The 144179-nt window shown below is 32.3% G+C and overlaps 12 protein-coding genes across 22 annotated transcripts; 3 read left to right on the top strand and 9 right to left on the bottom strand.

Annotated features, from left to right (window-relative positions):
- Window positions 1-2280: 2280 nt before the first annotated feature.
- LOC127251014 (trihelix transcription factor PTL-like) lies at window positions 2281-4957 on the top strand. Its single transcript, XM_051274538.1, has 2 exons — window positions 2281-2764; window positions 3702-4957. The coding sequence occupies exons 1-2, from the start codon at window positions 2379-2381 to the stop codon at window positions 4747-4749; spliced, it is 1434 nt and encodes a 477-aa protein (XP_051130495.1). The 5' UTR covers window positions 2281-2378; the 3' UTR covers window positions 4750-4957.
- A 13809-nt stretch (window positions 4958-18766) lies between these two features.
- Window positions 18767-23229, bottom strand: LOC127250776 (uncharacterized RNA-binding protein C428.12c-like). The gene is made up of 4 exons (XM_051274194.1): window positions 23014-23229; window positions 20402-20877; window positions 19574-19747; window positions 18767-19041 (listed from the first exon to the last, which is right to left on the bottom strand). Exons 2-3 carry the CDS (start codon window positions 20849-20851, stop codon window positions 19595-19597), a joined length of 603 nt encoding a protein of 200 aa, XP_051130151.1. The 5' UTR covers window positions 20852-20877; window positions 23014-23229; the 3' UTR covers window positions 18767-19041; window positions 19574-19594.
- A 1797-nt stretch (window positions 23230-25026) lies between these two features.
- Window positions 25027-27554, bottom strand: LOC127250802 (fructose-bisphosphate aldolase 3, cytoplasmic-like). Its single transcript, XM_051274227.1, has 3 exons — window positions 27446-27554; window positions 26264-26491; window positions 25027-26175 (listed from the first exon to the last, which is right to left on the bottom strand). Exons 1-3 carry the CDS (start codon window positions 27471-27473, stop codon window positions 25355-25357), a joined length of 1077 nt encoding a protein of 358 aa, XP_051130184.1. The 5' UTR covers window positions 27474-27554; the 3' UTR covers window positions 25027-25354.
- A 22582-nt stretch (window positions 27555-50136) lies between these two features.
- On the bottom strand, window positions 50137-57296 carry LOC127250948 (polyadenylation and cleavage factor homolog 4-like). 2 transcript variants are annotated; one of them, XM_051274444.1, is made up of 8 exons: window positions 56479-57296; window positions 55434-55535; window positions 54952-55209; window positions 53812-53931; window positions 53317-53739; window positions 52672-52810; window positions 50913-52582; window positions 50137-50681 (listed from the first exon to the last, which is right to left on the bottom strand). In XM_051274444.1, exons 1-7 carry the CDS (start codon window positions 56851-56853, stop codon window positions 50934-50936), a joined length of 3066 nt encoding a protein of 1021 aa, XP_051130401.1. In that variant the 5' UTR covers window positions 56854-57296; the 3' UTR covers window positions 50137-50681; window positions 50913-50933. The 2 variants fall into 2 exon arrangements, with proteins under 2 accessions (XP_051130401.1, XP_051130402.1); XM_051274445.1 differs by having other exon boundaries at window positions 53317-53724.
- A 3724-nt stretch (window positions 57297-61020) lies between these two features.
- LOC127250898 (ribosome production factor 2 homolog) lies at window positions 61021-64489 on the top strand. Of its 3 annotated transcripts, XR_007838799.1 has the most exons (8): window positions 61021-61237; window positions 61338-61541; window positions 62095-62340; window positions 62429-62671; window positions 62753-62818; window positions 63379-63572; window positions 63832-64086; window positions 64166-64489. XR_007838799.1 is itself a non-coding variant. In XM_051274372.1 (6 exons), exons 1-6 carry the CDS (start codon window positions 61157-61159, stop codon window positions 63517-63519), a joined length of 981 nt encoding a protein of 326 aa, XP_051130329.1. In that variant the 5' UTR covers window positions 61022-61156; the 3' UTR covers window positions 63520-63675. The 3 variants fall into 3 exon arrangements, 1 of the variants encoding a protein (XP_051130329.1); XR_007838798.1 differs by having other exon boundaries at window positions 63832-64489; XM_051274372.1 differs by lacking the exons at window positions 63832-64086; window positions 64166-64489 and having other exon boundaries at window positions 61022-61237; window positions 63379-63675.
- On the bottom strand, window positions 63736-65755 carry LOC127250897 (heat stress transcription factor A-3-like). 2 transcript variants are annotated; one of them, XM_051274369.1, is made up of 2 exons: window positions 64619-65755; window positions 63736-64489 (listed from the first exon to the last, which is right to left on the bottom strand). In XM_051274369.1, the coding sequence occupies exons 1-2, from the start codon at window positions 65318-65320 to the stop codon at window positions 63872-63874; spliced, it is 1320 nt and encodes a 439-aa protein (XP_051130326.1). In that variant the 5' UTR covers window positions 65321-65755; the 3' UTR covers window positions 63736-63871. The 2 variants fall into 2 exon arrangements, with proteins under 2 accessions (XP_051130326.1, XP_051130327.1); XM_051274370.1 differs by having other exon boundaries at window positions 64907-65753.
- Window positions 65756-72075: 6320 nt separating this feature from the next.
- On the bottom strand, window positions 72076-81850 carry LOC127250864 (transcriptional activator DEMETER-like). Its single transcript, XM_051274301.1, has 20 exons — window positions 81421-81850; window positions 80776-81296; window positions 79058-80680; window positions 78565-78975; window positions 78091-78181; window positions 76565-77990; window positions 76359-76438; window positions 76203-76287; window positions 76038-76129; window positions 75879-75947; window positions 75761-75797; window positions 75599-75681; window positions 74831-75289; window positions 74546-74582; window positions 74406-74463; window positions 74096-74235; window positions 73902-73967; window positions 73655-73769; window positions 73538-73576; window positions 72076-72444 (listed from the first exon to the last, which is right to left on the bottom strand). The coding sequence occupies exons 2-20, from the start codon at window positions 81230-81232 to the stop codon at window positions 72326-72328; spliced, it is 5487 nt and encodes a 1828-aa protein (XP_051130258.1). The 5' UTR covers window positions 81233-81296; window positions 81421-81850; the 3' UTR covers window positions 72076-72325.
- Window positions 81851-90994: 9144 nt separating this feature from the next.
- Window positions 90995-95155, bottom strand: LOC127251068 (uncharacterized). Of its 2 annotated transcripts, XM_051274628.1 has the most exons (3): window positions 94460-95155; window positions 91363-91514; window positions 90995-91095 (listed from the first exon to the last, which is right to left on the bottom strand). In XM_051274628.1, the coding sequence occupies exons 1-3, from the start codon at window positions 94669-94671 to the stop codon at window positions 91088-91090; spliced, it is 372 nt and encodes a 123-aa protein (XP_051130585.1). In that variant the 5' UTR covers window positions 94672-95155; the 3' UTR covers window positions 90995-91087. The 2 variants fall into 2 exon arrangements, with proteins under 2 accessions (XP_051130585.1, XP_051130584.1); XM_051274627.1 differs by having other exon boundaries at window positions 91092-91514.
- On the top strand, window positions 93566-94466 carry LOC127251067 (uncharacterized). Of its 2 annotated transcripts, none has more exons than XM_051274625.1 (4): window positions 93566-93816; window positions 93958-94032; window positions 94104-94179; window positions 94273-94466. In XM_051274625.1, exons 1-4 carry the CDS (start codon window positions 93772-93774, stop codon window positions 94377-94379), a joined length of 303 nt encoding a protein of 100 aa, XP_051130582.1. In that variant the 5' UTR covers window positions 93566-93771; the 3' UTR covers window positions 94380-94466. The 2 variants fall into 2 exon arrangements, with proteins under 2 accessions (XP_051130582.1, XP_051130581.1); XM_051274624.1 differs by having other exon boundaries at window positions 93899-94032.
- Window positions 95156-96776: 1621 nt separating the features above from the next.
- Window positions 96777-99508, bottom strand: LOC127250867 (splicing factor U2af small subunit B-like). Of its 5 annotated transcripts, none has more exons than XR_007838794.1 (6): window positions 99194-99508; window positions 98810-98978; window positions 98130-98256; window positions 97601-98038; window positions 97223-97479; window positions 96777-97122 (listed from the first exon to the last, which is right to left on the bottom strand). XR_007838794.1 is itself a non-coding variant. In XM_051274309.1 (5 exons), the coding sequence occupies exons 1-4, from the start codon at window positions 99428-99430 to the stop codon at window positions 97621-97623; spliced, it is 951 nt and encodes a 316-aa protein (XP_051130266.1). In that variant the 5' UTR covers window positions 99431-99508; the 3' UTR covers window positions 96777-97122; window positions 97601-97620. The 5 variants fall into 5 exon arrangements, 3 of the variants coding, with proteins under 3 accessions (XP_051130266.1, XP_051130264.1, XP_051130265.1); XR_007838795.1 differs by having other exon boundaries at window positions 97223-97380; XM_051274309.1 differs by lacking the exon at window positions 97223-97479.
- A 4904-nt stretch (window positions 99509-104412) lies between these two features.
- LOC127250866 (enolase-like) lies at window positions 104413-108298 on the bottom strand. Its single transcript, XM_051274305.1, has 16 exons — window positions 108114-108298; window positions 107514-107577; window positions 107173-107237; window positions 107039-107086; window positions 106805-106891; window positions 106638-106718; window positions 106270-106452; window positions 105988-106062; window positions 105844-105906; window positions 105684-105761; window positions 105406-105600; window positions 105248-105298; window positions 105085-105173; window positions 104926-104977; window positions 104792-104848; window positions 104413-104675 (listed from the first exon to the last, which is right to left on the bottom strand). Exons 1-16 carry the CDS (start codon window positions 108177-108179, stop codon window positions 104595-104597), a joined length of 1335 nt encoding a protein of 444 aa, XP_051130262.1. The 5' UTR covers window positions 108180-108298; the 3' UTR covers window positions 104413-104594.
- A 2624-nt stretch (window positions 108299-110922) lies between these two features.
- LOC127251095 (glucomannan 4-beta-mannosyltransferase 9-like) lies at window positions 110923-117970 on the bottom strand. Its single transcript, XM_051274668.1, has 8 exons — window positions 117362-117970; window positions 116598-116696; window positions 115759-116011; window positions 114714-114824; window positions 112880-113016; window positions 112652-112765; window positions 111854-112248; window positions 110923-111337 (listed from the first exon to the last, which is right to left on the bottom strand). The coding sequence occupies exons 1-8, from the start codon at window positions 117653-117655 to the stop codon at window positions 111178-111180; spliced, it is 1563 nt and encodes a 520-aa protein (XP_051130625.1). The 5' UTR covers window positions 117656-117970; the 3' UTR covers window positions 110923-111177.
- Window positions 117971-144179: the final 26209 nt, after the last annotated feature.

Genomic DNA, 144179 nt, shown 5'->3' with positions numbered 1-144179 from the left:
GTAAACCCCCGGCCAAACCTAATGCCTGCAAACCAATGTATCAATCCTATTTTTATCAATATAACCTGTCAATTGCTTTATATAACTTTTTTTCATTTAAATCTCTATGTAAAAAAAAATGTTATTATTATATCTATGTAAAAAAATTTAATATGTGAGAACATTTCGTTATAATTAACTCCCTTTTTTGAGTTTGCATCCAATCTTTCTTGGGGATTTTCGTTTGCGGATATATAATTAATAACTGTGTTTTTTTAACAGTTCGAACTTTTAGGTAAGACAGTCATTCTGCATCCGACATGGTATCAGAGCCTAGGCTAGGTGACTTACACCTGAGGGGGCGGTGTTGGGGACTCCCATTTGCAAATATATAATTAATGACTGCATTTTTCTAACGGTTCAAGCTTTTAGGTGAGACGGTCATTCAGCATCCGACAATCCTATTTTGCTATTTTCGTCTGTTCAAAAACAATAGTCTCATTTTCATATTTGGTAACTACCTTTCCACTTTTTTACAAAACTATCTCATATTTTCACAATAATTACATAAAAGTAATGGCATTTGTATCTATTGTTTTGGGACATATGGAGTAATATATTACTAGTTAGTTGAACACAATTGTTTGTATAATAGTATGTTTGTAATTTAAGTTACAAGTTAAAAAAAATTTGGTATTAGTGTATGATTATTTTTTTCAAAATAGAAAAGAATATTTTGAGGTGAGACAAAAAAAAATAATAATAATAATAATAAATATTTTGAATTGAGACAAACAAAAATGATAAAAAAAAAATATTTTGAATTGAGACGAAAAAAAATATATATATATAAGTAATATATGTTTATTGATAATTTTATGAAAAAAATAATACTCTTTCCTTCTTATAACAAGATATGTATTTACTATTTGCGTCATTATATTTAACATTAAAAATATTCTTATATTTTTATAATTTTTTTTTTTACAAATATCATTATATTAATATTATAAGACACTAATAGAGTATTTTTGTTATTTTTTATTGATTTGTAATATATTTTGATATAATAATTAATATTTAAAGATCAACACATAAAAAGTAAATAAATAGTTAATTACGGGACGGAGGGAGTGTTTGTAACTAAACACACCTTAAATTAAGATCTAAACAGGTAGAGCTAGCCCTAATTCATGAATTTAACTAATTAATAATATTATTACATCAAAGAATGGTAGCGTGTGCAAATGAGTGCCACTAATATGTGTTTATATATTTATATATGTATTTATATATATATGCCAACCCTTTTTCAAGAATGGGCAGCTGTAATCTTGATGCACAACTGCTCCCCAAATCCCAACATAAAACAACAAGATACATACATACATACATTATCTATATATATATATATATATAGAGAGAGAGAGAGATGGAGAGAGAGAGAGAGAGAGAGAGAGAGAGAGAGAGAGAAGAGCAAAGGCATATATATTGAGTGAAATGGTGAACCCTAGTTGATGAATTAAACAGTGCATGGAATTCCCCGAAAAGCACACCCAATTACTGTGTTACTTACTGTGCCACGTTCTCCATCAATAATTTAATTTAATACTAATAATTTGGGAGACTTTCGATATTATTATTATTATTATTATTATTATTATTATTAATTATTAATATTACGTGTATATATATGTTTTATGTGTGTGTGTAATAGAGATGTGGATTGAACTGTAGTTGTAGTGGTTGTTGTTGATGTTGGTTGTCTTTTTGGGAAATGGCCCTACCCCTCACCCCACCCCACCCCACCCTAACCCTCGAGCCCCGGTTGGACTTCTTCGTATGCCCTTTTTGTTTGGAGATCGAAGATTGATTTTTAGAGAGAGAGAGAGAGAGAGAGAGACAGAGAGAGAGGGGAACAAAAAGAATGTTGATTGTGGTTAAGTAGTGATCAAGAATTGAATTTGAATGAATTGTATGAATGTAGAGACGAGGACAGGAAAGGAAAGGGACAACACTATGCAGTGTATTAAATTCTTCTTACAGATGAGAGAGAGAGAGAGAGAGAGAGAGAGAGAGAGAGAGATGAGAGAGAGAGAGAGAGAGAGAGAGAGGGTCAAAGATGATGATCGACAAATCTCTGTACAAGAACGAGGGGGAAATGAACAATTTCACCTTTCTTTACCTTTTTCATGTTCATTTATTTATTTCGAATTAATTAATTAATTAATTATGCATCTTCTTAACATCCACCACAAATTAAAAATTAAATTAAAAATTATAAACACAGCATTCATCACTTTCTCTCACAACATACCTATCCAAAAACCCCAATTCCATATCACAATATTTTCTCTCTCTCTCTCCCCAAAACATCAAACTGTGTCGTCGGAGGGAACATGGAAGACCAATACGGAATGCTCGATCTCCGCCACTACCTCACCGGAAAGCCATTATTCCGGCCGATTCACCACCCGCCGGACTTTCTCCCCGACCACCGTCTCCTCCATCCATCCACCCCTCCCTACGGCGGCATGCTTATGTTTAGCTCAGATTCCAACAGCAGCGCAACCACTGGTGGTACTACTCTACCCTCCGCCGCCGCCGGCAGCAGTCGGAGCCAATTAATTGCGTTCGACGGCGGCGCAAATGGCGGCTCGCCGTCGTCGTCGTCAGGTCGATGGCCACGGCAGGAAACTCTTACCCTTCTGGAGATCCGATCGAGGCTCGATTCCAAGTTCAAGGAGGCCAACCAGAAAGGTCCCTTGTGGGATCAAGTCTCAAGGTACAGATCACTGATTAATTCTTTTAACCTAACTAATTTACGAATTCAAAATTCCCAAATCAATCCACAGATTTTTAATTCAATTGGTTTATTAGGTCATTCCAAAGAGTGACTAATTATTTAATCAATGAAAGAGACAAGACCAGAAAACACACACACACACAAGATCCCAATTAATTAACACACTTGCCCTAATTTTTTCCCCTCTTCTCCAAATCTCCATAACGATTTTTCTTGGGAATTCCTAAATCCCCTCAAAATCAACTCAACATATATATATATATATATATATATATACACGCACACATACATGTGCTTGGGAAAGAGGGGAATGAATGTTTGGAATTAGATTTAATTTAATTTAATTTAATTTATCTTGCCCTTCCACTAGCCCTTTTCTTCAGACAGCTTTAATTTAAGGATGATGAAATGGAGAATCAGTGGGTTTTCTGTGTTGATTTCAGTGTGTTCAGCTTTCTATTTTACCACCTGTTTTCTTCTCGATGGTCAAACTATCTGAATTAAGAAAATGACAGAAGCTTAGTTCGAAGTCCAGTTTCAGATATCATCTGCAGGTAGGAATGCAACTCTACTTTGCATTCTGGATTTTTGCAATTACTTCTAAAGTCAAGACATCCATATCAATATTATTCAACAGTTTTTGCCCCTTCTTTGTTTGGATCTATTAAAAAATAAAAATAAAAATAAAAATCCAATCTTTAAACCAAAAAAAAATCAAGAAAGGAAGCATCGAGTAGTAACAGTTTCTTGATCCAATTAAGTTATTACGTGATTATTCGAAATTGGGGATTTTGTCTAGATTATTACAGACCCAATTAGGTTTGCTCATCGTTGGGGAATTAAATTAAACCAAATCCCATTACTACATGAAACTAGGGTTCTTCACTTGAGGTATTTTGATATTGTTGTAATTCAGGATAATGTCCGAGGAGAATGGATATCATAGGAGTGGCAAGAAATGCAGAGAGAAATTTGAGAATTTGTACAAATATTACAAAAAGACTAAAGAAGGCAAAGCTGGGAGGCAAGATGGTAAACACTACAGGTTCTTTACACAGCTCGAAGCTATCTATGGCAAACCTTATCGACATTCATCATCGCCTTCAATGCTCATCACTCCTCTGGGAGCAACTTTCCATTGTCAAATTCCTACAAACAACACTTCATCAAGAAATATCGAAGCCCTTCAAGGTTCGAAGCTTTCGGACACTAGCTTGAGCCACTCCAATTATTTGGATGCCGAAACTAGCTCTTCCGGCGACATTGATCCCAATGAAGGAATCGAAGATGGAGATGGAGACAATGATCCAAAGGGTAAGAAGATTAGGGGTTGGAAGGCGAAAATCCGGGCTTTCATCGACGCGCAAATGAAGGATGTGATGGATAAACAAGAGGCTTGGATGGAGAAAATGATGAGAACTATTGAAGAAAAGGAGCAAGAAAGAGTATTAAGAGAGGATGAATGGCGAAAACAAGATGTCGCAAGAATCGAGAGAGAGCGCGAACTTTGGAGCACCGAAAGAGCTTGGATCAAAGCCCGGGATTGGGCTCTAATAGAAGCTTTGCAAGAAATGACAGCGGGAAATGATCAGTCGAGAAATAGGGCTAGGGCTTCAGATTCGGGTGAGATCATGCCCGAAATTCGGGGTCTAAGTGAGAATCATCACAATGATTTTATCAACAATTTTCTACACAAGAAGATGATCGAATTTTGCTCGAAAGGCGGCGCATACCGTTCGATTCTTGAATCGATACCTACTCAAGGAGGATTGAACTCAAGCAACACAAGAGATCAAATAGGGTTTGATCATGATCATCCAACAAGGGTTTTCGAGCGCGATCGCAACTACGATTGTTCTGATTTGCCGCCTCCCGACGGCGACACCGGAGGTGGCGCCGCCGCCATCAGTGACCACTGCTTCAGGTACTTAATGGGTGATTGTTTTACAAGGATCTTAGATTGAAAATCAGATCAATTGGAGATATCCTATTCTCTATTTATGTTGAGTGTAATTTATGATAATAACATAAACATGGAGTCCAAGAAATTAAGAAGTGATGAAGCTAAGAAATTAGTTGTTGTGAATTGTGAGGTGAAGAAATTTGGTAGTTTATGATTTTGATTCAATGATAGATGAATTCATGTTGATGTTGTACTAATTATTTGATTATATTGTGTCTTATTTGGCCATTATTTTAGTGCACCACCATTTATCATATATAAGGTTTTTTTAGTTTTGGAGAATTTTGAGCATGGAAAACATTAACCACTCCTTTTATCCGCTTTTAAGGATTATATTTACTTTTTATGTATTTAATATTAAAAATATATTTATATTTGTATAATATTTTATACAAATGTCATTCTACTAGTATTATAAAACACTAAGACAAGTATTTTTACATTTTTCTCTTGATTTGTACTACGTTTTGATATAATAATTAATTAATATTCAAATATCAACACGCAAAAAGTAAATATAGCCTTTAGAGCCGGATGAAAATAGTATTTGACTCCCTCTGTCCACTTTGAAAATTTACATTTTACTTTTTGTGTCATTGTACAGACGTTATTTTATAAGTATTAAAGACACTAATAGAAATATTTTTGTCTATTTTTCTTGATTGCTACTATATTTTAATATGATAATTAATAGTCAAATATCAACATTAAAAAAAAAAAAAAAAAAAAGTAAAATGTAAACTTTCAAAGTGGCCTAAGAGAGTATAATTTTTTGTGAGAAAAAAAAAATATTTGATGTTTTTTAAAATAAATATATATATATATTCTTGATAAATAGTATCTAAATTTTTAGGTGTACATGTGAATAGAGCCTAGATTTTGATATGAAATGTTTGAGGTGTGTTTGTTTAAATTTTTTAGGTCTTGATTTGTGCTGTTTAATTTTCAGGAGAAACAGTTGTTAAATGTGATTATATATATATAGTATGTTTTTATTGGTATTCAGTAGATATGTTTTGAAATTTTTTAAATTTTAAATTATTTAAAAAATAAATCTAGTTGAAAGATATATTTGATATAATTTAATTTTTTAAAAAAACAATTTTTATTTATAATATTTTTTTGAAAAGAAATTTATATATATATATATATATAAAATATGTAAAGAGTTGAAAACATAAGCAAATAAATCCTTCATTTTCTTGTTCACATGATGTTTAATTAGAGCAAGTGATGCGAGCTTGTGTGCTTGTGTTTTGATGAATTTTAATGTACTTTGGAATAATAAAAATTTAAAATTATAATGACTATTTGATGTGAAATAATAATAAATAATTTTATGAGATATTTGTAATAAAAAAAAAAAAAATCGTTTTATTAATACAAGATATTAATTAAAAAATAAATATATGATGAAATATTTTTAAAAGTAAAAAATTAATTATTGTAAAATAAATAGTGAAAAAAAGGAAAAAAAAAAAAAATTGTGTATAATGTAGTGCCTTGGTACGAGTCATCAATTCCACTCCTATATACATTATAGGGTAATTCAAATTTTGTGTTAGTGTGTGTTTTTCTATGAATATGTTAATTTATAATTTTGGTAGAATGGACTTTAAAAGGAAAAATTTGGTAAAATTGTCATACTTCCTTAATAATTTCAAAATTCAGCGTAAATTTATCCCCTTATATTTTAAAAAATAGTGCATGAAACTCCCCTGCAAAAAATATAAATAAAAAATTATCTTCTCATAATACAAAAAAATATAAAAAGAGATTTCATGCAACGTGTTTTAAAGTATAAATGAACATGCAATTTTTAAAATACAAAAAAAATTACCTTAAAATTTCAAAACTATAAGAAAATTATCAACAGTTATTTTTTGAAAACTCTTCAATTTGTTAGCAGAGTAAAATTGTTATTTCTCATATTTCGAGGAAATTGAGAATGAGATAATTCTTTTTTTTTTAAATAATAATAATAATAATAATAATAATAATAACAATGCAACCATATTTTTTGCCCTTGAAGTAACATGCATTTTTTATCCTCTGCGTAACAATATCGCTACAAAAAAAAATACTCATTTATAAACTATGAAATTTTGGATATAAAAATATCAAAAAAATTGTCACATAATTTGCATGGATTACAATATATATATATATCCATAACTATTTATGTAGCAAAATTTGCAATAATTTTTTCCAATCAGCAATGTTGAAGCAAATTAGCCGAGAGATTAATTTTATGGCAAATTTGTCTTGCTTTTAATTACAAATATGAGATAAATAAAATAAATAATTAAATAAATATATATTTATATAAAATATTGTGATAAAATATTATTTTTTCTATCCCATATAAAATATTATCTTCTTTTTTTTTTCCGTCTGTTCACATTGTCCCTTTTTTTTAGAAAATAACTATATACTTTCATCATATTTTAAATTTTATAATTTATAATTTTTTAATCTTAATTAAATTATTGAATTATTTTAATATTAATTTATAATTACTTATATTATACAATAATTATTTTTACTTTATCAACCTCGAAAATTTAAACTAAATCCGATGATATTTTTACTTAGCCCCGGAGTTTGTCTCGAATTGGTACCCGAGACTAAAAACTCATTGTTGTATCAAAAAGTCTTGAAAATTCCGAGGCTATATATTTTGAATAACCTCGAAAAATCCGAAGATGTTTTTGAGTAGTTTCAGAATTTTTGAACCTATTTTTATAGCTTCTGAAATTTCGAAACTACTCAAAATAGCCTGAGAATTTTTTTTTAAATATTTTAAATTTTTTTTAAAAGATATAAATATATAATCAAAATGTCACCATTGTGTGCCGCCGAGGAGGAGGAGGAGTCGTCAAACAAGAATGTTAGAATATGTGAAACTGAAATTCTCTATTTCAATTATAAGAATACATACATATTTATAGTGATATACAAATCGTCTAAATAATGCAAGAATCCTACGAATATCTTAAATAAGATAACTACCATAAATATAATATATTGTTTCTAAATATATGTTAACACCCCATTCTACCTTCAGTGGCATCATCGTCTCAGTCATGCGTCCTCCAATAAACTCAGGTCTTTGATTAGTCAGGGTCGTTTGGGTTCTGTCAAGTTTGAGTCTTTTAATTATATGGATTGTTCGTTGGGAAAACAACATGCCTTATCATTTCCTCATAGTACTTCCGTTACGAATACACCGTTTTTATTAGTTCACTCGGATATTTTGGGACCTTCGCCCGCTGTGTCTATGAATGGTTCTCGTTATTTTGTGATTTTTATTGATGACTATTCTCGTTTTACATGGATTTACTTTCTGCGGCAGTGTTCTGAACTTCCATCTATTTATATGGACTTTGCCAAAATGATACATACCCAATTTTCCTCCACCATAAAAATTCTCCGCACAGATAATGCTCTTGAGTATACCGATTCATCCTTCCTCAGTTTCCTATCTGATCAGGGTACTGTTGTCCAACGCTCCTGCCCATACACATCTCCACAAAATGGTTGTGCCGAACGTAAACACCGACATATCCTCGATACAGTCCGCACCCTTCTCTTATCTGCCTCTTGTCCGGATCGTTTTTGGGGGGAAGCCGCACTCACTGCTGTCCACACTATAATCGTGTCCCTTCCTCTGTCATGGGTAATGTCAGTCCATTTGAAAGACTATTTAATCGTGCTCCTGATTATAGTCTTCTCCGCCCTTTCGGTTGTGTCAGTTTTGTCCTCCTCCCTCCTCATAAGTGCACTAAGTTAGAACCTCGCGCGCGTCTGTGTTGCTTCCTGGGATACGGGTTAGAGCACAAGGGTTATCGTTGTTGGGATCCCATTTCCAATAGGCTACGTATTTCTCGTCATGTCATATTCTGGGAGAATACTAAATTCTCTACCTTGTCCCACTTTCGAGTTCCCTTTGATCGTTCATCTCCGTTCTTTGCCTTGTCCTCTCCACCTCTATTCCCCTCCAATGACACGGTCTCGTCCCCCGCTCCTGACACTGTCCCGGTTGCGCCTCCTGAACCGACGCTGATCCCCGAGCCTACTCATACTCTCGACTTCGATACATCACCATCACCAGAGCCTGACACTACTTCAATCTCCGACCCTGATCCTGGCACTCGCCGTTCCACTCGGGTTAGTCACCTTCCTACACACTTACTTGATTATCACTGTTTCTTTGCCACCTTGTCCCACCATGAGCCCAGGTCCTTTCGTGAGGCGTATGCGGATCCGTTGTGGCGGCAGGCTATGTCTGAGGAGTTGCGGGCTTTGGCGAAAACCCATACGTGGGATATGGTTGATCTTACCCCTGGCAAGAAACCTATTGGCTGCAAGTGGGTATTCAGAATCAAAACTCACTCTGATGGATCCATCGAGCGCTACAAGGCGCGATTGGTAGCCAAAGGGTACACCCAGCAATATAGTATAGACTATGAGAAGACATTTGCCACGGTTGCTCGTCTCACCTTTGTCCGATGTCTTATCGCTGTCGCTGCCGCTCGTCGGTGGCCCCTGCACCAGCTCGATGTCAAGAATGCGTTCTTGCATGGCGATTTATCCGAGGACATCTATATGTCTCATCCTCCTGGTTTTCCTACCTCTTCCAAGGTATGTAAACTTCGTCGTGCCCTATATGGTTTGAAACAGGCACCTCGAGCTTGGTTTTCGAAATTTAGCTCTGATACCATGTTAGAATATGAAACTGAAATTCTCTATTTCAATCATAAGAATATGTACATATTTATAGTGATATACAAATCGTCTAAATAATGCAAGAATCCTACGAATATCTTAAATAAGATAACTACCATAAATATAATATATTGTTTCTAAATACATGTTAACAAAAAACAAGAAGAAAAAGAAAGATGAAGAGGGGTGCCGCCGGTGGAGAAAGAAGAGGAGGAGAAGACTCCGCCGCTGCCACTGTTGACGCTGCCGCTGCCGGAGAAGAAGAAAAAGATGAAAGAGGACAGGTTGACGCCGCCACCGCCTCCGAAGAAGGAGGAGGATGAGGTTCCTCCGGGCCACTGCCGCTGTGTGGGAGAAGAAGAAAGAAAGAAGAGTGCCCCCGCCACCAGAGAGAAAGAAGGATGAGGCTCTGACGCCTTCACCGCTGGAGAAGAAAAAGAAGAAAGAAGACGGGTTGTCGCTGCCGCCTCTGGAGAAAAATGAAGTAGGAGGCTCCATCGGACCCTCGCTGCCGTCCTCGTCATCACTGCGGCCGCTGCCGGGAAGGATGAGGAGGAGAATATAGGGGTGCCGGGTGCGTTTGGTACAAAGAATGCAATTGCAGAGAAAAATAATTATGTAAAGAATGAGAATTATTCTTTTGTTTAGTAAAATAGAGAATTCAGTTGAGAAATATAAATAAAATTAGAGAATAGGAAATAGATTATTTTTCAATTTTGAATTTTCTGTCCCAATCAAACAAGAGAAATAGAGGCATTGGATTATTTCTGTTGAATTTTATGTCTCAATCAAAGAAGAGAAATAGAGGCATTTCAATTTCTATCTCTATTTCTCTGTACTAAACACCACCTAGAAATTAAGGAAAAAAAGAAACAAATGAGAGAGAAAATTAATTTGGGTAGGGTGGGTAGGGGTATGCATAGAGTTTTTTTTTTAAGTTTTGAATATATTTTTTAAAAATTTAATATTTAAATCTTTTAAAATTAGAGAAACATAGTTTGTGCGGGGATTTTTTTATTTGAATTTTTATGGGAAGGGGGTTTAAGTTTTGAATTTTTTTTTTTTTTTATTTTTTTTAAAGAGAAATTTAATATTGAAATTTTTAAAATTTGGAGATGATAATATAGACGGGAATTTTGAATTATTTTATGGTTTCGGAAAATTCCGAGGCCATCTATTAAAATGTAATAATATACTAGTATATATAATAAAGGTTTAGAATTCTCAAAACTATTTCTAAATAGATTCGGAATTTTTGAAACTAATACATGTTTGGAATTTACGGGACTAAAAAAAGTTCAGAATTTTTTAAAACTATTTAAAATAAGTTCGAAATTTTTGAGACTAATTAAAATACGTTCGGAAACTCCAAGACATATTAAAAGTATGTTCAAAATTCCCGGGACCGGTAAAAGTTCAAAATTTTTGAAACTATTTAAAATAGTTTTGAAATTTTTTAGACTAATTAAAATATGTTTGAAAGTTTTCGAACTAATAAATGTTCAAAATTTCCAAAACTAATAAAAGTTCAAAATTTTCGAGACTATTTAAAATATATTCTCAAATTCTGAAACTATTCAATATAATAAAATATATATTAATATAATTTCGAAAAATCTGAAACTATTTTAAATACTCTCGGGGTTTCGAAGACCAAAAAAAACTTATTGATTTAATATTTATTTATATTTTTATAGTCTCGAAATTGATTCTGAGATAATTTTCGAGGCTAAATAATAAAACTTTGGTAACGAATTATTCACTAATTATATAATTTTTTTAATATTTTCGTGTCTATATGGATATTCTTTTGAGACGGATAAATATAAATAGATTATCTCCAATAATTGTAACAATTTTATTATTAATGTGTATAAAATAGAACATATTTATCTAATATCTCATAATAATTTATTACTTGCTCCATTTCAATTCAACACAGCTTTTCGAAATTTTGTAGTAGATTAATAAATAATAGTATTTTATCGATCAGTGGAAGTGTATAAGAGTTTTTTACATTTTTATCATTTGATTTTATGTATAAAATAATTATATGTATAATAGTATATTTATAATTTAATTAAAAATTAAATATATTTTAATATTAGTGTATAATTAATTTTTTAAATAAAAAATATATATTTTAAAGTGGAATAAACAAAAAAAGTAAATAATAATACTTTAAATTAGGACGGGAGAGTACTAATTAGTTTATAATAAATTTATACTAATATACACTATATAAACTATATTACCTATTATGGATGTATCATTTATAGAACTAAAAATAATATGGACATTGATAGTCAAATATCTATTTAGTACTTCATCCGTATGACTCTAAGGGTTTCATTTACATTTTGTGTATTGTATCTAAAATTAAAAATATTTTTATATTTATATGAGTTTTTGCACAAATGTCATATAAGACATTAATATAAGTATTTTTTTATTTTTCCTTAATTTGCACTACATTTTTCATATAACAATTAATATTTAAATATTAACACTCAAAAGTAAATGAAATTCTTAAAGTCGTACGGATATAGTACTATTTTCGTCCATTTGTAATATTTAAATATTTTTATTTTCATTTGTTCAAATCAAATGTTCATATGTTTTTAGTAAATGTAAACTCTGTTACTAATTACTAATATATTTATTTTTTTTTATAAATCGTAAATATTATTGTTTCGTTTTATTTTCGTTTAGATTTATGCTTGTTGGGTTAAAATCTAAAAGTTTTTTGTTAAAACTATTTAAGATCTTGAAAATCGTAACTATATTTTGTTAAAATCTTTAAAATAAAAACTGTTTTCAAGGATCTTGTTAAAACTGTTTTCTATGGCCTTGTATTGTCTCTGTTCGTGAATTTCGGTGACTCTAACTTTGGTTATAGGAGAAACATTGTTTCTGTTTTATTGTTATTAGTTGACTGGATTCTTGAAAAAGAATAGGTTATTTGTATTTTTCCTTGTACTTTTGTAGGGAATATATTGTTGTTGTACTTCGAGGTAAACTCTATAACCCCTAACTATTATATTATTTTTATTCATTTCTTAGTTTAATATCCGCATTTAAATTCCGCTAAATCGATTGTAAAAGCTATTGTGATACGAATGTTGCAAAATTCTGATCCTCACTCTTGTGAGTGATTCTCGAATACCTTCGATGGAATAGTCATGAGTGAATGTTGTAATAAATAGGCTTTACTTTTAGTTTTATATTTTCCTATGATTGCAATATTTTGTGATATATTTGTTGTTGTATTTGATTGTTGTGTTTGTATTATGTAAATTGTTGTTTGTGTTCTGTGATTTTTTGGTGTTTGTTTGGCTCTCAATTTGTTTTAAAATATTATGTATTTTGTATAAACCTTTGTTTTTTCAATAAACTTATTTTTTAAAAACAAACTTTTTTTTGTCAAACAAATTTTGTTTTTCGAATTTTTTTTGGCAAAATAGCATAAAATCCCCCTGTGGTCCAAAAATTCCATAAAACCTACTTGTGGTTTCTAAAACGTTGCACACTCGCCCCTTCTTTCTAAATTGCATTAACGGTGTTAAATTTTTATACAGAGTAACCATTATACCCCTGTTTAAATTCTCTTTCTCTCTCTACTCTATCACTTTTCTCTCTCATTCCCCTTCCCCTTCTCCTTCAACGCCTCATCTTTTCTTCCCCTCCCAACCCATACCATCCACCATCGTTTTCTTCCTCCACCATCTCTTCTCCTTGCCCAACTACTTTTCTTCTCTATTTCCCCTCCTTAGACATCTTCTTCTTCTTCTTATTCTTTTCTTTTTAGAAAAAAAAAACCCTAAATTTCCAAATTAATCTCCCATTTTCCAAAAACCCGATCAGTAATCACCTTGACCAGCCAGGCTGCCGCACACGACCAGACGCCACACCGCAGTAGCGCCGCCGTCGACAACCGCTGGCCACCCACGCTCCCAGGCCAGCGCGGCCACAGTTTTTTTTTTGTTTTTTGTTTAATTCAACCCTTAATTTTAGTTTCCACCATTAATGGTGAAGAAAAATCATCCCGTTCTTGATTCTTCCCAACACAAAAACACAATTGCAAACCCACTTTGATGAGTGTATTGATTTTTTTAATTTTTTAATTTTTTTAGTTTGGTATTTTTTGTTTGGGATCTTGTTTAAATTTTTTTTTTATCAAAAGAAAAAGAATTTGTTCCAGTTTGACAGCCACCGCCGACCACCGCCATCGCCATCCAGTCGCCGTTGTCTGTATTCACCTCGGTCTTCCACAGCCTATCGCCCAGGGCATCAATCATATGTCCTCTGCTGTTTAGGAGAAGAAAAAGGTGAAGGAGATGAATATAGGTGTATTAATATCTAAGGGTATTTTTGTAATTTCACATAGTAATATATCAATTTTCGTACAAAAAATTGCAATAGGAGCGCGTGAGATGCAATCGCCGTTAAATCCTAACGGGGTGGGGGGAGGGATTTTTTGCAACGTTTTAGAAACCACAAGTAGGTTTTATGGAATTTTAGGACCACAGGGGGTTTTCAGCAAATTCGGGAAATCACAGAGGGGTTTTATGCTATTTTGCCATTTTTTATATAAACTATTTTCGAAAATTGATAATTATGGTTGGGAAATGTTTTTTAATATCCAACCTTTTGATGAAAAAATTAATTTTGTTATTTGGAAACAAAAAATGAGAAGTATACTTGTTACTCAAAGATTAATTAAAGCGGAGCCGGATCAAGCAACTACAGTTCCTCTCGAAAAGAGGACCGAGTTGGATGAAATGGCTTCATCTTGCATAATTCTAAATTTAGTTGATCATGTAATTTGTAAGGTTGGTAGGCAAGAATCTGTTGTAGCATTGTGGAATAAATTGGACGAATTATATACTCAAACTTCTTTACCTAGTAGGCTTTATTTGTTAAAAAAAATCTTTAGTTTTAAATTTGATTAATTTAAAACTATTGATGAAAATTTTGATATTTTTCAAAAATTAATTCAAGATATTAAGCTTACCGGTGATAAGAATACAGATGATTATTGTGATAAAGTTCTTTTGAATGCTATTCCAAGTGCATATTCTGATGTAAAATCTGCAATTAAATATGAGCGTGATTTTATAACTTTAGATGTGGTTATTAATGTTTCAAAAAATAAAGAATTAGATTTGAATGTAAATAAATTTAATAAATCCGGTGAGGTTATGTATATTAAGGGGTATATTTCATTTTAGATCTAATAAGAATAATAATTTTGGAAATTCTGATAATAAGAATAAAAATCAGAATAATAAAAATAAAAATCGAAATAGGTTTAAAACTCCTAATAAAAGATCAAAGAAATATTATAATTGTGGTGATCATTCACACTTCATAAGAAATTTCCATAAGAAACCTATAATAATAAGAATAATAATAATAATAATAATAATAATAATAATAACGGTAATAAAAAATAATAGTAATGCAGCATGTGAGTTAGCCAATATACTGTTATTGATAATGATTTGTGGAATGTGTTTGTTTTTTGTCCAGATTTAAATTCAAATTTTTTTTTATTGCTAATGAATGGATAGTTAATTCTGCTTGCACATATCATATGATACCATTGAAAAATATTTTTTCTGAGTATAAATTTTTAACACATTGTTATGTGACTATAGTTGATAAACATGTATGTAAAGTTGAAGAAATTTGTGTTATTAATCTGAAATTTAGATCTGAAAATGTACTGAAATTGCATGATGTGAGATATGTGTCTGAATTATCTAATAATCTGTTGTCATGTGTTAGATTATTTACTTTAAGTTTAGAAGGAAAGTGAGGTTTAAATTGCATGAAAATAACAAAAGGGTTTTTAGTGATTTTAGGGCAGAATTGAAAAATGACTTGTACGTAACCTTTGATATACCTATGAATGTATATTATAATATAGATAATTTTGAATTATGGCATAAGAGGCTAGGTCATATTAGCAATAATGGTCTGAAAATTATGCATGAATCTGGTCATATGAAAAAATGAGAAATTTTCTATTGTTCCTTTTGTAAAGTTTAATTTTCGTCAAAAACTCCTTAAAATAATATTTTTTCAAAACAAAATTTGGAATGTATACATATAGATATATGTGAACCTTCCAAGGAACCCACTCATAGTGGGAGTTGATATATCTTAATTGTTGTTGACGATTTTTCTAGAAAAATTTGCATTTTCTTATTGAAAAATAAACTGGATTTATTTAAAATTTTCAAGAATTAGAAAATTCAAATTGAACTTGAAACTGACACAAAAATTAAATGTATTAAAATTGATAATAGTTTGAATTTTTGTAATACTTGGTTCAATAAAAATTGTATGAAATTTGAATTTGTCTCCATAACACCTCAATCTAGTGTAGTGGCTGAGAGGCTAAACCGGACTCTTTTGGAGAGAGTTAGAAGTCTTTTGACTTCATCCGATTTATCAGGAAAATTTTTGGGTGAAGCCGCTGTAACGGCAACTTATCTTTTAAATCGAACATCTTCTATCCCCCTTAATGGCGAAATTCCTGAAAGTAAGTGATTGGGTAGATAAGTCGACATATCTAATGTTCGTATGTTTTGGTGTCTTGCTGTGATACGTATTTGCATTGATAAATTTGAAATGAAGACTGAAAATTGTGTTTTCTTAAATTATGGTGTTACGGAGTATAGATTGTGGTTAAGTTCTAAATCCGAATTTAAAACTATTATTAGTAATAATGTGACATTTAATTTGTATGTCATGTTTGAATATTGGAGAATCTGAATTGGTTGATTGTGAAACTGTTGAAATTAATACAAATTTTTGTAATATTAGAATTAAGGTGGAATATAATTTGGTTGATATAGAAAATGGAGAAATTAAACCTGTCAAATTTGATTTTCATTTTGAATGTACGGATATTCAACATGTTGTCTGCAAATCAAAAAATGTGCAATTTGTTGACATTGAAATTGCTGAGAGTGATTACGTAATTAATTGTAGTGTTGCTAAAATGTGTCTATTCAAATAAACGAAAATTCAAAGGTTGAGAAGGGATTATGTTTTTAAATGTGATGATATTAATTCTGTTTCTAATGAAACATGTGTTCAATCAGTCGAATCTGTGCTATTTGATGTTGAAACTGATAATATCAAATTTGAGAAAGAACTTAATATTGTTTTTTATAGTGTTCAATATGAGGTGGAGTACTTTATATAATGAAATTGATATTTTTGTTGTTTTTTTATAGTGTTCAATATGAGGTGGAGTATTTTATGTAATGAAATTGATATTTTTGTTGTTGATTTTCGAATCTTATTTGTTGTTGGTGAGCCTATTGTAAGTAAAACTGAAAATAAGTTTGAAAATTACCTATTTGTTAGAGGTAAGGTTAGGAATAGTCCTAAAAGCCGCTACTCGAAAGTGTGCACTGGGTAAATCCCTGGCCGAACCTAATACCCTGCAAACTAGGTCCGACAGGCAAGTTACACTAGGCGAACTATATGTGGCAGATGATATGAGGCATCGGAGATTTGAACCCATGGTCCAACTCACACACCACCAGACCGTCTCTTTTTATTTGTATATTGAGTGTTACATATTTTGGTTGTATGACATATTTACAATGTAATGTAATTCTGTCGAAGTTTGGATTTGAATATATTCCTCCTATTGTATACAATATTGTGGAAAATTAATAAATTTGTATCTTGTTTGAAAATAATATGTTTTGACACATTCGATTAGTTGTATTCTACACGTGTGTAGATGTTAGGCTAAATTACTATATTGTTTGACTAACTTGTTTTTATAAAAAAAAAAAAAAAACCTATAATTGCGCCCAAAGTAGGGCTGCCTACGTATTCAAACGGGATCAAGCCATACGTAATTCTACTTATCCAGACCCAGTAAAGTAAACTGACAAGACAAGTCTGGATAGTGTAAGAATCAAAGAGCCAAAGACAATTGCTTGACTAACTTGTTTTTATCTTTTTCTTTGTGCAGGTAAGTAATCCAACATATTGGACAATGATGACACCAGTTTCCCATAACCAAAATAAATGTATATCTTTAGGCTAGACACGGTAGGAGTATTAAATTTTTATAAAATTTATATTAAATTACTATTAAGATAAAAATAAAACATAGAATATTGTATAACAATTAAGTCTAAATATATAATATATTTCAAAAGCTTATTTTGTATGTACTTTTTTTTGTTATTTCATTGTGATATTTTATGAAAAACTATATATTATCCATAAAAAATATAAAGTAATGTAAAACTAAAAAATTTTAAAATTAAATAAAAATTAACATGGAATAGTTTTTACTTTTGATTTTTTGAAAAAAAAAAAGAAGTAAGTGATAGAGATAGAATTCAAAATTAAAATACCTAAATTAAATTAAATTTTACATATAATTTTTTTTCCATAAATTGAGAGTAGAAGAGGGTAAGTTTCTGGAACAGGCGATTTGATGCCAAAAAGTCCCCGGGAAGAAGCTCAGAAGTTTTCCTTCCTCTATTTTATTTATTTATTTTTTTATAGTCCTTCCGTCCTAAAAGTATAGTCTTATTGTGTTCGGCACAATATTTAAGGAATATTGATATTATATTGGTAGTTGATAAAAAAATAGGAATAAATGACTTTTGTAATAATAATAAAAAAGTAGAGATATCTTTATTATAGAAATGAATAGTAAACAAGACTATTGTATTGGGCCGGGAGGAGTGTTATGTTTTATTTTTCTTTTTTGGTTCTTTATTTTTTCTCTTGTATTGCATATTCGTCTATTCCTTTAGGTTCATGCACTATAATGTTTATTTGTCTTCCTTCAAGTTTTATGAATATTATTATTATTATTATTATTATTGATCGGATTTAAGTTTTATCAATTTTATTTGCCTTTTATTTGTTTTACTTTTTTTGTTTCTTTTATTAATTGCAACCGCAGTTGTCTGAAAAATCAATTTTTTGTCGACAGCATATATTTTTATTTTTATTTTTATTTTTGTACATTTTCTCCATTGCTCTTTGTTGATACTCCACAAAGTAACATTAGGAGTTGATATATCTTAAACTTGTAGGCTAAAATAAATTTTAGAGCCACCATAGAAAAAACCATAATTTATATATAATTTACCATTTCTCATTAGTATATATTGAGATGATATATAATAATACACTGTAATAAATTATTGTACACATGTTTTACATATGTTGTTTCGTAGTTGAACGTTTTTCCTAATTTTTATTGTCTTAATTATTTTTCTAAATTTTTTAAGATATAATTCATTTTAATATTTTATTTTTATTTATTAATAAATAAATATATTTGAATTTTCCTCTCTTTTATAAATTTAACATATAGTGTATTAATTATATAAATATTATATAATAAATATACTGTCTATTCACTCAAAAAAAATTCAATTCAAACCTCCGACGCCTCAGGTCACCTACCAAACATGGTTCGCATAGCGTTGACTTTTCCGTCAGACCTGGTTTGCAAAGTATTAGGTTCGGCCGAGATTTAACACTTTCAGGCAGCGGCTGCGGATTCCTACGTCATCAAAAAAACAAAAAATAAATAAAAAAAAGTTCAATTCAACATAAAATATTATTTTTTATAGAGCTGACACACTTATCTATGTCTAATTTAAAAATATATATATATCCAAAAACACAAAATAAACATTTTGTTAGGTTTCAATATTGTATCAAAAATACATTTCATTCAAATATGACATCAAAAGAATATTTACATTTAAAAAAAAAAAAACTATTTCACGTTTAACTTTTTACTATTTTCAAACTAAATCCGAGCAAACCTCTTAGTATCCTCTATCATCATAAAGACATTGTGAAAACACAGAATAATCTTTAATTATTTCAAACAGCTATTATATATATACACACAATTCCAGCTTAGTTACAAAATGGTTGAGCCTAATTCATATCATTAAATTACTAAAGACATGTCTACACACAATCACTTATTGATGCATTTCAATGTTAAAAGATATGTAATAAATAAAATCTTAAGAACATAGGGAGAATAAATAAAACACATTTTTGAGGTGAAGAAGAATTACCTTTTATTCCCACGCAGAATCTCAGGCATCGGACATTGGCATGTTGTAATGGCGCGCTAAATGTTTAGCAGTCCCGTCGTCAAAGACGCCTTCCAGAAGCTCAAACTTCTTGTAATGAGATTTCAACATTTCACTCTGTTGGTTTGCAAGCTTTTCTTCCTCCACCCGTTGTTGCTGCACACATTGGCATTACAATAAGTACGTCATTATTTCATTCACTCATGTGGTTTGCGAAATTTGCTGAAAAAACCTCCTGGTCCTAAAACTCTGTTTTATCTATTTGTGGTTCAAATAATGTTGCAAAAATACTCCACTCGTCAGTACTTAACAAAAATTGTAGCAGACGTGCTTAAACTGCCAGTATTATTACAAATTCATAGATAACATAACAGGCGAGGAAGTTACAAAAATACTCTCATGTGTTTTATTAAAACTAGTTTTCTTTTTTCTATAATCTATGAATTTGTTATAATACTCACAGTTTAAACATGTCTGCTACAATCTCCGGTAAATACTAATGGGTGGGGTACTTCTTGCTATCATTATCTGAACCACTGGTAAGTAAAACGAAATTTTAGAACCAGGGGTCTTTTTAGCAAATTTCGCAAACCATTGGGGTTGTCTTGCTATTTTGCCTTGATTCCAAGACTTCCCAAACAATTTCGGAATCTTTTAATCAAGAATGACCGAATTCAGATTTCAGGAAGGAAAAAAAAAAAAGTGAAATCGTAAATTACTTGTTCCAATTCACAACCCTAGACACAAATTCAATTGACCCCAATTGAAACGAAAGAAACATAAAAACTGTGGTTATGACCCAATGTGTACCTCAAGCACTAGTGATGCTTCTGCAGCATGTCTTCTCACAGTGTGCTTGATTTTCTGGGCAACCTCAAACTCGGCTTCTTTTGGGTCCAACCATCGACACTCTATTTTCCTGCCTGGTTTCCTTGGACGGTTGTCAAACATCTCCACTTTTGCAGGGTAGGCTCTGACTGGCCGGGGCATTCCAGATATCATGAATGGGAAATTTGCCATCTGAAACACAATTTCTTTAACCTGCTTGGGGGTTTCCATCTCCACCAAAGCCGAACGAGGCATTCTTTTCGACTCAAGATAGTCGGGTGTGATCTGAATACTAATCACATTTCCAAACTGATTGAATGCAGCTTTCAATACTGATTCGGTCACTTGAGGTGCCAAGTTGTCGACGTAGATTGTCCTTTTTACCTTCTCAAGGAATGAGGTATATTCTTCTTCCTCCGATGCGGTGCCCATGAGTTGTCACATTAACTATACCAAAACTAAACCACGAATAGAAACCAAAGTGTATGAGACAGAATAAAAATTGGTACTTGATTAAATCAATTATAAAAATTTACGGAGATGGGAAATTCGAATGGAAAAGGTAATGCAAATAACAAATTCACAAACCAAATTATAAAATATATTAACATAGAGCTTCTAAATTCATTCCTTTTCAGTGTTACATATTTACCAGTTCTCTCTTTGGATTTTGAACATAAATAAGTATACACACGTAAATGGAGTTTTTTATATGCTTGGGTATGGGCAGACACATGAATTAGTTGTTGAAATAAACAGTATATTGATGAAAATCATTTATCAATACAAAACTTTATAAGACATGCAGTTTAAATGTATAAATTTTGTAAAAACATGCCATGCAATGAGCCTTTTTCTAATCTTTTTCAGCTTCTGAACTAATCAAGATCTCTAATCAGGCCATCACATATCTCGTCTTATCTGCAATTCACTTAAATATGAGTATATCTAAAGCTGGAATTATCTAAGACCCATCCCAAATATCGGAATATTAGAACCTGTGGGCTTGGGACTATTGTAACACCCCGGCCCGCAAGCCCCGCAAAATCAGGTGTGTGGGGATCGTAGACTGACCCATGGATCAACACAAGTTCTATCATAGCACTTTGTCCTCACTCACGCGTATTTTGGGATACTTTCCCCGGGTCACCCATTTTGAAATTATTCTAGAATGAATATATTTAACTCTAGAGTTCCTTTAAGTGGACTTCTGAAAAAGTGCACATTATTGACATGAACAGTCTAATTGATCTACTTAAACTCAATTCAACTTTGGGATATCACATTCTCTCCGACTTATCTCTATTCAACTCTGGGGTATCACAACTATCTAGGCTCATCTGAGAATTGAAGAGCCTGTCGGGGCCTCCAGGGCTATCTAGGCACATATGTCGTGTATAGTGTCAGGACTACAAGGTCCATAATCAACAAAACTAGCTGCTCAAATGACCTGTGCAAATCAGCTCATTGACAATCAATCGGGACTATTCCAACATGAGCCTCACGGCTCCTAAACAACAGAATGGCAGTCCTCGTTCCATTACAAACAACTAATAAATGTTGGCTCTGTAGATACACATCACTTTATTTGTCTGTATTTTGTCTCATTTTTTCTCCCAACCAGTTCACTATATTCATCTACAATAATTTAATTTTCCCACGAAATCACATTATACATTTATTTTCATTTAATATATTATATACCAAAAAACATTATATTCAAAAGATCAAATCAAATACTTATTTATATTCCATCAAACAATTATTACAATTCAAAAATTTTACTATTCAAAAGACACCAAAAAGCACAACCTTCCAAACAATGGCATCTAGAGTCTCGGTACATAACTACACAATCATGTAAGAAGTTTTATCCATAATTGAGAACGTGAGATGCCAACTTTTATACAAAAATCGGCAAACATACATGGTCTCTAACCAAATGTTATCTTGGATACCTCAACTAGAAGTGATCACACACACATATATTTCAACATGCAATGCTACAACATATCATCCAAGCCACATGCAATACAATAAGCACAAATAATTGAATTCTTAAGAGTAGGGAGAAAAGTCACCTAATTGATGAATCTTGTGTAACTTAAAAGTTCTGATATGATTTACACTAAAATTCTTTTAAGTTTGGCATGATGCTTCAATATATCTACTCAATTGATAATCTCAATTAAACATTAACCTTAAAGTAGACTCTTTAAAAAATAAAAAAATACATTTAAGGATGGTTAGTAGGGTATACCATATACTGATACCGCGCTACAAGTTGTAGTCTTGATTGAGATTTGTAATTTTTCTCGAACATTGAAAATGTTTGATCTGTTTTGTTTTTCAACCTTAGTGGTCGACGTGTTTCGTTTCACTCATTTATGCATCAATTAGAGGTATGTAATCAAAAAAAAAAAAAGTGTGAGCTTAAGATCTACCTCAAGCTTACGGAACATGAAAAAAACATGAATACTCCAGAGTGATCAAACATGAATAAAACCAGAGTACAATAGGAAACGCTTCAATTGTTAAGAGCTTGTAATTGCACAAAGAATAAGAAACAATAAACACATATTGTACGCTCATACCTTGGGAGGGATTGAAAGACGAAGCGAGGCTGGGAATTGCGACTTCGGAGTGGGCGAGAAGACAGACAAGATTGTGCGTCGTGTGCGACTGAGGGAGGCTGCCGGCAACGATCTGCTAGGTCGATGATTCTGGTGGCGAGGCGGCCGGCGACGATTTGTGAACGGGTATGTTGTGCCTGCGGATTTGGAATTGGGTTTGGGATTTTGGACACTAGGGTTTTTCTTTTTTATAGTGTTGTCTAAAATAAATAACAAAAAAACTAATTTTTTAGGAAAAAATACAAATCGAATTCAATAAGAACCAAAATCAGAGGGAGTATATGTCAGTCATTTTGTAAAAAATAAAAAATTTTATAATACAAATAAATAAAAATTTAAAAATATATACATTAGATATAATATAAATATATAATAAAATTTTATCATTATTAACTTTATCAATTAAATTTAATAGATATTTTTATTATTATATTCATCGTTCATCAATTAGTATTACTCTCTCTCTCACATAACAAAATATTTATTTTTCTATTTTAGTTCGTCCAATAATAAAGTATCAACTAGTAATTGTACTATCTACTTAACATTAAAAATACCCTTACAACTTACAATATATTACACAAATATCATTACATTTATATCACATATACTAATAAAGGTTATTTTAGTCATTTCTATTTTATTCCTATTATATCCTAATATAATACTAATATTTTTAAAACTACGTGAAAAAAACAAATTAATACTTCTTCGTGGGACGGAGGAAGTATTAAATTTTAAAATTCAAATTATAGCAAAATTAGGCAACTACAGGAACATTTTAAACTTTCCCTATTCCTCTCTGTTGTGATAATTTATCCTCTATTGACATTGACACTATCAATCATAAACATACCAAATATGTTGACACTGACTAGTTTGATTAACCTTATCATCTTTACTAAGTAACTACAATCATGAACAGGCATCACACTACCTATTTTGTTGTTAGTTTGTTAGGCAATTAGCATAAGCAGTTAATTGATGAAACTCTTGTATTTAAATAAAATACTCTTCATGTTAGAAAAAATTTATATCAAATAATTATCGAAATATAAAATTCGATATCAAAATAATTTATCGGAATTAATGCAATAATCAATAATAATTTATCGAAATAAATTCGATAATCACGACAATTTTATTGAAATAAATTCGATAATCAATAATAATTTATCGAAATAAATTCGATAATCAATTTATCAAAATAATTTTGATAATCACAATAATTTTATCAAAATAAATTCGATAATCGATTTATCAAAATACTTTTGATAATCACAATAACTTTATCCAAATAAATTCGATATTCATGTCGAGTCGAGGTAGAACCTCTTTTCGTAAAAGTGAATACGTCCCGGTAGTGCCCTCCGGTTTGTGACGTAACGTTCCCAAAGATAAAACGAAATTTGTCTCCGAATTAGGTGACACTCCAATATTTCGGAGCTCCGGCGAACTAAAATAAGGGGACTTAAGCTATGTCGGAAAGTTAGGCAAATATAACTTCCAGAGCTTGCCGGAAAACTCGCCAGAAATTGTGTGGGTTGGAGAGAATTAGAGAGGAAGAACTCCTCTTGGTGTGGTGTGGAATGAAGTGGTGGAGAGAGTCTTTTATAGGCCCTCCACCCCTTAGAGTTTAAATGCCGAGTCGAAACCGTCGACTTTTAATAGTTTGTAATCGTCGGCCATAATTTTGATAACGTCCGACAATAAACATCATATTTAATTTTGGTCATAAACATCAATTTAATTTCGGTCATAAACATCAAATTTAATTCTTGACATAAATATATTATTTGAATTTTAAATTTCACATAATTATTTATCATATATGCATCTAATTATCTGATCCAGATACGGCATTTATATGCCTAAGCACACTATCAATAATCACCGTACAACCTACATGCATTTTAACTCACCGAATAATCGATTTCGAAAATTATGAATTTAATTTAACCAATTAAATAATTAACCAATTTTCCAACATTTCGATCTACTCATACAACAAAATTCATTCAATACAACACAACACAAAATTTCATCTTTTCTTGAATCTCTACTTGGAAGCTTCAGCTTCCACACTTTTGTGCTGCTGCTCTTTCAAATATACATAATCATAAATTTTCATATTAAGTTAGAACCAAACTCCTTGTATTACCCATAATTAAAAGGACTTTTAAACATCCTCCAATCTTTTATTCAGACAAATTTTTTTTTTAAAAAAAAAAAAAAAAAAAAAAAAAGCCAATGCATAGAAAAGCAGAAACACTTCAAAAACAAAACAACCACATACCTTCATTCAATACTTGTAGTCCTTCACATGGAGGCTCTCCGACGCGCCGTCGCTCAAGGCAGCGCCACCCTGGTACGTCCCGACCGTCGCTTCCGAGTTGGCCTTGGCCCGGCCGAGGAATGTAGCCTGCGCCTTCTCGACATTCTCCTCCTTCCCCGCCCACGCCTTGATCGTGCTCTGCTGGAGAGCGCGCCCGAACGAGAACGAGAGGCTCCACGGCTTCTTCGTCGACAATTTGTTCATCGCGTTAAGGTTGAGCGTCGCCTCCTCTTCGCTCTGCCCGCCCGATAAGAACACCACCGCCGGAACGGCAGGCGGCACAGCGCGTTGCAGGGCGCGCACCGTGTACTCGGCGATGACGTTGGGACCGACCTTCGGGGAATCCGATCCCGGAGTCACCATGTTGGGTTTCAACAGAGTTCCTTCCAAGAGGACATGATGATCGTTGAGAGCCTTGTAGCAAGCGGCGAGAACGCGCTCCGTTACGTCGGCGCACTTGTAGATGTCGTGAGCGCCGTCGACGAGGATCTCCGGCTCGACTATCGGCACCAGACCGTTCTCCTGGCAGATGATGGCGTAGCGAGCTAGGCCGTTGGCGTTTTCGTTGATCGCGAGCTGGGACGGCTCGTTTGCGCCGATTTTCAAGACGGCTCGCCATTTTGCGAACCTAGCGCCGGCGGCGTAGTATTTTTGGCAGCGTTCGGCGAGCCCGTCGAGGCCTTGGGTGGTGGTCTCGCCGTTGGTGCCAGCAAGTTCGACGGTGCCCTTGTCGACTTTGATCCCGGGGAGGACGCCGCCTTCGTTCAACACATCGACAAATGGCTTGCCTGAAATTTTGTAACATGGATGTTATACCGCGATCACATCTAAAAGTTTAAACTTTTAGAAGGATGCGCTTTATTAATTATTATATACCTGAAGCTGTTTTCTGATAGAGTGTTTCCTCGAAGAGGATGACGCCGCTGAGGTACTGGAGGCCGCCGGGGGCGGTGAAAAGAAGCTCACGGAGAGCGCGTCTGTTAGTCTCGACATTCTCGACGCTGATGCTAGCCAAGCGCTTGCCTATTGTTCCGGTTGATTCATCGGCAGCAAGGATACCCTTCCCAGGTGTGCCAATGTATGAAGCATTTTTAATGAGTTCATCTGCAGAAAGGAAGAATGTTTTGAATCAGTAAGAGAGGAATTTGTCTACGAACTGAAGAACAGGGGGCAGTATAAAAAGCTTTAGAGGATCTGTAAGCTAAATGAGGGAGAAACAAGAAATTATTGACAGTAACACCAACATATATACCTATTCATGAATAGAATATAGAATTACAGAGTAATGAGCATTTTCATTCAAAATATCACATTCAAAACCTATTTTCCACTGGATAAATTTAAAATCTAAAGCACTCCAAAATAGATTCAACCATTCATTTCTAATTCTCGTAAAATTTTGCAGGCTTTGCACTGATTTATATACCAATAAACGAAATGTGATGACTTCTATGATCTATCGCGAAATAGTAGATATAGAAAAATTCAAGTCCAATCTGCAGTTCGCAAATCTAATACCGAATCGCATAAACATGGACTGTTTCACGTTATAAATCCAGAACTAAAATCAGTGGAACACGGAAACGCTGGTCGCATTAAACTGAAATGTAAGCCTAGAATAATAAAACGAAACGTAACATCTATGGAGATATAGATCATTGAAGAATACATGCCCAATGATGTCAACAACCGATACGTACATCAATCAGTAAAAGACGGGGAATTATACACTAAGCCAGCAAATAGTACTAAGCATCTCCCCACGAAGAACATACATTCGTTCGAAGTTTCATTTTTCAGTTTAAAAACAAATCGGCGCTACCAAAAATAAATAAATAAACGAACTCCATCGATCACAGCATCCACCAATCGCCATACCTAAAAACTAAATACAATTTTCTGATTTTTCATCACGCACATCGGCAAACATATAAGATCTGAAATCAACAAACGAAACAGAGAAAAATGCTAATGCAGTAGCGAAGATCTACACAAACACAGCGATTCTATAACTAAAAATATAAATAAATAAACCATATTAGTTGAGAGAGAGTTTACCGGCGTACTTCCCCCGGTAGGCAGACATGGTTGCGGAGAGACTGAGAAGACTGAAGACGAAAGATACGTAGATAGAGAGACGAGACGGAGAGAGCTCAAAGCGTCGCTGTTGCGGAGGCAGTGAAGGAACGGCTCATCGATCGTCGATATATATATATACAAGTAATCCGACGGCTACTGGTGCATGGATATCGGCACTTATATTTACTACTTTGCCCTCCTGGTGACATTTTTGGACTAGGTACTGTGGATTGGATTGACTATGAAACAAATGGGAAAACAAAAGTATTTTTTGTTTCCGAAATACTTAGTCCGTCTCATATACAGTGTCTGCTATACTGTAGACACGATATTTTAAGAGAGGTATAATTCGTAGATAATTAAGAATGTATTAGTAAAAATAATTATCCTATAATATAAATAATTATAAATTAAGATTAAGATTAAGATAACTAATTAATTTAATTAAAATTTTTAAAAAAATTTAAAATGAGATTAAAGTGTGTAATTATTTTCAAAAAAATGAAAGTTACATGGTACGTGGGACGGACAAAAACGACAATGTGGATATGATATGTGGGACGGAGGGGGTATTATTTTTTTTAACTTGCCTGTGTTGTTTTATCAATTTTTTTAGATATTTAATATTAATAAAAATAAATTTTTTAAAAAATATTTAATTAAATAATGTTTGTTTAAAACCTCCTAATAATCTTTTCAGTAGCATGAGTTTGTTTTGTGAGATTTTTGGAAAAGAAATTTTTTTTTTTTTTATGTAAAGTACAACAAATTGTGTAGAAAATATAAAAATAATGAAGATGTATAGTGTATTAATTTTCTTGAAAAAATACGTCTCGGAAAAAAATTAGAAAGAACTAAAGTATTATCCATTTTATTATTTCTTCCATCTAAAAATCAATTTATTCGATTTTTTAATTGTAAATATTATCAAAATAATTTAATTACATTATAAACATAGGAGTAAAATTGTATATTCATATTTTTTTCATTATATTGTGTATATATATAATATCAATATTTTAAAATTTACAATAGTAACACCAAAAGTAAATAGATACAATATACAAGTGTACAAGTCAAAATATAAAATATCATCATCGTTATTTAACTAATTTATTTATATATATATATGACAAATTATATTTTTTTTATTATATACATATAAAATTATATTAATATTTCGAAATCTACCTAAAAAAAACAAATTAAATAAATACATATCGCAGGACGAAAATATTACTCCCTCCGTCCAGTTAGAAAGTATACATATTTCTATTTTGGAACGTCCAATTACAAAGTAACTATTTCATTAAATACCTCATTTTTTCCACAAATACTCCTACTTTACATCACACCGTTACTTTTATACTAAAAAAGTAAAGACAAAAATGACATTTTACTATTTTTACCTACCCACTATAATTATAATACTATTATTCTTTAATCACCGCGCCAAAAATAATTATATACTTTTAGCTTGAACGGGGAGAGAGTATCTTTTAAACATACTAGTATATGTATATATATTGGAATAATTAAAGAGCCATGTACATATGTACCTTTATATAAAATTCTTACAATCAAAATGGACTTTGTCCTTGTACTAATAATGAGTTTGTTTATTTGGACACGACCCCTTTATTACTAATTAGGGCGTGGCGTGACTTCCAACGTCACAGCCAAATCATCAATCACGTTTGATCTCTTTGTTAAGGTCTTTATTTAAATTAATTAATTTAAAATATAATTAAAATGTATAATTGTATTTTTTTTTAAAAAATTTATTTTTATTCTCAATATAAAATTTTTTATCAATTTTAGTCAAAATATAACCAAAACCTATCATTATTGTCTCAATATAATCAAAATTCATCATTTTTTTATCTCAATATAATATATATATATATATATTATGTTCTTAATTTAATTATAGAATGTGTTAGGGATACTATTATCATATGATATTAATTTGTATTTTGTATTTGTATTATATAGTAATATATATATATTCATTGTCTATTTATATTTTGGATAAACTGTTTTTTTACTCTCATAACTGGACCTCATTATCATTTTAGTCCCGTAAGTGAAGCCTGTAGCAATTTAGTCTCATAAGTGAAAAAATTTCGTTGTTTTAGACTTTTAGTCCTCCGGCGTTGAATACGCTCGCGTAGCTCGCCGGAGGTCACGTGTCCGCCAGGTCAGCGCCACCTGGCGGACACGTAGATTTTATTTTTAATTTTTATTTTTTTAAAATTTATTTTTAATTTTATTTGTTTTTTTTTAATTTTTTTATTTGGTCCAATTAAAAAATTAAAACAATTAAAAATAAAATAAAAATAAAATCCACGTGTCCGCTATGTGTCGTTGACCTGGCAGGACACCTGACAGACACGTGGTTTCCGGCGAGCCATGCGGGCGTCTCCGGCGCCGGAGGACTAAAACAACGAAAATTTTCCACTTATAAGACTAATTTGTGACATGCTCCACTTACAAGACTAAAATAATAAGGGGTCAGTTACGGAACTAAAAAAACAGTTAACCCTTATATTTTATATATTGATTGTTTCAAGCGATGAACCGGAACTATAATCTCACATGTCAAATAAAAATATTAAACAAAAAAAAAAAACACTTTATATGTAATTAGTAAATCAGTTTTACCATATTTATGATTTTATAATCTATAATCTATATAATTGTCTTTGTTCACCAGCTTTTTAGATGAAATAATTTTTTATGTGTGGTATGAAGAATTGTGTAAAAAATATATAAAATATATTCGTTTAGGTTGAATATTTATTTTTAACTTTTTGTAATGTCTTTTTAATTTTTTACAATGAATATTTGAATTTATTTTTTTTTAACTCTTGTATAAAATATTTTTTATTTTTTATTATTATTTTTAAAAATCGCAATTGAAAAATAATGTTGAAAGAACAAGCTATTGTTATCTTAATTAAGAATGTCTCATATGGTTCGCCTAGTGTGACTTTTTCGTCGGGTCTGATTTGCAGGACATTAGGTTCGGCCGGAGATTTATCCAGTGAGTACTTTCGGATAGCGACTGCGGATTCTCACGTCATAAAAAATGTTACGATTTATGGAATAAACTCTATTTTCGTTGAATCACAATTATGGTACAATATTATATTTATATAAGAGATATATTAGGTAGGATATATATATAAATATATACAATATATATATCAACACCCCCCTCAAACTTAAGGTGGAACGGTGGAACCCAACTTGAGTTTGCTCAAAAATGACTGAAAACGGCTGGGAAGGTGAGGTTTGGTGAATCCGTCAGCCGTCTTATCAGCAAAGGAAATAGGAGACAAGGAGATGCTTCCATGAGCAACGTGATGACGTACAAGGTGACAGTCGATCTCAATGTGCTTTGTACGCTCGTGGAAGACATCATTCGTCGAAATCTTCATGGCGCTCTAACTGTCGCAATGGATAATAGTGGCAGAGGGCTGAGGCACTCCGAGATCAGCCAGCAGTCAGCGAAGCCATAGAAGCTCGGCAGCGGTATCGGCAAGGGCTCTATATTCGGACTCTGCACTGGACCGGGAGACAACCGTATGTTTCTTGTTGCGCCATGAAATAAGCGAGTCGCCAAGGAAGAAGCAAAACCCGGTGGTCGAGCGGCGATCAGAGGGATCTCTCGCCCAATCAGCGTCAGAATACCCGGTCAAAACTAAGGAGGAATGAGCGGAATAATGAAGCCCATGAAGAAGGGTACCTTTGACGTACCGGAGAATCCGTAGGACAGCAGAATGATGAGTCGTCCGAGGAGCAGACATAAACTGACTGACGATATGGACGGCATAAGCAATATCCGGTCGAGTGACAGTCAAGTAGATCAGACTTCCACTAGCTGACGATACAAAGTCGGATTATCAAGGGGAACACCGTTCATCGGAGTAAGACGACAGTCAGAATCAAGAGGTGTAGGAGCAATCTTGGAGTCAGTGAGACCGGCACTAGATAGGAGGTCGGAGGCATACTTGGCTTGAGAGAGATAATATCCGTCGGAGGTGTCGGAGATCTCAAGTCCTAGGAAGTACCGAAGAGGCCCTAAACTCTTCATCTCGAAGTGGCGGTGTAGATGAGCCTGCAACTCGGAGATACCTGATGCATCATCTCCCGTAATGATCATGTCATCCACATAAAGCAATAAAACAGTAATTCCAGTTGACCCACGTCGAAGGAAGAGAGCCGAATCATGATTGCTAGAAGTAAAGCCAAACTGGAGTAGAGCAGAGCTAAATTTCGAAAACCAAGCTCGAGGTGCCTGTTTCAAACCATATAGGGCACGGTGAAGTTTGCATACCTTGGAAGAGGTAGGAAAACCAGGAAGAGGAGACATGTAGATGTCCTCGGATAAATCACCATGCAAGAACGCATTCTTGACATCAAGCTGATGCAGGGGCCACCGACGAGCGACAGCGATGGCGATAAGACAGCGGACAGAGGTGAGACGAGCAACCGGAGCAAATGTCTCCTCATAGTCGATACCATACTGCTGGGTGTAGCCTTTGGCTACCAAACGCGCCTTGTAGCGCTCGATGGATCCATCAGAGTGAGTTTTGATTCTGAATAAGATCAACCATATCCCACGTATGGGTTTTCTCCAAAGCCTGCAACTCCTCAGACATAGCCTGCCGCCACAACGGATCCGCATACGCCTCATGAAAGGACCTAGGCTCATGATGGGACAAGGTGGCAGAGAAGCAGTGATAATCAAGTAAGTGAGTAGGAAGGTGACTAACCCGAGTGGAACGACGAGGGCCAGGATCAGGGGCTGAGATCGAAGTCGTGTCAGGCTCTGGTGGTGGTGATGTATCGGAGTCGAGAGTAGGAGTAGGCTCGGGGATCAGCGGCAGTTCAGGAGGCGCAACCAGGACAGTGTCAGGAGCGGGAGACGGAGACGGAGCCGTGTCACTGGAGGGGAATAGAGGTGGAGATGACAAGGCAAAGAACGGAGACGAACGATCAAAGGGGACTCGGAAGTGGGACAAGGAAGAGAATTTGGTATCCTCCCAAAATGTGACATGACGAGAAATACGTAGCCTATTGGAAATGGGATCCCAACAACGATAACCCTTATGCTCTAACCCGTATCTCAGGAAGCAACACAGACGCGCGCGAGGTTCTAACTTAGTGCGCTCATGAGGAGGGAAGAGGACAAAACTGACACAACCGAAAGGGCGGAGAAGACTATAATCAGGGGTACGATTAAATAGTCTTTCAAAAGGACTGACATTACCCAGGACAGAGGAAGGGACACGATTTATAGTGTGGACAGCGGTGAGTGCGGCTTCCCCCCAAAAGCGACCCGAACAAGAGGCAGATAAGAGAAAGGTGCGGACTGTACCGAGGATATGTCGGTGTTTACGTTCGGCGCGACCATTTTGTGGAGAGGTGTATGGGCAGGAGCGTTGGACAGCAGTACCTTGATCAGATAAGAAACTAAGAAATGATGAATCAGTATACTCAAGAGCATTATCAGTGCGGAGAGTTTTTATGGTAGAGAAAAATTGGGTATGTATCATTTTAGCAAAGGTCATATAAATAGATGGAAGTTCAGAACGATGCCGCAGAAAGTAAATCCATGTAAAACGAGAATAGTCATCAATAAAAATCACAAAATAACGAGAACCATTCATAGACACAGCGGGCGAAGGTCCCCAAATATCCGAGTGAACTAAGGAAAACGGTGTATCCGCAATGGAAGTATTATGAGGAAACGACAAGGCAGGTTTTTTTCCCAACGAATAATCCACACAATGAAAAGACTTAAACTTAACAGAACCCAAACTACCCTGACTAATCAAAGACCTGACTTTATTGGAAGACGCATGACTGAGACGATGATGCCACTGAAGGCAGGATGGTGTAGAGGTGGTGGCAGCCGAGATAGAGGGACGAGGGACCTGTAGTGACGTAAGTTCAAATAAGCGGCCCGTCTTCCGGCCCTTCCCAAGAGTCCGCCCGGTTTGGGCGTCCTGAACCTGCACACCAGTAGAAGAAAATATTACGGTGAGACCTTGATCAACTAATTGACCAACGGAAATCAGATTTAAGGTTAATTAAGGGATACAGTATGTGTCGGGGAGGGATAAGGATGAGGTGGATGTATGTCCGGTATGGGTGATGCGCATATGGGTACCATTGGCAGTAAGGATAGGAGGTAAGGATGGTGCGGTGGATGTGGAGGTCATAAGGCGTATATCAGAGGTCATATGATTACTGCAAGCAGAATCAAAATACCAAGGAGAGTTACCTGATATGGTAGACATGGCGGTATTGGAAGATAGAACCTGTTTAAGAAGAGCTTCCAGGTCCTGAATCGTAGGAGGCGCAGGCGCAGGCGTGGCAGAGGCTGTGACAAAGGAGGTACCAGACTGAGGTCCACGAGAATGCCGAGGCTTGTAGTTACTACTGCCAGAGCGAGACGGCCTAGTGGGGCAATACTGTATGGTATGGCCTAAAACATGACAGTAGTGACACTCCACCTTTGGGCAATGACCGAAGTCATGATCAGAAGACTGACATCTTTTGCAACGATGAGAACGACTCTGAGTAGGAGTTCGGGCAGTGACCGCAAGAGCAGAATCAAGCTGAGGAGCCTTAGCTAGGTGGTGACGAGTTTCCTCAAACAGAATCTCCTGAATAGCTGCATCCAAGGTAGGAAGTGAATGCCGATGTAACAAAGAGGCACGAACTGCCTCATACTCTGGACGCAAAGCCATCAAGACCTGAATGAGGCGAAGATGATCAGGATTGACCTCTGCTTGATCCAACCGATGCCAAAGGGGTTGCACTTGGGCAATGAAGTCGTTGATAGATTGTCCTGGTTCATGTTTTAGATCGTGGAGAGTGCTCCATAACTGATAATAGTGTGCCAAACCAGTAGCACGGAAGCGGACTGCCAAGAAATCCCACGCTGCCTTGGCAGTGTCAAATTGGGCAAGCTGAACATGGATCGCCGGAGTGGAAGTATTGCGCAACCAAGTGAGAATTTGATGGTTCTTACTATCCCCCATCCTCCAATTTTTCAATTTAAGATTCAACAACTGTGGCGGTAGGCGTAACTTCTCCTATAGAAACCGGAGCAATGAGGGCAACTATATCTCCCGTAACAATTCGCCACAATTTCCGACCTATCAAAAAAATTTTCATCGATTGTGTCCACAAACTGTAATTATCTCCGGACATAACAACATTGATCGGAATATGTACATCCATCTTTTCCATAGAAACTCAAGAGAAAATAATATCTCAAACCTAAAGCCGAAAGCCGAAACGACAGAAACCGAATCAAACCCGAAACACAAAAAGTCAACCGGATACAAAAAACTACTCAAACGGAAGAAGTGAAGATACCATCGCGGAGGAAATCAAATTCCGAACATGACGGTGCAAAGATCGCCGCCAACGGATGCCACACGCGCCTCCACGCGCCGGCGAGGCGTCCGGCCGGAAAACTCGTCAGGCGTGTGTGAGGCTCACGCGCCGCCGTTCGCCGAACTGTTCCGGTGTCCGGCCGGTCTCGTGACGGCGAAGACGATGGTGGTGGCGGTGACGGTCGGAAGTGGTCGGAAATATGCTATCTGGAATGCGTGGGTTGTTTCGATTTGGTCGGGAAAAAACATGGCTCTGATACCATGTTACGATTTATGGAATAAACTCTATTTTCGTTGAATCACAATTATGGTACAATATTATATTTATACAAGAGATATATTAGGTAGGATATATATATAAATATATACAATATATATAAACAAAAAAAAAAAGAAAAAAGTATAAAATTTTAATAATAGTTGCTATCATAGTTACTATTGTTTATAAAAAAATAAAAAATAAAAAAGAACGAAGAAGAGACATGATTCTTACGGCCATCTCGTGTTGTCTGGTTGACATTGAATCATTGATGAACATGAGAATTCTTACTAAAATATTTGCGCTATTTATTCAATGTTTTTGGATGAATTGATTTATTAGATAAAATATAAAAAATTGTGTAAAAAATATAAAATATATTATTTTAAAGTAAATATTTAATATATTTTTTATTTTTTTTAAATAAGTATTGAATTTTATTTTATTTTTTACTTTTTGAATTTTGCTAAAAGTATTTAGTATTATTTATTACCTAACATGAAAAAAAAAAAAGAAAAGAAAATTGATGCCGGTTGCATGTTGTTATGCAAATTTATTTGATTAATTGTTGTTTGAACAAAAAGAATGATTGTTTGCAAATTTATTTATTCTTCCCACAGTGCTAACTAGTGACTTGTCTCAAGGGGCAAGGGTGGGCTGAGCCCACTCCTAATTATTTTATTAGGTTAGTTTTATTTATTTTGAAAAATATATATGTATATACTTTTATTTGTTTCTAATAATTTGTCCCTATAGTTTTATATTTTGGTTCGTTCCTATAATTTGTTTTTTAAAAAATATAATTATACATTTTAATTATATTTTAAATTTTAAATGGTATAATTTTTTAAATTTTAATTAAAATATTTAGTTATCTTAATCTTAATTTATAATTATTTTTACTAATAGACTTTTTAATTACTTACTATTTATATTTTATCTAAATTCTCGCGTCTACAGTAATACACTCATATTATATGAGACGGAGAAAATAATATTAAAAAAATAAAAATAAAAATAAATAAAAATAGCAATAATAAAATATCAGTTGTTGATTTTTATTTTTTTTTATTGAGAAATTGTATTATTCTTATACTCTCTCCGTCTCAATACAATAGTCTTGTTTACCATTTTTTTCCGTCCCAAAACAATAGTCTTATTTCCATAAATAATCATATCAACATAAAAGTTAAAACTACTCATATTTTTTCATTTTTATTACACAATTGCCACTATTATTTACACTAATACATTCACGATGGCAAAAAAAAATTTTATCCATATTTTTACCAATTACCAATATAATATTAATATTCTTTAACTCTCATGTCAACTCAATAAAAACTGTTGAAACGTGACTTGGATTTAGCGATCTACCTGACCCGAAATCAAAGCGAAAGGGCTGTTTCAATTGGCAGGGTTCCTTTTGGGATTATCCTAATTAATAATAAATAGGTTAGGATTTAGGGTGTTTTGGGGTGCTTATAAATAGACAACTACGGTTCTTAGTCGGATGACATAATTGTAAATCTATGAATCAGTATAATAAAATCTCTCTGGTTCCTGCCCGTGGACGTAGGTTGACACACCGTCACCGAACCACGTAAAACCTCTGTTTTTTTATTTGCTTTTTTTCTCGTTTTCTCATAACAAGTGGTATTAGAGCCATATCTCATTGATTGAAGATGTGCTCCTATAAGTTTGATCTGAAGAAGTTTAATGGGTCGAATGACTTCACGCTCTGGAAGGTCAAGATGAGGGCACTTCTGGTTCAACAAGAATGTGCGGCTGCGTTTGAGGGAGAAGACAAGTTTCCTAAATACACGAAGAATGAGGTAAATAAGAAGATTTTGGCAAGGGCTCATTTCGCGATCTTGCTGTCAGTTACTGATGAGGTGTTACGGGAGGTTGTAGATCAGACAACGGCTTTTGGGTTATGGAATAAACTATGTGAGAAGTACCAAAGCAACTCTCTCACGAACAGACTATATCAGAAGCAACGTCTTTACACCCTCCGGATATCCGAAAGTACTCAGGTAAAGGATCATCTTAATACCTTTAACCGTATCATTCTTGATCTTCAATGGGTTGAGGTTAAAGTAGATGATGAAGATCAAGCCCTAATTTTACTGTGTTCACTACCTGATTCATATGAGAATTTTGTAGATACTATGCTATATGGTAGAACTACAATTTCTGTTAATGATGTGAAAGATGCCCTTATGTCCAAAAAATTGAGAAGAAAGGTTTTTGTGGAAGAAGGTTCTGGTTCAGGTTTGTTTGCAGGTAAGGGAAGACAACATGATAGGGGTAACGGGAATGGGAGGTCGCGTTTAAAATCAAAATCCTCTAGCAAAGTTAAATATTATCTTTGCAAGGAGAAAGGGCACGTTAAAAGGGATTGTCCACAGAAGAAGGGAAATACAAAGGTTGATTCTAGTAACAGTGGCAGCAGTGTTGCTGTGGTACAAGACAGTTATGATGATGGGGACTTTGGTGAAGTTCTGACAGCGTGTAGTGCTCGTATTGCTAATTCCTGGATTATGGATACCGGTGCTTCTCACCATATGACGTTCTCTCGTGATCTACTCACTTCCTTTAAGGAGTGGAATGGAACGGTGAAGTTAGGTGATGATGGGGTTCTAGTCATAAAGGGGAGCGGGATAGTGCAGATAAAATTGTATGACGGTACTGTCAGGAAATTTGACTGTTGGTATGTTCCTGAACTCAGAAAACATTTGATTTCTCTTGGCACCTTAGCCAAAAATGGTTTAAAATATCATGGTGAAGGTGAGTGGGTGAAAGTCATGAAAGGTGCTCTGGTAATGATGAAGGAAAAACTGCAACATGGAATTTATTTTCTACAGGGCAGTTCAGTGATGGGAACGGCGGCGGTATCCCAGTCCTTGGATAAACATGATGACAAGACAAATTTGTGGCACCGTCGATTAGGTCACATGAGTGAGCTAGGGTTGTCTATGTTGAGCAAGCAGGGTTTATTTGGTGGGGATTTGATAGGTAAAATTTAATTATGTGAGGCTTGTGTAAAAGGGAAGCAACGCAGGGTGAGGTTTAGTACCGGTCATCACACTTCAAAAGAAATTCTGAAGTATGTTCATTCAGATCTATGGGGTCCCTCTCCGGTGAAATCGCATGGCGGGTATTCTTACTTTGTCACTTTCATAGATGATTATTCTAGAAAAGTCTGGTTGTACTTTCTGAAGACTAAAGATGAGGTGTTTGGGAAGTTCAAGGAGTTTAAGACCATGGTTGAAAAACGGACGGGTAAACAGGTCAAGACTCTAAGAACTGATAATGGGTTGGAGTTCTGCAACTCTCCATTTGATGATTTCTGCAAGAAAGAAGGTATAGTGAGGCACCACACTGTACGACACACACCACAGCAAAATGGAGTTGCAGCGCGAATGAACCAAACCCTCATGGCGCGTGCTAGGTGTATGCGCATATTTGCTCGCTTATCTAAGCAATTCTGGGCTGAAGCAGTTAACACTGCTAGCTATCTGGTTAATAGATCTCTATCAACTGCAATTGACTTAAAGACTCCTCAAGAGGTATGATCCGGTAAACTCTCTGATTACTCTAATCTAAGAATATTTGGATGCGCTGTATACGCTCATGTGAATGATGGTAAGCTGGAGCCGAGGGCCGTAAAATGCATATTTCTAGGGTATGCAATAGGAGTAAAAGGTTATCGACTGTGGTGTACAGAAGGTAAAAATCCTGGTAAAGTTCTTATTAGCAGAGATGTAATCTTTGATGAATCTGCTATGCTTAATCAGAGTAGAGGTTGTGAAAGTATTGCAGGTACAAAAGATTGTGGTGCTGACCAGAGGGTGGAGTTTGAGACTCATGACAGAGTTGTGTTAGAAGAAGAGCAGCAGGATAATACTATTGATCAATCCGATCAACCAGATCAGTCAAAACCTCAAGGGAAACCGGTTGAGGGGGAAGATGATGACGCTGGTACTGAGGTTAAAGATCCATAGCAGCAAGAAAGGGAAAGAGAAATATTCAGAAACCAGCTAGGTTTGCAGGATATGTCAATACATGTGACATGAATTCTGTTGCTTATGCACTAGCGGTTGGTGATGATCTTGGCTCTGATGAGCCAAAGACATATAAAGAAGTTGTGGCGAGTAAAGATGCAGAAACTTGCATTATGACAATGAATGAAGAGATGCAGTCTCTTGAAAAGAACAAGACTTGGGCTCTTATTGCACTACCAAAAGAGGTGAAACCAGTGGGATGCAAGTGGGTCTTTAAAAGAAATTAGGGAATTCCTGGTATTGAACCTGCTAGGTTCAAGGCGAGACTGGTGGCAAAAGGGTTCTCACAGAATGAAGGAATCGATTACCATGAAGTCTTTTCTCCTGTGGTGAAACACAAAATCATTCGGGTTCTTTTGGCAATGGTGGGTGCTTTTGATCTGGAGCTGGAGCAGCTTGATGTAAAAACAACATTCCTCCATGATAATCTAGAATAACAGATTTACATGTCTCAACCGGAGGGGTTCTACAGTTCTAAATAGGACCAGGTATGCTTGTTAAAGAAATCTCTATATGGCTTGAAGCAGTCTCCGAGGCAATGGTACAAGAGATTTGACTCATTCATGGTGTCTAATGGTTATACTCGTAATCATTTTGCTAACTGTGTTTACTCGAAGAAACTTTCTACTAATTCCTTTGTGTATCTGTTGTTGTATGTGGATGATATGTTAATTGCAGCTAAAAGCATGGCTGTAATTAATGACTTGAAGACTCTACTAAAGGGTGAGTTTGAGATGAAGGATTTGGGTGCGGCAAAGAAAATACTTGGTATGGAGATCTGGCGTGATAGAGAAGCAGGGCGGCTATGGGTTTCTCAAGAAAAGTATATTGAGAAAGTTTTGCAGGCATTCTCTGTTGATCAGTCCAAACCGGTAAGTACTCCTTTGGCGGCACACTTTAAACTTGATCGAAGCACTATACCGGGTACAGATGAAGATGTTAGTTACATGAAGACGGTTCCATATTCAAGTGCAGTTGAAAGTCTTATGTATGCGATGGTATGTACGAGACTAGATCTCGCTTATGCGGTTAGTGTGGTGAACAGGTTTATGGCTAATCCGGGTAAAGCTCACTGGGGAGCTGTAAAGTGAATCTTGCGATATTTGAAAGGAGCGTCTGATATTTGTCTGGTATATGATGATAAAGGCCATGGTGATGGTCTTGTTGGCTATGCAGACTCTGATTACGGGGGTGACTTGGTGAAACGAAGATCACTGACTTGTTTTATCTTCACTCTGTTTGGATGTGCAGTCAGTTGGAAGTCTACTTTACAACCTACGATAAACCTGGTATATGATGATAAAGGCCATGGTGATTGATGAGGCCGTCTTAAGCAAAACCATGCAAGCACCTCAACTACCCCCGGGACCAATAACTCGGAGCAAAGCACGAAAATTTCAAGTTCAAGTTTCAGCCTTAGCAATTCAATTGAACAAAGAAAATAAATTCAAAACACAAGCATGGAGGCCTCTTTCGCCCTTGCTAATTTTAATCCAATCGAGCCAAGATGAAGACGAACTTCAGGAAGGTGAATTTTCATTGGCCCCACTAGAGAAGTCCAATCAATAATTTATTTAATGCTACTTGAATTTCCAATGTGATTTGTCGAAATTTCAAGAAGAATTAAATATTGTTGAACTTCCAAAAAAAAACCTTAAATGGTGGTGGATTTCCAAGACAACATAAATAAGGGTAGATTTTCAAGATGACATCAAAGAGAGTGGATTTTCGAGATGACATCAATGAGGGTGTGGAGTTCCAAGATGAGTTTAAAGGTCCAAGGTTGAATGCATTGAATCTAGTATTTTTCCTAGGCTGATTGTATTAATTTGTTTTAACTATTTCCTAGAATGAATGTAATAGTTTTCAATTATTGCATTTATTTTCCCTTGTCTATAAAAGGGAAAATTTAGATGTAATTTGAGGATCCTTTGTTTTTGAAAATATTTGAACTTTAGTTCTTTATTTAAACTAAGTGTTTGAGAGCGATTCCTTGCACTTTGGTTTATCCATCAAATCGGGTCTTTGGTTAAGTACACAGGTTCGTTGCTTCCAACCTTCGCAGGGGTTTATAGCATATTCATTCGAGTTGTCTTTGTTTCGACTTAGTGGGTCTAAGACAAGTTCCTTAGGTTCCTAAGCAAGCAAGAATACTTCGGTACTGCAACTTTGATTAAATATCTATTTCAACTGGGCATAACAAAACGTGAACCACCCCCCTCGGTTCCACGTCATCTGGTATCAGAGCCACATGATTCAGGTTTCTTAACTTGAATCTTTATGTGTTTAAAAAAAAAAAACAATCTGTAGAAAAACAAAAAAAAAAGGAAAATGATTGAATTTCAAAAGTCGGTACCAATCAAAAGACGGTACTAAGTCATCCGGGTAGAAACAAGTTAAACTTTCTTCTCATTTCCATTTTTTTTTATATTTGAAGAATTCTCTTTTCCTTGTCTTCGATCTTGTCTAAATACATCTTTACTCATTGTGAAATTTGGTTGCGACACTGTAGATTAATTACCAACGACTTGGATTTGGCTAAAGTGTAAGACGGAGAGGTTTGTTACGAGTGGAGTGATACACGAGGGTCGTGAAGGACTTTTATTTTTTTCTAACAAATTATACATATATCTACAATATTTTTTCTAATGGCAGGTGAAGACAACCACCCTCATGGGTTTGATCCCAAGTTTCTCATGGACACCTTGCTATAAGAAATGCGCAATCTGCACCATGCATCTCTCGAGACGATTAACAATAGGTTGGATCAGATCGAACTTAGCCAAACTCAGAGAGGCACTCCTACTCATGCAGGAGAACATGACCCAGAGGTACTGCCGGCAAGGAACAATCACCCACCACGAAGAAATGGTAGACATTTACCACCTCATGAGGATGAACGTGAGGATGAAGGAGAGTATGAGGATGACCATCCTAGAAATTGGAATCGTCGGGACCAGCGGAGACTAGAGGATGATGCCTTGCGATCTATCAAATTCCAAATTCCTCCATTCTATGAGAAATATGATCCGGAGACATTTCTGGAATGGGAACGAAAGATTGAACTTGTCTTTGATGTTCAACCCTTGTCCGAGGTACGTAAACTACGGCTTGCGGTAATGGAGTTTTCAAACTATGCACTAACATGGTGGGACCAATTGAGCCAATCCAGAAGAAGAAATGGAGAGCCAGCCATTCGGACATGGACTGAATTGAAGAGATTGATGCGCAAGCGATTTGTGCCATTATATTATCATCGAGATCTATTGCGTAGGCTTCAAAGCCTTACTCAAGGATCCCGGACTGTTAAAGATTATCACAAAGAGATGGAAATGCTCTTGATGCAGGCAGATGTGCAAGAAAATCCGAAGGGCACCATGAGTAGATTTCTCAATGGATTGCACAGGGATATTGCCGATGAAGTTGATAGGTATCCTTCTCTTGACTTGGAAGAAATGTTACATTTGGCCATTAAGGTGGAGCAGCAACTACGGAGGAAGAACAAAATTGGGAGCTCTACCCACAAGAACTCCAGCCCACCCACCTACCCAAAGAAGGGTGAAGATAAGACACCTCTTGCACCACGACATGACAAAGGCAAGGCAATCATGGGAACTGAAGTGGCCAAGTCGAGTGCTTCACAACAGCCCAAATATCAAGGTAACCGTAGTCGTGATGTTATATGTTTTAAATGTCAAGGTCGAGGACATTTTGCTAACCAATGCCCAAACAAGCACACAATGATTCTAAATGCAAGTTGAGAGTATGAATCTGATTCGGATGAGAATAGTGAGGCTGATGGAGATGAATGTGGAAGAGGCCGACTATAATCTTGAAGCTGGTTTAACCTTGGTCACATTGAGGGCCTTGAGTGCATTGCCTAAGGAGATAAACAACGATGAACAACGGGACAATATTTTTCATTGTAGGTGCAAGATAGCCAACAAGGTTTGTAGCATGATCATAGATGGTGGAAGTTGTGCCAATGTGGTTAGTGATCTTGTGGTTCGGAAATTGGGGCTGAAAACTGAAGCCCACCCAAAGCCATATAAGCTGCAATGGCTAATAATTGTGGTGAGGTCAAGGTTACAAAACAAGTCCATGTTGATTTCAATATCAAGGACTACAAGGACCAAGTATTGTGTGATGTGGTCCCTATGCAGGCATGTCATATCTTGCTTGGGAGGCCATGGCAATTTGACAAAAGGACAATGCATAATGGGCACCTGAACCGGTATACACTCGTTCATGATGGAAAGAAGATTACACTCAAACCATTGAGTCCCAACGAAGTGAATGCCAACCAAAAGTACTTGTACCAGCAATTTGTTGAGGAAGCTAAAGAGAGAAAAGCGCGAGAGAAAAGTGAAGAGAGAGTTGTTAAAAAGAGTGAAGATACTTTGAGTGCTAAACATTTGAGTGAGAAAGAAAAACATATGATTCCGAGAGGAAAGAAAAATAGCGAAAAAGAAAAAGGAGAGCATCCACCCCCAAAGTTGTTCTTGAGTTTGAGAGAAGTTGAGCATTTGAGCGACGGTGAGACTAACTTCTTTCTTCTAATATGCAAACCAAATTGTCTATCTGTGCAGGACATGAGCAAGCTTCCCCCAAGCATTGCTACCCTCCTTGAAGAATATCAAGATGTATTCCCCGATGATGTTCCCGGTGGTTTGCATCCAATTCGAGGCATTGAGCATCAAATTGAATTCATTCCCGGAGCATCGGTTCCTAACCGTCCAGCTTATCGTGCTAATCCGGAGGAGGTCAAGGATATTAGGAAGCAAGTTGAAGAGTTGTTGAGCAAGGGATGGGTTCGAGAGAGCCTTAGCCCATGTGCCGTTCCGGTTTTGCTTGTACCCAAGAAGGATGCATCATGGAGGATGTGTGTCGACTGCCGATCTGTCAATGCCATTACGGTAAAGTATCGACACCCTATACCTCGCTTGGATGATATGTTAGATGAATTAAATGGTTCTACTATTTTTAGCAAAATTGATTTAAAGAGTGGATACCATCAAATTCGCATGAAAGAATGAGATGAATGGAAAATAGCATTCAAGACCACTTTTGGTCTCTATGAATGGCTTGTTATGCCATTTGGTTTAACAAATGCTCCTAGTACATTTATGCGGCTAATGAACCATGCGCTTCGAAATTTCATTGGCAAGTTTGTGGTAGTTTATTTTGATGATATTCTAATTTACAGTAAATCATTTGATGAACATACCGAACATGTGCAAGCTGTTTTGAGTATGCTGCGTGATGAGAAATTGTATGCTAACCTGAAAAAATAGACATTTGTGTCGACAAGTGCAATTTTCTTGGTTTCATTGTAGGAAAAGAAGGAGTGAGTGTGGATGAAGAAAAGATCAAAACCATCCAAGAATGGCCAACTCCTACTACCTTTCGAGATGTACGAAGCTTCCATGGGCTTGCAAGTTTTTATAGGCACTTCGTACGAAACTTTAGCACCATTGCAGCACCTCTCACAGCAATCACCAAGAAGAATGACAAGTTTGATTGGGGAGTAGAGCAACAACAAGCTTTTGATTCACTGAAGCATAAACTTACACATGCACCCGTACTTGCACTTCTAGATTTTTCTAAGGCTTTTGAGATTGATTGTGATGCGTCTGGTGTAGGGATTGAAGTTGTGTTGTCCCAAGAACGACGTCCGGTGGTCTATTTCAGCGAGAAGCTACATGGGGCTGCATTGAACTACTCAACGTACGACAAGGAGCTGCATACCTTGGTTCGAGCCTTTCAAACTTGGCAGCACTATCTTCGGCCCCAAGAATTTGTGGTGCACACAGACCACGAGTCACTAAAGCACATCAAGTTTCAAGCGAAGTTGAGTGCACGGCATGTACGTTGGATCGCCTTCATCGACACCTTCCCATACATTGTCAAATACAAAAAAGGTAGAGAGAATGTGGTTGCCGATGCTCTATCTCGAAGGTATGCACTTGTTACATTACTTGAGTCCAAGTTGATGGATTTTTCTCATGTGAAAGAGCTTTACGAATTTGATTCTGATTTTGGTGACATCTATACTGCGTGTGCTAAGCATGGTCATAACAAGTATAATTTACATGATGGTTATTTGTTGTATGAGAACCGTTTATGCATTCCTAGATGCTCACTTAGGAATCTTCTTGTGCATGAAACACATTCTGGAGGTTTGATGGGTCATTTTGGTAGGTCTAAGACTTTGAACATATTGCAAGAACATTTTTACTAGCCACACATGAAGTCTGATGTTGAACAATTTATAAATAAATGCATTGTGTGTAAAACAGCCAAGTCCACCGTCCAACCCAAGGGGCTGTATACTCCTCTACCCATACCCGAATCACCTTGGATTGACATTTCTATGGACTTTGTTTTGGGATTGCCTAGGAGTCGGGAAGGGAAGGATTCAATATTTGTTGTTGTTGATAGGTTTTCGAAAATGGCACACTTCATCCCATGTACGAAAACCACTTATGCCACACATGTTGCTAACTTATTTTTTAAAGATGTTTTGAAACTGCATGGTGTGCCGAGGACAATTGTTTCTGATCGGGACACAAAATTTTTAAGTCATTTTTGGAGAACTTTGTGGGCAAAATTGGGCACTAAATTGTTATTCTCTACTTCACACCACCCTCAAACGGATGGTCAAACTGAACCTGTGAATAGGACTTTAGGGAGTTTACTGCATACCTTAGTCCGTGAGAATATGAAATCTTGGGAAGAATGTTTACCTCATGCAGAATTTGCTTACAATTGAACTATTCATAGGGCTACTAATTGTTCCTCTTTTGAAATTGTTTATGGGTTTAATTCCCTGACTCCTTTGGATCTTTTGCCATTGCCATGCAATGAGCACAAAAGTCTCGATTGCACGAAAAGAGCTGAATTTGTGCAGCAATTACATAGCCGAGTGAAGGAAAATCTACAGCGGGCTGCTCACAATTATGCCAAACATGCAAACAAAGGCCGGAAGAAGATTGTGTTCCAACCCGGTGATTGGGTTTGGTTACATTTGCGTAAGGAGAGATTTTCGGAACAAAGAAAGTCCAAGCTCACACCACGAGGAGATGGTCCATTTAGAGTACTTGAGCGTATCAATGATAATGCTTACCGCATTGAGTTACCTGGTGAGTATCAAGTTCATGGAACATTCAAAGTTGCTGATCTATCTCTTTTTGATACATGAGATGAACATCTCATCACAGCGGACTCGAATCTTAAAGAGGGAGGGAATGACGAGGCCGTCTTAAGCAAAACCATGCAAGCACCTCAACTACCCCCTGGATCAATAACTCGGAGCAAAGCACGAAAATTTCAAGATCAAGTTTCAGCCTTAGCAATTCAATTGGACGAAGAAAATAAATTCAAAACACAGGCATGGAGGCCTCTTTCTCCCTTGCTGATTTTAATCCAACCGAGCCAAGATGAAGACGAACTTCAGGAAGGTGAATTTTCATTGGCCCCACTAGAGAAATCCAATCAATAATTTATTTAATGCTACTTGAATTTCCAATGTGATTTGTGGAAATTTCAAGAAGAATTAAATATTGTTGAACTTTCAAAAAAAAAACCTTAAATGGTGGTGGATTTCCAAGACAACATAAATAAGGGTAGATTTTCAAGATGATATCAAAGAGAGTGAATTTCCGAGATGACATCAATGAGGGTGTGGAGTTCCAAGATATGTTTAAAGGTCCAAGGTTGAATGCATTGAATCTAGTATGTTTCCTAGGCTGATTGCATTAATTTGTTTTAACTATTTCCTAGAATGAATGTAATAGTTTCCAATTATTGCATTTATTTTCCCTTGTCTATAAAAGGGAAAATTTAGATGTAATTTGAGGATCCTTTGTTTTTGAATATATTTGAACTTTAGTTCTTTCTTGAAACTAAGTGTTTGAGAGCGATTCCTTACACTTTGGTTTATCCATTAAATCGGGTCTTTGGTTAAGTCCACAGGTTCGTTGCTTCCAACTTTCGCAGGGATTTATAGCATATTCATTCGAGTTGTCTTTGTTTCGACTTAGTGGGTCTAAGACAAGTTCCTTAGGTTCCTAAGCAAGCAAGAATACTTCGGTACTGCAATTTTCCTTTGATTAAATATCTAATTCAACTGGGCATAACAAAACGTGAACCACCCCCCTCGGTTCCACGTCAGTGATGGTCTTGTTGGCTATGCAGACTCTGATTACGGGGGTGACTTAATGAAACGAAGATCACTGACTTGCTTTATCTTCACTCTGTTTGGATCTGCAGCCAGTTGGAAGTTTACTTTACAACCTACGGTTGCACTGTCGACAACTGAGGCGGAATACATGTCAATGACTGAATGTATTAAGGAAGGTATTCGGTTACATGGTCTGGTGCAGAGTTTGGGTCTGAAGGTGGAGAAACCGGTGTTATTCTGTGATAGTCAAAGTGTTTTGAGTTTGGCTAAAAATCCAGTGTATCATGAAAGAACCAAACATATTGATGTAAGGTTGAATTTTATTCGTGATGTTCTGGAGGAAGACAAGTTTTCTATTCATAAAATAGCTACAGAACACAATCCAGCTGATATGTTGACAAAGGCGCTGCCGAAGGAGAAGTTCGAGCATTGCTTGAACTTGGTGAATATTCGCAGGAGGTAAAGCCCTCTTGGGGCATCTGGCAGGAAGGAGACGACTGAGAGATACTGACGAAGCTTTGGCGGTTGGAGAAACTCCAAGTCAAGGTGGAGATTGTTGAAACGTGACTTGGATTTGGCGGTCTACCCGACCCGAAACCAAGGCGAAAGGACTGTTTCAATTGGCAGGGTTCCTTTTTGGGCTTATCCTAATTAATAATAAATAGGCTTAGGATTTAGGGTGTTTTGGGGTGCTTATAAATAGACAACTATAGTTCTTAGTCGGATGACATAATTGTAAATCTCGGAATCAGTATAATAAAAGCTATCCGATTCCTGCCCGTGGACGTAGGTTGACACACCGTCATCGAACCACGTAAAACCTTTGTGTTCTTTATTTGCTTTATTTCTCATTTTCTCATAACAAAAACTATATTTATGGGATAGATAGAGTATTTCAAAACATACATTTACAAATAATTACAATATATAATCATAATTGATGTTGATATAATTTATTATTTTATAATAAAATGAAAATAATATATATTATTTATCAATAAAAATTTATTTTTTAATTTTAAAAAAATTGCCCCTTCTTATAGTATTATAATTCCGCCACTGGTGCTCACTAATATTCTATTAATACTAAAACGGCCGCCCTACACACTCAAACACTTCTCGTTTCAAATTAAATAAAACCACTAAACCATTAATTAATTAATAAATTAATTAACTAACTAATTGTTTAATATACATAGTAATTTTACTTTCTAATAGAATAAGAAAGAAAAAGCTGTCGACCAAGATTGGCCATAAGAAAATATTTCTCCCGTCTCATATCTATCAATCTGTTTATTTTTTTTATATATCAAAGTTTGAAAAATATTAGTGTTGTGTTAAAATGCAGTAGAAATAAAGGTAAAAAAATTAAACTAACCTTATTAGTATTATATAATATAAACGTAATGACATTTGGATAATATATTGTAAATTAAAATAGTATTTGTAATGTTAAATAAATTATATGATTACTTAAAAAATAAAAATTTTGTTATAGCACGTATAATAAAAATGAATAATTTTATTAAGAGATGAAAAAGATAAAATAAAACTAATAATAATAATAGTTATTAAAAGAAACTCGTGTTGAAGGTTGATACAGTATTATTGACAGAAAGGGGATGATATGATTTTTAAAATAATAATAAAAAATAAAGGATAAATTATTATTTTTTTCTTTAATCAGTTTAGTTTCTACATTGTTTTAAAATAGTATTTTTATAAGTAAAATTTTTTTGCACATTTCGTCATTCGGTGGCGGAGATGTTTGCGTGGCATACCGAAGGACATCAGCGCCATTTTACGGACATGTGGATAATTATTATTATTATTTTTATTTTAAAAATAAGAAAAATTAAAAATATAAAAATACAAAAAAATACAAATAAAAAATAAAAATAAATTCAAATTCAAATAAGATAAAAAATAAAAAATAATTAAAATTCAAAATAAGATAAAAAATAAAAAATAAAAAAATTTAAAATTTAAAATAATTAAAATAAAAAAAGCTTTACTATTTATTTTTAAAATTTTTAAAATTTAATTTATTTTAAGTTTTATTTTATTATTTATTTATTTATTATATTTTTTATTTATTTTATTTTTATTTTAAAAAATAAAATAAAAACTTATCCACGTGTCCGTCAGGTGGCGCTAACCTGGCGGACATATGTCTTCCGGCATGCCACATTCCATGCAGGTATTTTCAGCGTTGCAAGACTAAACGCACATAAATTTTTATTTACGAAACTATTTTAAGACAATCTCCATTTATGATACTAAAATAACAAAAAAAAATAGGGCTTAAAAACATTTTACCCAAAAATATAATTACTTTATTCCGTGCGTTTCACCTTTTTATGTCAAAGTTTTTTTAGATCAAAAATTTAGATAAAAATATAGTTAATAAAAATAATTATAAATTAAGATAACTAATAAATTTAATTAAAATTAAAAGAATACTCAATAAACTACAAGAATACTCAAATGACAAAATTAAGAGATTTTTATTAACTAATAAAATATTATTATTTTTTAATCTACTAAAAAATCCTAAGAACCTTTTGGACCGGGAGTAAAGAGTATTAATTATAACATTTAAAATGTAGAATGGATAATTATTTTTTAAAAAAAACAAATAAAGTACAAAAAAAAACACTGATAAATAAATGAAAGTAGCGGATTAACAGCTAAAATTAATATTAATATAATATTATATATATATATATATATATATATTCAACTTAACAAATTTTAACATAATAATAATAATAGTACGTTAAGAGCCATCACAGTTGGGCGTAAACAAATATTGCCGCCAAATTTGAAACTGAGCATTTGCATTCCGTCCGTTGGAATCAAAACATGAAGCTACTCCATTTTATGTATGTGTTGGTTCATATTCTTCATGAAATCAACAACTAAATTACAAAAATCGATATATAATCATCTCCATTTGTATCAAAATCTTCAACGGAAGGAAATAATCTCTTCCGTTACCGAAACGCCGATGATTATGCCCCGGAAACAGTCTCGTCTTTTTCAACTAAACACGGACAATCAATCAATCTCATCCAACTATATATATATATATGATATGATACGATATGCCGTGCAAGATGAGATACCGATTGATTTGGCGCAGCCAGCCCTGATGCAAGAACACTGACAACGCGCTACAACTTCTTGCCTGAGATGCATTTCTACAGCCAGAGAGCATGGACAGTGGGCATCCGAGGCAGGTACATCCCACAAAGCGCCGAAATTAAAAAACCTTGCGCATCCATTCCTAGAATTTTAAAAGAGGTAAGAGTCAGACAGATGGGATTAGCTTGTCGAATGAATCAGATTAAACAACTATGTAATGACAGGAAGAGAGAATCATAGATGAAAGGATTTCGACTCGGAGGAATTGACACAACTCACTCGCATAGGTAGACAGACAGCGCGGCCCAGTGGTAAAATGTAGCTTTCGACAAGAATTGCACAACAATATTAACACAGAATTGAAAATCCTTACCAGTTTGACGTCTCAAGAAGGTCATGACTTCAGATTAAAGTCTTGGGACATGCAGTCGATATGGACAATAGGACCCAAACATGCTGCATCGTCGACTTTAGTTCCAATCCTTTCATTTAAATCCGAAGATAGATAAGACAAGTACGCAGCTTCTTTGAACATCCATTCATTTCTTTCTTGGCTGTAGAAATCTTCGAACAACTCACCACATAAAATGCAGGCACACTGATTTTCATCTGCCGGCAACATCTCACTACTTTCCAATTCCGCAAATAAGTCTGACAGGCTGTCCCCGATAGGAACCTGACTAGCTCCAGTAAACCAGTTAGCTACATCAGAATACCAACTCCTCGAATTCTTGTGCAGAGGATTCTGCTCAGGAATTCTCAGCTCATGCCATTCCATGTGCCGATCTAATGATTCTTGAAGCTTTAGTCGAAGGCCACATCGGCTGCACTGAAACGGAAGGTCAGAGTGCAGATCATCAAGCACATCCGAATGCAGCGTTCGAAGTATGTCCGACTTGAATTCAAAACCAATAAGATTTTTAAACACTTTCGGCGACTGGAGTAAACTATCCGAGGCACTAACAATAAGCTCGTCTGTGGAGGACAAAGAAGGCTTACAGATTAAACCATTTGAGGCACTAGCAGTAGTAGACAAGAAAGGCTTTCCGGTTGCCACAGGAGCAGCAGAATCTGGAGTCGAACTACCTTTCAAAACCTCAGGAGATTGATCAAGTCGATTGGATTTGTGGGTAGAACCAGATGAAAGTAGATCCGACTTGGAAGAGGATATCAAGCCTTTTGACACCAATGAACTTAGAAGACTAGAAACTGGATCGGATGCGGAATTACTGATGCTTGGAGCCTGTTCTGACCTGGCACCTGCTGAAGATGAGGAAGGGGAATCAGGTGGCAAGGAGGCCAGTTCTAACTTTGTGTGGCACAGCCCGGGAAGCTCCAAGTTCTTATTTGAGGGTTGAGACGAGACAAGGCTGGGAGGCGAGCTGCTCGGCAGAGGTGGTCGTGCTCCCTTTGAGGATGGCCCACGTCCAGCTTCCTGGCCAGGTATTCCAATTTTTACCGTAGATGTCACCATGCTGCTAGTAATTGGTTGTCGAAGGGAGTCAACTCTATGGGAATTTGATAGATCTGGCAATGATTTCCCTTTCACTGAGCGGCTCCCACATCCTGGAATTTGGGCTGCCAGCAATCTGTCGGCGCCAGTAACATCTTCAAGTTTTCTCTTTTGGGATGACAGAAGATGTTCCCTGGGCTGAAGGGAATGTGCGGAACTGACGCCGGAAGATGTCTGTAAACTTTGAGCTGGAATCTTCTTGGAAACACCCTTTGATGATAAAGATTGTGAATTCTGCGAAGCTTGGTCATTAGACCCTGGATTTCTTGGTTGTGGAGGCCTTCTTGGATCCTTAGGAGGGCCAGTGGGGGTTGGTTTGCGCTCAGCAGTACTGGTTAATAATTTAGTCTGATTGTCTGCCGAGAGAGAAGGAGATGGATGGCGCAGATGCACTCCGGATTGAGTTGATGTAGCTCCGCGTGTTTGTTGTGTAATGGGATCTTTGAACCCTTGAGCTCCATCTGCAGGTAACTTCAGATTTTGGCCTTTGGGAATGCTGCTATGCTGCGACAAGAAAGCCTTCCCAGCTACTGCACTTGCAAAACCTCTCAACTCACTAGAGCATATCTGAGGGTAACTTGAAAAGTTGAAATATTTCGACTTGGATATAAAACCATACCTCCTCCTGATCGATGTTGCTCCTCAGGAATGGATAATGGTAAATGTGTCCCTGATAGGGAACTGACTGGGGCTTCATCAGGAACTCTGGCCCCAATATCATGTAAACTTTGAGGCCTCTGGAAATGGCTGTCAAAGTCCTGCACAATCCACAGCAGTTAAAACTCAATAATTGCCTGGAAATAAAGAATAGGTTCTCCGATGATTATTATTATTATCCAATACAACACAGAAACAAAATATAAGCCACCGACAAAGCCAGAATGCATTTATTGCAACAGACACCAAGTAAACAGGTTTGAACCTCGGGATGATATGTTAACAAAGGTTGCTAATTGTTTATCGCATTTGAAATACTTGCTAGCTTCTGCAAATTTATAGCCTAAAAGCTCACTAAGATACTTGAGTGTAAGTTATAAACAAAGACCCAGAATTCTTAAAACCTGCTCTCCGACAAAGCTTAAAAAGTGACCCTGCTCAAGCTAAATGACAAGTGTTATTCACCAAGGAAGATGTTAAGATGTTACATCTTTCACTTTTTCTTTTCTTTGCTTTTCTTTTTTTTGACATGCAAAACTGAAGAAATAAAAAGATCTTAAATTCAGTTTGGCGGTGCAATAATCCTCTAGACCTAAAATCAACTTACCAAATTTTCAATACTATCAGTCATGAGATTATCTTTTGCAGGAGAATCAGCTGCATAGTGTTCGGTGGGTTTATTAACCATTTCATCCCACATAAACTCCTCTTCCTCAAAGTTCTTCCAGCTTTCGGTGATTCCATTTGGACCCCTACTGGCAAAATTTTGCTTTAGCTGTAGATGTGAGTTGGAGTTGGCAGATGTGTAGAGGCCATTCTTTATATTAAATACCCTCCCCGTTGCATTACGACCAGATTCATGCTGGGACATGCCCAAACCTTGATCTTTAACTTTTTCACTAACCTTTCTACCTCCCAAGCTCAAACTCCCTGCTACGCTATTGCCATATTCAGACTCTATATATGGTATTGTTGAACTGTTGTCCCGAACAGCCTCTTTTACTTTATCTTTGTACTGATGATGGACAGACTGCAAGTTTCACACAACTAAAAATACAGATTACAGACAAAAGAATGATACTGACATACTGTTCACTTGTACCTTATCGTATGGATCACCAGACAATCTCTCCAAAGTTATGGATGTGGTTCTCTCAGAAGCTTCAATGTCCTCGTGTGTGCTGATAACAGATCCACTAGTATCACTGCCAGTACCTCTTCCCTTTATCATGCAAATAAGCAAAGAGCACGGAGTGATCAGCATAAATAGCATATGAATGAATGTTGCATCAGGACAAATGTTTTCTTTTTTTTAAACTACTAATTGTTTCTTTTGATCTTTTGAGAGCAAGGAGAGATCTATGGTTGAAAATTTAAAATAAAAATTCAAACAATTAAATATAATAGAAAACACTATTAAATGCATAGCAATATATATAGTGAGTGATGCTACAAGAAAGATAAAGAATAGCCAATAACTCAGAATCTAGAAGCTAAACCAAGTTTTAAAATATTATCATAGATCCACCAAACTACAGACAGTGTGTGATTGACTTGAATCAGAGTGCAGGTATCGAGCAATCATATAAAGAAAGGATCAACTAACAAGCAACAATGTTATATATTCTCATTCCAACCTGTGGTTTGGGTGACTTGGAACTCAACTAACAAGAATAACTTCTGTTCAGATTAGGAGCTAAAGATAGGAAGTGCACATCACATTTTATATTAATAAAACTTATAACATGCTAAAAGATGGTATTTAAATGACAGCTTACAAAATAACAAAATAAAAATTCCAATCCAAAAAGCCATTTCTACACATCAAAATAAAGTCCAGAATATTTAAAGAAAGGACTTCACTATTCCCAACCTCCACCATAATTAAACAAATAAAAATCAAAACCATATAAAAGTTCAGACGACAAATAACATAGCACACCAGATAACCAACATAATTCTGAATTCCCCAACATTGTGACATCTTGATTTAATATATGTGCAAAGCCAATAAATCTAGACAACGAAAGTACTAGTGAACACTTAGAACTTTACAATCACATTTAAAGGACCTAAGGAGCTTCCAAGTATGTTTGATGTACAAGAATGGTATTGCAAGAAAGAGGCCACTGAAACCCTTTTCGGATGGATCAAATAAATAGAAAAGGATTCATTTTTTGGTAACAGTTTACAGAACATTATTATAATAAGCAATTATAGGAAGTGAATATGGAAGCCATACCCTAGTGGTCTGCAGCCTCTGCCTTGCCTCCAAATACTTGGGATTTATGTGAATGCTGTGTGCAGGGCGTTGTGCCTGTGGCTCTGGCCTAGACACCGTTTTCCCTGAAGACAAACCATTGGCTGTAGTAGTAAATCCAAGCTCCTTCTCAATCATCTGAAGAATATGCTGGGGGAAGACCCCTTTCCAGGTGCCAAACAGGTGACGCATGCCTTGATGGACTGAAGGATCAACCTGTTTATAGGCCTTACAGAAAACCTGTAAAACAACCAGCAAATATATTTAGGAGTCCTTCTCTTGGTGAATAAAGACATGCCATTACAAGGCAGGTTTACAACTACAGGAAAAGTCGGACTTTTAGTTGTACTCCCAAGCATCAACTAATCATAATGGATAGACAAATGTTAAATGGGATTGAAGAGTTAATGATCAAACTTTTTTCACAGCAGTGACAAAATTAACAGACATCAGCAGAAGCTGACCTCGGGTAATCTGGGAGCGAAGTATTTTATATAATCTCTCCCAATGTTCTTCACAATACTGTCTAATAGATATAGAGATGGCAGCTTTTGCTCCCTAGGGACCTGTAAATTACTTCCAGAGGTCAAAGATGCTATTTGCAACAGTAGCATTTACATAACTCATGAAGAACACAATTCATGGTTCAATAGAGAGAGCTAAATAAATCTTCAAACAAAAGCATTTTACATTGATCTAATTTTAAAGAGAGCTATCACTTTTAAAAGCTAAAAAGACAGTTAGATAGCAACAACAACGCTAAGCACATAAATAGGCATCTCAGTAGGGTACTGTCAATATTTGTAATCCATACAGTAAACATTGCATGTTGCAGAATCCTTGAAGGCAAGAGGCAAAGAAAGCTTTCAACACATGAGAATTTATTTTATGTATTTATCTACATACATACATATTGCATACATATATATATAATATCATTTGACACAATCATAAATAGAAACAAAACAATACAGCAAGGTAAGTTTCAAGGGCCGTCACTATTTCAATACGATGCCCACGTCATGCAATGTTACAACCATAAATAAACATTAAATAGAAATGGTTGAGCTGTCAATATTCAAGTAACAAACACAAATGCAATCTTTTAAGAGAATGATATACCAAGCAGAGGAAATCATGACATTGGTCATCATTTCATGGAGAAGCATGCATCTTGGATGATTTAACATCATATCTTCAGGGTGAATCATTTTAGTCAAGTAGGATGGCCAAATTTTTATAAGTGATTGCTCTTGTCATCCACACCCACAACTCAATCAAATGCATCAAACTTAAGAATGTGATTAAAAGTTGCAGATGATTGAAAAATTTTATATTTCTGATATTAGACAAACAGCTCTGCTATAAATGGACAAAGGCAACCACAATATTTGCACTAATACACCTTCTCTCCCCCATTTTCTCTCGAAGTTGGCATTATCTCATACAGAAAACGTGCACCACAAAGCACAAAATAATACAGCAGGGTTGAGAGAAGCCAAAAATCACCTCAAGAATATTGGAGCAGACAGTTGCAGCAATGGCCTTGGCCGAGTGCAAATTCTCTCCCGCGATGATAGTTAGATTAGTAATAATGGGTTTCGAGTTGAATGTCAGCTCAGATAAAGCGGTCTTGTACTGATTAACCAGTTCCTGATGAAGCTGGTTACCCGATTGGTAGGGCCCACGTAGAGAATCAAGTTCACGTTGAACCCTTGAATCGCCGCCGCCGGAGTTCGCAACCGCCGCGCGTTGAACGACTCCGGTACGATCGCCGGAGCTCCGATGTGGCGCCGCATGGTCCTCTGTGAGTCTAGGCTTCTTCAGCCCCGGTTCTTTTGAGATAGATCTATCAAATGATCTGCGTGTGCCCTCCATTTCCATTACCAATCAACAAAACCCTAACCCTACGTTCCGGCCGTTCATCACAGCCCCTACAACCCTAAACACGATTCGCGATGAACACTACAACAAATTTCCATAAACGACTACGATTCAACTAAAACCGAATGCTACAAGGAGCAATCGAAACAGGAAAACCCTAACTTCAATCGAAACTGATTGAGACCTGCGCAGTACATCAAAAGAACGTAAAACCAGCACGAGCGGATCGATACACTGACGCGCAAATTCCAACCCTAAATACAAAATTACGATCGCCCATTTATAGATTCCTCCGCAGCGATTCTTCCTCCTTCGTTTCCCTGCGTTTCTCAGTGCGGAACGGTTACTGAGGAGGGCGCAGCGGCGCGTGAATTGCTTGAATTTATGCCTGAGAGGGAACGACGATGAACAAGGGAAACTCCCGAATTTGATGCGGGGATGACGACACGACAGGGCAGGATTATTGGTCTTGGGCCCATACTATTTAATGGACCTTTCAAAGATAAATAAATTTGGGCTTGGGCCCATATCATAATTTTCGATTCATTCAGTAGATGTATCATCAAATATTTGTACACTGATTTTAATAAAATAAGTGATATTAATTAATTCCTCTGTACCACATACCATGTCCAAGTTACCGTGTCTATCCGTCCCATATACCATGTCACTTTTATTTTTCACGAAATAGATTACACACTTTAATCTCATTTTAAATTTTTTAATTTTATTTTTTTTTAAAATTTTAATTAAACTAATTAGTTATCTTAATTTTAATTTATAATTATTTATATTATAAGATAATTATTTTCACTAATATATTTTTAATTATCTACTAATTACACTCCTTCTAAAATACCGTGTCTATGGTGTAGCAGACACGGTATGTGGGACGAAGGAAGTACTTTTTATCCTTTATAGTACTGAATTTATATAATCTTTTATCATTAAAAAAAATAAGTATAAATTTAAGTCAAGGATAGATTTTGACTTGTTTGCATTGGGAGGAGTTTTTCACTTCTATTTCTTAAAAACACGTATTTGATATATGTTTACACGGTCTTTTGTAAAAAAAAAAAAACAGATTTGCCTTACAAGCACGTTGAACAATGAGATAGGTCTGAGATGAGCCCAGTGCATTGGACCGATGGATAAGAGAATCCTTAATTAATAATAAGATAAATAACTTTTATGAATCAATACGATCTTTATAAGGCTCCTCCAGCCTATAAGATAGAAATAATGAATCGTAATGTAAATAGATATGATGCTCGTACAACTATTTTGATTTCCCAGCGGATTGCCAAGAGTTAATTCATTGTTTTTTTTTTACTGAAAAATATATTTTTTTTTTCAAAAGCACTTTGAGTTTATGAAATAAATGAAGTATTTTTCACTTAAATTTACTATTTTATTTTTATTAATAATAATAGAATAATTATAATATAATATAATATAAAAATAATTAATTTATATGTTATATTCTAATAAAAAATAAAAAATATTATTATGTTATTAATTTTAATTTATATATTGTATTTGAATTAAAATATAATATTATAATTGAAATATCAAATTATTTGATATCTGTTTGTATCTTTTTTGTCAAAAAAAATAAAAGCAGTTTTTCTTTACTCAATTTTTTTTTTTTTTTTCCAAAAGCACTTTGAGTTTTTGAAATAAATGTTCGGGTGTGTTTGTTTGGGGTTTGGATTTTGAGTTGGAATTTGAATAGTTGTATGATGTGATATAAATAGGTGTTGATGTGATGTTTTGAATGTAAAATTGATTTTTAGTATAATATAAAAAATAAAAAATACGTGTTTGATTTGATGTTTTTGGAAAAAAAATTGGATGAATAATATAAATTCAATCCAATCCCCCAAACAAACACACCCGAAGTATTTTTCACTTAAATTTACTATTTTATTTTTATTAATAATAATAGAATAATTATAATAATATAAAAATAATTAATTTATATGTTATATTCTAATAAAAAAAAAATATATTATTATGTTATTATTTTAAATTTATATGTTATATTTGAATTAAAATATAATATTATAATTGAAATATCAAATTTAAGTAAGGGTATCTAAAATTTTGAATTATACTTAAATTATTAAATATAATTTATAAAATTTTAAAATAAATTTTAAAATACAAATAATTTAATATTTATATTATATTGTATTTTTATTTTTAATTTATATATTATTTTTAAATTGAAAATTTATAAATAAATAACCAAATTTTAAAATATATTTTTCATATTTTAATTTAAAATATTTAAATATAATTCATAAATTTTAAAAATAAATTATAAAAATTTAATAGAAAAATACAATTATATTAACAACATGTATTTTTAGTAATTTAGACTAGAAATTAAAGAGAATTGAGAGTGATGTAATAAAGTGAGTGATATTTATTGTAAATAAGTGTTGAATGAAAGATAATAATTAAATTTTAATTTTATTTTTTTATTTTTTAAAATATAGTAATGAGATAAATTTAATGGATGACCAAAAGAATAAATAAAATAAATTTGACTGACAAATGAAGTAATATTTTACTGAAAAAAATAATAATTAAATATTTAAATACATGTTATAATCTTTTTTCTAATTATTTATCACTTCTGTTCCACTTAACAAATCTAAATAATTTGTTATTTTTTTTTTAAATTTTTTTTTATAGTTATACACTTTAAATATATTTTATAATTAATTTATAAAATTTTTATTTTAGTTAAATAATTTAGTTATCTTAATATTAAGTTATATTTATTTTTATTAATATACTTTTTCATTCCACTTACGATGTTTACATTTACTTTTGGATTTTAATTATAAAGAGTAGTTAAAAACAGTGTAATGATATTTTTGCCCTTACTTTTTTGTGTAAAAGTAATGACGTGATATAAAGTAAAAGTGTATTTGTGGAAAAAAAAAAGGTATTTAATGAAATGTTAACTTTGTAATTGGACGTCCTAAAATAAAAATACGTAGACGGATAAAGTATTTTTTAATTATTTACTAATTATATACTTTTTAGTGTAAAAGAAATAAAAGTCATGATGTAGAAATAATGACACAATTGTAAAATAAAAATATTTATTAAAAAAAAAAGTGAATGAAAAAAGTATTACATTACTTTTAAAAAATTATATTTTTTAAAATTTTTAATTTAGAATAATTTTTATTATAAATAAAATAAAATATAAAATGTTTACATATAATAATTATAATTAAATGTAATTGCATCTTTATTATTTTTATATTATCACTGCTGTACATTCAAAGAAAATTATATAGGAAGATTGAAAAAAAATGATATTTCTTTTATTATTAATTTTGATAATAAATTACAGATAACAATGTTAATATATTTCCTATGTCAGTCTATGCTTCAATGAGAAATAAGTAGAAGTATATATATATATATATATATATATATTATATATATATAATTATTTGTACAATAATATCTTGAGACAACAAATCACCTACAAACGAATATGGAAGACAATAATATTTAAAAAAAAAAAAAATCTTTCTTTCAATCTTAAAAAATAATAATTTTTTAAAAAAATTGTTATCGTAGAAAATATGATAAAATATTAATTTTTAGAAATAATGTAAAATAAACTATATATATATGTCTTATATATACATATACTAAATTTACAATATACGATTTTTAATTTACTTTCTATTAATGTAGCACATGTTTAAAAAATACATATTTAAAAAATAAATATTAATTATAATTTCAATTTTTATATTAAAAAAATAAAAATAGTAAAAATATAATTATATCATATATCATTTTCATATATTATGAAATAAATAATTAAATATAGTATATATATATAAATTATGCATGTCTTACACATTATTTAAATAGAATAAAAAATTACTGTATGTAATAGGCAGTCTAATTGCTCAACTAATAAAAAATTAAAGAAAAAAATTAAAATTACTTAAAATTCATACTTTATATTTTAATAGTGTGAGTTCAAATATAAATATATATATTTAAAATATAATTATTTTAATAAATTAATTTTACACGGATCAAAATAAATAATTTAATTGCAAAAAATAAGTTCGTATAATAGTTTATTTTATTTAAAGTTTTACTCTCCAAACACACTATTCAAAACCAAACACACCTTTTAATTTTGTTAGTTTGCGCAGCAGCCCTTCTCTCCTTCATTCGTTCTTCCCGTAAACCCTAAAACCCCTTTCAAAGCAAGCCGCCGATTGCCGAATTTCCTCCGGATTCGCCGTTCGATATGGCGAGGTCGGCAGTGAAATTCAAGACTCCGAAGCAAGGGAGAATCAAACGGGAGCTTGAGAAGCGTGCTCCAAAATTGGTGTGTTGAGAATTTTAGAGTTTCTGTGAATTGGCACGATCTATCGTCGCTGTGTTCTATCTTTCCTCGTTGTTGATGAAAAGAATATTGGATGTTGCAGGTGGAAACCGGGAAGAAGACGCTCATACTCCACGGCACAAAAACGAGCGGAGTCTTGAATACAGTGTTGACAGAAATATATCACCTGAAGAGGACTGATTCCGTGAAGTACTCACGAAAGAATGACAAAATTAGGCCGTTTGAGACCGGCGGCGAAACGTCGCTGGAGTTTTTCTCCCAGAAATCGGACTGCAGCTTGTTTGTTGTAAGTTCCAAAGACACTGCAACATGGTTTTGTTTTTACTAAGTCTATGCATTTTTTTGTATAAAATTCAACTTTATAGTGATTGGGCTTTTAGTTAGTGAAGAGCAACATTGCAATGGTTTGTTGAGTTTGGATAGCATGTAGTTCTGAATTTCGGGGATTTATTCGAAATGGTTAGCAACTAATTTGTTTTTTTGGTGGTCCAGAAGTACAATTTGTCTTGGGCAGCTCTCTGATTTTGATCTTTGTTAGGTTCTTACGATGATGAATAATTTATGAAGTGTTGATTTAAGTGAATTTTGGGATTTGTTCGAAGTGGTTAATAACTTGGTTTTTGTGTTCTAAAGTACAACTTGTCTGGCCTAGCACTCTGTTTTTTTATCTTTGTTAGGTTTTTCGCTTGATTGTATTGCCCGGGTGATGAATAATTTATTAACTGTTGATTGAAGTAAATGTATGATAGACTTCCACAGTTGCTCGGATCTCATAGGGGAGAGTTGAATGGTGAAAGTCCTTGTAGATGATTAATTTGGTTTTCTATCACTGACTGCAGTATGGTTCTCACTCAAAGAAGAGGCCAAACAATCTTGTAGTCGGGCGTATGTATGATCATAAAGTTTATGATCTTGTAGAGGTTGGTATAGAGAATTTCCGAAGCATGGAGTCTTTCTCGTATGACAAGAAGTTGGCTCCTCAAATCGGATCAAAGCCCTTTTTTGCTTTTATTGGAGAGGCTTTTGAGAATGTGGACGAGCTGAAACATTTAAAAGAAGTATTGCTTGATCTTTTCCATGGGGAGGTCTGCATAATCATTGATTTTCAATTACTATTATTACTCTTTTCTTGTTTGTTTTCTTAATGACGATATTAAATCATTGCTTCTCCAGGCTGTAACAAATTTGAACTTGGCTGGAGTTGATCGAGTTTATCTGTGCACTGCCTTGTCTCCGAATAGAATTTTCTTCACTCACTGTGCTTTGCGCCTTAAAAAGTCGGGAACTGTAGTGCCAAGGATGGAGCTGGTTGAAGTTGGTCCATCCATGGACATGGTTGTTAGGAGGCATCGACTGCCAGACGATGGCATTAAAAAAGAAGCAATGAAGATAGCTCCTGAATTGATGAAGAAGAAGGTTTGAATCAGAGATCTTTCTCTTACAGTCTCATTTCTGTTTGCATTGCAGACGGATTCTAATTTTTTGTTAATCTTCCAGGAAAAGAATGTTGTGAAGGATGCTATACAAGGGAAGATCGGAAAGATTTATATGCCTGATCAGAAGGTAAAAGTAAATATTAGCTTGATTGATTTTGTTACCACCAAATGTGTTCAAAAAATTGTGTTACATATATAGTTAGTTATATACTGATATTCCCTCTAGCAGAAACGTAAAATTTGGAGACTAAACGTATAGGACAGATTAATCGTGTAGTTGTGGTTAGATTTCATTTTTTATTAATTCCTCAATGGAATTCTGCACCAAGAATTCAATTGTCCGATGATGCGTGACTCATCATAACTTTGAAACTTAACATGCCATTTGCTCATTCGTTGCTTGATGTTGTTGATCGCCATTCAGATTTAGATATCATTTGGAGACTAAACATATAGGGCATATTAGTCGCATAGTTGTAGTTAGATTTCATTTTTTGATTAATTCCTCAATGGCACTCTGCACCAAAAATTCGATTGTCCAATGATGCATGACTCATAACATTTCATTTGCTCGTTCGTTGCTTGCTGTTGTTGATAACCAATCAGAACATTACCCTGTCTGGTTTTCCATGCTGGAGACCAAACTTTACTACCTCTGACTATTATCCACGGGTTATGTAAATGTAGGTCGGAAGCGTGCCATTTAACAACATTTCAAAGGGGGTAAAAAGAGAGCGACGAGAAGCTAAGATGAAGGGTGAAGGTCACAAACCGGCGGAAAAGAAGCAGAAGCAGGAACAGGAACAGGAACCAGAACAAGAAGAATGACCGAAGAAGCCTTAAGCAAGCAACATATTTTTGCGCAGTTACAATAGTCTAAGGTACGAGAGTTGTCGATGATGTTATTCATCTTGGATTTTTTGGTATACAATTATCTGCAGTACTGTGTTGTTTAATCGAAATGATATCGCATTACCTTATCTATCTTTTCTTGTCTTTTTTACCTTTACCTTAAACATCGGTCTTTCGCCCTAAATCGCCAGATAAAGATAGTCCGTGAAAATCTACTATTAAACAGAAGTAGTTTTAGCGTAGTATACTACAGGAATCTATTGACATATCCGAACTTCTATACTATAGGATCATCTGTCTACACAGTGCATGGTATCTACCTTCGTTCTCAGTCTTCGTCTCGCCAGTTTCTGAACCCAATATCAATTCCCCAAATATCTGTTAATCCATCACCGGCACCTTCGCCGAGAGCATCCCATGAATCATTGATATCGGTGCCGGTGGCGTCGTATTCCATACCCCATACGTCTGCTGCATCCCTCGGTTGAGCTCCCGTTGCGTTGGTCGAGCATTGCCCGGTACCTTCAACCCGAGATGGCACAGGTTCGTCTGGCTGAAGCTTTACATACTTATGCGGCGATCCAGTCGAACTAATCGTCTTCTGCTTCCTTGCTTCCCTCAGACAGGATAAAATTGCGGGCTTTTGCAGCATGTTCGCCAAGAACGAAACCATTTGCTTTTGTCGCTTCTCGGCTGCGATGAGCTTCTCCTTCACAGCTTCCACGTGCTGCACCGTCCCGCGCTGCTCCTGCTGCAGCTGAACCAGCTCCTCCATCATCATCCGCCGCTCTTTCCTCAAGCTTTCGACTTTGCCTTCAAGCGCATCATCCGATCTCACAATCTGATGCGATCTGCGCCGTTGAATCATTCTCAGCAGATGCCTCTGCCCTTTCGCAAACCCCTCGTTTTTGAACTCCCATTTGTCTGTCCCGATCTTGTGAAAGCCCTGCAGTCGAAAAAGACTCCGGATCATACAGTTTCGTCGATGAAACGGATTAACCAAACCTGGTGGCAATGATACATTCCGATGAAGGCGCAGTTATGAACAAGGATTGATTGAAGCTTATACTCTTACTTGTTTGACGAATGCAATTCCCAATTCCATCAGGATGATGTTCCATCGATCGTGTAAGTTTATAGTTACAAAGAATATACAAAGTAAGATCACAATGATCCAAATTAATTTCTGTACAAAACCTCTGTAAAGAGTATTACAATGGCGATACAGGAAGATGCTCGAAGAGTACAGTAACCTAGCTATATATATATATATACAGTTGCAGAAGAAGGAAAAAATGAAGATGATGATGATATACAGAGAGTAGAAATGGATTGAGAGACAGACAGGATCGATGATACCCACGTATGTGTTGAGCTGACGAACGAAGCTGGAGAAGTTGCTGTGCTTGAAATTCCGCGGCAAAACCAGCCTGGCGAAGTCGAGAGGCTTCGAGACGACGAAGGTGTTCCCCTTCTCTCCCCACGAGATAATGGCGTCCAGCGCAGGATCGTCCACCAAATCGTATGTTTTGGAGAGGAACGGTGGGATCGGAGCTGCGTGTAAGGACTCCAATGGCTGTGGCGAATCCGCCGCCGGAGATTTGAATTCGAATTGGGGATGGGATGGAGAAGTTAGGGTTTGGCGCTTGGAATTGGAACTGGAATTGGGGGAAAACGTCATCGTATTGATTGGTGTGGTTTTACTTCCTGGTTGATAAAACTGCCTCTGGTTTTCAATTTCATCAGTTCCACTACCACCACCGCCATTAAAATCCATGGTCTCTGATATTTCGGTAGGGAACACGACGGTCGGCAGTCGACATATATATAGATATTTTTAAGGCGGTGCTCCGGAGGTTGCTCTGAATGTCGGCGGTGTGAGTGTCAGTGACAGTGACAGTGACAGTAGGCGTGGTGGACACGGAATGTATGGAGCGATAGATTCATTCAATTGCGCCCTTCTTCTTCTTCCTCTGATAACTCCATTGATGAACAAAGACAACAGTGAGGTTGGGGAGCATCGGTGGGGCCGATGCGAATCGGATATTTGAGGAATTGATTTGTGGCGGCGATGGCATCCGTATATTGCTTTTGCACAATGCGAGTTTGAGTTCGACCTCGACCCCGACCCGGCAGACGCTGCTCCGTGGGGCCACCGTCGCCGCCGCCGCCGACCACCCCCATTGATGTTAGTTTATATCGTTTCATCTATAAATATACAAGGTGCGACATAAATTATTTTTTATTTTCTCCGTCACATTAATAATTTTAGTTCAAAATAATTTTTCTTTAATTAATTTCAGTCTCATTCAAAATAATACTCCCTACAGGATGTAGGGTCGTTTGGACACTAGAATTTAAATTTAGGACAAATGCTATTCGTAAATAATTAAAAAATATATTATTAAAAATAATTATAAATTAAAATAAGAATAATTAAAAATCATGACATTATATTATTTTACAAGTACATTCACTTTATCATCGAATAATTATTTTTATACCGAAAAAAGAATGGAGTAATATATTAAAATTAATTTACAAGTGTTTTTGTACAAAGGAATACGTTAGAGAAGTAAAAAGAAGTTATCTTGCAAGTTTTGCCATTGTCTTGTTCTATCATAACTTTTACATTTTGTCCCTCACATCTTCACTATTGATGAAATTCTTTTGGTCTTTCCTCTTTCAGATTTGTCAATGCATTATTGGAGCATTTATCACAAAATCATCTTCAACCTCATATGTATATTAATGGACCCATATCCTAACGTACCCGGATCCTTCTTGCGATGTACCTGTTAAACCCGCTAAATTCAAAAAATTTCAAGAGAAATTTAATTCGACCGACTTACCTAAAAAATAAATAAATTTAAAATATATATACAACAAATATAACTCTTCACCAATACTTCCTCCGCCGCCACCACCACCACGACCAACACTAAAAATAAAACTGAAAATAGAAATTAAAATTTAAAAACTAATAAAATTTATTATTTTAATTAAACGAGTTCGGGTCAGGTCGGGTCGGGTAGGATATGCTACTAAACCCTGGACCCGACCCCCAAAATTTTATTAAAGACCCGACTCTATACACAAATAATTGACCTGACCCAAAATAAATGGGTCGGGTCGGTTATTTGTTGATAAATATTACATAGGTTGATGCGTGTTTTAACTTCATCCAATTATTCCAGAATTTAGGGATGTTATTGGTTGTTATATTACAGCAATTTTCTGGAAACAAAATATTGGCTCAATACTACGGTTAACCTCGTACGAGCATACAAAACCTTTTCAATAATTAAGTTTTACATGCCATTCTTATTATATTTTAGATATTTTCGTATGACCTGGTGCATACAATATATATATATATATATATGAGCACACAAAAAGATAACATAAAAAGGGTTACAAAATACCGACTCTAATAGTCACATTTATTTTTTGTTTGTTGATATTTGAATATTAATTATTATATCAAAATATAGTGCAAATTTTAAAAAAAATTGCAAAAACACTTCCATTAGTATCTTATAATACTAATAGAAGAATATTTGTACAAAAAATTATAAGTACAATGACGCAACATGTAAATGTGACCCTTAGAGGCAGACGAAAGAAGTATTTTTTAAAGCTTTCCACTAAATATCTTAAACAGTAAGTATAACATCTTGGTCGGCTCAAATCGAAAAATTACCGTCACATCGAACTAAAAAGTCGGTTTTACCAAGTCGTCCTAATACGATGCTAAGGATTATAAATAAATATATATAATATATAAATTCAACATGCACAAGTAAATATCTTTTTTTTTTCTTTTATAAGAACATTAAATGAAACATATGTCAGTGTCTCTGTATTAAGATTATTAGATTACTATAAATAAAATAATAAATAAATAGTTAGGTGGTCTCAACCCTGTATAAATCTGCTCATGATGGATAAAGCAAGTCCTTCTTACCCAAATTATCTACAAAAAATATTTGATTCCAAACATATATATATTATATATATATGTGTGATATTTCACATTGTATAAAACCTTTATTATTCTTTCAAGTTTCAATATAAATCTTCCATCATTTAATATTGGTAGCAAGTAAAGCCACCCATCAATATTTGACATTATCCAAAATGCCCGTGAATATCATCAATAACACGAAACAAGACAAATCAATCAACAAGAATGCCTTTTCATAAATAATATAAAACGATACAATCAGGCAGACATCCAACCTTAACATTGAAGGCATAACCAACAAGGTACAAATAATATAAATATATATCATCGTTAACCACAGAACTATTCAGAGCTCGTAGTAGCAAAGATAGACTTATCCAAAAGATCTATTCCGTGTATAGTAGTGGAATTCGTCCAACTAGGAATCACCCAACAGGAACTCGAACACTCTACTCCTCCTCACGCGCCCATTCGGGATCGCGTTTGGAGTTGGTTAATGATCCTGAATTACTGGTAGACCTCACTAGTGATCAATCTTATTAGTGGACTAAAACCTGCACGAATGATTAAATAGGGCTATAAATAACCAAATCCAATCTCCGAAAGACCCTGCGACATAGATCAATCGATTGTCGGACTAACTACTGTTATTGCAAAATATAACAGTACATCAATATACGCACAAAGATGGTACCATCGCCAAGCACTACAATACATTGCAAATAATAGTAATATTAAAAAATTCCACACATAGCAATCGTGCTATATGCATAAGATATATGATTCACAATACAATGAAAAACAAAGTGAATCACATTAATGTTGAGTCCTCAATGCATTTTTTATTGAGTCATGTCGATACCATTATTAAGCTATCAAAATTAGATATCAAACACATTAATTAAATTATGATTAAGGGCGAATTATTCTCATATAATTACTTATCAATTTCTCTAATCAGATCATATTAACGATTATTGTGAAAAAATTATTGTGTGCACGTGCTTTCAACCTTCTAAAGGTATCAAAAGCATCATATTCACGCTTAAGGAAATATACTCATACCTCCCATTGTAGCGTCGTCAATGAACGCGGTGTAGTACTATGAGCCTCCAATGGTCAATATAGGAGTTGGTCCTCAGAAGTCCGTTTTGACCAATTCTAACTTTTCCTTTTTCAGGTCTCCCCCATCTTTTGAGAACGTCACCTTTCGTTGCTTCCCAAAGACACAGTCCTCGCATAATCCAATATCGACGAACTCGAGACCTGACAATCTTCCCTTTGAAACGAGCTCCTTTATCCCTTTCTTGCTCATGTGTTCGAGACGAGAATGCCATAAATTTGTATCATTATTTATGGCTACGGAACCGATTCCGTTTTCCATGCTTTTCGTCATGTAGAGAGTTCCATCTCTACTCCCTTAGGCCACCACAATGGATCCTTGGGTTACCTTCCACGACTTAGTTTAAAATACTGTCGAGTAACCTGCCTTATCCAATTGTTCAATGAAGATCATATTCCGTTTCAGACCCGGGACATGGCTTACGTTATTCAGTCTCCAGTCCTCACCATTCGATGTTTTGATTCGAATCATTCATTTACCTGCAATTTTCAGTGTCTCATCATCTGCAAGATAAACAACACCAAAATTACCTACGGTATAAGATTCCATGATTCTCGAATCACTGCATGAGTGAAATGACGCTCCTGAGACCAAAATCCATAACTCCATTGGACTGCTGATGCTCAGAATCAGCGCATTGGATATCTTCTCCGTTGCGTTTGCCGAACCCTGATCCTTCTCCGGCGCCCTGCAATGTCGTTTCAAGTGCCCTTACAGTCCAACATACCACCCGACTTGCATTTTCCTTGTCCTTGTTCTTCGGCTTCAACTTTGACCATTCTTGATCTTCACCATTTCCTTTTGCCTCAAATCTAAATTCAGTCGAGACATTCTCCCAAAGGGAGAGTCGAACCTTTTGTATTTGGCTTCATCCATGTCTTTGGGTTTCTCCTTCAATGCCGCCTCTAAATCTTTACCATACATGCAATCTTCTATCTGTATATTTCAGAAACCGATGTTCATACCATCGATTACCTTGACAGCATGACGATCACTCATCTTACCTCTCGCAAATAAACCTAAGGTTCACTTGATATGAAAGCATATCGGATATCTTATCTGTTGCGTTTTCCGAAACTCTTATCATTCTCTGTCTACCTTGCACCCCCTATCACAAAGGGATCCACTGTCTGACCAACTAGAACTGTCGGGACCGACCCAACACCACAACGTACCTCCACAGGTCACTAAGGATTTCCACAACCACAATCAATATCCGATGCCTCTCAATCCACTTTACCAACGAACCAGGTTCTGATACCACTAGTTATGGAAATTCCAGGAAATTAAGATGAGACGATCAATGACACAAGAACACAATAATTTGATAACCTAGTTTGATCGGAATGATTTACGCTTGGGGGCGCTGCCTTAGTAAGAAATTTTACTATAAAGCACACATACATTCGTTAAAATGAGAATACATGAATATTTATAAACTAAGTATATACGAATAATATCTAAATCATATCCGTAAAAAATCTAGAATATACAAAATTCATATCCCAACAAATACAAAAAAATAAATTATATAATTTACTTATTATTTATGATATTCATTATTTTTTTTTACCTAAATCTTAATCAAAACCGCAAATCCAAAAAAAAAAACTACTAACGAGGAATGCAACTTCACAAACCTAAAGAAAAAATTCAAATTCTAAACCAAACTAACGCACCCTTTGAAACCCCGGTGTCGTCGTTCAACCTTTCAAATTACAAGACGGCCCTAAGATGCACAACTGAAACTACGATGCTTGCTTGGTGATTCTCCGAGCTACTCACCAGCTGTGCTGTGTTATGCTATGTATGTATTACGAGCTTTTGCTATTGATTATTTGTGATAATTGAATGTAATGTAGATGCAAAAATGATTCTCTTCGTATCAATCTTCACTTTATCTGATGTAACCTCGGATCTTGGTATAGAAGATCTGAAGTAGTTCGCAACATTATCCATCCATGATCCATTTGATGCTTTTGAAGTTTATTTAGCATGTCGGAGTGAACATTGCGACATTAATAATCCAATTGTTTTAATAGTTTTAGGTTTGTTCCTTAGATGATGATTATAGGTTTCTACCAATGGGGAGTAGTTATATGGCACACTTCTAATGGGACTTTTGGCCTCAGATTATTCTGATGCAAATTGTGTTATGTGACCTTTGCTGGGTGAAGAGGTTACTGGGATTTTCACACAAAGTGAATATGTATAAAATGAAAAAGATTTAGTTCGAAACGAGCATCTTTGGATTAGTTCGAAACAAGTTTCTTTGGATTTTGTTTGAAATGAGTATCTTTGTATGAATTCTATTTGATTTGTTTATGAAAATCTGGAGAGAAGTTCTGTGGGTTTTCTTTCTTGGGTAAGTGAGAAGCATTCCATTTTGTGAGTGACTGCCAGTTTTGATAGGCTATTATTGAGCTCTTGTTGAGCTTAAGTGGAAAATAGAAATAGTGTGTCAAAAAGAGGAAGAATCATATGAGCTTGAATGCCTGTGAGTGGATGAAGGTGTTTACAGAACTTATAACAAAAGGCACATTTACATAATTACATGCCCGGACTTTCATGGGAACAATTTCATAAGGATAGGAAGGAGGAGAATGACCAAAGGAAGAGTAGAAATGATAGAGAATGAGGCAATGATAACCTAGGTACCAAAGTGATGCTTTGAATGTCGGGGAATCAAATGTGAACATGAGTTGAAAATGAATGTACCTGAACTTAATAAAATAAATAAGTGATGAACGCATGACATGGAGAGAGGAAATACCCATAGATGAGAAACATGAGAGAAACATTTTTTAAAATGGTTTCATCATGTGTAATCAAAACTCTGAATGCTCTAGTACTGACAGCGAAAATAAATAGATCTTGGTTCATTGTAATAGAGGAAGGAAAGAACTTTGAAATATTGGACAAAAAAGAAAAAGAAATAAGCTACAAGATGACACATGAATTCAAACTTTAATTGATGCAATGGCAACATGTGATTTGTATAACGGGGTCTGTGTATTCTCTTATTTTCTTCTATACTTACCTGTGGACTGTTAAAGCTATAGAATTTCAAAAGTATGATATATATGAACCTTGAAAGACTATAGTATTAAAAAGTTTCTTGTAGAATTTTTTTTTTTTGAATCAATCTTTTCTTTCATATTTGAAAGTGAACCAATACCACCTATATCACTACTACTTTCCTCTCTTCTTGCTATGGGGTACTTTGTTGTTTTTTATTGTGCATATATAACTTGTTGTGCCTCTATCTGAACGTATACCATTGCCAGTCTACACAAAGGATCACATATGCTGTCTTCAACTACAGATATTTAGCGGTTTTTGAGAAAAAAAAAAGAACACTTGAAGAGTGTGCTGCTGGTGTTGGACTCGGTTCAAGCTCACCTTTATTAACATAAATTCAAATCAGGCTCTGGTTGAATTAACCTTACGTTTTAGCTTGCATTTACTTGGGTGGTTATGGTTGTGTTAATAGTAGGTTAAGGATTGATTTTTCCATAAATGGGTTAAGCCTGTTGCTTAGTTCCTTCAACAAATTAGCATGTCATCTTTGTCAATTCTAATCTATACAGTTATCCTCCCATTTCAAATCATGCAGGCAAATGTCCTGCCATTTTGGTGCTGCTTCTACTTTCACAATTTTACCTTTTGTTTAAGCCATGTGCAATCTATGTCTATTCTTCGTCCATGTTTCCTTTCCTTCTGCGCATTCTGCTGGCAGGAAAGTGCAATCTGGCAACTAGGGGACGGGGTGCTCGGGTTTTCCTGTCAAATCCCCTCACACAGACAAACCCTGAAAACACATTATAGTATGAATTAGATTGTGTTAGTATATATACTAGAAACAATGTTAGTAACTAAAAGTTGTATTATGTGAAAACAAGGTCTTATCAGTGCCATTCCAGCTATTGTTAGCTTGTCAACTCAATGTTTGGCTTTGGGAATTCCTAATATTGGATTAAAGCAAAAGTATTGTGCTCACTATGTTATGTTTTCTTTAATGTCTGCTCTGCAAGCTGCCTAAATTAATCTACTGGCTGTGCATGAGTATGTCTGCATACTACTTTTGTCAATAGGCATCTAGCTATGGTTTGGATAAAAATATGGCTAAGCAGGATTAAGTGATAGCCAGAAAAGGAATGTAACTTCACGAATGCTCTGAAAGGATATACTTGCTTAATTGTAGTTTTCATTGATAGCATAAGTCATACTTGAGACAGTAAAAAAAAGATATAAATATGTATAAATGCATCCCCCTATGCATACTTATATGCATACATAATTTTATATACTTATTAACAACAAAAGTTATACTTGGGCTTTTTACCTAATTTACTGTCCTTTATTGTACTAATACAATTGATAGTCAATTATCCTGCCCAACAATATTTGTGAAAACATAGATAACTGCACATATTTCAATGGAGGTGAAAGAACAAGGAAAAATTGAATAGGAGAATAGAAGAAAAACTGCTATAGATTTATATATTTCTTGTGCATATGCAGAAGCATTTGATCCTTATGCATCACAGAATAAATGATAGCCAGAAATGTAATCTAGAATGGTTAGATATGAAAAGTTTCCCCACCTATTACAACTCTGAGCTAAGTGGTGCTGGTTAAGAGATTTTTCTTAAGTTCCAATTTTCATTTAATCTGTATGAATCCCTTACAAGAAGTCCTCAGGAAATGTTATGTTAGTGTTCAGTTATATGTTCTTTGATTGCTTTCTTTGTGTTTATAAGATTGCTGATATATGTGCGAAAATGGAATTCATCCCAGATGATAAACCATTTACTTATTTTATGGGGAATCTTTTATTTGCTTTGTCACAGACAATTGTTAGTGGTAGCAATCAAAAAGGAACAATCATTAATCATGCTTACCTCTCCAAAAGCAGTATTGAATCCCTTCTGTGGACAGCCCTGATAAATATACAGAATGATTAATTATAGGTTATGAAAAGAAAAGAAAGCTGTGAAAATTGCATATTGCCTTGTTACCTTTAAAAATGGTTGGTATTGATGTTCCAAAGAACACTGTTCTCCTTGGAAGGCTCCATAACCATGCTCTTGGAACATCCAATGGCAGTAGGCTGCTTTCATGGTCAGAAAATACCTGCAGATGGATGAAATATCTTTCCCTGTTACCTTTAGATTAAAAAATATCAATTTATGACTGTCTAATGCACTTATATGGCTCTGTTTACAAAGAAATGAAAAGAAAAGAGAAAACATGGTTAATGATTACCTCATTCACTTGAAAATATGTGCCATTTAATGGAAAGCTACCTCTCATGGCTGTCCTGCATGGTATCTATTATAGATATATAGTCATGTTAGAATTGATAATAAGGCCTCAAAAACTTAAAGAGTGTGTTAGTTACAAAAATATTGCTTCTTTCTGTTAACAAAACATTTGGACTACACAAATAATATTCATACCAGAAGAGTGCCCCTAACAGTTTGAGAGTTTGCCTCTCTTATGCTGTTGCATGATGAACATGTCTCATCAGTGCAGAGTGTATCCAGCCCTTGGGAGCTGCATTGCCTCTCTGGTGGTTCAATCGAGTCCACTGTTTCACCTGAGATAGAACATTTGGTTGAACTACTTATTCTTTCCCTAACTTTGTGTTATGCCAGTATGCAATCTTTTCCTTTAAAGTGTCTAATATACAAGAGTGGTTTAATCGTTTGATCCTGTAGAATAAATGATGGAAGTCTTATCAATCGTTCTAGGATCTGTGATTCATACCTGGTGTCCATATGGCAAGCAAGTAAGGGCAAGGATCATCAGGTTCTCTCTTATCCATCTGCAAATTAAAAGCAATAGTTAATCTGGGAGGTAGCCTCTTTGCAAAGGGTGAATTTGTTTGCTAACAGAGCAGCACTAACCTTTTCTAATAGAGGGTGTGAATCTGGAAGTTCATAGCTGTGCCAAGACAACAATGATTATAATAAGATGCTAAACTAACATTAAGAAAAATAAAAAAAATAAAAACTTGCCACCTTCCTAAAGCAGATATTACTTGTAGTTTAGTTTGTCTGAGATTATGAAAACTGTAATTTCAGTGCAAGATTTCTACTGAAGATAATGATTATGTTCATAATGCATCCTTTTTGTTAACCTCTGTGGTGGCTATAGTGTGTGACTTCTCTACTGATTGGAATTATACGTACACTCTGTGCTCTGTTCTGAGTCTGTTGGCATTTTTAAGTCTAGGCTCAGGAAGTGAAGCTGCATCTGAAGTCAAAGCTACTAATGCTTTTGATGTATCACCCACATGCACTCCTGAGTTTTGCTGCATAATCTCCTGCAAGTTGTGAGTGAACTCTTCTATGTTGAGTTGGATAGTAGGAATCTCATCAAGTTCTTCATTGAAAGCACTCTCAATTGTGCCTTCCACATCTTGTTCGTAGACTGGTTCTGGTGTTGCTGGAACTTCAATAATAGGCTCTGGTGTTGCTGGTTCTTCAATGATGGGTTGAGCAGCTCCATATTTAAAATCCATTTGAATAGCTTGAAGTGTTGGCAAGTGCAATGTATTCATACATTCAGTTGGATTGTGATAACCTGTTCTATTTTCAGTTGAACTGATTACACGTTTTTCTTCTGGTGCTGGGAGGGCAAGCCGTGAGCTGCAAAATCATTCGACTCAATTATTAAGGAAAACAACTTATGGTGTGTTAAAGTTGTGACTTTTACGAGCCTTTAATTTTAGTCTAGTTTCCTATGCTTATCCACAAGTATATTTCTCATCCATTTCCTAAGAGTAAATAGACAAGTAAATCTAGTTCTTAGTTTCTCAGAAATAAGATCTTCATATGCCTATCCTTCTGGGCTATTGAATTATATATATATTGGATCCTTTAGGAAAAGATGTCTAATGTTAATATTATTCTAGGGGTAATAAAACAGAGAAATTCTCAAGAGCAATATGTACATACCTTGCAAATGCACTTGCAAAGTGTCTACATTCTCCTCTCATTGGACAGGCGTTGCAATTAGGTCTACTCTTTGTGCAAAATACCTGACAGAACAACTCAAGTTTTTTAATTATTTTAGTAACTTCTATAACTAAGGACCTTAAAGCTAATAAATATGCGTACCTTTCCGAAAGTGATCATTTGATAGTGCAGCTCATATCTACAATAAGATCATCACAATCATTTAGGTAATTCTGTACATTTTGCATTAAAAACTAATGCGAAAGAGAAAGTTATTTACAGTGTTCCTTGGTTAAGCTTGCAGAGCCTAGGCCATAGATATTTCTGAATGGACTCTAATACAGGGTACCTGCACAAAGGAGCAGCACAAATCATCCTCTGTCTGGTGCTGGATTGCATTGAAAAGGCATCTGAATGTAATGTGAAAGGAAGTACTCACATCTCTAGTAGATGAAGTTGAAGTGACTCAGGCAGTGGCTGAAGGGGTACCCAGCCTAACCTTACTGCTATACGGCCAACATTGGTATCAACCTTTTTGAATTTTGCAAATTGTGAGTATGTTCTCTTCTATTTAAAGTAATGTATTGTTATTGCTTTCACTTACTGGGAAGGCAACATGATGAAGTGTCAAAAGTCGCACGCACTCCACACTTTTCAAGCCCAAACCCTTTATGCTCAAAAGATACTCCCTGCAATCAATAGCACATAAATGCTTTATGTTCTCTGAATTTGTAGACATTAGTTAGGGGTGTAAGGTTACTTTGCTTGGTCTGGTGGTACATCCCTAAGCCATTCCAGGTCAATGCTTCCATGGTCTCTAACAAGGCGGTTGAGGAAGTTCTGCAAAAGTGTTTCAATTTGTCAAACTGGTTGTGAGAGCTTTATATTTGACCATAACGAGTATATGGTTTAGAAATTTAAATATAAAAGGTTTGATGCTTATTATCTGCAACGTCACATGCAAACCTTGATTCTTTGAGCCAGCATATTGTTCATTCCTCTTTCTTTGATTGTCTGTGCAATATCATTAACATCTGCACATCTTACAGCATCCCAGTCCACTGAGTCCATTGTTCTGTCTGTCCTCATTCTTTCTCCAGCAACTGTGAGTGCCTCGTTTCTCAAACGGTTCCATTCAACTTGTTTCTCTTTCGTTTTCTTGGTTCTTCCTCTTTTTGCTTTCGGTCCATTAACAGTCTTGCCGGGATGGTCATCCTGGTTTTTATTGTCTGAGTTAACATCCTTGTGTTCTGAAATTTTAGCATTATCAAGATTGGTATTATAACCTCCAACATCTGTCATATTTTGTTGAAAAATTGGAACTTCTGAGTCCTGTTTTCTGAAATTGTTTCCTTGAAATAAACCTTGTTCAGGTTCTTGGCCTGTTAGATCTATCTCAACTTGGTTGTTTTTTCTTGATGAAGCGTTTGAACTCGAAAACTTTGGCCCCTCAAAGAAACAATCAGCTGTGATCTTCTGAGACATCTGTGATGCGGATTCTGTAGAAAGCCTAATATTTTCAGATGCACAAAGTTTTATCACACTGGAACTTTCCAACAATGTACTAGTTTTTTGGGACACATTATCTTGTGATGATTTCCCTCCTAAATTTGGTGTTCGGAACAAAATGGATTTATCCAAGCGGTCCCAATTCTGAAAGTTAAGGGGTAATCTTTCTGATTCCCCTTGCCAATCTTCCTCTCCTTCATAAACACCATTTAGTATGGAGTCAGCTCTCTGTAATAGCTTTCCAAAAGAAATTGAGCTGGTGAACCTATTCGATTCAGCCTCAGATATATGTTCTTCTGAGATGCTGCTCACTGAGCAACAATCACTTCGTCCAGTAGTTTGTTTACTTGTAGTATAGGTTGATTTCAGAGAAGAAAATGTGTCTACTATGTCTCTTCCTTCCTCAATGGAACTTCCTGACTTGTTTGCAACCGTTTCATTGTACATAAAAGGACCACATTTGGAGCTTTCTGTTGATGGGCCTCTTAAGCTGTCGTTTATGACAGATTCAAAGGAATTAAACCCATCTACTTGTCTCATATTGTCATAGTCCAGAAGCGAGTCTGTATCTTCTACATAGACTGTCTGATTTAAGATTTCTTTGTTTTGCTCAGAGGTAACACCTCCTGGTTCCATATCGTGCACCTGAGGTTCTTTGATCTTAGAACCCAGTTGATCTTCATGCATAACTGAAGGGTGGCTTTTTGAGTCCACATACACTGACTGATTTAAAACCTCTTTCTTTGAGCTTGATGCCCCTCCTGGATCCACATCCCATACCTCAGCTTGTCTGAACAGAGAACCTAGTTTCTCCTCGGGCAAATTTGAAGGGTAGGTCTTTGAATCGACTGGGTATTGTGCAACAAGTGACATGAAAGCAGAGCTGCAAGAATTGCCTACTCTATTATAAATGTTCCTGATGAATGACTCAAAAACTACGCAAAGAATTACAGTATAGCTTAAACTTAGGTAGTTAAACCAACCTGGAAAGATGATCTGAAACATTCTGAGTGAGGAAAACACCTACCACAGAGTCAACGACCGATCCCTTCCATGGAGAAAAGTGCCTGTCTCCTGTGAAGAAAAAGAGAACAATTGTAGATACGGAAATAATCTTTAATGTAATTAACAGATGCAATGCTAGATGCTATAAAACACTTCAATGGGCATAATTCTTGGCAGCAGTTTCCCCTGTATTTTATTCTTGTCTATTCTATTGCATCATAATTGTTAATGCGTATAGATTTTTTGAGTCATCTTCCTGTGAGTTTTTAATCTAATGCTACCTGTGGTTTGGACATGCAGTAAAAAGTGTACTAATAACCTGCATATGCAGTGAATTGTACACACCATTCCAAATAATAACTATTAATTATCCATGCTTTCTATGTGTAAGAAGAGCCAGTGAGAACTCAATGCATTTGCACACAGGCTATCAATTTGATGGACAGAAATACCTTGTACAAGCCGCATGCGCGCAATGAACGAGTCTGCTCTTCCATTGAATACTCTTCGTTCCTCTTCCCACCTTTTTGTATTTTCATCATCTGTCCCATCAATGCCTTCACTGTTTATATTTTCTAACAAAAGCTTCCACACTCGAGTTGTCTCATCATCTAGGTCAACTTTGGGCTTTGGTTGCCTTCTTCTGACTTCATCAAATGAACCATCATGAGGGACAATAGCTCCATATCTTTGGTATGGAACAAGAGCATGCTTTTCTTGATAATGAGTGCGGTTCTCTGTGAAAATATTGTGATTTTGTGATAACCATTGGATGCTCTCTGCATTTAGATCTAATCGGTTAAGTTGTGCCATAATTGAGTCAGCTGATGGCATGCATTTCCATGTTAGTGCCAGTGAGGGTCCTGCATTTAATTTTCCATGAAAGTTAGAAATACATTGATTCAACGACGTTGCTTTCATCATATTAAGTTGGTTGCTGATTACCTCTTACTAGTGTTGAAAGCTGTTGGTGGCCGTACTGCATTATTGAATTGACACGCATGCTTTTTGAACGCTTCTTTTTCATGATTGTTGAGCAGATGCCCGCTACATTGAGTTCCATGCATCTTTTTGGTTCATGTATGTTGTCAAGACCTCGTTGATTTCTGGATTTGACTTCTGCCCGGGCTAGAGGTGCTGGCAGTTTATGAAATTTAAGCAGTGAAGATAGATCCCGAAGTTGCTTACGGCCTCTAGATCTTGGTTTTCTAATTCTCTCTGGAGGTCCCCAAAATAATTGCTTATCAACAACTTGCCCTCCATTCTGTGTATAATTGCTTGTGTGAGCCGTTGAAGTGAACTCATTTGTACCAGAATCTCTTGGAGTGTGTACTTCAAGCTTTGCGCGATTACATTCTGTAGATGCCTTGTACTGCAAGCTGGAAATCACCATATTGTGTCTCTTGGTCCTCCTTTTCTTACAAGTTGGTGGAAGATACAATGCATTATGTGAAGACAGAGGAAGGTAGATCTGTAAGGATTTTTTATCAGTTCCAGTCCTGAATTTGTTGCAAACTTCTGCTTCGGCAGTTGCAGTGCTCTTTTGGCTTTCTAGAGTCGAGTATGTGCTGCTGCTGATAAGATCATTCTTACGTTTCCTATGCACGTCAGAATTCATTCTGATTCGAACAATATCAACCTCTTTATCATGTGTCTCCTCAGAGAAAACTATTTGACATTTATCTCTGGTAACAATTTTATCTGCGACTGCGCTGTACTTAAGTGGATAAATATTCTTAGAAGGTGAGGGCTTGACATCGAAACCTTGCTCAGAAACTTCATGTACTGGATTCACATAGAAATCGGGTTGATGAGCTGTATCCACATTTACTATTGATTGATCTATTGTATCGCAATTCTCTGCTGGTGATCCTCCATTCCGATTTGCAGGTGCGCAGCGCATTGAGTTTCCATCTTTCTCTAGGCTCTCCAAGTTGAAATTTAAAGATCTTCTGCAGGAACTTCGAGTATACCGCGATGGTCCCGGGGAAGCTATTCCAGTGGTTCCATTGTCCCTACTACCTTCTGGTATGTTGATTCCTTTTTGATCTTCTAAAACATTGTTGACGCCTTTCCTTCGGACATACTTCCTCTTGACTCTAGTTGAATCTTGTGAAACATTAGATTTCCCGGCACTCGATTTGGGAGTCCTTTTACCCTTTCCTTCAATTACCACCTTAGGCCTATGCTTTTTCCTCCTTGTCTTCTGCTGTGGAGCTTTGATGAAATCTATGTCATCCTTTCCGCTCTTGTCAGGCTTGTTATTCTCCTGCGGTTCTGTGGATGCCGCCGCACTCATTAGATTGTTTACCATCTGAGTTTTTTCTCTCCTCCCGCGCCTGCTCCTGGTGATTTTATTTTCTTGTTGATCTTTTCCGGCACATACCTCATCTGGACTAAAATCCTGCCTAATTGACATAAGGTACCCTTCTTGATTATTCTTATTTGGTGTTATGGGTTCGAATCGGGACAATTTACTCTTGCTTGATGCTGCATCCGGAATATCTGTAACTGTAGGCAGCGAATTAAGATCAATGGCTGGCCTTGAAGAAGGCACTGAATTTCCACCTGCCATGGAAATACATGATGTTCAAAATGTACACTACCATGATTTATATTTTACTACATTATTGCATTTTCGAATGTTTAAGGATTGTACTAACCTGTAAAGACATCTGGAATGATGATACCTGTTGTTTCTGCTGGTAAAGTCTCTTGTTCTTGCAGCGAGGGATGGCCGAAACTCGTCATCATTGTCGTCGGGTGAAAATGCATTGCAGAAGTGGTGGCTGTAGCAGCACCTGCTTGTGCTAAAGCCAGGAGATGTCCAAAAGACACATCCTCCCCAGCAAAAATGGAACTGGCCACCATTTTTGCTTGCCAATTGCTGGGATCTCCACTCACATCCTCAACAAGATGTCCTGAATTGAAACATTCACCTGGTAATAACGTTCTTGATTCAGACAAATTTGTGCATCTGTATGATTCTCCCCAATTCCCCTGAACAAGAAGATGATTGTTTTTTTCTTCCCAATTTGTGCCCATCAGCTGCTGGTTTGTTGAATTTGGCTTTGCAGGCGTAGCCGGAGCCCAAGAACAACCACTCTGGTGGCCTTCCATTTTCAGAGCTGTGCTGTACTGTGGTGGTAACTAACTAATTATCCCTCTCCCTCTCTCCAATTTTCTGAAATTGTCATAGAAACCCTCATTTAGTTTTGTTTATTTATTTATTTAGTTTTACAGAAAATTTTTACTTGAATTGAATTTAGAGACAAGTAAAGAAGCAGATAAGCACCTACATTTCTTACCCCTGAAAATCATTTCAAGCAATTCCAGCTGATGGATCTCCAATTAAAACCAGAATTTTTATTCTTTTTTGTGCTTTCCTGTCCTGAGAAACTAAACTGTCCACCGATTTTCAGCTGCCACTTTTCTTGATGCAGGATTGGAGTATGAAAATTGGTGAGAGGTAATAGGAAGGAGAAAAATAAAAAAAATAAAAAAAATCTTATCTTGAGAAATCCCTTCCCATGGCTAGGAAAGTATGAATTCTGCTAAAACCAAACCTAGAAATCCATGAAGAATCTGGTTTGAATTAGAGTGAGATTGAGATTGAGATTGGGATGCGACTAAACCTAAGATTATTGATTTCTGGTGAAGCTCTGAAGGCCAAAGTACTGAAACTGAAAGCAGAGCATCATTTTCATGAAGAGAGAGAAACAAACAAGCATAAAAGGGCCAGGAATCCTATTCTCTCTCTCTCTCTCTCTCTCTCTCTCTCTCTCTCTCTCTCTCTCCATATATATATATTCATTCATAAGGTGACTTGACTCCGTTTGCTAATCCATCCAGGACCAGTGGTAATCTCTTCAGTCAAGGTGCTATTCTCTCATTCTATTTCTATTATTATAATTAATAACAATAATAATAATATTATTATTATTGTTATTATTATAGAAAATTACACACATTTTATCTTTGTTTCTAATCGTATTTATTTTATTATAATTGTGCCTATTATTTTATTTACTACCGTCTTTATTTGATAGTACTATGTATAGTGGAAAGTGAGAAGAATGAAAAAGCGTGAGTAAAAAGTGGTGTGAATGTGTGGGCCCAGTCACGGTTAGAGAGGTTAACGATTAAATGGCATTGACGGCGTTTGTACTCCGTTAAAGCGGTGGGGGTGTCATCAGCAATTTGACTGTTAGTCGAAATAAGGTACGTATGTCCAGCGTTTCTAGTTTACTAAAAATGATCAAACGACAAAACCAAATTACGAAATAAATCAGAAATATAAAATGAAATATTGTATGTAATATTTTATGAAAAAATAAATTATTTCATTTTAATTGAGATTTCTTTTTTAAAAAAATAAAAATTCTGTTTACTTTAACTGATATTTTTTTTTTAGTAAAATTTATCTAAATTAAAACATATTTTACAAATATAAATCAATTTAATTAATTATATTATATATAAAATTATATATGGTATAGATCCATTCAAAATACCTATATTTCTATGTCTTTTCAATAAATATATTTTTATCTGTATTTAAAATTTATTTCTTTTATAAAATTGGTTTATATTAATTATAAATAAATAATTGTATTTTTCTATTTACTTGTATTATATAAAATTTATTCGCTACAAAATAATATTTATATTCCATATATTTTTTTTATTGCTATATAAGTTTTAAAATATTTAAAAATATATTTTTAAAATTTTAATCATATATATCAAATTTATTTTAAAATTATCAATATTATTAATCATATAAAAAATAATAAAATAATATTATAAATTATTACTATTATTATTATTTATTAAATATTATTACCTTGTATCACTAATCAGAAAAATAATTGTTTTTAATACAGAGAAGTATTTTATAATAACATGAATTGTATTCCCACTATTTCATTTGAATAGTCTCATTTTAGTGTTGTTTTGAGATAATTTATTTCTATTTTTTTAGTGCATTTTTGGTAAATTTTCATATGAATATAATAGCTTGTAAATTAGATTTAACAAGATAAATTATACTAGACGAACTATCTATTACATACTTTTGAACTCATGACCCATCTCACACCACTAAATTATTCCTTACTGGACTTAAATAATTTATTTGTTTATTTTTATATGTGATCTCTATTCAATTGTCAATTTATTACTTTTACTTCTAATTATCAAAATATCATCTCGCATTCAATATCAATTTATCTGTCTATTTTTTCTATGTAAATTTAAAATAGTAGTATTATATACTTCCTCCTTCCACAAATTAATGTCCTACTACTTTTCTATTTGGGACCTCCAACCACTATTGTCTTTTTTTTTTTTAAACACAAATTTTACATTTCTATCATTCATTTATTACTTTTAATCTCTACCATAGGTCAAATTTGTTAATTTATAACAAAAAGACAATCACCTAAAAAACTGTGCAAATATATTTTAGGACAATAAAAATTGGACGGAGAGAGTAGTATATAATAGGAAGATGAATGTGTAATTTTACTCCTAAGGGTATTTTTATATATAGTTAACTTTGTTACAATAACCAAGGGCTTCTTTTTGGAGGAATTAGAGCGATAAAAATTCTTAATTCGTATTAAATGCAGTGCTTAGATTTTTGACAGTGAAGAAATTGGAGAAGAAAAAAAAATGCTAAAGATTTAAATAAATTGTAGGAAATAAAAGAAATAATAAATTTCATTGAGATGTTGAATATGAGTTTTTTACAATAATTACAATATCTATTTATAAAATCTAAACGATATGTGCGAATTAACGCAACTCTCATATCTTTGATACATAAATAAATACAAGTTAAATTATATTTTAGCTTCCTAAATTTAGAAATCAACTTTCTAAAATAGATATGATAAAATAAAATAAATATAATATAAAATCAGTTGGGGCGTCTCTACTTCCGTAAAACACGCCTTAGTTTTTGTAAATATACATGAAAATATATTCAACTTTCTGATAAAATAAAATAAAATAAAATAAATATTCCCTCCGTCCCTTATCTATGTATCTATTTGTTTTTTATACGGAGTTTTAGAAATATTAGTATTATATTGAGATGCGGTATGAATAAAATAGAAAATACTAAAATAATCTTATTAGTATTGTATGATATAAACGTAATGACGTTTGTGTAATATATTGTAAGTTGTAAGAATATTTTTAATATCAGTAGAAAGTACAGTTACTATGGGACGAATGAAAATAGAAAATGGATAGATTGTTAAGGGACGAAGGGAGTATAATATTTTATCATGGTTGGGGCGCATCTGCTTCGCCCCTACCTTTGTATATCATATCTGAAGATAAGCTCAGACATTTGTAAAATAAATCTGGCACACTGCCTTCAGAAAAATAAATCTAACAGGGCTGCAGTATCTAAAATATATCTGGCAGTGTCCCGCCTTTTGAAAAATAAATCTGGCAGCGTCCCGCCTTTCGAAAAATAAATATGATAACGCCCGAACTATCTAAAATTTATTTGCCGGCGCTCCATCTTCAGGAAAATAAATTTGACAGCGCCCGAACTATCTAAAATTTATTTGGCGGCACCCCACCTTCAGGAAAATAAATTTAACAGCACCAGATTATCTAAAATATATCTGGCAGCGCCCACCTTCTTAAAACATGCCCGGACCTTTGTAAATATTTTTTATTACGCCTGGACCTCCTGAAATACACACATCCTTCTGCAATCATCTGACACTACCTGCACAGCTATCCCGGCGCCGTGCCTTCTATCCCGACAGTTTCTCATCAGCTTGGACAACTTTCGCATCAGTGGAGACGACGTTTGCATTAATCCAGGCGACTCATGCAATATCCCGGACAAATTCTACAGTAGTCCGAGTGATATTTGCATTAGTTCAAACGACTTTTGCATTAGTCTGGCATTTGTCTGGGCACCACGTATTAGGTTTGGACGCCTTATCTAGGCTTATTACGTTCCGGTGGTTTCAGTTGCTCATCACGTCTGTGGTCTTGCATTGACAATAAGTTTATGTTAAGTTGTGCTAATCTATAATTAATTTTAAGTTTGATTCTAAAGTTTTGTTTTATTATTATTATTATTATTATTTTAATTTACTACAAATTTCTTTTAAAAAACTATTGGGAGGAGGGAGTACACATAAATTGTGTACGTATGCCCTATATTTTGAATTAAAGTTTTTATTTTTAATAAAGATAAAAAATTTCAACTACAAAACTAATACTTCCTTCGTCCCACCTATCATGTTTATATTGTCGTTTCTGTCTGTTCCGTATCTCATGTCATTTTTTTTTTTCTTTTTGAAAAATGATTATATACCTTAATCTCATTTTAAATTTTTTAATTTAATTTTTTTAAAATTTTAATTAAACTAATTAATCATTTTAATTTTAATCTATAGTTATTTATATTGTAAAATAATTATTTTCACTAATATATTCTTAATTATCTACTAATTATACTTATCATAAATTTTCATTCATATTTACAATAACCCGGACCTACAATGTGAAAAAGAGGGAGATGGAGTATAATATTTTAAATAAAATAATTATTAAACTTAATCATTTTTAAAAGAAATACTCCCCCAGGCCTCAGACCCGAGTCTCTCATTTTGTTAGAGATACTGTATTTTAATTAGGGTAGATTAATAAATAATTAATAATAAATTACGATATTATTTTATTATTTTTATATAAGTAGTATTGTTGGTATTTTTAAACATTTTTTATATTGAATCTCAATAAAATATATATAATATGAATATTATTTTATAGATAATAATTTTTTATATAATACAAATAAATAAATAAAAATATTTATTTATAATCAACTTAAAACTAATTTTATAAAAAATGAGAAAGTTTAAATATGTAAAAATATTTATTTATCGAAGAGAACAATATATATAAAAAAAGATTTTCAAATGAGTCCCATGTTTAAGATTATAAATTTAATTAAATTGATTTTTTTATTTACTCCCTCCGTCCTATAACTAAGTATCCATTTACTTTTTGCATATTGATCTTTGGATATTAATTATTATATCAAAACGTATTACAAATTAAGAAAAAATTGCAAAAATATTTCTATTAGTGTCTTATAATACTAATATAATGACATTTGTATAAAAAATTATACAAATATAAAAATATTTTTAACGTTAAGTACAATGACGCAAAAGGTAAATGGATACCTTGTTATGGAATAGAGGAAGTATTAAATATTGTTAAAATGAATAGAAAGTTATTATATTTTATGAGATGGATAAAAAAAAAATACTCCCTCCGTCCCACATAATTCGTCCCTATTTTTTATTTTCGTCCATCCCACATAACTTGTCATTTCTATTTTTGGAAATATAATTATGCACTTTAATCGCATTTTAAATTTTAATTTTTTTAATTTTTTTAATTTTAATTAAACTATTTACTTATCTTAATCTATAATTATTTTTACTAAATACTAATTATATACACTTCTTAATTATTTTTACTAAATACTAATTATTTTTACTAATACACTTCTTAATTACTTACTAATTATACTTTATTTAAATTTTCGTGTCTACAGTAATACACTCATATTACATTGGATGGAGAAAAAAATATTTTATATACATGCAAAAATGTATATTTATGCAGAGAAATTAACATAAATTTCTCATTTATTAGTTTGGTGAAATTTATGAATGTGACTGGACAATAGACTGCAATTGGACTACCGCAACTGCACGGTTTACTTTTTACCGGTTAAATTCACTGCCGGCTAACAATAAAATGATTATATCATTAGTAAAATTGGTAAATTGCATAATATATATATATTTTTATTTTTAAGTAAAAATATACACTTTTTGTTTAGGTGAACGAGTTATATTTATTTTAGGTCTAAAGATTAAAAAATATTGTATTATAATAATAGTCCGTGGATTTTATGTTAAAAGTTAAATTTGCCTTTCGACTTTATTTGTAATGGAATGATATTTGTGTAAATAAAGGAGTGTTTGACAATTAGTTGTTAGCTGATTCGATTAGCTCGTTTGACTAGTTGAATATATTAATTGTTTGTGCTAAAGTGTTTGATAAAATAACGATTTTGCATTGATTGTTTATATGTAAAATGTAATTAAGGATATTATATATATATATTTAATTGAACTTTTTTCGGTGGATAGATTTTTTTTAGAATTTTATTATTAGTTATTAAAAATTAGGAGAATTTTATAAAATATTAATTTTTATTATTTTTAAAATATTTTGTAAAAAATTAATGTAATTTTATTAAAAATATATATATTTTTCCATTAAAAATAGTATAAATATATATATATATATAAATATAAAATATATTTTTTCAAAAAGCGCAACCAGTCAAGAGCTTGGTAAAAATGTCAGCAACCTGGTCACTTTCTTGGATGTAAACAGGTAGGATGAACTTCCTCTCGTAGTGATGTCTGATGAGGTGACAGGCTATTTCTATGTGCTTAGTTCTCTCATGAAATACCAAGTTTTCAGTGATGTAGAGAGCAGTCTGATTGTCACAATGCAAAGGAATATGGGCGATGACATTAATCTTGAGGGCCTCAAGTAGGTTGAAAATCCATAGTAATTCACAAGTAGCCACTCATACTTCTGTATTATGATTTAGCTGTATTATGACTTAGTTGTAGAGATGTTAATTGTACAATATTTTTTAGCTTTCCAAGATATGAGATTCCTTTAAAAAAAACACAATAATCTGTAATCGACTTCCTAGTGTCTACACAAGCACCCCAATCAACATCTGCACACGCTTCCAACTACTGTGAAGTTCCAGATTTGTAATGAAGTCCATAGCACTGTGTGCCCTTAAGGGTCTGTTTGGTTGAAATGAGGGGAGGGGAGGGAAGTGAACTTAATAAAAGGGAGGGGAGGCGAATGGAGAGAAGAGAATATTAAAATTGTAATAGCGTGTTTGATTCATATGGAAGGGAAGAGAGGCGAGGAAAAATAATATTTTTGTGTTTGGTTAGGCACGGGAGGGAAAGGAAAATAGAATAATTTTACTATTTTGCCTATATATTATATAAATAACGAAAAATAAAAATATTTAATAAAATTTGATTAATTTATTTATAAAGCATGACACAAAATTTCTTTGTCTAATATAATAAAACAAAAACTATATTATAAAACATCGGAAGAACAAAACACCATATACATAATGACCGATCTGCGTGCTTCGGGTGGACATTCAATAATCGCTCGAAGTTGGTCTGGGTTATTAATAAGAAAACAATATATCTGAGCCCATCGTGTTGTTTCAATTCCACATTCCTTAATCAAATTCCAAGTTTCTTCTCCTGAAAGTGGACATAATTTGCTATTTACTTTCTTTTTCATTATTGCATTACCGTGTTCTATTGTATGCACTACTTCTTTTAGTCATCTCCCGATCTCCTCAATTTCATTAACTTTCTCCTTGAACTTCTTCGGTTTCTTGTTTTTATTTCCACTAGTTGCACCACGAATATTACTTTCATGAGTTGAGAAATTGTCCATATCATCATTAGAAAAGACATCATTCTGATATAAAGTGACTTTATTCTGAGAGACAAAATTGTCTATGTCTTCAATGCTAAAGAAATCTTTTTCAGTGGTTAGATGTTGACGCCTTCTTATCATAGATGCAGTTTCAACACCCTCTCCCGTTGCTCGATCATTACCATAAAGAATCACCATTTTCGCATAATTGGAAAATGAGTATTTTTCCAATATGCAGCTTTAGGTTTTGACTGCAAAAAAGTAAATGAATTAGTCACACAATAATTATAAGGTAATAAGATCAAGTTCAACATCTACTTCAACTATAAGATCTTCGTTGGGATCTGTTGGATTTTTTGTCCATAATGATCCACCCCATTATACACAATACACACCTATTCTTTACGCAGCCCAAGAGCATTTGGCCTAAACCCACAACCCAGGCCCATGATCCGCTTACCTCTTTCTCTCGCCCGTGATCCGCGCCCATTACCCGGATGGGATCCGCGTCCCTTTGCGAGGCTTGATCTGGGCCGTTGATTCTAGATCTAAATCGTGGCCATCCATTGCTTTGCCTTGAGTATATATATATTGAGAGAGAGAGATCGTGACTATCATTCACTCTATAATATTTCTCTCTCTATATATCCTTTCGCCCTCTCTCTAGCTCTCCTCTCTCTCGCTCAACTTTTCTGGCCCTCCATTCCGGCGACGATTTCCGGTGGTTCTTTGACGGTTGCTTTCCTCCTATCTGTGGAGCTCATTTGCATGGTTGTTTTCCCCTGTGTTGTTGTGTGGAGTCGCAAAGGGCTCTATCAACGTGTAGGCTTCTGTTAAGCCTTGTATTTTTGGTTTGTGGGGATATATGTCTTGTGTCGTGGGTTTTAGGCCGGTGCTTTTGTGTTCGTCGCGTTTGTTGGGTGTGTTGTAGTGTGATTTTGGTTTTCCGTGTTGGTTGGGGCTAAGCCTTCAAAACCAAAACTAGTTCAAGTTTTATCTTGCTTTATTTACTCGATTTCTTTAATAAAATCGCTAGATCCGTTCGTAAATTTCATAACAGGATCTATGGTCATAAGGTAATTGTGAATAATACAACATGCAATAATGATTTGATTTTGTGCGTTGATTCTATAAGTAGGCTCTGTGGAATTTGATAAAATTGCAAATCTTTTTTTTTTCTTCAGTACACCAAACACTCTTTCGATTGCATTGCGTAATGATGCATGACGAAGATTGAATAATTCTCTATAATTTTGAGTCGGATTCCATGTTGAATATTCTTTCAAATGGTAACGAATCCCTCTATACGATGTAATAAGTCTTTTTGTCAACATAAAACCAACATCAACAAGATAATATTTTCCTATAATTAACACAAATAATCAATATAATTATTTTCAATCAAATATAAATAATTAATATCACTTATCATATTAATTACCTTGAGGTATTTTGAGTTTATCTTTCACGTGTTAATGCATTTTTAATAATTCTTGAATTAGAAGCGGTGTCTTTCCATCCAGTAGTAAGCACATAAGTGAACTTTAAGTCAAAAGTATATGTAGCTAACACATTTTGTGTTAGAAAATCTTTTCTACCACGATATCGAGGAGCAAGGGTAGAAGACACCCACACAATCCTGACATTATATATTTTTATTAAAATAATATAAAAATTTTAAAATTATATAATTGCATACTAAGTGTTATTACCTTAAAGTAGGAAAAAAATCTACTACTTCTAGAGACTTCGGAAGGAGTAGTTGAGCCATTAGGTTGCATAAGAAACTTTTCTTCTAGTTCAATGATAGCTTTCAACACTTGATGGAGATGATGACTAATCGTGTCATTAGAGCGACGAAACCAAAAGTTAACTTCACGGATTTTAGCATTGTGGGCTGATATTATAAATGGTTTTCGGTACTTGTTCTTCCACACTTGACCAATACGTTGGTTGCAATCCACCATCTATTTCTAACATTCGACACAATGATATGAAAGTTTTCACCATCTATTGAGACTTGACATTCATGAGGTAAACCCAAGCAAGTGCTTCTACTAAAATCATCAAGTACAGTCAAAAAGTATTTAGCTCTACTAGTTTTGTTGGCCGAATGCTATCGATGAAGCCTATGAAGCATCCATATGAACAAGATCAAAACATGCACTTGCATTAGAAAAACTCAGTTCATAAGGGAGGCATTTCTGTTTTACCATATGGCATGCATCACAATGTGAATCAACACAGTTATTGTCACTAGGACTTGATAAAAGATGTTGCAATACTTTGTTTGAGAGATGCCCCAGCCGTTGGTGCCAAGGAAGACCTTTCTTCACTGCACACACCTTCAATTCACTGTTCATCACCAAGTAGTAAAGATGGCCTTTATTAATCCTTCTTCCCAATACTTTTTGCTGCTTAGAGTCCTTTATAATGCATCCATTATGCATCAAAATTACAGAAACATCAGGATCATGGTTCGCTGGATCAGCCGAGTCCGGTCCGACTCGGCCAATCCGGAAGGACCTTTTCGGTTCGTAAAAAATATCCGATATTTGACAAAAACTCTCCCATCATTCATATCTTATCTATAAAATCGATTATATCTTATTCTTACCCTTTTTTTCTACTTTTTATTCATATTATTGTACCAATTCATCTCAATTCGACCAAATTGGAGAAGAAACATTTACCTGGAGAACGAGGTGTTTTAGTTGGATATTGCGGTGTTGGAAGGTGGATTTTGGAATCGTCGGTGTTGAGGAAAAATTGGCGAAGAAATTTCGCTGCTCCATCGCTCGCTGCTGGTCTGTGTGCTGAAGAACAAAACTGCCGTTCTGCGTCGCTGAAGAAGAATCGTGGGGAAGAAGTGGGAAAGAAGAAGTAAAAAAATAGGGTAAATTTAATTATTATATTATTTTAATTAATTTCAATATTTATAAATATAAGTATAAAATTAATTATTTTATTGAAATTAATTTTGAATTATTTTTGATTAATTTTTTTATTAAATTGATAGGTTTAATTATTTTAGATTTAATTATTTAGAATAATTTGTTTAATTAATTGATAAATTCAGTTTAATTATTTTGGATTGTATTTAATTTTTATTTAATCTATATAAATTGAGTTCATTAAAATTAATATTTTAGAATAACTTATAACTTTATTATTTAAAATTAATATTATTTTAGACAAAATTTGTATTAATTGTAAATTTATTGTAAAAAATTAATATTTTAACTAGATTTTTTATATAAACAAATTAGTTATCTAGTTAAATTTTTGTATAAGTTTGATTTATTAATAAACTAATGTATAATTTGTCTATTTAATTAATGAATTACTATTTATAAATATTTTAACAATTGTATTATTCAATTACATAGTTTGTATAAAATGGCACCGCACAGAGATATTGGTTGGGATCATGCTACTCCTATCAGCAACGATAGAAAATAAGCAAAATACAATTATTATGGTAAAATTGTTCACGGCGGAATTACTAGGATAAAACAACATATAACACATGTTACAGGTCAAGTTGAAGCATGCACGAGAGCTCCAAAAGAAATAAGAGAGTTATTAAAAAAATACTTGATCCAAGAAAAAAGTATGCAAGCAGCACATAAAAAAAAAAGTTAGAAGCATTACACAATTCCATTTGTTTGGAAGATGATTCTGATGAGGAAGAATATAAAGTTTTTGAAATAAATGAAGATAAAATAGATGCTCTTGAAAGAAAACACTTAAAAAGAGCAATGGCTGAAAGCAGAAATATGGAATTTATGGAGCAGCAGCGTAGACATTCTGTATCCGGAGATCTACCAAGCTTGAATTTTATAGCCGGTATATTTATTGAATTTATATAATATATTTAAATACTAGTATATTTTTTTTGAGATAACAATCATATATGATCATATTTTTTTTTTTTTTTTTTTTTTATCTTTGTAGGAGGAAGCAACTCGAATACAAAATGATGTAAAATAAATTTTTTCGAAAGCTCTATAAAAAGACAGAAGGTTTGCATAAAAAAAAAAAAACTTGATCCATACATGTTTCAATCGAAGAATAAGTGTTTTCAAAAGATAATGCAAAAAAAGTGGGTTGAGCAATTTCAAATTTTTTTCATTTTAATGCAATACCATTTCACACTGCCAATAGTGGTCCTTACTACCAAACGATGATTGACACGATTGCATCGGTTGGACCTGGAGTTAAAGGACCTACTGTAAACAAATTGGTGGTGAATATTTAAATGACGAGATGCAAGAAGTTGTACAGTATGTTGATTCTTTAAAGCAGAAATGGAGAACATACGGATGTACAATTATGTGTGATGGTTGGAGTACTCGTACAAACCATCCAATCATAAATTTTATGGTGTACTGTGATAGAGATATGATATATCACAGTTCGGTTGATTGTACAAATAAGGCGAAGACTGCAGACTTTGTCTACACCCTAATGGATAAGATGGTTGAATCAGTAGGGGTTGACAATATTCTACAAATTGTAACTAATAGTGAAGCTAGTATGAAGGCGGTTGGGAAAAAACTGATGAGGAAAAGAAAGCACATTTTTTGGTCTCCATGCGCTGCGCATTGCATTGATTTGATGTTAGAAGACATCGGAGATATATTGTCAGTGAAAGATACGATAAAAGAAGCCAGAAGAATTACAGAATTTATATACAATAGTGATAAAGTGGTCAATTTGATGAAAACATATACGAATGACCGAGATCTGTTGCGACCATGCATAACAAGATTTGCAACCGAGTTTGTTGCAATGGAAAATTTTTTGAGATATGCAACCGATTTGAAAAGAATGTGTATTTCTAGAGAATGGGTTAAGTACAATAATACCTCGAGGAGAAGACATGAAGCCGGAGATATATCAGACTTGATTTTGAATGAAAGATTTTGGAAACGGATACGCCGAGTTTGTGGGGTCATGGAACCCTTAGTGAAGCTTTTAAAAGTAGTTGATCAAGATAAAAAAACCTACACTACCTATCATTTATGAGGCAATGGATAGGGCAAAAATGGCAATAAAAACCGCGGTGAAAGATTTTCAACAATATTGGAATATCATCGATGAAAGACGGTATAGTCAATTGCATCAAGATTTGTATACAACAGGTAATTATTGTTGTTACTTTTCTATTTTTATATTGTGCTAATCGTTTGTTTTATTTTTTAATTTTATATACATTTCATGCAGCTTATTTTTTAAATCCTAATCTTCAATACTCTGGCACTTGTAAATTTGATTCTTCGGAGGTTCGAAAAGGAGTAAAAGAAGTTATCAAAAGACTCGAGCCAGATTTGGATATACAAGTAAAGGCTATAAATGAGGTAAAATGTGTGAAATTTATAAATAATATATATATTAATTTCTAATAATTTTATCATTATACTGTCTATAGATAAACACATTTGTTAACAAAATTGGAGAGTTTGGAAGCGCCCTTGCTATTAGAGTTGTATCTACATCTTTACCAGGTATGTATTATAAATTTATCATTTAACTATATTTTTAAACATACTTGTTATAAAATGTTGCATTATTAATAATTTTTTATTTATTTTTAATAGCTGACTGGTGGAATATGTACGGTGATGAAGCTCCTAATTTAAGAAAAATTGCATTAAAAGTTTTGAGTAAGTTGGTCTTTCAAGGTCTTCATCTTGTTGAAATATAAAGCCATAGACATTGTTTTGTTGCAGATTGACAATTTCTCTCTTGGTTTTATAAATAAGTGGTATATTGTATTGTATATACCTGTCCTTGAGCTGCAGCTCCCAAAGTTCAAAACTCGTATTGCGCAGTCCAAATGCAACAGTGATAGATGGAGAAATGGAGTTCAGCAGCCAACCCAATACCATATTGTCAATCATTTTCCATTGTGATGCAACAATAGGATCTGCTGGTCTTGGAACTTCTCCAGTGATAAATCCATCTTTTCCTTTTGCTGAGAGAACTCTCATAACCATCTTGCTCCATATAATGTAGTTTGTCTCTATAAGTTGTTGGGGGAACCAAGCTCATTGATGGTTGATCCGATAATGACAATTCTAGATGAGCCAATGAGATAACAAATGGATTTCCAGAGAAGGTGGAACCAAGAACCCCTGAAGTAGGGTTCTGCTGTGTAGAGAGTTGACTTGCTGTATCAGGAGACATGGGTAGTGCTAAAGCATAGGTAGATCGCCGGAGAATTTAAGGAGGACGATCGGAAAAGGATTTAGGTTGTGCCGGAGAGCACAATGATGATGATCTTCTATTCTTGTCAATACTTTGAGTGAGCGGAAAAAATATTTTATATATTTAATACAAGGCATAATTGATTTTTAAAAAATGCTCAAATTTCTAAAATTCTGTATAAATAAAGTGCCTCTTCACCTTTGCATCTCGTTACATCTTTACCCTATTTTGTTCCTAGCAATCTCATTTCAACCCATTGCTTGTATCTATTCTACTGTGTTTTTTTAAAAAAATAAAAAATAAAAATACTAATATTATTTTAAGAGAAGCTACATTCAACTACCACTTTATAATATATATATATCCACTAAATTTATACTCACTATTATTATTATTTTTTGGCAAGACAATATAAATATATATATCCACTAAATTTATACTCACTATTGTTATTATTTTTTGGCAAGACAATATAAAATTAAGTTCAATATTTTCAAAACTATCTTATGATTTCATAAATTCTTTGTTAATGAATTTTAAAATTTTTATTACTAAAAACAAATATATTCATTTATCTTATATTTAACTTTAAAAAAAATAAAAATATTCTTAAAACTAGAGAAAATAATTATTTCTTAATATATTTATTATTTTCTTAATACTAAATATAAAAATAATGAATATACTTTTAATTTAAAATATTTAAAAATAAAATTTTTGAGAGTTTCCAATTTAGAGAGATGCAAGATAAGAACGGCCAAAGAAATATTAGCTCAGAGTTTATAAAAACTATGAAAAAATTTGACCCAAATTTAAAAATATAAAAATTTGGCTCAATTTTATAAAATCACATAAATTTTGAATAATTTTTTATTGAGTTGTTTATTTTATTTTATTTGTCCCAAATAACTCTTACACTTATATATATATAACTCCTACACTCTTACTCTATACTTTTCAAACATTATATTTATTTCTAAATATATCATTACTAACATATTCAATTTATCAAAATTTTAATCGTAACTCATTAAAACTCGCATCTAATTCAAATTAACATAAATTGAAGTACTTTTTCATCCGGACCAAAGTCCTACTTCTTCCTTCTCATATTTTCCAATTTCTTTTGTTCCAAAACAAATGTGTCATTTTTTAATTTCCTCGCTGTATTACCCATCTAACGTAACAAATATCCTTATAAATTATAATATATTACATATGTTGTTATTTTTATACTACACAATACTAATTAAATTATTTTTGTCATTTTTAATACAAATCAATATAATATTAATATTAAATAATCTACTTACAAAGCAAATAGCAGCTCTTCTTAGAAAAAGGTTAGAATATATATTTTGACTTATTTAAAAGTTCCCAACAAATATCTGTTTTTTAAATAAAATTTATTTTCATAAATGATTCGATATAATTCAACATATTTACAAAATCATTCAACATATATTTTTCTTTAAAAAAAGCACAAAATAATTGCCTTCCCATTTAATATGACAAGTTTTATCCTTCAAATACTTTAGGTGTGTTTGTTTGGAGATTTTCCCCAAAAACTATTATTCATCAAAATCCCGTCAATCTAAAATATCAAATCAAAGCACTTATTTCTTTTTATATATATTATATTAAAAATTAATCTTGCATTCAAAATATAACATCACATCAACTGACATTTATATCAATCATACCGCTATTTCAATTCAAGAATTTTACTATTCAAAATCCCAACTCAAAATCCAAATCCCCAATCAAATTCAACACAAATACACACATTGATGTTCAACTCTTAAAGCAAACAAGAACATCAAAGAGACCTTCATTGCTGCACAAGTTCTTGAAAATAAATATTTTGAGAGAGAGAGAGAGAGAGAGAGAGGAGTAACAGGAACAAAGTAAATTCTAGGTCCAACAGCAGATAAAAGAAACATAAATAATCTTCAAGGCACACATAAAATCATCATCTATCACACACAATTCCTAGAAATTCAAGGGGTGCAAGAAAACATTAAACACAATCCAGATTACAAGCCACAAGAAGTACGAACCCGTGCAACGAAATCAAGAGTCGAAAAGATCCAATCCCCCTCGGGCACTAGTCCTCCTGCCATCACACACGCTGCAAATCTTCTGTCTGTTAACAAAACTGGCCAACAACCTGTATGTATTCAAATATAAATATAAGCTGGCTACTACAAAGTGCTTGCCCCGGCAGGAGTTACCTGACCCTGCAAAACTTACACAGACATCTGTATTAAATCATTCGAGAAAAATAAAAACACAATTGCGCAGCTAAATACGATGTTTTACATATAGGTGGAAGCTTACCTACTTGAAATGTTAGGTCGGGGTTTCTAACAATCGACTGCTCTAATGGAGAAAAAGGATAATAAAGTGAGGTAGTCAACACAAACTAAACCTTTCTTCGGCTATCCTAAATGATCTGTACCCGGGATTTGCCTGTTTACCTAAATCAAGAAATTTTCCTGTAGGGGGAGGGGGGGTGCAATTTTTAGGGTTTTAATTAGTACTTTTGAATCATCTGCCTGTATTTTGAAAGAAAGAAAACGGTGAATCATCCGCACCTGCACAGTGGAAAATCGGCAATAAGCCATTTCTCCAGGCAGATCGAATTTAAACACGACCGACAATAAAATCAAAACTAACAAAATATAGAAATGAGTCAAGAAAGGATACAACACAAACCATGAAACTTGCTCGGGGCTTCAATAGTCATTATCCTCATTTTCTGGCTCCGATGTCCGAGCATTATCATCGAAGAATTGGCCATCATCATGAGGGACGGCGCCCTGAGGAATCTCGTTGGGTTTACAGTTAGTGTCCTTGGCGGATTCAGCAACCTCTCTTTCCTTGTTCCATTGCTCGATTTTCGCCCTTCTCTCGACACTACTCTCCCTCACCGGACTCCTGTTTCTCCTCCCACCTGGGCTCCTGCTCCGCCCGCTTCTCCGGCCTGGGCTTCTGCTTCGGGGCCGTCTGCCTCTGTCATGGTGGCGGTGATCGCCCCTCCTTCCTGATCCATGACGCTCGTCTGGGTTACGACGGCGGGGACTTCGGCTTCTACTTCTGCTTCGGTCGTGCCTACGTCTGCCACTCCTCCGGAACAATTGCTGCCTCAACTCTCTTCAGATCAATGAAAATAAATATATATAAATTATAAAATGTAGATGCGGCTTAAAGAGAAGCAGAAAATGTATTTTCTAAACTAGGAGACCTGCTTATCTTTTTCAGATGCATAAAGTTACAGTATCCGCCACGATTGCACACATTTTCTTCGTACTGCCTACAAGTCGCCTCGCGAAAATCCGTCACAGGGGAGAAGTCAGCAATGATAGGCCGACCTAAAGCATGTAAAGATTAAATTAGTCATGGCACCTCAGGGACTGCTAGAAGTAGAACATACAAAGGGCATTTAATGAGCAACACAAAATACAAAATGCAAGTCGAATAAAATGAACACTGCCAGACTCCACCATCACCTCTAAAATCCCATGAATTCTTCATCGTTCACCTACAAAAATTCATTCTTGAATCTTTTTTACTGACTCCAACTAATCTTAATTATAACTAGCTTCTTACCACGTCTGGTATAAAGGACAAAACAACACACTCGGCATCCAACAGAAATTAAAAAGCTTAGCAGACTAATAAAGGGCCATAATTATAACACTAAAGGAAGAAATAATGAAAGGCATTGTCTACCAATACTTTACTTTCAACCTCTAAAAACCTATATGCATAGTACCCAACCACTACTTTCCGGTCTAAAAAATTCAAATTGAAATTCAAATCAAGAACAGAAATCCAAGATCATCTAAAGATTGTGCAGTGAGATGCAAGAAGATGCATTCATTGATGCGTTCAGAAATGAGGTAATGGAAGAAGGAAAACCACCTTCATAAGACCTCCCGATTAGATTCTGCAGCGCATTTTGCGCTTGGTCTTCCTCCCTAAACTGCACGTACACATTACCCACCATGTGATCGGCTAAATTGTCGCAGATGTTGAGGCTCTGAATGTCGCCGTACTTGCTCAGCTCTTGAAACAAATCTTCGTAAAAATCCTATCGACGACAAACAAACAAACAAACAAACATAAACCACAACTCTGGAGAAAATTAAACAAATTAATAGTGCTGTCTTCTTTCTTCAGTTCTGTCGCAAGCCCTAATCAGAAGGAGGGAAGGTCAGTCATTCCCCTCTCTCTCTCTCTCTCTCTCTCTCTCTCTCTCTAACAGAGATCCAGGAAGGAGCGAGGCATAGATAGAGACAGACATACCTCAAAATGAGATTGGATCTTCTTGGGGTCAATAGGCTGGCCCTGAGGATCGACGCCGGGGGTGATCATATCTGGACGCTGGTACATGTTGGAGAGTAGCAGCGTGGGGCTGATGCTGGGCTTGGTGTGGAGACGGGAGCAGCGGTCGCCGTGGCGGCAGGCTCCGATCTTGAAGTAGAAGGGGCAGTTCACACGGTCCTTCTCGGTCCCGAAAATCGACGCCAAGTGCTCCGCCATTTCCCCACCGCCCTTCTTCTTCTTCTTCTCCTTGCCTTTCCCTTTCAAACCAAATTAGGGTTTCGGGGCCTAATACTGTTTTCACACTTACGATTTATTATTATTATTATTATTATTATTATTATTTTCTAATACATATTTCCAAATTTAACCCTACACGGTCATGGTTCGAGTCATGTTGATTGAGAATTTGCATATATTTTTTGCTAGTTGAACTTCAACTTGTTCTGTGGGCTGGGCCGGCCCAACTAAATCCACTTTAACGAATTTGGGTTTGAGTGAATTTTTATATAAAAAAAAACTGTTATAATATAAAAACATTCAAAAGTATCTTTTAAATTATTAAAATTATAAAATATACTATATAATAATGTAAATGTATTTTATATTAATTTTTAAATTTATTTTAAATGTTTATAAATTATATTTAAATTTTTAAAATTATCTAATTTAATAAAAAATATATATAATTATTAGATTCTATTTCTTAATTTTAATTTAATTATAATATATAAGATAAAAGTAAAATATAATTAAATTAAATAAGACTCACAATAAGGTTCATAATTGAGCTTAAGTCCAAATTTGCTACTCCATTCATTCCCGATATTATATCAAAGTTACTGTGATCATAGAATTTTAAAAATGATATAATTAGTAAATAATTACAAATATATTAATAAATAATTAAAATGTATAATTGTTTTCCAAAAAATAAAAGTAATACCATAAGATATGAAACCGACAGAAATAGAAAATATCACACTATAAGTCGGACGGAGGGAGTATTATGTTAATCAATCCACTATTAATAAATACATTTACTTTTTAAAATTTCATTAAAATTAGTTAATTTACGTCCGACATAAAAATTGAGAAAATAAATATTTTATTAAAAAAATAATAAAAATAAAAAGATAGTTGAGAGTATTCTAAAATTTTAATTAAAAATTAAAATAAATAAAGAAAATAATAATAATAAATATTGTGGTATTTATTTTAAATAAATATTGAATTGAGAGTAATAGTTAAATATTATTTTAACAAAATTAGTAATAAAATAAATTTAATTTCTGAACTAAAATAAATAAATTTAACGAACGAAAAAAATATTATAATATAAATAAATGTTTAACACAAATTTTGAATGAAATATTATTTTCTTTAGTCATAAACTAGAATTAAATGGAAAAAAAAAATTGATTTTGACAGTTTCAATTTTGTTTACTACTAATGTCTAATGATGAATTATTTTTTTAATTGGGTTTCAAGGAATTAATCTATTTCAATTGACAATCGTCACAAATTAAATGCAACAATTAGTACTCCGTCACAAATAATTGCAACATTTCTTTTTTTATCTGTCTAAAAAAACAAATGTTACACTATATTTGAAAATAATGAAAAATATATTTAAGAATAAATCTTAATAATTCATGTAAGTGAACTTACACCAAAATAACAAATACTTCCTTTTATAATACTTTCTATTTTAATATATCCCACATTTTCTATAATAATTTAAAATATATAAAAATATATATATATTGACTACATTGTTATTTCATCACGTTATTCAAATAATTTATACACCACCCACATTTTTCATATAAAAAAACTAAATATTGCACCATATGTGAGACGGACAAAGTACATCACAAATCACAAACCTCCGATTACAAATATATTAGTACAACAGAATTTTATGGTACTCCCTCCGTCTCAGATACCGTGTCTGCTACACTGTAGACACGGTATTTTAGGAGGGGTGTAATTAATAGATAATTAAGAATGTATTAGTGAAAATAATTATCCTATAATATAAATAATTATAAATTAAGATTAAGATAACTAATTAATTTAATTAAAATTTCAAAAATAAAAAAATAAAAAGTTTAAAATGAGATTAAAGTGTGTAATCATTTTCCAAAAAAGAAAAGTGACATGGTATGTGGGACGGACAGAAACGGCAAAGTAGACATAGCATGTGGGACGGAGGGAGTACTATATAATTTACTACTCCTTATATATGGAAGATTGATCAATAGCTACTAACATCACACAAATTATAATCATATCAATCCTTGCACAATATATATGATATCATAATACAAATATAATAAACCCTGTCCCGGTACAAGATTGTCGTTTACTTTTTGCACGTAAATTTTTTAATATTAGTATTATAATTGGTTGAAGTAAAAAAGACAAAAATGCCCTTATTAGTATTGTGTAATATAAAAGTAATGACATTTGTGTAATATAGTATATTGTAAGTTGGAAATGTATTTATTATGTTAGGTATGTAGTACAATTACTTAATTAGGAAATTGTAACCTTGTTTTGGGACGGATGAAAATGAAAAATGACAACTTTTCAATGAGATTGGTGAAAATATATAAACTGATAACATATAACATTGATCTATGCATCATATTATCATTGAACTCAACACATAAATATATATATATATATATAATATGTCCAGTATGAGTTGCCCGGTGGTGCGGAGAAAAAACTTATAAATATAAGGTGTAATCAACATCCTAACTAATTCAACATATAATTCAATAATGTCTTTATATGGTCAAATAGCTTCTTTTTTTTTTTAATAAAAAAGAAAAAGGGAAAAAAAAAACCATTTAAAGGCTAAATTAAGGATGTATTCAATTAGAATTTTATTTGATTATTTTGAATTTTAAAAAGTCTGCATTTCTGTGAATTTTCTTAATTTACAGAGTTTATGTTGAGTTTGATGGATTTTAATAATTGATTTAGATGAATTTTTACATATTTGATCTTGATGTATTTATATGGATTTCATAGGTATGAAGAATAATTTTTTTATTGATATATATAATTATATAAAATTATATTAAACACAAGTTTCATAAATATAATATATTTATAATTAAAGTTATTATATATTAATATTTTATAAAATAAAATAAATAAATAAATAATACATAATTATTTATAATATAAAAAAATATTATAACATATATAACACTGTTGTATTCTATATTAATATTTTTAATTTTATAATTTTTAGTATTTTATATTATCATTCAATATATCAAATTATTTTTATATATTTTGTTAATTATTATTATTTATACTTTCTCCTTCCCATAACAAATTATCCATTTTTTCTATTTTAGTCCGTCCCGTAACAAAATATTCAATTCCTTTTTTAGTAATTGTACTATCTACCTAATATTATAAATACCTTTACAACTTATCATATATTACACAAATGTCATTGCATTTATATCACACTATACTAATAAGGTTATTTTGGTTATTTCTACATTATTCCTACTACATATCAATATAATATTAATATACCTTAAATTACATACAAAAAATAAATAGATACTTATTTAAGTGACAGCGGAGTATAATTTTTTATATAAAAAGTAAATATGTATATAAATAAAGTAAAAATTATAATTTACGATTTTTGTAAAAAATAATATTAAAATAAAAATGTAAATAAATATAAATTAACGGTTCAACGAAAAATATATAAATAAATATATATTCAACGGTTATCGATATGACAACATAGTGTATTCGATAATTGAAATGGGATAACAGCGCATAAATGACAATATATTATTTTCGATAATTGAAAAGAAAAAACGAAAATAATATATATTTATTATGATAATAATATCTTTTAAGTATTATATTTATAATATAAAAATATATTTTTTCAAAAAAATTGATAATAATTCGCTAATATATTTTATTTTAAAATTATTATTTTTATTGAAAATTAATATTAATAAATATTATCATATTATTTATCACGTATACAACAATAACGATAACAATAACAATAACAATAACAATAACAACAACAACAACAATAATAATAATAATAATAATAATAATAATTTTAAGAATCCATCAACATCTCTACTTATCATGAGAGATTTTATACCTACAAATTTTTTTTTATCAAAATCCAATAAAGCCAATAGATTTTTAAAGTTTATGGATTATTGAATACTCAAGATTTTAAAAGAATTTAAAATTTTAAAAACCTTTAAAAATCTGGATTAAATACCTCCAAATTTTTAAAACTTTTAAAAATACTGAATACCACCTAAATTTTTAAAAATCCAATTTGAATACACCCCTAAATTCAGCACAATGTCATCATCATTCATACCAGCAGTGGCAAGTAGTGGCAGAACCAAAACTGGAATAAAAGGGGAGCTTTTTTTTTTTTTTAGAAAATTCGATAAACTGAAAATCACTATAATAAATATATATACCGATACCATACAGAAATTTTAATATATTATCGATATATACTATTTCATACTCAAATACTAAAATTTAAAATAATGATTATGATACCAATATATAAAATTATTAGTATTATACCCATATACTAAATACTAGAGATTGCTTTAATATATAGTGAAAATATCAAATTATATGATTACCATACTAAAAAATTTCAATATGATATTAGATCATATAGAAAATTTTGATATATAGTACAAAAAATATTTTTTATATCAAAATTTTATTAATTTTTTACTATATATAATTTAAAATTTATATAAATTATACTCCCTCCGTCCACCAAATTTATTCTCACTTTTCTTTTTAGTTGGTCCACTAAATTTATCCCATTATTAATTTTGACAAAATCAACAAATCAATATTTAATTATTACTCTCCAACAGTTATTTACAACAAATATCACTAACTTTATTACATTATCTCTTCCGTTACTTTACTTTTTAACTAAATTTTCAAAAATACTCTCAACTACCTATCACTTTTTCAATAAAATATATATATATTTTTTTTAATTCACGCTGCAAGCCTAAATGGATTAGGGAGTAATAAAAAACCAAGGGATGGAGTGGGGTGGGGTGGGGGAGGGGGGCCGGAGCCCCCTTGCCCCTACCTAGTTAGGCCCCTGCATACCAGGCAATACGAAGAAATACACCATGCAATGTTCACAAACAAATTCAAAATAAACGTTAAAATCACTGGCCCTTATCGAAGCCATTAAATATGAAACCCTCCACACGACAACCAAATGTCTACAAAAAAACTTGCTGTTATTAGTTATTACCAAATAGGTCTCAGTTGTTCTAAGCCGAGGGGATCCTCGTCGCGCAGACACAAACGACGCTTAATATGGCTCGACAGGTGCACGGAAGCTGGCCCCGGCATATACTGCATCGGAGCCAAGCTCCTCTTCGATCCTCAACAGCTGCAAACATCCCATCCCGATATCCATGTAAGAACATAGTTATTGGAGATAAAAAACAACCGCCAATTCGGGAAAAGAGTTCATAAAAAAAGGCAAAAAGAACTTTCGAAGCTCACCTGGTTATATTTCGCCAGACGTTCAGATCTGCAAGGAGCTCCGGTCTTGATTTGGCCCTGTGGAAGTACGTCGACATGCTGTGTAAGTACGAGTTATTACAGAGAAGAAATGGTTGCGATACACATGACATTACCGTAGCCAGTCCAACCGAGAGATCAGCAATGAAAGTGTCCTCCGTCTCCCCGCTGCATCGGGAATAAAGTTTCATTAACTAAATGGGCAAAAACTGGTTTCTAGATCGGAAAAATCATCGACAATATGCGCACAAAAGGGAAATCTTTGAGTTTCGTACCTGCGATGACTTGCCATTACACCCCAGCCAGCGCGCTTGGACATTCTTACAGCTTCGATGCTCTCCGTCACTGACCCAATTTGGTTAACCTGATACCCAAAAGATGTCCAGATTAAAGAATTATTTCAGTTCTTGGGAGTGAAATCAAACGACGTAATAATACCTTGAGGAGAAGGGCATTGCAGGTCTTCTCATTGATTGCCTTTTCGACTCTCTGCATAAATGATCAACTAAGGCTGTAAGGAAGCTGCAAACTCTATGGAATCTTGTCAATCGAAGAAAGAAAGCACCGCCAAAATTTTAATTAACAGTTTTGATCACCTTCGGATTGGTAACAAGAAGATCATCACCCACAATCTGTACTTTGGCACCAATTTCTGTGGTAAGCTTTGCATAGTGCTCCCAGTCATCCTGATCGAATGGATCTTCAATCGATACAATAGGGTACTCCGACACAAATGACTTGTAGAGATCCTTGAGTTGGTTGCCGGAGATCTTCTGTGAGCCATCGTTGTTCTGCCAAGGCACAGTAGAAGTATCAATGGATCCTGGTCGACATTGTGTAGAAGTATCAAGACTACATCGAAGCAGTGAATTACCTCTTCCTTGAAGTTTAAGTCGTAGTTTTTGTCTGAACCATAAAACTCAGAAGCAGCAACATCCATTCCAATCACAACCTTTGCAAGGGGATTACGTCTTAATGCTGTATATAGGGGAAAATAAGCCTAAAAAGAGGTGGTTAAGGGAATAAGAACTCACTTTTCCGGTGTAACCTGCTTTTTCGATCGCTGTTTTAAGCAATTCAAGACCTTCCTTGTTCTCCTGAAGAAGCAGTCAAGAAGAAATGTAAATATCGAAATGAAAACCACACCATAGGTCCAATACCGTCGAAATATACATTACCTGAATGTTGGGAGCAAACCCACCCTCATCACCTACATTAGTGGCATCTTGGCCATATTTCTTCTTAATAACAGACTGCAATTGAATCGGAGCAAGCATTTTAGTAACAAGATAAAATTTTAAAAAGTACATGCACTCAGAGTTCATCAGCGTATGATTGTGGCTGGCGTTGGCAAAACAAATACAGCCAGCACAGGAGTTTCAAATTCATTTAAAATTAAGTAGTGATAGAGAAATGATCTACAAAGCCATAAACAGAACAACAGAAAAAGAGGGACTTGCCTTCAAATTGTGATAAACTTCCACACCCATCTTCATGGCTTCCTTAAAAGAAGATGCACCGACAGGAAGAATCATGAATTCCTGCATGGCGAGTTTGTTCCCAGCATGCGATCCACCATTGATTACATTGAAAGCAGGGACGGGGAGCACCAGTTTCTTGTTCCCAGCTAGGTTGGCAATGTGCTGAAAATCAAAAGGAGAAAGCATGTATAGAAGTAAAAATCCAGTAATATTGGACAAAGTCTAAGCCAGAAAAATAAAAAAATAAATAAAATGCAATCACTTGACCAAAACGTTGAGTTATAAATTAAATGGCAACTAATACACAAATTTGTGTTATAAATTAAAAAGGATCTTCGACAATGTACCTTGTACAGGGGGATATTGAGGGCAGCTGCTCCAGCTTTGCACACAGCCAGAGAGACAGCGAGGATAGCATTTGCACCGAGCTGCGGGATCAGATACATGAATTAACAAAAAAATTATCCCATAAGATGAAACTGGTATTACCCAATCGCAGATAAGAGTAAAATACCTTTTGCTTGCACCATCCCCACTCATTCTGAGTTCCATCAAGCTGTTGAACCATGAGATTATCGATACCAACTTGATCCGTTGGATCCTGCAACAAAATCAAACAAGACCCATTTTTGGAGAAGTTTAATCATCTAAAAATTTAAGTCTCGATCGCACCTAAGAAATAAATGTTAACCAATTCAAAATACATGTTAGGAATAATAAGTCTTTGGAGCTTCTAGCACAAACCAACCTTTCCAACAAGAGCGGGCGCAATGATGCTGTTGACATTGTTAACAGCCTGCACAAACATAAAGAAAGCATAGAAACATGAGTTATTTGAATTGGATTTGTGATTGGGAAATGTTGATCGATATCAAAACCAACCTTTGACACACCCTTGCCAAGGTAATCTGATCCACCATCTCTAAGCTCTAGAGCCTCATAAATACCTAAAGAATTCAAATTATAAACATAAAGCATCTGGTAAACAATTTAAATTTGTGAGATATACGCATGAATAAGATTTATCACAATGCTATGCATCAAAGTATTTCTATTAGGAAGTCCTAAAAGAAGGATTTAGAAATTCCATTAATCATTTCAATGCTCCTCAAATCATAGTTATCAAATGAAGAAGTACCATTAAGCATAAGCACTAAAATCCACAATGACAAAACAGAACAAAGGAATGATGAAAAAATCACAAGCACTTAAACAGATCTTACCAGTTGATGCACCGCTGGGGACTGCAGCTCTAGCGAAAATTCCATTAGCCAGATGAACATCAACCTACACTCGATCCAAACCAACAACCATTAACACGATTTAACAAATAACTCGAGAATGAAATTTCATGTCCTCCGAGCACACATATCCATAAATCAAACGAATCTCATTCTGAAACAAATCATAAACACAGCCAATTCGAACTATAATCACTTCAAAATGAAATCGAACGTACGAGATACAACATCCAAAATCAACGAATCTCATTCCGAATCAAACTATGAACACAATCGGACTAAATTCACTTCGAAATGAAATCGAACGTAAATCAGACAAATACACAATATCAACCAGTATCCAAAATCAACGAATCTCATTCCGAATCAACCCATAAACACAACCCGATTCGAACTATAATCACTTCACAATGAAATCGAAAGTAAAGCACGCAATATCAACCAACATCAAAAGCCAAACGAATATCATTTCAAAACAAACCACAAATACAATCCAATTCGAACTACAACACTTCAAAACGAAATCAACCGTAAGTCATACAGCATCAACCAATATCCAAACAAAAAGACGAAAATACGAACCTCAACCGTAGGATTGCCACGGCTGTCGAAGATCTGGCGGGCCTTGATGCTCTTGATGGTTGTCATAGCAAGAAAAATCAACTAGATCTAGATGGCGCAGCGATTAATCAGAGGAATACTGCGATAGGGAACACTGACGACTGAACCAAAGCGCTTCGATGTTCTCTAGACTGAAAATCGCTCGATATTTATACCAAGGGTAAGGGTGTGTTTGGCATAAATTTCATTTCTCTTGTTATATACATATAACAGTATATTCATTTTAATTTTTTTTTTAATTTTTTTTTTTATTTTTTACTATATAAAATAATTTAATTCTTTTATACAAATAAATTGTTTTAGTTTTTTGTATATCGTATTTAAATTATTATTTAAATAAAAAAAATTAAAACTAGAATTACATTAAATTAAATAAATATATAATCACTAATTAAATATTATATTATATATTTGTGTTGAAAATTTCTTATTTGATTCATTATATTATTTTTATCAATTATTTTATCACTATATTATTTTTTTCAGAATAATATAATTTGACATTATATTTTTATAAATTCTTTACTTTATCAAATATAAAAATCAAATTCTTATTTATGTTAAATTCCTTTTCTATTATTTTATTTTTAATTATTCTTTTCGTTTTTATTTTATCATATATCATGTTACAACTTTTATTTTTGTTTATCCTACATATTATATCATTTTTTTTTGAAAAAAATTATAAATTTTAATTGTATTTTAAATTTTATAATTTATATATTTTTTTTAATTTTAATTATACTAATTAATTATTTAATCTTAATTTATAATTATTTTTATTATATTGTAATTATTTTTCTTAATACAATTTTTAATTATTAGTAGTTTTTTTTGTTTTATTATAAGTAAACACACTGCCTGAGGGTTTAAGTAGAGTTGGCAATGTTCGATTTGTGTCGGGTTCGTGTTGGGTTGAATATTTTAAATGAGATAAATTACTCAACTCTAGTCCAATCCATTTATTATCGTGTCGTATTCGGGTTGACTCGTATTGACCCATATACATAATTAAATCGATTTTTTTATTTAAATTAAATAATTTTTATTGTGTTGTCGTGTTATGTTAGTTTTTATTGGTTTGAGCTTAAATTAGGTTGAATTATTTAAAATTGAATTTACTTTAAATTAATTTATGAAAAAATTAATAAATTATGATTATTTTACATATATAATAAATATATTATAATAGGATTGTCGTGTCGGATTCGAGTTGAGAGTTTCAACCCTAACTTGACCCGTTTATTATCGCGTCAACCCGTATATTTAATCGAGTTAAAATTTTTGACAAAAACTCAATTATCTCGTGTCGAATTATATCGGATTGTCGGATTGCCATGTCGAGTCAATTTTTGACAACTTTTAACTCTAGGTTTAAGCTTTATTGCAACAATTGCTTTTGCGAAGCTTAAAGTTCACTGCGCTCACAGTTAAGTAATCACAGTGTGCTGCCACCGTACGGATTTGATCCCAACCGTCCATTTTGACCATCTAGAATTCATATTTACTGTGGGCTACCATTGTCTCACTCTGACCCCTGTTTTCCTTAAACAAAAATTAAATATTATATTTCCAAAAAATTATTTTAGCATAACAAGATTTTGTTACTGATTTATTATTCGATATTATAGTAAATTTCTAAAAATAAATATGGCTGTGTTTGCTCATTTTTTAAACAATATATATATTTTTATTATAATTAATTTATTTTTCCACAAAAATAGATGAGTTTGTTTACTTCTTTAGTATTTCTTTTTACTATTTCAATGTATTTTTAAAAAAAGAAAAAATACACACAAACAAAATTAAAAGTAAATAAATATATTGTATTCAAATTTATTTTTTTGTAATTTAAAATATTTTATTAATTGAATTATATATATGTATATATAAGAACAATTAAAACAAGTCCATTGAGCCAAAGCCCAAATATAATTATAATGCATAAGCCCGTCTGTTTAATCTTTTCACAAAAAAATATATAAATTAATTTTTTTTTTTTTTTTTTTTTTTTTTTTTTTTATTTTTTTACCTTAAACAAACATACAATTCTCGTGTGTTCACCCCACCCACCCATACGATTCTCAATGATTCTTATTAAAAAAATATAATATATATAATTATTCACAATCTTTATTGTACATATTTTACCTATTTATAAAAATTAATAATTCAATACAAAATATTATTGTTTTATATTAGTGATATAACTTTTCACTCGTAACATAAAAAAATAAAATAAAATTACATTCATGAAAAACACAAAAACACTATCATTAGATAACAACAAAAATGATATAAATTGTTAAATGTCTTAAAGTGTTTGTTCGGATTTAAATTTTAAATAGTAATTTTTTTTATTTAAATAATTATTCGATATGATATAAATATGTATTGATTTATTACCTTAACTATAAAATTAAAATTTAATATAATATATAATAAATAAAAATTAAAGATTTCTATTAATAATTTTGAAAATTTGTTTCTAGAATAGTAGAAAAGTTGAAAACCCTCACAATCAAATACAAAATGACAACAATTGATTTTCATTTAAAATTTGGTCTTTTATTTGTATAATTAGTTAAAAATTAAATCTCATCATCTTGTTATTAATTTTTTCTTTTTTTACAATTTTGAAAAAATCTCAACAGTGTGAATAATTGTCTAGAATTTCATTATACCGAAGAATTTAAAAAACTATCAATCTTTTTATTTTATTTTATTTTTTTTTAAATTTAGAATAAAAATCAGAAAAGGAAGATGGATGTAAACAATAATAAAACACATAACATCAACAAATTGTATATAACTTTCAAACTTACAATTCAAATTTTACTACTAGTAGACTACATATATCCATTGAACAACTTTCTTTCATTACACGACATAGACATTAGAAATATATATATGTGAGCTCCCTCTCTTATTCTCAAACTCAAAAGAATTACTTTCTTTTTACATTTCCAAGCACAAAAACAATATTCTCCGACGACGACGACGACAAAAAACGATCCTGTGAAATCTAAGACGGAACAAAAGTACCTACATAGCCAAATCCGATGATGAAGAACGCGATCGCTTGAATGAGTAGGAACATGTAATAGTGATCCTTCCCGAATGCAACATCGTAGAAGCCGCAAAAAAACAAATAACATCCGATCGCAAGCTCCAAAAGATGCACCCTATTTACATATAACTTGTCAGAGGCACATGTTCTTGTTATTATTACTATTATTATTATTATTAGATAAAATTATCAATAACTTTCTTGTGGTTACAAAACTCAGTGTAGGTCCTTCTTTTACTTTAAAAATCGAATAACACCCCCTTATATTTAAAAAATGTTGCATGAAACTCATTGTAGTTTCGAAACTCAACATAAATCTCCACTTTATTTTAAAAATTAAATGACACATTCTTATACTTTCAAATCTGGCATGAAATTCCCCCGCTATGCAAAAAATATAGATAAGAAATCATCTTCTCATTACATAATGGAGGTTTCACGGTGGTGGAGTATCATGCAATGTTTTTGAAAGAATAAGGGGGCGCCATGCAGTTTTTAAAATATACTAAGATTTTATACTGAATTTCGAAATCATAGGGGAGGTATGAGAAATTTTACCTTATTATTATTATTTTGAGATTTACAATTACGCATTTTAATATAAAAAAAAAAAGAAGAAGAAAAACATAACCTTTCTCCGATTTTAAAGTGTGGTCTCCTAAAGGCCTTGAGAGTCGACTTCCACTTGAGAGTGGCCCCGAGCTTCTCGGTGACGATCCATTCATTGACTCTCCCTATCTCTAGCAAGCCCGTGAAGGTAGCCTTCGCGCGTTGCAAGGACATTACATTCTCGAAGAGGATCCAAAAGACGAGCAAGTGGAGTGACCTTGGAGTCGTGGCCGCGTTGAGTAGGGTGATCATCAACGGTATGTAAATCACGCCCCATTTAGGGATTTGGACTTCGGGGATCAAAACGGTTGCCGGAAGCACAATGCAATAGAACATGAAGGCTACAATGTGGGCTATGATCTTCCGTACAAAGAAGAAACTGTATATTACATGTGCCTTTTTCCACCATGACACTTTCTAGATAAAATGATGCAAAAAATCGGTCAAGCATGTTTAGATGATTTTGAATCAAGATCATTTTCCATATTATTATTTTTTGGGAATATTACTTATAACCTACTTGTGGCTTAAAAACTTTGCACAATTCTCCCTTATAGTTTAAAAATTACATAAGACTCCTATGTGCTTTCATAACATTGTACAAAATTCATTTTTTAAGAGATTTTATGCAATATTTTAAAAATAGAAGAGAGTCTCATACAATTTTTAGGAGATCTTATGCAATAAATTTTAAAATACGATGGAATTTTATGCAATTTTTAAATTATAGAGGAGTATGGTGTCGACTTTTCAAACCACATGTGAATTCTAAGCAACTGTGTCTTATTTTTTGAGGTAGTGATTGTTTCGTAAAAGTTACCTTATTTTGGATGATCTCAAATGCCATTTTTCTAAATAGATTGGCAGGGCCACACGACCAACGGTGTTGCTGGTAGCGATACGCCTTAAATGTGCTAGGAAGTTCGTTCTTGACCTAAAATAAGTCAAATCGAACGACTCAAATTTTGGTTATTTATGCATGCGTGCGTATATATAGAAATCTATGTATTAATGTATATTGAGAGTTGAGTTTAGAAAGATCGATTACATGGACGGCACCAAGATACAAGAATTTCCATCCCTTTAGGGAGGCACGGACAGCCAAATCCATGTCCTCGACCGTTGTCCGATCCTTCCATCCTCCCGCCTCATCTATCGCCGCCATTCTCCACACTCCGGCGGTTCCTATAGGAAAAAATGTAAAGTAATACTTCATCCATATGTGATTTCTAAGTAGAACGTAAATAAATGCCAGTGTATTCTTTTGGAGTTTGATTTCAATTTTTTCACTATATAATCACCGTATAAATTATATTATATTCAAATCATTATTAAAAAAAATCATTAATCAAATACACTCAATAATTGTCGATTTAACCATTTTATACGATGAAATATAAAATTATATTAAAATATAATTTACTTAAAGTATGTACATAATAATAGGATGAAAATATATTTCTTGAGATTATTTTAATTAATTCTATAATTATGAATATAATTAATATAGTTAGAGCCAACAAAAATAAACAGATATTATCCAAAATCTGACCACCTTGATTTGGTTTGTTAAATTTAAAATAATATATTTTTTCTATCCGATCAAATTGATTTTGATATTAATTTTTATTTTACATTCGTCTGTTAAATTTATCGTATTATTAAATTTGACAAAGTAAAAAGTATAAATATTTAAATACTATTAATTTTCCATCAACTTTTATTTACAACAAATTTCAGTAATAGGTTTTAAACATCTGAATTTAAAAAATACTCCAACTACTTTTTTTTTTCTACTTTTTCTAATAAAATATTTTTTTTTCATTTTCTCATCGGACCCAAATATTTTAGTTTTATAAGGGAGTATTAATTTATATATAATAGTCTTGTTATTTATTTATTTATATACAATATGTTATTTTTTTTTTTATGGAGGAATATGCTAAATATTTTTTGTTTTTTCTCATTCTTGTGATTTAAAATAATAAAAAATCATTTACTACATCACAAAAAACCTCTTTAAATCATGAATTATTAATGAAAATATAATTTATCATAATTACATTTAATTAAACTACTATAATTTATTTTTTAATAAAAAATATACAATGATATCTTTATACAAAATTGAGTTAATAAACTATCACTATTTGTTTTTTTTTTTTTTTTTCCCAAAAAAATGGTGTACTAACTTGGTCACGTGCCTAATTTTTTAGCCTGATTTGAAACCGGACCGAAGCGGTAACTCTCGGTTCATGTTTATGTAATTCATGAACTGAGGATTGATTTAAATTACTATTCAAATAAAAAAAAAAAAAAAGTCCAAAAGATCGTAATAAAATTTTGGGTAAATTATTATTTTTAGTTCTGTAACTGGACCCCCTTATCATTTTAGTCTCGTAAGTGGAGCATGTCGCAAACTAGTCCCATAAGTGAAGAATTTCGTTGTTTTAGTCCTCCGGCGCCGGAGATGCCCGCGTGGCTCGCCGGAGGTGATGTGTCCGCTAGGTCAGCGACATCTGGCGGACACGTGGATTTTTATTTATTTATTTTTCATTTTTCTAATTTTTTTTAAAACTTATTTTAATTTTATTTATATATTTTTATATTTTTTTATTTGGTCTAATTAAAAAAAATTAAAAAAATGAAAAAAAAAAAATCCACGTGTCCATCAGGTGTCGCTGACCTGGCAGGACACCTGGCGGACACGTCACCTCCGGCGAGCCACGCGGGCGTCTCCGGCGTCGGAGGACTAAAACAACAAAAATTTTTCACTTATGGGACTAGTTTGCGACAGGCTCCATTTACGAGAGTAAAATAATAAAAGGGTCAAGTTACGGAACTAAAAAAACAGTTTACCCTAAAATTTTTTACATGCATACCGTTGAAGCCAAAGAAGGCGTAGGTGGAAGAACCAACTTCTTGCTCAACTGAGAAATGATAGTCCAGAGACATTTCTTGCATCCTCGTCATCAGACATTCATCTGCATTCACTGCCAAACCCCATATATAAATTACATTAATTAATTAATTATTTTTAAAAAAAAGTTTATTTATTTACTTTAAATTAAATTAACTTTAAATTATGGTAAACAACAAAAATAAATAGCGAAAGCAACAGATGAAAACTTGTGCCACAGAAATCAATGCACAAAACTGTCGGTGACTTCCTCTCCGGTCCGGTCGGTTCCGGTCCACCATTGCTATTACTATTATTACATCCCCACAGCTGCACGTGCTCGAATTGCCATCCTGACCAAGCCTAGGGTTAGGGTAGGGTAGGCCTAGGGGTAGGGGACAAACTGACAAAAGGACAAAACTACCCTTCATTTAATCTGCTCTTTACTCTGCCGCCATTTTAAACCATTCTTGCAGCTTTCCGTTATTACGCATGCGTAGGTAGCAGACAATAAGGATATCTAACCCAAAATGCTGCCGGCCCAACATATGTTCCCCAGCTCCCAGGACCACAGATCCAGACCCATAAACCTTCCAAGAAAGTGTGGCTTCAAATTCTTTTTCAGTCGTATTCACGACACCCCAAACCCAAAGTCGTATATTATTTCTCACCGACACTCCATATTATTAATTATTGTAAGAATTAGTCATCAAAACAAAATAAAAAAAATATTGTAAGAATTATCTTTTATGTCGTACTCGTACTTCTTTCGTTCGCCTCCAAGTGTTACATGTATCTTTTATGTTATTATATTTAATATTAAAAAATATTTTTATATTTGTATATTTTTTTATACCAATGTCATTATATTAGTATTATAAAATACTATTTTTTCTTAATTTGTACTATATTTTGATGTAATAATTAATATTTAAAGATCTAACGCGACAAAAGTAAATATAATCTTTAGAACAGTAATATTAATTAATTAATTAAGACCATGTAAGTAATAAAGGTTATGCATGTACCATATTTCCAGCGAGCTTGTACGAGGGCGAGCTGGGAATTGTGCACGAGGTAAGGGATGGTTTGCCACAAGAAGTCGGGTTCGGGTTGGAAATCGGCGTCGAAGATCGCCACGTACTCGCATTGTTTTGCATACGAATGCTTTAGGCCATCTCTTAATGCCCCTGCTTTGTAGCCGTTCCTATTTCCTCTGTCCTCGTATCTAATGTTTATTCCCTTGCTTGCCCATCTCTGACATTCGATTTCTACCAGGTTCTGCTCATATTGTCCAAAGTATTAGAATATAAAATTAAAATTTTTTGTTTAAATAATAAAAATATATACATATTTATAGTGATATACAAAATGTCTAAATAAACTATGAATCCTACTAATCTCTTAAATAAGATAGCTACAATGAATATAATATATTGCTTCTAAATATATATTAACACAGACAAAACATAATTTCAAGAAATACATTAATTTAATTTTATAATTCCAAGGATTATTGCAAGATTGAGATAGTTGAATAAGAAAAAATCTACATAAAAATCGAATTTGATTTTATTAATAAAAGCAAAAATTGAAATCAACGACAAACAATTACATGTGTTTGAAAATCCAAAAAAAAAAAAAAAAAAACCCAAAAAAATACAAAGACCTTATTGCATATTTTGATGCGATAAGCTTGATTTGTTGAATTATTTCGGATGAATAATGCAAATTTCGTCTGATTTCAAACAAAATACTAAAAGAAGAAAAAATTAACACATGGCATCAAATTGTTAAGAGTTTTTAGATGATTATGAAAAAAAAGATTAAATAATTCGATTATTTATTATTGCATATATGGTGTTACCTTAGTGATGAGATCTGTGGAATCATCAAGAACTTGAACGATAATCCGATCGGACGGCCAGGAAAGCCCGCAGGCAGCTCCGATAGATAGCTGATACACCTGAAATTAATAAATGATTCATCATATAATCAAAACCCTAATTAATCTAATAATATTCGAGCAATAAATTAATCAACATCCATAATCAGTTTCAACGAATTAAAATAGTCGAACAAGATAAGCTTTGTCAATAAAAAATCATACATAATTAGTAATAAAATCGAAAAAGAACCAATTAAATGTTATAAGTTCAAAAATCTCAAAAAAGAAAAAGAAAAAGAAGGGGCATAAAATTAAATAAAAAAAATTGTATATACAAAAAAAAAAAAACTTCAAAAAATAGAAAAGATCATTTCAAGACGGACCCTAAATAACTTTGAATGACTCAAAAATATTAATCGGATACCCGTTTGTTAATTTTTTCATATGAATTATGCTAATTTCGTCCAATTTCAAATAAAAAAAAATATCATTTCAAGATCCTAAATAACTTTGAATGACTGAAAAATGTCAATCTTATGTTAGTTTGTTAAGTTATTCCGTATGAATTATGCCAATTTTGTTTAATTTTAAACCAAAAAAGAATATTATTTCAAGACCCTAAATACTTTGAATGACTGAAAAATATCAATCTTACATCAGTTTGTAAATTATTTCCTATGAATAATGCCAATTTTGTCCCATTTCAAACAAAAACAAGAAAATTTTTAAAATTTCAGACAGACCTCTTTCTCATTGTACATTGGGATTTGGACAAGAACCATGGGATATGCTAAATTCCCGACCTCCAAATCATAATCCTTCAATGGCTCCCATTTGTACCGCCGGTGGGGTTTCCGACCAGACAGCTTCACCAGAGTAATCACCGCCGCCATGTATACTCTCTCCACGAACAGCATCAACGACATTGCCAGGCACAAAACCACACCAACTTTCAGCAAAGGAACTATCAATGGAACTCTAATTTGACCCCAAATTATTACAAACCTCTCTGCAAACACCCCCTCGTAATCCTCCATTATCAGACCTCGACCGAATCGAACACTTCGTTCCGATTTCGATTTTGGGGAAGATGAGATTTCAGACACTCATCATCTGTGCCCTAGAAGGACAGCCTGAAATCAATTAAGGCTGTCTGGTTTCGGGCAATGGAGGGAGGGGTAAAAAGGGAAAAAAATTATATATGCAGGGGAATTGGAAAGCTGGGAATAAATAATATTGGTGAAAGGGGGAGATGCAGAATGTTTCATTTATAGACGAAGTTCTAATTTCTGTGTCGAAAATTTTAAATTAACCGTTGTTTAAAATAAGCGCCCGTACAAAAACAGGGTCGCCGGCGGGGAATCTTCCGGCGCCGGCGATCGTCTTTTTTGACGGCTGAGATTTGCTGTAGAGTCGAAGTTATATTATTACGTGTAAGTGGGAGCCCCAACGCTGACGTATCGATACGTGTGTGTATAATTTGCCTTGGTTAACAATTGATGTAGTCACTTGTTTGTTATAAATATATATTTTTTAATGTTAAATATTAAAAAATTATAGTTGTAATATGAAAAATAATATTTTATATTAGATTATCTATTTTTTATAAGTGAATAAAATACATGTTATATTACTATATATTGTGTTAATACATGTACATTAGTAATTTTTTATTTGATTTTTGTACGTAAATTAATGTAAATTAATATTTTAAATATATGTATTGTAATAAAGTAATATAATGTCTATTTTATTTGATTTGGACGGACCAAAATAACAAAAGAGAAATTTATTAATGGACATATAAAATATTTTTTCAATAATATTTATGGAAACCATGCCATCCAAAAATATTAAATGAACAAAACATAGTTTTGTTGCAAAAAAAAAAAAAAAAAAAACTACAAGAACACATTACTCGATGATCTAGTTCGATCAGGATGAAATATGTTCGATCAGGATTATTCCCTCCGTCCACAAACTACTAATGTCCTACTTTTTTACTTGGGACGTACAACAACTATCGTCCTATTTTATTTTTTAAATACAAATTTTACATTTTTACCCTTCATTTATTTATTACTTTTAATATGTACCATACAATTGAGTGTAAATTTTGTTCATTCATAACAAAAAGACAATCATCTAAAAAATCGTGCAAATATATTTTAGTACAATAGAAATTGAACAGAAGAAATATAAGAAAGAAATGTGCCGTTAAAATTTGTTATTTGAATATTTGTATTAACAAAAATTAAATAATTAATAAATATATATATACATATAATTCAAGTGGGGTTCTGTGACCCCACTTTGATTAAATGGATCGTCTTTGGGTTATATTGCACCTCCGGACCCCCAAATTAGAACGTTGCACCTGGACCTCGCACGCTGATTGAATAGCAAAATTCGTATAACTTAGGGTTTAGTGAAATGACAACAAATTAATTTTTTTTATTTTATTTTTTTTAATTCAAATATGGACTTAACAATAGTATTAAATTTACACATTTATTTAAGAATAAACTTGATTTTCAGATATCTACAATGTGTAGGGATGACAGTTAAAATATATCTTGCCCTTGTCACCGTTTTAGTGAGGTGGGTTTGAATTGGAAATTTAATGTAATTTGAAAAATTAATATTATTTATCAATATAGTTATTCATATTACTTAATTTATAATTTTATATATTTCTTGTTTTTGTTTTTTATTTATAATTTCTTTTTTCTTTTTACAATTATCTACTTAGCTATCCTTTTAAATTCACATTTTCTTCGTCGCATGATACACCAATATTACTGCGATATATTATCAATATTATGATTGAAAATTTATTATGTTATGTTAAATGACTCGTAATATATATATATTTTTTATAAAAAAAAAATGAATTTTTTGTATTTTATATTTTTATATCTAACTATTTTTAAATTGAAAGTAAGATAATGAATCGAATATATTAAATTATAAATGTCAGACATAGATTCAAGGTTGCGCGCCAATTTATTTAAAATATAAATATTACAATACACTTGGAAATTATTAAATAAAATGAAACACGAAAGCATGCATGTAGTGGTTAAATGAGACGTCAGTATTTTCAAACTTTATGAAAGTTGCATTTCATTCATTTAATTTTAATTAAGATTAATGCTTGTATGTATACTTTTGAAACTTATGGTATTATTTATTAATAATTTATATTAAAAATATTATATAAAATAATTATTATTTTATTAATTTTCAAATTTCTCAAAAATTTTAAAATATCTTATTTGTTAGATTGTAATTTGGAAATAATCTAGAATTGTATAATAAATTAAATTTTTATTTAAGTAATATTTTGATATAATATTTTAAAAATAAATATAATATATTTTTATTAATATAATAATCCTTCCGTCCAATTGAAAGGTTGTCATTTTTCATTTTTGTCCGTCCCAAAACAATGTTACAGTTTCCTAATTTAGTAATTGTATTACCTACTTAACATAATAAATACCCTTCCAACTTACACCATATTACACAAATGTCATTACTTTTATATTACATAATATTAATAAGGGCATTTTTGTCTTTTTCACTACAATCCATTATAATACTAATATTAAAAAATCTACGTGCAAAAAGTAAACGATAACCTTGCACCGGGACCGAGACGGATGGAGTAAAAAAATAAATAACAATAATTTTAAATTAAAATCTCAAGAAAACACGAGCCTAATTAATTATGATTTAAGAGAGTCATCAATGGGGACAGAAAAACAATAGAAAGAAACGGACAAATATGTCAACAGTTTCCAGAAAACGGTTAGGTGCAACAACCTCGATATTAAACAAATTTCCACACAAGTCAATAACTAATGTTACAATTTAAAATTAAAATTTAAATTTAAATAAAAGTCAATGAATAATGATTTGTTTATGCTTTTAATTTTGGCATTTATCAATTAATATTTTACTTGATATAATTTTCAATATATATATTATATATATTTTTATGAAAATTATTATTATATATAAAATATTGGATTTATTTGTTTAGTATTTTGATTTGTAATTTTTTAATTAGAGGTACAGAGAATCGTGTCGATAATATAAAAATAATACTACTTCTGTTCGGCTCTAAGAGTCTTATTTATTTTTAGCGTGTTAATATTTGAATATTAATTATTATATGAAATCGTAGTACAAATTAAGGTAAAATAACAAAAATACTTTTATTATTGTCTTATAATACTATTATAATGACATTTGTGCAAAAAATTATACAAATATAAAATATTTTTAATGTTAAATACAATGATACAAAAGTAAATGACACCCTCAGAGCCGGAGGGAATGAGTATTTTATATATATTAAAAATTATGTCGAAAAAAAAATTGCATGTGAACAAACTCATTATTTTTTTATAAACAAAATCCTATTATATAAACATATCAATTTGAGTAATTTTAACAGTTAAAAAGCACTTTCAAATTTATTATCTTCAAACAGTTTTTTACGAAAAACTGCTTATAATGATTCATCCAAACACAAAATCGAACTGCTGCTTATTTTTTAAGTCAATCCAAACGGCCCTAAAACAAACACATCTTGTATGTTCGAAACAAACACATCTTATATGTTTGTTTATTTTTATTATATCTATTTAGGTGCATTAATATAAATATTATAAAATATAATACTAATATTATATAATAAAAAATGTTTTAGAATATAGTACATTCGTGTTATAAAAAATATATTTATTTTTTTTTGTTTGTTATAAACAATATGTAACGTATATTATATTAGCATGTGCTATTAGATATGTTGTCTTTGCTATATACCTGTGCGGACTGAGCCAAATTAACACAGTGTTGATTTGACTCAGTCAAATTGTAACCCAAGCAATTTTGAAAAATTGAAAATTTTAAGTTATAATAATTATTTTATTTGATATAAATAAGCATTTAGTATTATATTTTAATTATTTTTATTGTGTAATATATTAAATAAAAAATGCACATTTGATATGATATTTTGAAATGAAAAAATAAAAAAACACATTATAGATGAATAATGAAAACAAATTGAAATAACACAACAAACAAACAAGATATGTGTGTTCACCAAACAATTTTTTCTTTTGATATACCGTATATATTTTACTTTTTCAATTTTAAAAGTTTAGTAGAATTACTAAATTATATTTTCAATATCGGTTAACTGATTTATACTAAAATTGAAATGAATAATTATCGAATATTACTTAATTTATTAGTATAAATTTATAATTTTTTAATTTTTTTTTATATTTATGTATATTTAATTTTTTTTATTATTAAAATTAGTAATTGATTTTTGAAAATTTTCTATATAATATTTGATATATATAGGAAGATAATTTTTTGTCTTATAAATAATTTATAATATTATTTCATACTTAATATTATTAGATCATTATTATATTTAAATTTATTTTAATTAATACAAATATAATGATATTTTTAATGTTAATTACAATGACACAAAAATAAATGTCAACATTGTAGTTAACGGAGGTAGTATACGATATACAACAAATAAATATGTAAACAAATTATGGCAATATATATACACTCATGTATTTACATTAATGTGCAATAAAGAAAAGGAAATAAAATTCAAACATCAATTCACATCCTTTCTCTCTCTATCACTCTCTCTCTCTCTCTCGTGTAATCTCTCTTTATTACTGTTGAGCTACTAAAAATTTGAATTTAGGATTTCAGTCCATGGGCTTACAAAGTCAAAATGGGCTCGCCAAGTCAAAATTTGTGCCCGAAAATTTGGTTGCATGGTTTGGCAAGGCTGAAATACGAGGGTCATGGGCCGAGGGATTGGTTGTTTTCAGGCCAGTTGGTTGCAAAGTCGGGAGGTATAAATTGGACAGTTGGAGTGTCCAAAAAATTGATTAGGGGTGCACACACTTTGAAGTGACCGATTTGGATGGTTGAAGGTTTGGGGTTAACCGTCAGGCGATTGCCCAATGATCATGTAATCGAATCAAACCGTCCGAAGCTGGTGTGGACGAAGTGATATGGGTGAGGCGCAGGGGCGAAGAGGGATCGTCCAATTCTCTTAACACAGAACTTTTAGACATTACCTTATGTTACACATTTTTTTTTTTTCTTGTTTGTATTTTGCTTTAGTATTATCTAATATGGTGCTTAGAGATTCATACATGATCTCAGGCACAACTCACCAAATTCGAAATATATTTTCGGATGTTACTTTGTTTTGTTGAATTTCTCAAGGCAACAATTACATATATATATATATATATATAATAACTCACACATACATATATATATATTATATATACACCCGCACGTTGCACACACATCTATATATATCTACTTTATATTATATATTATATACAATATATATATTGTAGTAATTAACAGTAGAAATAATTAAATATTTCTATTGGTTATCCATATGATAATATCACAACACAACACGTTATCAACACAATTGTGTATTTTAATTTTTTCACGGTAATATTTTATATTTTATCTGTTTATTATGTCTAATCTTGCCAAATAAGAATTTATCCATCTCCTTATTTTTAGCCAAAATTATATGGTCTGAGCTCACAACGTCAAAATGCATCTAGCATCGATGGGTTTGAAAAATACCATTGCTTGGGATAAAAATTCTGCGAGCCGATCGTGCAAAGACCATGATCTTTTTGTGCCATCATATCGATAAGGCACTAAAAATACAATATATGACGTTGGAATCCCCACTTGAATTGTGGGAGAGATTGAAAGAAAGATACAATCATATGAGACTGACTATGTTGCCAAGCGCACGAAGTGAATGGCAAAACCTACGGCTTGAGGACTTTAAAACAATCTAAGAATATGATTATGCTATGTTTAAAATAACATCACAGCTGCGTCACTGTAGTGAAAATATATCTGAATATAATATGATGGAGAAAACTTTCTCCATTTTTCATGCCTCTAACATGGTTTTGCAGCAGCAATATCGCGAAAAAGGCTTCCAAAAATATTCTGAGCTGATCACATGTCTTTTGCTGGCCAAACAAAATAATGAATTGCTGTTGAAAAATCACGAATTTTGGACGACATGTGCAAATCCATTTTTAGAGGAAAATGGAATACAACCGGAAAATTCAGTGCGTGGTCGTGGGCAGGTCAGAAATCAACGAATTGATCGCGATTGAAATCAGTATCGCGGATGGGGCCGGACAAACGCATACAGTCACAATAATGATCAAAATAGGCCCCAATATGTGCCAAATCGGCGTTATAATGACAGAAGGCTGTACAGACCTCAACAGAGATTCAACACCGGGAGAAACAAAAACAATGATGAGAAATGCACCCGGTGTGGAATCAAAGGCCATTGGGCCCATGTTTGTCGCACATCCAGTCACTTGGTTAAATTATATCGGGCCTCAAAAGAAAGATTGAGAATAATTGCCCCCAAAACAAATCACGCTGCTCACGATGACACATTTGATGATGTGCTGAATAAAAATATCACGCACCTGGATGTTGATAATCTGCTTGACATAGCTGATGATGTTAAATGATAATAAATTATTGTATCTTTTTTTGTTATTTTAATGCTTTATACCCTCTATTTTTATATTACTCCCTGTAATATAAGTCTATTTTGATTATGTTACTTATACATATCTTTTATTATATTTATCTTCTTGTAAAGATATGGATGTCAAATATTTTGGAGCCGATGACAATATATGCTTTATCGACAGTGCTACGACTCATAACATTATGAAAAAAAAATTATTTCTCCCATCTAATTATGGAAAAGACCGTTATTGTTATTATCAGTGGTACATCGAAAATGATTGAACGCTCAGAAAAAACTGTTATATTTGTCCCAAAAGGAACAACATAGGCAATTGAAAATGCACTATTCTCGAGCAAAGCTCGAAGGAATTTACTGGGCTTCAGTGATATTCCGAAAAATGGATATCATATTAAAACATTGAATATGACAAAAAATGAGTGAATAAGGTAGAAAATGAGTATCTCCTGATAACTCGGATTGTAAATGGAAAAAGACTTATGGAAAAAAACATTGTCATCATTTTCATCCAGCTTGTTATATTAAAAAGTCAGTGTCGTTGAAACATATCACATAGTAGACCAAATGACTACTAGCGAATTTAAAACTTGGCACGATCGACTTGGGCATCCTGAAAATGTAATGTTGAGGCAAATTGTTGAAAATTCAAATGGTCATTCATTGAAAAAGAAATCTTTTTTGATTTCGAATGAATTTGTTTGTGTTGCCTGTTCCCAAATGAAGTTAATAATCTGGTCATTTCCAAAAAAGTTGGATTCGAATTCCCAACTTTTCTGAAAAGAATTCAGGGTGATATTTTGGAACCATAGATCCACCATGTGGACCTTTTAAGTACTTTATGGTACTAATTGACGCGTCAACGCGATTGTCACACGTATGTTTGTTATCTACTCGCAATCTAATATTTGCTGGATTACTTGCACAAATAATTAAATTACAAGCACAATTTCCAGATCACCCGATAAAGAAAATATGTTTAGACAATGCTGGAGATTATTTATCCCATACATTTGACGATTACTGCATGTCAATTAGAATTACTGTGGATCTGGCTTAATCTCTTATCAAAATATTGCAATTAATTGCTAGACCATTGTTAATGAGGTCTAAACTTCCCATATTAGCTTGGGGACATGCTATATTGCATGCAACAACCTTGTGAAAATAAGCCCGACAAGTTATCACTGTTATTCATCTACTCAATTGGTATCTGGAAAAGTACCAAATATGTCTCACTTGCTAATTTTTTGGTGCGCCGTTTATGTGCTAATTGCGCTACCCCGACGCACGAAAATGGGACCTCAAAGAAAGTTGGGTATATATATTGGGTATGAATCACCCTCGATTGCAAAATATCTTGAACCAACAATAGATGATTTATTTACTACAAGATTTGCAGATTGTCATTTTGATGAATCTCATTTCCCGACATTAGGGAGAGACAATAATCAATTGAAAAAATGAATTTCGTGGAAAATACCACTTGACTTTGATCCTTGTATGAAATATAGTGAACTTGAAGTTCAAATAATGGTGCATTTGGAAAAAATTGCAAATCAATCACTTAATGCTTTTAATGATGATGTCAGAGTTATGAAATCATATATTGTATCAGAAAATGCACCAGCCAAAATAAATATTTCAGAAGGGAAGTTTCCGAGTGCTAATGAGCATACTACCTACGTAAAACATGGCAGACCGTTGGATTCAAGGATAATAATCCACGAAAGAAGAAAATTGTAAATACTGGCGAAGATATCAACAATGATCAAATACCTGAAAAGTCAGTACAACCCTTGAAGATATTATACTAAAAATTCTGATGTAAGTGAGGATGAAGTTATCGAAACTTCTGTTAATTATATCACCAGTGGAAAATATTAAAACCGAAAGAAAACAAATGTTGATAATGCATTTGCATATTCTATAGCACCCGATATAATGAAAAATGACGAGGATTGTGAACCGAAGTCAGTTGATGAATGTCGGGAAAGAGATGACTAGGCAAAATGAAAAAGTGCAATTCAGTCTGAATTGGACTCATTGAATAAACAGAAAGTATTCGGCCCCACAGTCTAAACACTTGAAAATGTAAAACATGTTGGCTATAGGTGGATGTTTGTGAGAAAAAGAAATGAAAATAGTGATATCACAAGATATAAAGTTAGGCTTGTAGCCTAGAGTTTTTCGCAGAGCCTGGACATTGATTTTGAAAAAACATATTCACTGGTCACGGATGGAATAACACTCAGGTATCTGGTGAGCTTGATAATATGCGAAAATCTTGATATGCTATTGATGAATGTAGTTAGTTCCTATCTTTATGGCTCATTAGACAATGATGTCTACATGAAAATCCCAAAAGAGTTTAATATACCTTAATCATTCAAATCAAAGCCAAAAGAATCATTTTCCATAAAATTGCAAAAATCTTTGTATGGGCTTAAGCAATCGGCCGAATGTGATACAATTGTCTCAGAGAAAGTCAACAAAAGATGGTTATATAAATGACCATATTTGTTCATGTGTTTTCATAAAAAAAATTGGGTCAAAATTTGTAATCATCGTTGTATATGTCGATGATCTCAATTTAATTGGAACTCCTGATGAAATTCAGAAAAGCTGTTGAATATCTGAAAAAGGAGTTTGAGATCAAAGATTTTGGAAAAACTAAATTTTGGCTTGGTCTGCAAATTGAGCACTTGAAAAGTGAAATCTTTATCCACCAATCAAATTATATCAAAAGGGTATTGAAACAATTCCTGATGAATAAATCATATCGTTAAGTACCCAAATGATTGTCAGTGCACTCTATCAAGCAAATGATCCTTTTAGACCAAAAGAGGAAAACGAAGAAACACTTGGCCCCGAAGTGTCATATATGAGTGCTATAGATGCATTGATGTACCTTGCCAATAGCACCCGACATGACATATCATTTGCTGTAAATCTATTGGCAAGATTTAGTTCATCGCCTACTCGACAATATTGAAATGGGATTAAGAACATTTTTTGCTATCTCCAAGGAACAATTAATCTTGGGTTGTTTTACTTGAAAGATTCTCGACATGAATAATTGGTTTTGCCGATGCGGAATATTTATTTGATCATCGTAAAGCCAAGTCTCAAATTGGCTATGTATTCATTAGTGGTGAAGCTATGATATCTTCGAGATCGACGAAACAAACATTAGCTGTCACTTCTTCAAATATTTCATAAAGCTAGTCGAGAATGTGTTTGGTTGATGTCAATGACTCAACATATTCTGAAAAATTGCGGATTGACACCCGACGATAAAATTTTCCCAACTATATTGTATGAAAATAATATGGTTTGTATAGTCTAATTGAAAGGGAATTACATTAAATGAGATAGAACGAAACACATTTTACCAAAATTTCTTTCCACTCAAGATCTACAACAAAATAGTGAAATCAATGTGCAAAAAATTCGATCAGATAATAATTTAGCGGATATATTAACCAATGCATTGCCGACTGCAACATTTGAAAAATTGATAAAGAAAATTAGAATACGTCAGTTAAGAGACCACAAATAATGCTCAAATCATGATGAGCAAATTAATATAAGAATGTTGTATTTTTTTTCCTCCATTAGGATTTTTTTCCCACAGGGACTTTTCATAATAAGATTTTAACGAGACACATTCTTTATATAAAATGTATCCAAGGGGGAGTGTAGGATGTATTTACTTGTGAGATTTTATCCCTACTTTTGCTATTACAATTTCATTTTTCCTCTAAAAAATCAAATCGAACATTTAATTTTTTATTTATTTTATTATATTAAAATTTAATATTATATTCAAAACATCACATCAATATATATTTATATCACATCGAAAAATTATTTCAATTCAAAATTTTACTATTCAAAATCAAAACAAAAGACCATAATCTTACAAACACACCCTGCTGTCTACATTTTTATTGCAATTTTTTGTTAGAACCAATTTTTCTCTGATTTCCATTTACACTAGAAGAATCGGAAATGGCCCCAAAAGAGGATAAGATTTTAACGCCAGAGGGAGAAACACAAAGCCGGGAAAAAGTCTCCGCCACCGCGACAGTCAAGAAGAAGCAGACAAAGGAGTGCATGTAAACCTACAAGGTCTACATCTTCAAGGTGCAAAAGCAGGTCGTCCATCCGACACTGAGATTTCCATCAAGGCCATAGGAATAATAAACAGTTTCATCAACAATATCTTCGAGCAATGGCGCATTGAGACATGGCATACAAATAGCTGACTATCACCTCCCGCGAGATTTAGACCCCCAAGAGGAATAAACCCTATTTATAGTTATTTTCTTCTTCCGTGCACGATGTTTGGTGCCTCCGGGTGGAGTCCAACCAGCAGATTGTTTGTCAAGGTTATTGAAATGATAGGGTTATGAGATTACTTCAATGAGACATACTACAGCCAAGTTTTGGAGCTCAAAGGCCCCTTGAAAATGGAAGGCAACCGGTTGTTGCTACCGAAACATGAGGAGGAAATGGACTGTGAGAGTTTTAGGAGAAATTGATTTGCAATGATGAGCAAAGATTCACCCAAGATAAGGATGATGGGTGAAGAAGGAATTGTTCTTTTTTTAAAATAATACTCCATATATTTTTATATTTTTGATAAATTTTTTGGACTATGAACAAAAAAATCAATCTATTCAAACACGGTGTTTAAACAGAGTTAAACATTTATCCGTATCCTCGATCATAAATTACTAATTAGTTTATCAGAATTTAAATAAATAAGTATTATACTGCGTGTAATATAATTATCAATTATTTTTAAAAATTCTAAAGATAATGATATGTAATAATATTTCCCACATTTTTTTTTCCTTTTATTGTTTTGCTTATTTGGGAAATTTAATCTTATATACTATATATTTGGAGACGAAAGTGTTCAGCCACGTCGCTTTTCTTTTTTTTACTTTTTTTTGTTGTGGGCTCCACTATTTTAAAATAATAATAATAAAAAAAAGAATGGGAAGGGAGATACGGTATTGTGGCTGAATTATTATTATTTATTAAATATATTTTAAAATTGTATATTTATATTTAATTTTATAAACATAATTTATTACTATATAAATAATTTATTTATTTGTAGAATTTTAATTTTGTATTTTAATTTTGATATAAAATGAGAATTTATAATTTTATGTCAAATTTAATTAAAACAATAAAAAAAATATTTTTGGTGTTTACAATTAGCTGTTAGTTGATAATTTGTTCTATTAGATGGTTTAATTAGTTGGTCATATTAGTTACTTATGCTAAAATATTTGGTAATTTAATTTTTTTATATTAGTTGTTTATACGTAAAATTAAAATGATAATTAATATTTTTTTACGTGAAAAATAAATTAGCAAAACTGAAAAATTTATAACCAAAATAGAGACCTATAAATAGCTATAACATACATACTCGATACACTCAAATCTAAATAAAATAAGACAAAATCTAATTCTAGACCTATTAAATCTAAAACTGAATATATAAAATATTTCAATATTTTATTTTATTTTTAAAATAATTAGGTGCATTCTTTCGTTATATAGAATTTTTAGAATTTTATTATTAGTTATTGAAAATTATAAAATTTTTACCAAAATATTTGTTTTTGATGTTTTTTCTTTAAGTGGATATGGGGTTCATTTTTAATTTTATTTATTTGTATTTCTTATCCATTTCTTCTTTTTTTTTTTCCATGATTTTTTTTTTTTTAATTTTACATTTGTCCATTATTTCTTTGCGCAAAACTTTGAATATTAGTAATATAATATTCATATGTAATATAAATTAAAGCATAAAATAAAAATATTTTTATTAATGTTATATAATATAAATATAATAATATTTGTATAAAATATTATTCAAATGTAAAAATATTTTTACTTTTAAGTACAATTAAATAAAAAACAAATGATATATTGATGAGCAACATAGGTAATATTCTACTACTCTAATACTATTATTAATATTTTTTTTAATAATTTTTGTTTTAAATATAATTTTCTATTACTATACATCATATCGAATCTCTCTCATTTGATCAAAATAAAATTATTACAATCAATCTAATCATTCGAATAGAAAACCTTATATCTTAACATATTTTAGAATCCAACACTTAAAAATCTTCCAAACTAAAATTACACAAGTAAATACACCATTTTATAATTTGAATTTTAAAATGAAATTAACATCGTTCAATTTGTTTATAAAAAATATTATATAAAAATATTAATTAAACTAAAAGTCAAATTAAAACTCTAATTCAATACAAATCATATAAATACTAAAATCGATTGAGAATAAGATTATAAGAACAACAAGAATAAAATTTGAATGTTCTCCTAAAAATATAAATAAGTATAAAAAAATTATAAAAATTCGAGTAGACGTCACTAATATTATATAAAGATCCGAAAAATATATAATTATATTAGAATTTTAAAAAAATAAAGTAATATAATAGTAACAAGTTAAGGAAATTTGACATTGACTTTGTCCAAACATCGTAAATTTTTTATCGACACAATTTTCAATTAAATTATAATTTTAAAATTGTTCATAAAAAGATGAGTAGATATCACTAATACTATAGATCAATATATATATGTAGTTCATTATTCATTTCGTCCGAACTCAAAGTACAATTTTTTACCCGTTTTGTTTATTTCATTTTAAAGTATTCATTTTCTATTTTAATAAAAATATCATATATTAATACGAAAATACTATTAATTTTTACTTAAATTACAAACATACTATTACATGTACAATAATTTTATATATAAATTCAACCGAAAAAAAAACGTCGAAAACCTTTTATATACTTTCACTGACCAATTAAATACTATTATTTTTTAATCTACTACAAAATTCCAAAAAAGTACTTTCGAGTAAGACCGAGAAGGTAAAATTCTAAAGAATAAATTAAAATGACAATTACATATATGAAATTTGATTTTGACTTTGTTCATACATACAATTTCCAACTAAATTACAATTTTATTTTTATAAAAATATGAATAGACATAACTACTATTATTCTCTCTCCGTCCCATTGAAAAATTGTCATTTTCCATTTCTGTCCGTCCCCAAAAAATGTTATCATTTTCTAATTTAGTATTCATTTCATCTCACTTAATTTGTCCACTCTTTTAATTTTCGCTTGTTCCACATAATTTGTCAATTTCTTTTTCAAAAAACAATTATACACTTTAATCACAGTTTAATATTTATAATTTATAAAAAAAAATTATTTTAATAACTATTTAGTCATTTTAAATCTTAATCTACAATTATTTTTATTAAATCATAATTATTTCCACTAATACATTTTTTAGTTACTTACTAATACACAGTACCTAAAATTTTGTGCCTCAACTAAATTGGACAAATTAGCTAGGATGGAGCGAGTAATTGTACTACATATCTAACATAATTAATATCATTCAAACTTACAATATATTACACAAATGCCATTAATTTTATATTACACAATACTAATAGACGTATTTTTATTTTTTTACTACAACTTAATATGATACTAATATTAAAAAATTTATATTAAAAAAATAAACGACAATCTTTTAATGGAACGGAGAGAGCATGTAGACTTATTTTTGTAATATCTATATTTAATCGATAAAATCTATTAATATCCAATATTTAGAATGCTAAATATTGATCGTATAAAATATTTTAATTTATTCAAATGATTTTTATATTAAAATATTATTTATTTAATAATAAAAATTAATTTTAATAATTTAATAAAATTTAAAACGACGTCACGCTTAGCACGAAAACCCGACTAGTTATTTAATAAATGGTAAATATATTTTGACTACATATTTTTATCATGTATCCAAACCTGATGGTGCTTTTTTTTTTTTAATTATTTTATTATTTTTTTAATTTTAATTATATATTAATTCAATATATGTATAAATTATATTATTTTTCTAACTTATTTTGATTTTTTTTTTCAATGTTGTTTTTCTTATTTTTAGAATTATTCATTTTTGTATATTTGTATTACAATTTTATAATTAAAATCTATATTAAATATTTGGTGTTATTTATAACTTTAAATTTTTTTATAAAATAATATATACATATAAATTTATTTAATCCTGTGAAAATAACTATAATGAATTATTTAATAATTTTACATAAATAAAATAATATATACTGTAAATTTTGATAAAATAGAGTTATGAATTAAAAATTATTTAAATTTAATTTGAACTGTTTTAACAAATCTATCTAAAATATTTTGAAATGGTAATGTTTTATGAGTTGTTTGTTTTTAATATAGTTGTTATATTTTTGTATTATAGCTTGTAACCTGTATTATGCATCAGTTATTTTTATAATAAATTATACACTGATTTAATATTTTTATAAATAATACTACTTATAATTTATATATGATATATTATCCGAATAAACTCAATTTAGAAAATAACATACACAATAAATATTAAAAATATATAATTTATAGAAAATAAAAATAACAAAATAAATAATAAAATATATATATATATATATATAGATATATACAATAAGATACAATAAAAATAAATTTTTTGTATGTTAAACCTTATCGTAATTTTTTATATGAATTTTTCAAATATTTTTTTAATAAAAAGAATTCAAAAATTTGAACATAATCTATAAAATAAAAAAAAATCTATTAAAATATTATAATAAAATAAAATTAATTTGAAAAAATACATATACAATAAGAATGAAAAAAATTATTAGTAAAAAAAATACAATAAATAATTAAAAATACAATAAATAATTTTTAAAAAAATATATATATTTTTCTCTGTTTCTTCCTTTCTTTTTGGGATCTTCTTTTTCTTATTTTTTTTTGCACAATATGGATATTTTAATAGATTAGTAGAAACTTAAAAAATATATATAAAAAAATAAAAATAATTGAATCAATATAATGCGATAGTTAATTTCTGCATAATCAAATTTAATATTTTGTAAATTAAAATTTTTTTTTTTATAAAATCTCACTACGTATATTAATAGAAAAACACAATCCCTTGCAAAAATATAAAAAATAATAATGAATTATATTGTAAATAAAATATAAAAAATACGAAAAATTTTAATATGAAAAAGCTTTTAAGATAAAATAAAAATCAGGTCCACCAAATCAAAGAATAAAATCTACTATGATCAAATTATGTATAACAGTCCTTTCAAGAATACATGTAAACACGTCACAATCATCACTATATCAATCAATGAAAATAAAAAACTTTAGAAACATTAAGATCGAGCAAAAAAATTTGTCACATTATGTAAAATTAAAGTCGAACTACAAATAGGTGATCGTAAATCTTACGTTGATTGAAAAAACAATAAATTATGAACACTATTTGAAAATTTCAGCTTAATCATCGATTTTTTTCTGTATCAAAGAATTGAAAAAATATATTAGTATAAATAAAAAACATACGAATTTTAAAAACAAATAGTTGATCGTAAATCTTACGTTGGATTGAAAAAGCAACAAATCACGAACACTATTTGAAAATTTCAGCTTGATCATCGATGTTTTTTCTGTACCAAAGAATTAAAAAATATATATTAGTATAAATAAAAAGCATACGACTTTTAAAAACAAAACCAAAAATTTTAAAACCAAATAATTTAAGAAAATAAAAGTAAGTATATATACATAGATACTGAAACTTTAATTTTATCCATAATTTTTGTTATTTGTTATCCTAATAAATTGTCGATTATTTGTTATTTTAACAAATATTAATTAATTCTAAACTTGATATTTTAAAAAAAAGTAAAACTCCAAAATTACGGGAACACGAAAATTAAAACGCTTTGTAAAATATATATATATATGATATATGATATATGGAATGTTAATAAAAAATTATAATATATAACTAATTAAAAATTAAATATTTTAACTCCTATATAGAAAATAATACAATATATATAATAATGAATACAATTTCACAATATATAGTTATTGTATCTTGAATAAAAATATTTTTATTTTTGATAGTAAATATATTTAAAAAATAATTAAGAATGTAAAAGTAATAATACGAAAGATTCATTTCTATATCTAATACTAATATATATACGATTATTACATAATATAGTTAAAAAAATAATATTAATTAGGGAAAAAATTAATTTTGGTCCCAATATAAATAAAATTTATTAATTTTGGTAACAATATAAAAAACTCATCAATTTTAGTCCCAATATAAACAATTTCAATCAATTTTAGTCCCATTATAAACAATTTTAATCAATTTTGGTTCCACCGTTAAAAACTAACGAAAATTGCTGACGTGGACATGACGGAGGTGACATGACAGTTGACCTGGAAAGTACACGGCCATGTATAATTATAGACGGTCATGTTGTTACATGGGCATGTATATTTCAGTATATAATTATACATGGTCATGTTGTTACACGACTATGTATAATTATACACGACCATGTATATTTCAGTGTGTAATTATACATAGTTATGTTGTTACACAGTCATGTACAATTATACACGGCCATGTTGTTACATAACCATGTATATTTCAGTGTATAATTATACATGGTCATGTTGTTACACAGGTCAACACGAGTCATTCTAATAGGACTTCCGAAAAGTAATGTCCATATTATTGATATGAGTAGTTTATTCAATTTATTTAATCTCTAATCACTCTTGGATGGCCTAACACCGGCTCATCTATCGGGAGTTAGCCTAGCACCGTCACAGTTGATATTAGAGCCGATCTGCGACAACTGCATAATAAAAATGTATAAAATATATGTATAAAACATCTTGTATTTTATTTATTATGTGAAATTTTTTTGTGTTAAATTAAACTATGCACAAAATATCATTTTTGTTCAAATCTGATATTTGATTGTAAATAGACACACCTAATTATGATAAGTTTTATACAATAAAAGATGTCAAATGTCTTAAATAACCTTAGTTGAATAAAAATAAATAAATAATTGATCAATCATTCGTTTTATAATTTTTTTTGTTGTAAAAATTCGGTAACAGTTTGTCAAAAAATATTTTAAATGATAATTGATAAATTATTTATGTATTTTATTAAAAAAATACTATTTAAAATATTTTATATTTGTATAAAATTTGGATAATTAGATGCATGTCTACTATCAAACATCCGCTTTGGACTTAAATGATATTTTGTGTGTACTTTAATTTAACATAGAAAATATTTTTATTTTTACTAAAATACAAAAGAATATTATATAATTTACCCTTTTATATTTATACTATTTTTTCCTTAATTTATATAATTCAATATTATATTTATTTACAAATATATTGTAACTATTTACATACTTAATTCATCAAAAATTTTTTCTGAATTTATTTTTATATTCATATAATTTTAAAAATATCTCTACATTATGTCACAGGATACCAATATAATACTATATATATATTCGTTATAATATGTTCCCAATTCATATGAACAAACTTTACATAAACAAAGAGAGTATTTGATAGTAATAGATAGAATGCAAACGTGTAAAAACTAAAATAATTTTAGATTGTAAGAGCTATATATAATAAATAATGTGAGTTACAAAATGATATTATACTTTCATATAAAAAATACTCCCTCCGTCCCGTTGGAAGGGTGGAGTTTATTTTTTGCACATAAATTTTTGAATATTAGTATTATATTGAATTGTATTAAAAAAGACAAAAATATCCCTATTAGTAATGACATTATGTGAAGTATGTAGTATAATTACTAAATTAGGAAATTATAACTTTATTTTAAAACGAACGAAAATGGAAATGGACGGAGAGAGTATAATATTTTATTAATACTTTAGCCTCAATATTTACTAAATTGGAAAATATGTATATTATTTGTGGATGTCCTGAATAGTAAAATATGTCTATTGGTAACATATAAATAAAATATATATTTTCATTAGTTTGTAATTAGTTAAATGAAATCTCGCTTAAAATTCGACTCTTTTAGTTAGATTTATAGCTCGATCTTTTATATTATTTCAAAGGAAATCTTGAGCAATGAACATTTATGCACCAAAATAATTAAACAAACACAAGAAGTTTGTTTGTTATTATATATGATCGTCCGTCGCAAACTTCCTTCCGTAATGTTGGCGACGGATTTGTCGTCACGATGTCCTTGCGATGTTATATTTATCAAAAGAATGAGCATTTGTCCGCAATTCCGTGGCAAGTCTGTTTCCCTGATGAAAATATTTCATCTGTCTCTTAACTATCTATTCTTCTATTTTGATATATCTCATAACAACATATTAATTTTTTTTTAGCAACTGTATTATCTACCTAATATTACAAATACTCTTACAACTTACAATATATTACACAAATGTCATTACCTTTATATCTCACAATACTAATAAAGTTATTTTAGTCGTTTTTACTTTATTCATACTACATATCAATATAATATTAATATACATAAAATTTCGTATAAAAAGTAAATAAATATTTAATTATGAGACGGATGAAATAATAAGATTTGCGACGGAAATCTTCCGTCGTAAAACTTCTTCTTCTTATTCTTTATTTATTTATTTTTTTTTATTTTTCTAAATTATGTATTGGGTGCAAAAGTTGTATAAACAAATTGAACATGTTTGTTTGGTTATTGATTGAGTTTTAAATTAGAAGTTGAGTTGAATATGATTTATTGAATTAATATTTGATTCATAATATCATATAAGTATATGATTAAAAAATTAAATTTTATGTTTAAATATTTTAAAATTATATTTTAATTAAATATATTTCTTTTGTCCGGTAAATTATGCAGATTTAGTTGGACACAAAGACTAATAAATAATTATATTTTAATATTAAAATAAAATACATAAAAACTAAAATAGAATATTATAAAAATTTTATTAATTATGTGCAATGTAGAACCTAATTTTGGGTTCTCATCGTTTTCTTTCCACCGAATGATACTACATGCTTAAGAATTCACTAAAAACTCAATTATTTTTTCGCCCGTGTATATATATAAATAGCACCCGACAAAAATTTCACCAAACTCAAGCATACAAGTATCCGCACAGCCCACATTGTAGAACTTTAATTGAGGTTCTTAAAATTTATTCTAGTTCTCATTAAAAAATTAACTATTTTTTATAATATAAAATTATTATCAAAATAATTATTTTGTTCTTTAATTCTATCTATAATTATTAATTTTATAATACAATGATTTTTATACAAATATTTACAAAATTTTAATATAATAATATTATACGTATATAAAATAAAACATTATATAATTACTTATATATTATACTCCATCTGATCCGCTACATATAATTCTTTTTTTTTTAGTACGTCCCACATAAGATGACCTATTTTTATTATGTGTAAAATTAACAATATTAAATATACTTAACAAATATAAATCAATTTAATTAAATTCAAAATCTCTTACACATGAGACCTATTCAAATTTTCTTTATTTTTATTTTTTTCATAAATGAATATTTTTATCTATATTTGAAAATAGTGCGTTCTTTTTGTCAAAACAAACAACACATTTATTCAACAAAATTAATATATTACACACACTTATTATTTTTATATTACATAGACAATTCCTTGTATTTCATATAAAAAAATTCACTTCAAATTATTTTACAAAACCAACACTTCATTTTTTTAAAAAAAATTAGTTCATATTAGTTATAGATAAATAAATATATATATTTTATTTCTATTTTATAAAATTATATTTTCTATGAAATAATATCCATATTATATATTATTGAGATATAGTGTTTAAAATATTTAAACACCTATTTTATTTTTTAATTATATATATTTCTTTTATTTTTAAAAATAATAACAAGACCACTTATATAAAAATTAATAAAATAATACTTATAATTACTATAGTTAACCTAACAAATTTCACTACCTAAAATATCCTTTAACTAATGAGGTCATCTTACCCGAAACGAAGAGAGTAGTAAATATTTTATAAATTACATTATTTTATTTTAAATTAATATATTACTCTCTCCGTCTTGGATAAGTTGTGCACGTATTGTAGATACACAAATTTAGGTAAAATATAATTAGTAAGTAATTAAAAAATGTATTAGTAAAAATAATTACGATATAATAAAAATAATTATAAATTAAAATTAAGATAATTAAATAATTTAATTAAGATTAAGAAAATTATAAATTATGAAATTTAAAATTTGATTAAAATATATAATTATATTTAAAAAAAGAAATAATAAATTATGTGGGACAGACGAAAAATAAAAAATATTAACAATTTATGGGGGAGAGAGTGTATTAAATTTCCATCTTCTAAGTGGAGGAGAAAGAAAAAGGTGAAATCGTTTTCGTAGAAATATTTTTTTATTTTATTTTATATCTACGTGGCTTGCCACATAAGCAAAATTGAGTTTTTACAAATGAAAGAATAGCTCTAAATGATAGATTAAAAAAATACTGAGATAACAAAAGAAATATAGACATATTAGTTATTATTTATTAAAATAAAAATGATAAATAAAATTATTTATTATAAATAAATTGTATATAAATTTAGAGAAAAATTTTAAATAATAGTAATATAATTTTATTTTGAACAGAAAGAATATATAATATAAATTTTATTTTATAAAAAATAAAATTTTATATCATACAAATAATTAAAAAATATAAATATTTATTTACAACTAACATAAATAGTTATATAAAAAATAACCATTTGTTTAATGTATATAAATATATTTAGTTATTGAGAGATAAAATAAAATTTTTTAAATGAATCCCAAGTGCCAAGTAATATCCAACCAAAAACCAAACACCTTGGGTGGGTTCTTTTTCTATTTTTATTTTTTAAATGTAGTTTTTTAAGAAATTTATATATTACGTATATTTATTTTTTCCGTTCGTCTTTTAGGGTTAGATTTACTTTTTGCGTAATTATATTTAACATTAAAAATATTTTTATATTTGTATTGTATAAATATCCTTCTGTTAGTATATATTATAAGACACTAATAGAAGTTTTTTTGCAATTTTTTTTTAATTTGTACTATGTTTTGATATAATAATTAATATTCAAAGATTAAGATGAAAAAAAAGTAAATGAAAACCTTAGAGTCGGACGAATATAGTATTATTTTTATATTATCTACAATTCCCTATACTTCACGTAAAAAATAAAAAAATAAAAAAATAATTTATTTGGACAATTTCATTAAATAAACAGACCCTATGTATCCAACCCTAAAATTTCACCTTATAAGTCAATCTTAAAAAAAAAAAAAAAATCTCTCTCAGTTGAAGGCAAAACTAGAACATACTTAAATTACAAGCTATGTTGGCTTTTGATGAGCCCATCATATTTCACACCTCTCCCAATGAAAATTTTAATCGAAAAACTATCTAAAAAATAATGAGTGTATGTATATTGACAATCAGCACCAAAATAAATGGAAGACTAAGTCCTAATTTAATTATTTGCTTTCTTTCTTTAGTTGCACGATTAGGAGTCGTGGGTAGTAGTTGAGTCTACTTTCTTTTATTGTTGCTATTTTTAAGCAATTAGTTTAGATTTATATGCAGCCTATACAAAAGGCCATTTCATTTTATTAAATAACACTACTTTTGATTTTTCATTTTCTAAGAATATGCATTCCTTATTTTACCATTTTTTACTCCTCCTAATTAAACATTGTGGTATCAAAGCGGGTTCGATAACTCTTTATAAAATTCTCAATTTTAATTATTCAAATACCTTTTTCTTGTCCGAGAAAGATAAGTGATATCCCAAGTATTGGAGGAATTAAAAAGCTTAACAACCACAATTACAATTTGTGGTCCACATGCATTATTCATATTTGCAGAGCCAAGATCTATGACAAGTGGTGAATGAGAATGAAGTGACGCAATCTGAGGAGGACAATGGCGTTGTGAGAAAGTGGAAGATCAAAGTGGGCAAAGCGTTGTTTGCTTTAAAGACAACGGTTGAGGAAGATTGTGTTAGAAAACATACGCGAAGCTAGAACCCCCAAATAAGCCTGGGATAAGCTTGGTGGGCTGTTTTCAAAGAAAAATGACACGGGGCTTCAACTTCTGGAAAGTGAATTGTTGTTGATTTCTCAGCGTGATATGACAATCGCTCAATTTTTCCACAAAGTAAATCCCTATATAGGGAAATTTCAGATTTGGATCGAACAGCTCCAATCGGAGAAACCAGGATGAAACGGATTATCATTCATGGTTTGAGACCGGAGTTTAGAAGCTTTGTGGCTGTTGTACAAGGGTTGAAAATTCAACCATTGATCGAATATTTTTGGAGAGTTTTTTTTTTAAATATCTTTTAAGATACAAAAAAATAATATACGTATAAAATATAAAATAGTGTCGTGCGTGTTCGTGTAGTAACTCCAAAAACTTCGTCAAAAATAAAAAACCTCTTTAACTGGTGAGTGTCCGGGTCAAACTCAGGGAATATGAGAATATCCTATATTTAATTAGAAAAAGTGCAATGAGTTAATGTAATCGAAGAAGCTGAAAAGATAAATTGCAGAAATTAAATCTAACTAAAAAACGATAAAATATACGTATCTAAAAAATGATGCAGCGAGACGTTTGTGTCTGACTTTTGCGTTCCTTAATGGCTACATTTCCATGGATGAAATGAGCGGGATGACGATGGCGTGATAGCGAAAAATATATGTATAATTGCGGGGCGGCTCGGAGGAATGAACGTGATCGCATTTGCTCGCTTAAGCTGATTCTCGACTTGGTTGGTACTTGACCTTAGGGGATTTACAACGAGGCTTCAGCGACATCCGGCGAAGAACATTATAAGCAAGAAACTCTACTGTCACTAGAGATTTCTGTGACCCAATAGACCACCGCCTATGCCCCATTAATTATTCTTCAAACCGTTCCGCTAGTGGCTCTACCCCTCTGATTCCTCTCTTTAATCGGAATCGAATTCAGAACAGTAACTAAGCAGGTCGACAAGGCTCCCGCGTACTTAGCTACGTTAAACTACCCGGAATCTGCTTTTGGCACGGAACATGGCTGAAATAGTCGATTCTTCTATCGCCCTTCCGCAACCTTGTCGAGATCCAACTTGAACAAGTCTAATCGAACATGGAATTTTTGGGTGAAGGTAAAGTGAAGAAATATGATAGGAATTTACTAGCTAAAATAATATGCAGGAATTAAAAGAAAAAATGGGAGAAAATCGGTTTGCTCGCGACACAAAACCGAAAATCCCGTATTATTAAACTAGATAAAAATATGGGTGAAAAGAAATGGAGAAAATGGAGTGTATGGAAAATATTATTGTGTATATATGGTGTATATATGTGGTACAATTATAGGGGATATTTATAGGGGGAAAAGCTTGTAGAAGCTTGGTGGTTACAACCGCCAATAACTAACTACTTCTAAAAAATAACTACTAACTACCTCTAAAAATAACCATAAATAACTAACTCTAAAAATAGCTACTAATAACTACCTATTTTCTAGAAGGTTCTAGAATAAAATTTACACAAAAATAGCAAAAAATTGGCTAAAAAGTAGTGCAGGAATTTAGTATAGGAGCTGGGAGAGTGCAGAAATAAATGCAGGGCTGGAATAAATGCAGGAGCTGGGGGTGCAGAGCAGTAAATACAGGCAATGATTGCAGCGAGAATTAATGCAGCCGCCGCTCATGGAGTTCGCGCATCCGTCGCTTGTCTTCCGCGCTCATAAATACAACCGCCGCTCGCCTTCCGCGCTCGCTTGCCTTCCGCGCTAGCCGTCGCTTGCCTTTCTCGCCAGCCGTCGCTTGTCTTTCGCGCTCATAAATACAGCCGCCGCTCGCCTTCCGCGCTCGCTTGCCTTCCGCGCTAGCCGTCGCTTGTCTTCTGCACCAGCCATCAACCGTCGCTTGCCTTCCGCGCCAACCGTCGCTTGCCTTCCGCGCCAACCGTCACTTGTCTTCCGTGCTTGGTTGATTTTGACTTTCGTGCATTGACTTTTGTTGACTTTAACGCTGGTGACTGTTTTTTCGCTTCTGAAGCCATTTTTTCACTTTTTAAGGCCACTTTTGGACTCCCATATCAGTTTTCAAGCATTATTTCACCTATATAAATAATGAACATCTTATTAATATTTATTTAAATAAATAATACTTATTAAATAAAATTAATTTAGTTAAAATTAAATATTTAAATAGCACATAAATAATGCCAAAAAATATAATTCAAGAAACACATCAATTAATTTAATTTATACACCAAAATAATTATAAATTACACTTAAAAACTAATAATTTAATATTATACAAACAAGATGAAATGAATACAATTATTATAATAATTTAACATAAATAATATCAAAATTCGACATAAACAAATAATTAAATAAATAAATATAAGCTATAAAATATGACAAAATCAAGAGTTATCAACCATCCATTGTCGAGTTTGAAAATATGCTTGCAGGACAAGAAACTATGGCAAAGTAAATAAGAGGAGTTCCAATCAAGGCCGAAGATGAGGCTCTCTTTGTGAACAAAAGTAAATGGAATTCTGCGCAGCACAATAATGGCGGATCCAAAGGATACGAAGCTAAAATAAAGAATCATGAAGACAAAGGTAATCTCATGTTGGGGGAGCATCAAAACACTATAACACTAACAAAAGATTTGATGGAAAGTGTTATAATTGTGGTAAGTATGGACACATGTCCAAGAATTGTTAGTCGAAGAAGAAGATTGTCGAAAGTAATACCACCACCTCTAAAATTGAAGATGAATGGGACGCTGGGCTTTCTTCGTGGGTGAAGCAGAATTTGCGCTTACCATAATGTAAGCAAGTCAATCACAAAGATAATTGGATCATCGATTCTGGATGTTCAAACCGTATGACAGGAAATATGGATAAATTGCAAAATGTGTCAACGTATGATGGTAATCGAGTAGTGGTGACAACAAACAATTCAAAATTGGGAATTTCTCACACGGGTAACACAATTATTCCTTCTCATTGCAATTCTGATCCTGTGTTGCTGGAAAATGTTTATCATGTGTCAGGAATGGAGAAAAACTTGTTATCCATGGCACAACTAATATCTTCAGGGCTCTATGTTCTCTTTGGTCAAAAAGATGTGAAAGTGTATCCAGATCTCAATATTTTGGAGGAACCAACAATGCAAGAAAAAAGGTTACAATCAATTTATGTGATGTCGGTAGAGTCCGCATACATAAAAAAAACTAAAAGAATGAAACGGCAGATTTGTGGCATATGCGCCTAAGTCACATTACCTATTCTAAACTATATGTCATCATGAAAAGGTCAATGCTGAAAGGTCTTCCCAAACTTGAGGTGAGAACAAATACGATATGTTCAGGGTGTCAATACGGAAAGACACACCAACTGCCATACGAGGAATCAACATTTCAAACAAAGAAACCATTGGAATTGTCCACTCCGATGTGTTCGGACCGGTACAACAACTATCTATAAGTGGAATGAAGTATATGATAACCTTTATTGATGATCTTTCAAGTTTTGTTTGGGTTTACTTTATGAAAGCTAAATCTGATGCATTCTTGAAATTCAAAGATATTAAAAAAAAAGTTAAAGCTGAAGTTGATAAGAAGATTCTCTGTTTGTGAACCGAAAATGGAGGCGAATATAATTCTAGTGAGTTCTTCAATTATATGTGAAGTTGTCGAATTCATTATCATTTTACATGCGCAAACACACCACAACAGAACGGCATGGCGGAAAGGAAGAATAGACACCTTGCTGAAATTTGTCGAAGCATGTTACACGGGAAAAACGTTCCAGAAAGTTT

Source organism: Andrographis paniculata, unplaced genomic scaffold (genome assembly GCF_009805555.1).
Source record: "Andrographis paniculata isolate CXL003 unplaced genomic scaffold, ASM980555v1 Contig38END, whole genome shotgun sequence".
NCBI classification, from domain to species: domain Eukaryota; kingdom Viridiplantae; phylum Streptophyta; class Magnoliopsida; order Lamiales; family Acanthaceae; genus Andrographis; species Andrographis paniculata.
This window is presented reverse-complemented; position numbering and strand designations above follow the sequence as displayed.

Bases quoted from the DNA above. Each gene is read 5' to 3' on its own strand.
- LOC127251095 (XM_051274668.1), bottom strand. From the start codon at position 117,655: ATGGAGGATTACGAGGGGGTGTTTGCAGAGAGGTTTGTAATAATTTGG. The intron at 116,697-117,361 runs GTCTGTCTGAAA...TATTAATTTCAG, and splicing joins CAATGTACAATGAGAAAGAG to GTGTATCAGCTATCTATCGG. The intron at 114,825-115,758 runs GTACATGCATAA...GGGGTTTGGCAG, and splicing joins ACAAGCTCGCTGGAAATATG to TGAATGCAGATGAATGTCTG.
- LOC127251014 (XM_051274538.1), top strand. From the start codon at position 2,379: ATGGAAGACCAATACGGAATGCTCGATCTCCGCCACTACCTCACCGGA. The intron at 2,765-3,701 runs GTACAGATCACT...GTTGTAATTCAG, and splicing joins TTGTGGGATCAAGTCTCAAG to GATAATGTCCGAGGAGAATG.
- LOC127250866 (XM_051274305.1), bottom strand. From the start codon at position 108,179: ATGACAACCATCAAGAGCATCAAGGCCCGCCAGATCTTCGACAGCCGT. The intron at 107,238-107,513 runs GTAAGATCTGTT...TGAATTCTTTAG, and splicing joins CCCCAGCGGTGCATCAACTG to GTATTTATGAGGCTCTAGAG. The intron at 106,063-106,269 runs GCAAGTCCCTCT...ATTCAATTGCAG, and splicing joins AAGTTTATCACAATTTGAAG to TCTGTTATTAAGAAGAAATA.
- LOC127250897 (XM_051274369.1), bottom strand. From the start codon at position 65,320: ATGGATTTTAATGGCGGTGGTGGTAGTGGAACTGATGAAATTGAAAAC. The intron at 64,490-64,618 runs GTAAGAGTATAA...TTTCGACTGCAG, and splicing joins GAATTGCATTCGTCAAACAA to GGCTTTCACAAGATCGGGAC.
- LOC127250802 (XM_051274227.1), bottom strand. From the start codon at position 27,473: ATGTCTGCCTACCGGGGGAAGTACGCCG. The intron at 26,492-27,445 runs GTAAACTCTCTC...TCCTTTCTGCAG, and splicing joins CTACCGGGGGAAGTACGCCG to ATGAACTCATTAAAAATGCT. The intron at 26,176-26,263 runs GTATATAATAAT...ACAAAATTTCAG, and splicing joins CTATCAGAAAACAGCTTCAG to GCAAGCCATTTGTCGATGTG.
- LOC127250867 (XM_051274309.1), bottom strand. From the start codon at position 99,430: ATGGCGGAGCACTTGGCGTCGATTTTCGGGACCGAGAAGGACCGTGTG. The intron at 98,979-99,193 runs GTATGTCTGTCT...TGTCGTCGATAG, and splicing joins AGATCCAATCTCATTTTGAG to GATTTTTACGAAGATTTGTT. The intron at 98,257-98,809 runs GTGGTTTTCCTT...TACATGCTTTAG, and splicing joins AATCGGGAGGTCTTATGAAG to GTCGGCCTATCATTGCTGAC.
- LOC127250948 (XM_051274444.1), bottom strand. From the start codon at position 56,853: ATGGAAATGGAGGGCACACGCAGATCATTTGATAGATCTATCTCAAAA. The intron at 55,536-56,478 runs GTGATTTTTGGC...AGTAATTTACAG, and splicing joins TCTGCTCCAATATTCTTGAG to GTCCCTAGGGAGCAAAAGCT. The intron at 55,210-55,433 runs GTCAGCTTCTGC...GTTGTTTTACAG, and splicing joins TCGCTCCCAGATTACCCGAG to GTTTTCTGTAAGGCCTATAA.
- LOC127250898 (XM_051274372.1), top strand. From the start codon at position 61,157: ATGGCGAGGTCGGCAGTGAAATTCAAGACTCCGAAGCAAGGGAGAATC. The intron at 61,542-62,094 runs GTAAGTTCCAAA...CACTGACTGCAG, and splicing joins CGGACTGCAGCTTGTTTGTT to TATGGTTCTCACTCAAAGAA. The intron at 62,672-62,752 runs GTTTGAATCAGA...TTAATCTTCCAG, and splicing joins CTGAATTGATGAAGAAGAAG to GAAAAGAATGTTGTGAAGGA.
- LOC127251067 (XM_051274624.1), top strand. From the start codon at position 93,705: ATGGATAGGGCAAAAATGGCAATAAAAACCGCGGTGAAAGATTTTCAA. The intron at 93,817-93,898 runs GTAATTATTGTT...CATTTCATGCAG, and splicing joins TCAAGATTTGTATACAACAG to CTTATTTTTTAAATCCTAAT. The intron at 94,033-94,103 runs GTAAAATGTGTG...TACTGTCTATAG, and splicing joins AAGTAAAGGCTATAAATGAG to ATAAACACATTTGTTAACAA.
- LOC127250776 (XM_051274194.1), bottom strand. From the start codon at position 20,851: ATGGGCACCGCATCGGAGGAAGAAGAATATACCTCATTCCTTGAGAAG. The intron at 19,748-20,401 runs GTACACATTGGG...CAATGTGTGCAG, and splicing joins AAGCATCACTAGTGCTTGAG to CAACAACGGGTGGAGGAAGA.
- LOC127250864 (XM_051274301.1), bottom strand. From the start codon at position 81,232: ATGGAAGGCCACCAGAGTGGTTGTTCTTGGGCTCCGGCTACGCCTGCA. The intron at 76,130-76,202 runs GTAAGTGAAAGC...AAATTCAAAAAG, and splicing joins TTCATCATGTTGCCTTCCCA to GTTGATACCAATGTTGGCCG. The intron at 74,464-74,545 runs GTTAGTGCTGCT...TTTAATTTGCAG, and splicing joins CACACCCTCTATTAGAAAAG to ATGGATAAGAGAGAACCTGA.
- LOC127251068 (XM_051274627.1), bottom strand. From the start codon at position 94,671: ATGGTTATGAGAGTTCTCTCAGCAAAAGGAAAAGATGGATTTATCACT. The intron at 91,515-94,459 runs GTATATACAATA...ATTCTTCTTCAG, and splicing joins GAGCTGCAGCTCAAGGACAG to CGACGCAGAACGGCAGTTTT.